General features: G+C 39.7%; 2 protein-coding genes and 2 long non-coding RNA genes across 4 annotated transcripts; 2 read left to right on the forward strand and 2 right to left on the reverse strand.

Moving 5' to 3' along the window:
- Nucleotides 1-4,297: 4,297 nt before the first annotated feature.
- On the reverse strand, nt 4,298-44,984 carry LOC102521572 (retinal dehydrogenase 1-like). Its single transcript, XM_014558964.2, has 13 exons — nt 44,831-44,984; nt 32,186-32,290; nt 31,194-31,334; nt 28,399-28,528; nt 26,244-26,305; nt 24,629-24,757; nt 23,228-23,341; nt 22,148-22,250; nt 20,387-20,571; nt 16,286-16,450; nt 9,900-10,057; nt 8,897-8,971; nt 4,298-5,032 (listed from the first exon to the last, which is right to left on the reverse strand). The coding sequence occupies exons 1-13, from the start codon at nt 44,891-44,893 to the stop codon at nt 4,960-4,962; spliced, it is 1,503 nt and encodes a 500-aa protein (XP_014414450.2). The 5' UTR covers nt 44,894-44,984; the 3' UTR covers nt 4,298-4,959.
- LOC116666320 lies at nt 35,714-53,545 on the forward strand. Its single transcript, XR_004323107.1, has 3 exons — nt 35,714-35,950; nt 48,386-48,540; nt 53,308-53,545. It is a non-coding gene; the product is annotated as an uncharacterized LOC116666320 (long non-coding RNA).
- A 12,975-nt stretch (nt 53,546-66,520) lies between these two features.
- On the reverse strand, nt 66,521-67,806 carry UBTFL1 (upstream binding transcription factor like 1). The gene has a single exon (XM_032490434.1). The coding sequence runs from the start codon at nt 67,724-67,726 to the stop codon at nt 66,521-66,523; it is 1,206 nt and encodes a 401-aa protein (XP_032346325.1). The 5' UTR covers nt 67,727-67,806.
- A 14,597-nt stretch (nt 67,807-82,403) lies between these two features.
- On the forward strand, nt 82,404-98,516 carry LOC116666321. The gene is made up of 3 exons (XR_004323108.1): nt 82,404-83,434; nt 90,522-90,605; nt 98,413-98,516. It is a non-coding gene; the product is annotated as an uncharacterized LOC116666321 (long non-coding RNA).
- Nucleotides 98,517-108,194: the final 9,678 nt, after the last annotated feature.

Genomic DNA, 108,194 nt, shown 5'->3' on the forward strand with positions numbered 1-108,194 from the left:
TGTGCAGAACCAGTATGACTCAGCACAGGAAACAGAGCACGGGGTTAAAGTCAAAGGAAGAGATTTACTATGGAGTCAGATTTGTTCTATTACACTCTGGTGCAAGTAAGTGATTGAAATTAATTTGCATCATTTGAGGGCTTTAAAAAAACTATCATTTAGAGTTTTTCCTTTAAAGACAAAAGAAATAAATTCCAATAAATAAAATACATACAAACAAAATGTCACAATGCATATTATATAACTTCATTTTTTTTAGACACAAGGAATAAAATATAATAAATGAAATAAAATAGTGTATGCTACTTTTTTAATCAAGTTTCAGTTAAACATCTACAATGCCACTTGGGACCCAGGCAGTAACACAGAACTGGGAGACAGAATACAGAGGACATTAGCCACACTCTGCCAATGGTAATTTAGCATCCATTCAAGTGTTTCCATTTCTTCATGCCTCTGGGAAATGAAGTTACTGGACTAGAAGATCACTAGGTCCTTTCCCAACTCTGACATTCTGTGGTTACATGAATTTGGGATGACTGAACATTCAACACAATGCTAAGCCATGTGCTCTTACGTCCACTAATTCTCACTGAATTCATACAGGCTGACTCTGAATCAATCACCAGGTAACCAATGTCACTGTGGGCTCCTGTCCTGCATTTGAAATCAGTCTTCTCTGTTTGTCCCTCTGTCCCTGACTATTAGCTTAAAGATTAATCATGATGTCTGGCAACTCAGGGGTGAAAGGCAATTTAGTTCATATAATTAGCACCAACTCCACTTCGGGATTAAATACATTCAAATTTCTAACCTCAGCTCTAAGCCAAGTTTTTTTTCACATTCTTCTCCATCCTGTTCTGTCATTGATGGCAAATTTTAACATTTATCTGATGGAAATGATTTTTTTTTAATAATGTAAGGGATGGGCAAATCATAACTATGGAGTTCTTAGATTAGCTATGTCACTGAAAGACTGAGAAAAAGAGCATATGGAAAATTCAAAGTCAAGGTCAAGAGAAAGATACTTTCTTTGCTGTCTAAAGATACTTTTGTTTTTTACAACAATGACAAAAAATAAAGACACTTTATTATTTTTGTTGATATTGTTATTATTAATCTAAGACATTAATTAGTAGATCAGAAATGTGATGGACACTCGTTACATCCTAGGAACCCTGTGAAGCATTTTACAAACATTATTTCATTTAAAGAGTAATGCAATTAGTTAAGTTTCACTATTAATTCCTTCTTAATGATAAAGAAACTGAAATTTAGAAAGATTGGCTACCTTGTACCAAATCACACGGTCAATGAATACAGAACAGGGATTTGAAACCAGATTGCTGGGTTTCAAGGGTTTATGTGATTATGTAGAACATTATGTTTGTTTTTGCTGTTTTTAATTTTATTGAGGTACAGTCAGTTACAGTGTGTCAATTTCTGGTGTATAGCACAATGTCCCAGTCATGTATATACATGCATATATTCATTTTCATATTCTTTTTCATTAAAGATTATTATAGGATATTCCCTGTGTTATGCAAAAGAAACTTTTTTAAAATCTATTTTAATATATAGTGGCTAATATTTGCAAATCTCAAACTCCTAAATTTATCCCTTCCCATCCCTTTTCCCCGGTAACCATAAGATTGTTTACTATGTCTGTGAGTCAGTTTCTGTTTTGTAGATGAGTTAATTAGTGTCCTTTTATTCTTTTTTTTTCAGATTCCACATATGAGTGATACCATGTGGTATTTTTCTTTCTCTTTCTGGCTTACTTCACTAAGAATGACGATCTCTAGGTCCATCCATGGTGCTGCAAATGAAAGTATTTTGTTCTTTTTTTATGACCAAGTAGTATTCCATTGTATAAATATACCACAACTTCTTTATCTAGTCATCTGTTGATGGACATTTAGGTTGCTTCCACGTCTTGGCTGTTGTATATAGTGCTGCTGTGAACATTGCGGTGCACATATCTTTTCGAATTAAAGTTCCCTCTGGATATATACTCAGAAGTGGGATTGCTGGATCATATTATGTAGAACATTATGTTGCTATCAATAGCCACCATCAGCTGTTTGAAAAATTGCTAAATGAGAAAAGTTTAAAAATTGATCTAAGATAATACCCTTAGTAAGCAGTGGAACCAGAATTTAGACTCTGACTCCAAAGGTCAAGAGCTTTATACCTTTGCACTTTGAAAGGGAAGTCATTTACAGTATTGCTATGTGGCAATGGATTTGTAACTAGTTAAAATTTAAGCACCTCCCCAGGTGTCATCAGAATGTAGGCAACCTGTTATTAAGGAAAAATATTCAAATAAGTAAGCTAGGAAGTAAAATGAAAAGGCACAATATTTCAAAAATACAGACAAGGGACAATCACTGATATCTTCAAGGGAACATAAGGCTTTTCTTCAAAATCGTCCAAGGGAGAAGGTATCGTTTTCAGCTTATAATATCCTTGTCAGTTTATCATGGAGGATGGTAATTAATAATCAAATCATGACGTACTCATTATTTAAAATTATTCAGCCTCCTTTTCTCTGGTTCTTGTTAATTCAGTAACTGAGTTTTGTGTGTCCTCTAGAATTCTCTCCAGGCCAACAACACAACTTGACTAAATATTAGGCACTTACAAAGTACAGTACCATTATTAAGAAACAGTAAGACAAAAGGAAACCATGGTAAATAAATACAATGCATGATCATGAATTAAGTTTTGGATCATGGGGGGGTGTCATAAGGGATATTAGAGGGACAATTGGAGAGAATTGCATATGGATTTTTCATATTAGATACTAGTATTTTATCAATTTAAGATTTTCTAAATGAAATAACTATACTGGGGCTTTGTGAAATAATTATATTGTTTTTAGGGAAAAGATACTGAAGTATTTTGGGGTAAAAGTGCATGATATTCAAGAGTTACTCTTATAAGTTTGTCTTAGAGAAGAAATGAATCTATACAGAGAATGAAAATGAAAATGACAATGTGGGAAAATGTTAAAAATCAGTGGGTAAAAGATATATGAGAGTTCCTTGTATTGCTATTAACAGTTCCCTAAAAAAGTTTGAAATTATTTTAAATAAGTTTAAAAAATTAGTTGGCAGCCTAATTAGACTTTTATTTTCATATTTAATATATTTTTCTAAACCTGATGAATCTTTAAATAAGTGACTTGAGCAAAAGTAAGAAAAAATTAAAATCCTGCAACTGTAGTGAAATCACTTCAGGCTAGTAGCATGTCAGCTTTCTACAAACATTTGTATAAAACTCAGAAATGTCCATTCAAAATAAAACTGATCAGAGAGGCCGGGGCTCACCTCCTCTCACAAACACACCAAAATCACAACTACAGAACAACTATCGATAAAAAAGACTGGAACCTACCAGAAAAGATCTTCCACAACTGAAAACATAAACAAACCACAACAAAATGGGTAGGAGGGGCTGACTGGTGATATAATCAAACCCCATACCCGCCCCCCTAGGGTGGGCAAGCCACAAGCTGGAGCATAATTAGATTGCAGAGCTCCTCCCACAGGAGTGAGAGTTCTGAGCCCCACACTAGGCTCCCCAGCCCAGGGTTCAGCGCTGGGAAGAGGAATCCCCAGAGTGTTTGGCTTTGAAGGCTAGCAGGGCTTAACTGCAGAACTGGGAGATGTAGACTTCACTCTTAAGGGAAACATGCAAAATCTCGCAGTCACCTGGACCAAGGGCAAAAGCAGTAATTTCAAAGGAACCTGGACCAAGTCTATCTTTTGTTCTTGGGGGGCCTCCTGGGGAGGTGAGAGGTGGCTGTTGCTCACCCCAGGGACGTAGACACAGTGGTGGACAGACTGGGGAGTATTCATCTGCATGAACTCTCCATCTTGGAAGCAGACATCTTGCTTGGGTCATTATCGCCAAGACTTGACCCCATCCAATAGCCTGCAGGATCCAGTGCTGAGACACTCCAGGCCAAACAACTAACGGTGAGAACACATCTCCACCCACAGCAGATAGGCTGCCTAAAGACTTCCTGAGCTCACAGCTGCCTCTAGACACGCCCTTAGACACAGCGGTGCCCACCAGAGGGTCAAGATTCAGCTCCACTCGACAGTGGTCAGACACCAGCCCCTCCCACCAGGAAACCTGCACAAGCCTCTAGACCAGCCTCACCCACTTAGTGCCCAGAACTTTTTAGGAATTTAATAAATGCTTGCTGTAGGACCGAAGTCGTCTCTCTGAAATGCTGGCTATTGTTTTCAAGAATTCCTCTAGAAAATAAAATTGGTTTCTTTACCCATTTGAGAATGAGTGGATTAGCCTTTTATTTTTAAACAGACATTTATGCTCAATTTAACACTTGTTTTGAGTAACAGGGAAAGTACATCACCATAACCAAATCTCCACTTTAAAAACTCACACTGAGTAAGAATCATGCAAGATTGTTATTAAGCTTTACGATCAGATTACAGCTAAGTGTCTCAGGCATTACTTCACTGACAAGCAGACAGGCCATTCTAGGAAGCATTTCAGCAAACTCCAAGGACCTCACAACTACGGGGAGTAGAGCACATCAACGCTGCAGTTAACAGGTACGGTGAGTACTCAAGGGGTCATCAAGGGAAAGACACTAAATGACAACTGGCCTTCTGTAAAATGATGCTCCTAGACAAGTAGCTGCAAAGAAAAGCACATGACTATGACAGAGCTAGAGAGATCTTTTATCCAAATCCATTCTTTTCATTACAGGTAGGACATGGGGGTCACATATCAGAAGGCAAATGATTCTTTCAGAATAGGCTACATGGCAAGTTTCTCTGTGTAGTATTAATGTTAATATGATTCTCTTAAGTTTAAAAAAATCAAGGAAGGATCAATTTGTCATTTAAAGCCCACTAATGACATATTAGCTACTGTAGAAGCTGCTTAGCCATTGAGGGGTCGTCTCTGCTCTCTTGTCGTTTATGAGTTCTTCTGAGAAATTTTCACGGTGACCGTCTTGATTTCTGTGTATTCGTGGAGACCATATTCTCCGCTAGAGAGAGGGGGGGAAATGCACAGAATTTAGCACAGCAGTGCAAATGTACTATGGTCAATGTTTTGGTACAAGTTTGTTCCTGCCTATCTGGCTAGGGTCAATGGAAAGTTATTTTCTGTGTCCAGAAGCATTTCAAATAGTAGCTGGCCAACGATAAGATATCTGGTCTTACATAAATACCCCTCTGGGAAAATTGTTGTTTTTGCATCTACTTTGGTTATTTCAACCTTCTAGTTATTTGATCTTCAGCATTCCAAGGGAAATGTGTTAGAAGCTGGGCCAGCAATAAACTAACTGTCCTTCAAAATAATCTAATCTTTGCTACAGTTTCTTGTACAAAATAATTAGTTCTGCCAAGGGACTCTCCAGTAATGGATATTATAAAGGAAAGGGACTAGGGAAGGGTGAAACCATTTGTTGAGTCGCCACTTTGTGACACTTGCAATGCTAGGGAATAAACATGCAGTATATACTTCAACTCTATAACCACTTTAAGAGAAATATTAACATCTTCATTTTAAATGTGAGAAAATAGAGGCTCAAAAGTTAGGCAACTTGAATGGGTCTGCATGGCTAGAAACTGGTAGAGTCAGAATTCAAATGCAGGTCAGTGAGTCTCCAATTATGCTTTCTTTACTATGCCTTGCACTTTTTTGGTTGTTGTTGAACTTAAATGTATTTTAATGTAGTCTAACTTCAGGTTTTTTTCTCTTTATTGAAACATTTTTAGATTTACAGTGTTGTCTTAGTTTCTGGTGTACAGCATAGTGGTTCAGTTATACATATATATAGCTTCCTTTTCATACTCTTTTTTCATTATAGGCTATTACAAGATATTGAATATAGTTCCCTGTGCTATACAGTAGGACCTTGTTGTTTATCTCTTTTATATATATTAGTTTGTATCTGCTAATCCCAAACTCCTAATTTATCCTTCCCCTCCTTTCCCCTTTGGTAACCAAACAAACCAAGTTTGTTTTCTATGTTTGTGAGTCTGTTTCTGCTTTGTAAATAAATTCATCTGTATCATTTTTTTTGGTTCCACATTTAAGTGATATCATATAATATTTGTCTTTCTCTGTCTGACTTACTTCACTTAGTATGATAATCTCTAGGTCCATCCATGTTGCTGCAAATGACATTATTTTATTCTTTTTTATGGCTGAGTAATAGTCCATTGTGTATATATACCACAACTTCTTTATCCAATCTTTTCTTTAATATCTTTTTGGGAGGGGGGGCAGTAATTAGATTTATTTATTTTTCTTGTTTTTTTTTTAATGGAGATACTGGAGATTGAACCCAGGACCACATGCATGCTAATCATGTGCCTTACCCATGAGCTATACCCACCCCCCACCATCCAATCATCTGTTGATGGGCACTTAGGTTCCTTCCATCTTTTGACTATTGTAAATAGTGCTGCTGTGAGCACACAGGTACATGTATCTTTCTGAATTAGACTTTTCTTTGGATATATGCCCAGGAGTGGGATTGTTGGATCATATGGGAAGTCTATTTTTAGTTTTTTAAGGAAGCTCCGTACTGTTTTCCATAGTGGCTGCACCAAACTACATTCTCACAACAGTGTAGGAGGGTTCCCTTTTCTCCAAACCCTCTCCAACATTTATCATTTGTGGACTTCTTAATGATGGCCATTCTGACTGGTGTGAAGTGGAACCTCACTGCAGTTTGATTTTACTATGCCATGCACTTTGATGAATTGATCTTTTGCCACACTACCTCCCCAACAATATTGTAAAGCTCTCCATGGCTTTTCACTTGTCCACTAATAAAATGTAAGCTGGTTCTCTTGAATTCAAGGCTTGTTAATTTGTATCCTATTTAACTCTGAAATCACACTTCCTCCCCGTAAGTCCCTGCCAGCCTACCAAATTCACGAAGCCCTCCACATGCCACGTGAAATGTTCCTTCAAGAATGCCTTCTTCTCTACTTCCTAACATCTCACATTTGTTTCATGTCCTAGATCAAGTCCTATCTTTTCTGTTTGGTCTTCTCTTATTCCATCCACTGCCATTTAAGTTTTCATCCACTGAATTCCCACTGGGGTTCAAACCATAGAATCTAAAGCATCAAAAGGAGCTCATAGATCTTCTACTTTCTTCTCCCACACCTACCCCCACCACAAATGCTGACCTGGTCTGCCAGATGGAAATGAGTTAGAGACATGCCATAAACGTTACACTCTAGTGGTGCCCAGATTCTCTGTCCTCCAATAGTGTGCTCTGCAGTTTAACTCCTTCCTTCCCTCTATGAGGTGTGGACTCCCAGTCTGTTATTGTTTATTTCATCATGCACGTAGGTTATTTTGCACTATGTACCTTTAAAATTTTTTTTATTGAATGAAAGATTCTTTAAATTTTATAGTGCTTTACAATTTTCAAGTTTTATACATATGATTTCACATAATCCTTAATAACTCTTTTCTTTTCAAACCCCTACCAGTATATTGCCCCTCCTCTTCCCTCTCCCCACTGGTAACCACTAGTTTGTTCTCTATATCTGTGAATCTGCTTCTTTTCTGTTTTATTCACTAGTTTGTTATCGTTTTTAGATTCCACATACAAATGATATACAGTATTTTGTCTTTCTCTGTCTGACTGATTTCACTTAGCATAATGCCCTCCGAGTCTATCCGTGTTGTTGCAAATGGCAAAATTTCATTCTTTTTTGTTGCTGAGTAGTATTCCATCATGTATACATATATACACACATACTGCATCTTCTTTATCCATTAAATACCCTTCCTGCCACCACAATTATATGGAGGATAAGACATGGTATCGGGTCTCTGGGGCTCCTAGGGGCCTCATATACATAGTAACTTCCTAATGAATGTATACTGGGAAGGAGGTTGGACCATTTTAATAAACCCTCTTTTCACTGGCTCCCCAAAGATAGCTGTTTTATTGTAATTTTCCTGATTTAGTGAAATGACAAATACATGGCTATTTAATGTTCTTGTGACCTTTAAAAACTAAGATTCATTTTTACTTGCTATTTACAAAATGAATAGCTTCACTATGTTTGAATATAATGTCTTTTTATGACTAAATTTTTTAAATAAATATAAGAATATTTTAAGAAATAAAATGGTTGAAATTCCTTGAACAAAATTAAGCAATCATATTGTCACTACTTTCTCTGTATAAATATATCTGTGCACATTTTTTTAGTAAGTCAGTATGTCCTGGTTTGAAAAGCAACTGAAGGCTCATAAATGCTTATATATAATATATATGTTCTCAATCTAGTCATGACTATAAAACATGTTTCCCTCAGTCGAGTTCCCCTTTCAGTTTAGATTTTAATACCAAAAATAACTCATTCAGGTTATTTAAAATTTTAGAATTTACATCAAAAATATTTCTATATATGAGAATCATTTCTCCTACACTGAAACACTTTTTGAGATAAAGGCACTTAATTGATGTATGTAAGAGGCATATTCAAGTAGCTAAAGTGTTCTTATATTTGCACACTTCTTACAATCACCAATTTGTAGTTTCTACCTTCTTGCTGGAAACATTTCCCAAGTATATTACATTCATGTATACAGCAAACAATTCTAAAAGTAGGCAATATTTCAGCAACAATGTAAAGGGCTTAGAATGATCCCTTATTAATCATAGGAGCTTAATAAGTTATATTTCCCTCTGCCATCACCTTTTTGCACTTATGGGGTAAATCCAGCATTTAAAAAGCTTTTTGACAGTGTGAATCTTCAGGAAAAACCAAAGGCAGGTTCTAATTCAGACAGTAACGAAGGATTAATTCCCTGGGAATGATAACCATCTTTATCAAGATAATTATTTATCTTAATAGAAAGTTGTTCTTACAGTTCTCGTCCGTTGCCAGACATCTTGAATCCACCAAAGGGGCACTGGGTGGGGAGCATACTATAGCAATTCACCCTGAAAGGAGAAGGAGGACGTTACAGATCGTATTTAACCTATGAAACACTCCTAAATTTGGAATGTTTGAAATTCAGAGAGTTCTTTAACAACTCCATTAACTTTAATATTAACATACTCATTATGGAAAAAAGTAGCATTATAAATTAGAGGAGTGTAAGTGTATGTACTTTTTAGCTGACAAAGGTGTGACATTCTTGGGAAGGGAAAATAATCTTGGGCTATTGCCAGGGCTGAGGAGACAAAGTGAAGTTTGATGGAACAAAAAAATGACAACAAAGCATTTCAGAGACAGGGGGCTGGAAGGCGATGCAAGTTTGAGAGGCCCAGCCTTAGCATGTACATCCTCTGCATTAAAATACAAAAATCAGAGATATGAACCAGGTCAAAAATGAGACAGACATGCAGCTCAAGACTCAATACGTGCTTCCAAATCAAGACCTTCAGACATCTCTAGTAATCCCAGAGTGAAAACCTGATAGAAGAACTAAGTGTTTGTATATATAAGGGCCGTGAATAAATATTTTCTTACTATCTAATTACTTTGATTAAAATAGAACTTTTATCTTCCCTGTGTATAGCATGGTTCCAAGTGCCTAGAATTACTTAATAACACTCATATTACATTAGTCAAATATGAGTAAAATATTTTGGGCAAGCAATTTCAGAAGGCTGGATAGGGTTAAAATATATATAATATTAAAATATATACATATATTTTAATAATAATATATATATATATATATATTTCCTTCTAAAAAGTCTTCCAATATAGCAGGGGTTTTAGTTTGTTTGATTTTTAAGATAACAACTGCTTTTCCAGCAGGTCATGTGATTACAAATGAAAGAATCAAAGTCCAGAAAGGTTCAAAGCAGCCTGTTAATGTGGTTAACACAGAAAAGATGACATTACATGGGTCTGACTTACCACACTACCCCGGCCTGCAGAGCATTGGAGACCGTGATGGCCTTATCAAGGTCTTTGGTAAAAACTCCTGCCGCCAAGCCATAGAAGGTATTGTTTGCTCTCTTGATCACATCATCTAAAGATTTAAACTTCATGATTTGCTGCACTGGTCCAAATATCTATACCACAAGAAATGAATGAAATAGATCAAAGTAGTAGGTTACAACTAAGTATTCTATATGATATTGCACTTTTCTTTTTAATCTACACACTGTTCTAAATTGGTTAAGATTTTACTTCTTATCTCAAACCTCTGTGGAAGAATCAAAATGGTAGCTGCTGGCATGGTAGGTTAGGACAGGCAATAGTCATATGTTAAATTCTCTTTGGAACAACATGGGATACAAACGAATTAGGCAATGATCATTTTCTAGAATTGAAATCTGGCTTCCAAGAACTTACAATTTTGCAGGAAATTATTAACTTCAGAATTTCTTTCCCATTTAGGAATATTGTAAATTATCTCCCTAGTTTTTCCTCATCTTCCAGGTCACTACATAAACAGTAAACCAGAGAAGGCGATGCTTTTTCTACTGGATAAATGAGGAGGCAATGACTGATAACAGTAACTATGCTTTAAATATCAGTGTACCATCAACTGAAATATCACTTATCCTACTGGACTTGGATCTTTTTATAATCAGCCAAGTTAGGTGAAACAGTATAATATTTTGTTCATATTCTACTCGTCAGCCAAATCTTATGCAATTCATAAATATCAAACAGAATGATCCATTACTGCAGGAGCTTAAGTCCTTAACCATCCTGTGCTAACTAAAGCATGAGTTCCTTGGCAGTGACTGTAATCACGGGACTGGAAACACAAATCCAAATTTGCTCATTCCAGCCTAAACCGCTCTTCCACTTTTGCTAGACCCTCTAGGTAGCACGGCTCAAACTCAATTTATCCTATATCTCATCCCCAGATGGGAGAAAAATAACAATTTTCTCTTAAAAATTATGCTCCTATATTATGTTTCCATAAAACATATATTAAAATTAAATAAGAGAGGGGCTTCTCTGAGTGTTACCAGAATTTCCTGGGAAGAAAAAATCAGAAAAGACAGTTTTCTGGTGTTCATCATTGATCTAAATCTAAATGCTGAGGGGAGGTGGGGGCTACCGTTCAATAGAGGTTGAGTACAAATCCTAGGGCTGCAAACCTAACCATGATACTGTAACCTGGGAACCAGGCATATAGCAGCTACTGTGTGAAATGTGTTACTGTCTTACATAATTTTAATTTGAGCACATCACATTACTCCAGGTTCCTTTAAAGTAGCAAACAATAAATGTTTCCTTGGTTAAAGATTTTTTTCCTCGTCCTTTCTATCTGGTGTTAATCAAAGCATGCAAGAACAACAGCTCTAATAAGACAAATATTTGTCAATAAGTGCAAAGCTGTAATTCAGTTGTAGGCTGAATCAATGTAGTAAAACTAAGTATGTTTGATTATCCATATCCATGTGCCTTCGCTTTTTGATCTTTCTCATTTTTTCTATGTATTTCCTGTTTGCAAATATGAATCTGTACTTTTCTCCTAGTTTGATGACTTTTTTGGGGGTGTAGGCAGTTAAAGAAAATAACCTTCTCAGATTCTCTGTTATATCACAGACTTGCAATACAAGTTTATTGAATGAAAAGATGACGGTTAAGTACATTTGAGTTAGTGCCTTTTTACTATGGTGCATTATGTAACATCTTCATAGCCCAAAGCCAATGAATCTATTCCTGTCTTTATTTAAATGCCTCCGTGCCTATGAGGTAGGTAATTTCTAGTTCCTAAAGGCAAACTAGCCTTTTCTAGTTATTTGTCAGATCTCTGGATAACATTCTTCCTGATGTTAATTAGTTTGTGTTCACCAAATATTTAGCTGCAATATATTTGTCTAAAAAAATTAGGAAGGGCAACAGCTGAAAAATACAGTGCCGAGAGCACATGGAGGGTGAAGAGTAGCATAGGAGACGAATGCTATTTTCAAACATATGGCTTTTATGTGGAAAAAGGCCATGAGGCAGATATGGGGCCAATAGGTAGAACCTAATGGGAGGGATTCCTAGGGAGCCAGAGGCAGAACTTTCTAATGCTTAGCACTGTCCAGACATGGAAATGACTAAGAAATAGTGAGTTATCTCTTGCTGATGTTGTTTAAAAAAATATTGGCTGACCACTGGTAGGAACAAACAGATGGATATGATGGGAGTTGGAGAGGTGAGCTTAAGTAATCATTCTAGTTTTACGATGCCTCTGTAATTCTGTAACAGTAGCAAGTCACTTAAGCTCTTTGGATCTTAATTACCTCATCTATAAATTTGACTTTTGGTCTGAATTATTCATAATGTTCCTTCTAGCACTAATATTCTATCAGTTTTTAATAGAATGGTTCTCAACCTAAATGGTTCCAATCCTAAAACATGGGATTCTCTCATGTTAGGTGGATTGAATGGAGAATAAAGTTAATATGAGCAACAGTAGGTCAAGTAGAAAAAGTTGGGGAATGTTAGTGCTGCAAAATAGGTGCTGATCCCAAGCTGCCTTTAACTAGACATGTGACCTAACCCCTTACTTCTCTGGGCCTTGGGTTTCTCTTCTATTATTTAGGATGATAACAAGAATATCTCTAAATTGTAGTTGACTTTGTGGCTCAAAAACGAATTAAAGACAAAAAGGTTGATAAAAGTTTGACATGTTATATTTACAAGAGTAATGAAATACATACAACATGAAGAGCTGAGAACTACCATGTCATTGTTTAGGAAAATTCTTGGATCAGAATATTATGCTTAATTTTATTTAGTTTCCAAATAACATAGGAAATTTAGACCTTATAAATGTTCTGAGATTTTCTCTGGAAAAATCATACCACCCTAGCTATGTGAAAATAATAAAAGAGAGTATTTGATTGTCTTTGGGAAGAGAAGACTCAATAAAGACTTTCTTCTAGTGTTGGAGAGATTTCATGAAAAGAAAAGAATATAATAATATTACTCTCAAGATGTTGTTGGGAGAATTAAATGAGAATGTTTAATATTTATAGAAAATATTTTATATTTTTATATAAATATATGTACATAATGTTATACATTATATAAACATGTATTTATTGATATATAAGATAAACTTTATACAAGTGAATATAAATTTTATAAATATAAATCTATATATAAAATATAAATGAAATATGTATATTTATTATATTTCATGTAAATGTTTGTATTATATTTCATGTAAATGTTTGCTTTATATTGCCTATAAGGCACTTGGCATATAGTGAGTTATCACTAAATGCCTTTTATTGTTATCAATAAAAAAAATAAAAACTACAGACCATATTCCTCAAATCAGAGACCAATATCAGCTACAGCAAATACTAAAAAAAATTAGCAAATAGTGTTTGGCAATATCTACAAAGAATTACGCACCATCACCAAGTAAAGTTCATTCTAGAGATGTAAGGCTGGTTCAGTATTCAAAAATCAATCAATATAATACACCACATTAATAGAATAAAGGAAAAATACCACATAATCATCTCAATTGATGCAGAAAAAGCATTTGACAAAATCCAACTTCCTTTCCCCCTCAAAAAATTAGAAATAGAAAGACACCTCCTAAACCTGATTAAAGGCATTTATGAAAATCTCACAGCTAACACCATACTCAGTGATAAAGACCGACGCTTGTCCCCTCACACAGGGAACAAAGCAAAGATGCCCACTTTTACTACTCTTATTCAACATAGCACTGGAGTTCCAGCAAGTGAAAAGGGCAAGAAAAGGAAATAAAAGGCTTACTTATTAGAAACAGAGGAACAAAACTGGCTCTATTTGCAGACTGTCTGCATACACATTCCCAAGGAACCTCTGAAAACCTCCTAGAATACCTGAGTTCAGTGATGTCACACGTTACAAGAAAATACACAAAAATCAAACGTACGTGTATATACTAGCAACGAACATTTGCCTTCAGAAATCGGAAATACCATTTACAATTACTCAAAAAATACTTAGGTACAAATCCAATAAAACATGTATGGGACTTATATACTGAAAATTAAAAAATGCTATTGAAAGAAATAAGAGAAGATATAAACAAATGAAGTGACGTACTCTGTTCACTAACTGGAAGATTTAACACAATAAAGATGCTAATTCTCCCCACACTGGTATATATATTTAACACAATTCCTTTCAAAATTCCAACAAGATTATTGAATATATATGGACAAGGTGATTCCAAAACTTATATGGAAAAGCAAAGAAATTAGCTTGGCTAAAACAATTTTGAAAAGAAGAATAAAATGAGAGGACTCAGGCGTCCCAATTTTAAGACTTCTTATACACCTACCATAATCAAGAGAGAATCTGTAGAGAAACAGACACATAGATCAACTGAACAGAGTGGAGAACCCAGAAACTGACACAAACATGCACAACTGAATTTTGACAAAGTTGCAGAATTAATGGAATGGAAGAAAAATTGCCTTTTCAACAAATGATACTGGAGCAATTGGACATCTATAGGCAAAAACAAACACACAGCCTTGACTTAAATCTCCCACCTTGTATAAAAATTAACCTAAATGGATCACAGACATAAAGGTAAAACATAGCTTTTAGAGAAAAATTTTAAATTACACAGAAAAAAAGTCTTTTGGATCTAGAAGTAAACAAGAGGTAGTTCGTAAAATTGATACCAAAAACACTACCCATAACAAGAAAAATGGACAAATTGAACTTCCTCAAAATTAAAACCTTTTGTCCTGAGAAAGACCTTGATAAGAAGATGAAAAGACAAGCTACAGCCTGGGAGAAAGTATTTGCAAAACACGTAGCCAACAAAAGATCAATATCTAGAATATATAAGGAACTTTTGAAACTCAATGGTAAAAAGCAAACAATCCCATTAGAACATGGGCAAAAGAAATGAAGAGATACATTATCAAGAAAGACATCAGATGGCAAATAAGCCCACGTAAAGATGTTCAACATCATCAGCCATTTGGGAAATGCAAATTTAAACCTCAAGGAGCTATTATACCTATCAGAATGGCTAGGGAAAAAAAAGAGTCACGTCAAATGTTAGCAAGGATGCAAAGAAACTGGGATCGTTCATACACTGCTAATGAGAATGTGAAACTGTTCAGCCACTCTGGAAATGTTTGGTAGTTTTAAAAAGTTGCAGTTACTATATGATCCAGCCAGCAATTGTAGGCACTTATCCCTCAGAAATGCAAACTGAAGTTCACACAAAAACCTGTATCCTGATGTTTATAGCAGCATTATTCAAAGTAGCCCCCAAATGGAAACAACCCAAAGTTCTTCAATGGGTGAACAGTTAAACAAACTGTTTACATGGTGCATCCATGCTATGGAATACTACTTACTCAATAATAAGTAGAAACAAGCTATCCTTACATGCAACAACCTAGATGAATCGATAGAGAATTATGCTGAGTGAACAAAAGCCAATTCCCAAAGGTTGCATGAAGTATGAGTTCACTTATTTAACTTTCTTGAAATGACAAAATAATAGAAATAATGAACCAATGAGTGGTTAAGTGAAAGCCAATGGTTGAAGATACAGTGGCACCGGAGGGGCATGAATTTGACTATCAAAGGGAAACATGAGAGATGCACGTGGTGATGAAATGTTCTGTGTCTTGTTCTGTGTCATCGATGATGACATACTTACTGTGATAGTATACTATAGTTTTGTAAGATGTTACCATTGAAGGAAACCGGGTAAAGAGTACACAGAATCTTTTTTATTATTTCTCACAATAGCAACTGAATCTACAATTTCCCAAAATAAGGACTTTAACTTAAAAAGAAAAACTGCATATCACTTTATTCTTTTCCAATTATTTTCAAATCTATTATTTCCAAAGGAGAAAAAGCAACAATGAATGTGGAATTTTATTTTCCATGAGTTTAAATACGTGAAGGAAGCACCTAGAAAATGTTAAGCATCCTGATCTGTGTTTGGTTGGAGATTTTCAGTCTGCCCAATGAATCCCTTACTATTTTTAGTCTTAATCAAAAATAACTAATCTTTTATCAGTATTAGAAATGAAGAGTAGTGGGGAGGGTATAGCTCAGTGGTAGAGCACATGTTCAGTATGCACGAGGTCCTGGGTTCAATCCCCCGTATCGCCATCAAACAAGCAAACAAACAAACAAACAAACTTAGTTACCACCCCCCACCATAAAAAAAAAGAAATGAAGAGTAACATTTACTGGAAAAGGGGTTCAAAGAGCTGAGAATGTTAAAGGGATATTTTGTACACATACATGCAGACAAAATATGGTAACAACAACAAAAATAACAGAATAAAACCATTTACCTCCTCTTTGGCAATGCGCATCTCATCGGTAACATTAGAGAAAACCGTGGGCTGGATAAAGTAGCCTTTATTCCCCCACGGGCCCCCGCCACACTCCAGTTTGGCCCCTTCTTTCTTCCCACTTTCAATGAGATCCAGAATTTTTTCATATTGTTCCTTGTTAATCTAATTGAAAAATACCACATTAAAAGGGGAAAAAATAGCAACTTGTAAAGATAATACATTTCCCTGCCTGTTACTAAGGGTTTCAATATGCTAGGATATTGTTACGAAGTCAAATATTCAGCCAAAACTGCTGACTGAGGCTCAGATTCATGCAGTTGAGTATATTTTATTCTCAGGACTTTTCAGGGAAGAAATCTTGGAGACAAATATTTGTATTTAGTGTTTGTTTAATGCAAAAAAAAAAAACTTATTGGCACAAGTACATGTAAACCTTTCACACAACTGTCATTTAGAAATAAATGGAAGAAATGCCAGTCAGTCATCAACCATACTTACCTTAACTGAAATAAAAAAGTGGATGAAGAAAAAGAGGACTTTGACCCTGGGTTTAATTAGACATGGCAGTTGGGAAGCAGATGCTTTGGAACTTTAGGAAGATCCCTGGACCTCTGATTCTCCTAATTTCTGACCACGCCCTGTGGCCAGGTCCATGCTGACCACAGCCTGGGTTCACACCCGGCTCAGGTCCCCTGGGGCAGTCAGTGCGTCTGGTTCCAACGTCTGACCTGTCCTGACTGTCGCCATCCTGCTTTGTTAAATGGGCCACATCTAAATATAAGAATTACAGAACTTCAATGGTTTGTTAAACAATATTTTAATAAGGAAAGAAATGACTTCAGAGTTCTCGCCTGGAACATCAGGAGCACGCACCTCTCCTCCATGCACTGGAACCAGGGTTACCTATTGCCTCAGTTCCTATTTGGGGAGGTTGAAGTATCGGGTGCCTTTTGGACTCTACATCACTGATGAAGGCTGCCTTGTCTCAGGTGTGGCTGGGGTTAACTTGTAAAGGAAAAACACTGAGATTCAAGATGAAGGTCGGGGCCTCTTGCCAATGTACCTTGTCTCTTCTCCCGACTTAAAGAGAGTTGTTCTTTATCTTCCTCTTTGACTTTGCAATCTCCTCTGTCTTCCAAGGCCCAGAAAAAAGTTTCATAAAGCTCCGACTGCACATAATCCAGCTCCCATATCCAATTAGATTAAGTGCTATTTGAAATCAGAAACTACTTTCTAAAATTTGGCACAATATTTGGTGCAATGCTGTTCAATGCTTCTAAGCACACCATATTTAATTGAACATTCAAAAAAAGTTTCCTTCATTTACAGCAGATTAAGGAAGTCGAACTGCTGGCTTAATAAAAAGTAATATTTAAATTACTGCATAATATTTAATACAACCAGACTAAGGGGTGGTGTTAGGTAGCTCTGCCTGGTCAAGATATTCTGGTTTGTCAGTAAATACACAGGGATCTGCATACTTCACACAAAGCTTCTCTGGCCTGTTCTGAGATATTAATCTGACTATGCCCTCAAAAATTAGGGTTTTTAATGTCTATTTCAAGGTGTGTTCCCCAAGTCATACCTTTTCCCTGCCTGTGACCAGAGTGGATACATGGTGACACTCCAATTCCTGCTTAAGCAGTGGGAGGTAGAGGCTCATAGGACCTGTTTTTTTGTTGGAAAACTTAGATGGTGACTAACTTCTAAAAACACAGGACTTCATATGTTAGTGTCTGGCTACTGACAATGTGGTCCTACAGTCAGCAGCTCCTGCATTACCTGGTAGGAAAACGTGCTTCTCAGGTCCCACCCCAAGCCTGCTGCATCAAAATGTGCATTTTTAACAAGATCCTCAGGTGATTCAAATGCACAGGAAAGACTGAGAACATCACACTAGAGTTGAGGACAAGTGATAGGAATTTTCAGTTATACTTAGGGACATACTCAGTTTGGTCTGCCTAATTTTGATTCACCATAAATACAGACCTTCTTCAGAAGGTCTCAGATTGACCATATCTGAACTTGGCCTTCTGTTGGCCCTCAGGAACCTCTTAGTAAAGCTAGAACGTAGCAGGGGTCTTTTCTGTGCGATGGGCCATTAGCTCATAGGCTAGTCTATGAAATGTAATAGGGTATGATATTGTTGTAACAGTCACAAAGTATACATTCTGAGGTGTCTGAATGTGCAAGATCTTTGATTCCTTAGAGTTAATGGATTGAAAAAGATAATTTTTTATGTGGCTATCATAACTTCTTTTTCAAATGAAAATACTGTTATTTCCAACTTCTCAAGGAAACGTACACTTTGGTCTATGAAATCAAACTAGAAAAGGACTTTACCGAAGAATGCATAAACATTTACATTATGTAAATTTACATTACACATTAGAATACTATTAAAGCTTAGTACATGAGCGTCTCTTCCCGTAAGCTCGCTCTCATGACAACAGATGGTATTTTGAAGGGTAAAGAAACCCCAGGGGCTTTTCAGTCTTCTGCTTCTCTAAGTCCCAGCATAGCTACTGATTCTACTTATTTGGTGCAACCTGTGATAAAAACCTGTTTACTTACAAAGATTAAAGTCTTATGTTAAGCAGTTAGGTCAATGGATTATTTACTTAAGAATTCTATGAACAGGAATTTCCTAAAGTCTATTTTAACCCCCTTCTCTTAGGAAAAATGAACTATTCTAGCTCAGTGTTTGAGCTCTGGTTAAATTTTGCAGATCTCCTGATGGGGGGAAATACTGCCCAATAATGTGTAATATTAAGTATTTTCCCTTCCTCTCTCTTCTTTCCTTTCCTCTTCACATATACATTTCTATCCACCCATGTCTCTCTCTCTATATATATATATGTGTGTGCATATATACACCTCAAATGAGACAACTGCTTTTCCTTTACCCTGATAACTAGCTAGCTAGCCACAGCTTTCAACTCATCTAGGTTGTAAATGCCATGAGATCAGTAGTATATCCTCCTTGTTTCTTCTGGCATTGCCAGGTACCTATCCCAGGACTTTGCTGGTAGTAGTGTTCAATTAATGTTGGTTAATTCAATTTATTTTTTGCTTAGTGAATAAGTCAAGAATAGTGTTTGTTTCAAGTCAATAGCACTGAACAGTGTATAATCTTTAGTGTTAGAGAATAAAGACTCTAAGCTAAATGTCTAGATTGTAGAGCAGAATTTCTCAGCATAAGCAGCCTTACTGGCACTTTGTTGTGGGACTCTCTTTGTGCAGTGCAAGATGTTTAGAAGCATCTCTGGCCTCTACCCACTAGGTGACAATAGTATCACCTCCTTCTGCACTTGTGACAACCAAAAATGTCTTAGACATTGCCAGGCGTCCCCTTTTGGATAGAGTGAAAAACAGTCCCCTGCTGAGAAAGTCTGCTCTAGGTCAAGACCTCAAAGGGCAAGAGTAAATTTAAAACCAAAGTTCCAGGAGCTTGAAAACAGACAATGCACAGAGAACTGTGTAAGGAAGAGGGCCTTGGGATGAGAGAGACACTCTTACTGACAATGTTTGTAAGTAGACAGAAGAAAATGGGAACTCTGGGGAATAACTGGGTTTGACAACCAAAATGAGAAGTTTGCCACGAAGTTAGAAGCTCAAGACTTTTCGGGACATTCGTACATTAGAAGGTCAGAGTGACTAAAAACTTTGAGAGAATTTAGAGGCATGCCAGCTGCCTGTATCTGTGGGACAGAAGCTGAGACAAAGGATTGATTCTGAGGGAGAAATAAGTGGTAGGCTTATGTAAGAACTTCCAAGTGAACAGGAACTGTATACAGGAAACCAGAGACATACAGACTGTGGAGAACAAATTTACCGTCTATTATTTTTCCTCACATCTTTATTTTCAATATATTTCTTAAACTGTTTCTAGATATGAAAACTGGGCAACACAGAAACGGGAAGCTTTCTTTCCCATTGAGAGTTAGCGTCACTGTTTTTTAATCACCAAAGTGTTACAATATTGTCACCTAAGAAGATAGATGGATGGAAAAGAATTGCATTCGTTAAAAACCAGGCCTCTAGAGGATACTTTATTCTTGTGCCCTGTGAATGCTATTTCATCCATTTTATACTCACTTGGGGGCCTTGACTGACTCCTGGGGTCAGAGGATTTCCAAGAACATACTTCTTAGCCCGCTCAACACTCCTTCGAACAAACTCATCATAAATGGATTCTTCCACAAAGAGCCGGGATGCAGCTATGCAACACTGGCCCTGGTGGTAGAATACGCCACGGTGCGCAAATTCAATGGCATTGTCCACTGCAAAGGACATATTCACGTTAAAGAAGAAAGATTTTCTAAAGATTATGTATTTTTATAGCTATTTCTCAGACACAATATGGTGGTATAAAAAAGCATGAGTCGTATAGTTAGACATAGATTCAAAATATTCTATCTCTTACCAGCCAAGTGACAAATTAACCATTCTGATCCTTTATTTGCTACACAAATGATAGCAAAAATAGTAGAATTTGAAAAAAATAGTGGTTACTGTTACAGCTTTCATATGGGCAATATCAAGAATGTGGAAAGCGTCCTAAGATCAAATCTCACCACAAATGATCTTATAAATATCTCCATTCATAATTACTTAGATGACTGTGAATATTTCTTTCAGGCCTCAGGTTTTAACTAAATGACAAAGAAAATATTAATTATCCATTATATTAAATCAAAATTTCAAAACATTCTTAGATACCTTGATCAATAGAAAAAAATGATATTTCTGAGGGGAAAAAATCCAAAAAACTAATAACTAAGATTCAGAATTGCTCACCCACCTTACAAAGCTAGGAAAAACATTTTCAAAATTTATCTAAAATGTGCCATATCATTTCATATATAGCCATAAACTCTTCTTATTGGTTTATTTGAGATGGTAGAATGGGGCCTTAAAAGGAAGACACAGTTTGCTTCATTAGTAGATCCTAAATGACCAGGAGAAAGTTTTATTTGCATTTTAATTTCCTAAATGCAGAAGATTTCATTTTACATTCTAGCAGTTGGTTATTGTTCTTTATTTTGTGAACTAGTCACATCTGCGTATGTTGTAGCAGAAGCAGTTTATAGAAAGGTTTGGTACCATCAGAAATCTTGTCACATCGTGCTCTAAACAACTTCAGTTAAGATCGCAATACCAACACTGGCCAATTCCATGCACCATTTGTGTTTATCGCCTCATACCAATAATGCAGCTGCTAAAGAAAAAGTTGGATGAACGTTTGCCCTTCTTTTTCTGCTAACCAGCTCCCATTTAGGAGGGAAAAAATTGTGGGATTCTACTCGATAATATAATCAGAAGGGACCTAGGATATTACAGAGTGGAGTCACATCATAATTACAGATTTAATGTATGTAAATTCAACTATACCTGCTTAAAAAAATGAAGAAATCACTCAAATCCACCAGCCATTTCTTTCAATGAACGTGTGATCCAGAGAGAAGGGAGACGACAAATGGGCAACTTGCTGTCTCTCCTGTTGGTCTCAGTGCAACATGTCCGGGGGTACTTCACCATACTTAAGGTGATGCTAATATTTAAAGGTATGGAATTTTTAAAACAATATTGTGGCCCCTAAATGCAAAACAGTTAGCGTCTCCAGAGTTCAGCTGAGAAAACAGCAGTCTATTCCAAACAAGGAAGAAATCGAGTCTGTGTTAGACTTAAACTTACCCAGTGTTGCAACATTAGAACAATTTAAGATGTTTAAGAGTAATTTTGGACTCCAATTAGTGCCTTACACTTGGACATTAGAAGCAAACTCTTCACTGTATGACGTTACCAGACACCAAAAAGGATGAAGGGAGAGAAGTTAGCAGAGTGGCTTTTACTCACGGTCGGCATCAGCAAACACAATGCAAGGACTCTTCCCACCGAGTTCCAGGGTCACCCTCTTCAGATTGCTTTTCCCGGCAGCTTCTTTGATCACTTTGCCCACCTAAAATGGAGCGTTACAAAGGATGAGGCTTAATCTGCTCTCATGAAGGCAGGTTTACTTAGCACGTTAAATTTTTATGATGTTTGTGCCACAGTTACGTTTCATTTGGGAGAAATATTAAATGGCATTTTCCAGATTTTAGACTTTCAGGTATCAAAGTCTCCTCTACCCAAGCGTAAACATACAATGAATCAGAAAAACACTCAAGAAAACAGATACACTGAACACGCTAGCTGATCTTGATGCACATGGCTTGACAGGAGGTTATTTACCATTTTAATCAGAACGTCATCTTTCTTCTGGTCAATCTGACATACCATGATCCAACCATAACTGACCTATTTGTCTTTTCATCCCTCTATTGAAATCCAGAAACCTCTATATAGACAAACTGACACATTCACCACCGTCCCCCCATCTCATCTCTCCCTGCTGCTCATTATCTGCCCACCAACTGGGGGGGGCCTCCAATCCTACCCTCCTTTGGGGTCCAGCTCATATCTTAGCTTAGTTTCACCTCAATGACACCTGCTTATGTTCTAGAAACATGTGTGAAAACCAGAGTGAGGAATAAATTATTAAGAGAACTTTTGTTTTAAGGAAATGCCGGCTTAAAAATAGTAACATAAAGGGGGTGGGAAGGGATAACTGGGAGTTTGAGATTTGCAGATATTAACTACTATCTATAAAATAGATAAACAACAAGTTTCTTCTGTAGAGCACAGGGAACTATACCCAGTATCTTGTAGTAACCTATATTGAAAAAGAATATGAAAAGGAGTATATGTATGTGTCTGTATGACTGAAACACTATGCTGTACACCAGAAATTAACACAACATTGTAAACTGACTATACTTTAATAAAGAAAAGAAAAAAATAAAATACTCGGCCCATAAAAACAATAGTAACAAAGCATGCTTCCAAGAGTTAGAGACACAGATATTCTTAACTACTGGCCGGAGGAGATGGTCTTACCTGTGTGGATCCTGTGAAGGCCACCTTGTCTACGTCCATGTGAGAGGAAATGGCTGCCCCTGCAGTAGGTCCATAGCCTGGGACGATATTCACGACTCCAGGAGGAAACCCTACCTAAAAGGTAACAAGTGAAATCGTTATGACAGAACTGATGATTCAACTGCAGGGAGAAAAAGAGGAGAGGATGGGATCAAAGCTGCCTCTTATGCTCATTTTATGAGCTGCTCTACAATGAAAGATTCACATCAGCGGTTTTATTATTTATTGTTATATCATTGTTTTGCCCACTTAAGTTAACCTCCAGGGTTGCACTGTTGAGGAACTATTTCTCCACAGGTTAAGTTCACGTTTAACTCTTAGGAATCATCGCCTCCATGATGGCTGTCTTAAATTCCATAATAGTAACTCAGAAAGATAGTATGTGTGGAAGTGCTTGGTAAATTACTCACATAGGAGGAACACAATGCATTTATTATTCATCTAAAAATAAGAAACTAAAGAGATCTTATTATTTTCAGTTTCTACCTGTTGATTGCTCCGGGCATACCAAACTGGGTTGCAAATTCCTATTGGCATTAATTAATTGAAAAAAGTTAGGTAAGGGTGGTCACTTCAATCATGATTAAGCTTCAAAGATTGATTTCAATCCCGCGTAAAGTATTATCAAGTCTAAAGCAGTGTGGCAACTGAAATAACACATCAACATTTCACATTATTTGCATCAAAATGTCTCATTTTGACATCTCTTGTGCTTCCTTTTAGTCTGAAGTAAAGAATATTTTGAAGATGCACGTTCAAATTTCCTAAATTTTATATTTCTAGAGACTAGCGCTCATTTTTAAATTTTTGGTAAGATATGAAAGACAAAGAACAATAAGTTGTTTGCAAGAAAAAATATATTTAAAACTATCTGGATAGTTGATGAAAATAAATTTTATGTGCTCTTTTGCCAGTTTTTGAGCAAGAAGGTAAATGCAGAGGGAACCCTAATAGAAAAGAGGATATAGGTACATTCCGTCACAGGTGAATGTGTTCAGAAGTAACGTAGCCCAAAGCCACAAGCAAGTGTATTAGCTCCGACGCCTGCAGCCTTTGGACAGACAAGTTTAAACGAAATCTCAGAATTTCCAGGTCATTAGCAGCAGTTATAAACTAACTTACATTTTAACATTTGAAAGAAAACTATCAGTTTCAACATGAATTTGCACTTTTGAGAGTTGGGCAAAGGGAATAAAAAAGTGACTGTTTGATACGAAGCTTTTGAGTATGGCTTCCAAAAGCGTCCCTCCCAGACAGGAGCTATTGGCAGACAATGTCGTTTACAGCAGCACCAGATGAGGCGTTCCTGTTGTAAATTAGGACTCCTGACCTCTTGTGCGTATTTTGATTTAGGAAACTTACCTCTTTTATTAAAGACGCCACATGAAGAGCAGTGAGAGGAGTTTGCTCTGCCGGTTTGACAACCACTGTGTTTCCGCAGCTAAGGGCAGATCCTATCTTAGAAATGAGCAAGACCAGCGGGAAATTCCACTAGAAGGCAACAGATAACAAGAGATTCTTTGTATTGCTGAAAGCCACATTTGTTCATCTAACTTCTACATCACACACTCCTGGTACATGTTAAATAGGAATTGCAGTAGCTTTTATTTAATCATCTGGTTTTATTCTAATTAAGTACATCACTAACAGCAATTCATAAATGCTTAAAAAAAAACTTCAAATAAACTGGATACAAGAAGGGAGCAGGAGAAAGTCATAAAATTTTATCAAGTGCTGTTATTTTGAGTTCTTTCCCTATCAGGAAAAAAAAATCATCGCATGGTTTAGAAATCAAGCCTTTCTACTAAACATACTACAAATTATCTATAAGTGTTTCAAAAAAGGTAATTATTCCTCCCTCCCTGTTCATCTTTAATTATAACTATTACCCCAGGAATAATATTTAGTGGTATTTGTTTCCAAGGCAAGCATCTCGCTAAAGACAAAGATGTCTAGGGCCTGGAGGATGGCAGATTGGTTCAAAACTCAGCTCAGTCACGAGCAGCCCTGTGAGCTCAGACAAGCTGTGGGCGTTTGGGGCATGATTTCATCATCTGTAAGTGCTGATAAGAAGGCTCTCCTGAGGATTCACAGAGAAAGTGGGTCAAATGCTTAACACAGTGACTGGTTCATCACAGGACTGCAGTAAATATTAACAATTACTAGTATTCAGGATTGTGTCGTTTTTATGGATCTTATTGGAATTTCTGAATTAATGAGCAATTTCATTCAAAATGTGGATTTCAATCTCATTGGAGCAGAAGATACGTCATTTGCCACTTCCCCATCTGAGAACTTCAGGACACTTTACCATCTTTTGCCTGGCTTTGAATATGTCAGATAAGTGAAATCATTGATAGTCTCCTAGTTGTTATACTTTAACAGGAAATCTTCATGATTCTGCTTTAAAAAATGCTGCTTTGTGTAAGAAGAATTTGGAGCATCAAAGCTTCTTATCTAAGGCTAGGATAGATTCCATACTGTGCTCCAAATGTCTGTGGCACGGTTTCTTCCATTTAATTAAGAGCTTTCACTCCGGATTTGAGCACTCTGGTTGCTACTATTGTCCATGATGAGAAGTCCCAGTGAGGAGCAGAGGGTGTTACATTGGTGGCCGTATTACACTGACATGGCTGGTGTCCGCTTGCAGCAGATGGGCCAGCAAGGACCACTTTGCTATGTACATGGGTCTTAAAACAGAGTATATAATACAGCTGTTTAAAAACAAATCGTACAGTAAAAGATTAAGATTTGGTGATGCTGCGATACTGAAACACACACAAGAGAATATAGATTGGTTTCTGGACTACCTGGTTCATATGCAAGGGGTTCAGTCACACGGAGTTGAACAATTACTGTATTTGCTTCACATTTAGCAAAAGTCTAAGCATTCGTTTTTGCCTGAGAAAGCTCCATTATGAAATGAAATACAACTCATTATTTTTTTTAAGATTGAAAATTATATAGAACAACTTACAGGAATGATTTGGCCACACACACCAATAGGTTCACTTCTTGTGTAAGTAAAAACGTTTCCATCTGGAAAATAAAACACACGATCATTTACAGACAATTGTGCTTGACATTCACAGGATGGTGGTTTGGGGTTGATGTGAAAGAAACACATAGACAATAAGTTAACAGAAAAACATATCTCCAACCATTTACAAAATGAAAAACTGAGCCCTCAGATAGTAATTTGAAATGAGAAGAACCATAAAACTGAGTCAGGTCAAAGCAAAGGTGCAAAACTGGAAAAGATCTGTAAGATATTTACTCTATCTCTGGTCCTATAGGAGGGCTGTTTTCTCAATCATACTTATTTCCAAAGTTTTCTTTCTTTCATAAGAAAGAAAATAAAGGTGTGTGGCTAAGAAAGAAACTATTAAGAGTTCTGTTTCTGACAGTTTTAACTTCTACCAATAATGGTAACATGTTTTTAAAGTACATAAGATAATTTTAAAAATAGTAAAATTAAAAGTAGTAGAATTAAAAAAATACCTCCCCATGACTGATAAGCCTTTCCTACCGACTGGTTCTAACAAAGTTCTCTCTGTTTGCCAACCAACTGATAAAAGCAAACTCTCAATACACACACACACACACACACACAACAAATGCCAGAAGTAAAAGACATTACTTTCCCACCTGGATTTGGTTGATTCACATTCCTCACAGGCTGATGCGATCATCCTGAGGTTGCACTGTGCTCTGTTTTGTTCTTTTCTAATTTCCGCAAAAGCTTCCCGACTATCATAGCAAGAAAGCTCCTTAGCAAGATCTATTTGGCTTTAAGTGGCTTTTCCTATTTTGTCAAAGGATAAAGTAAAACTTTCTAAAATAGCCACAGTTCTTGGTCCCACTATGGTTTCACTCTCCCCCTTTCATTTCCTATCACTTCTAACCGGCTGGGTGCTCCAGCTAGACTGGAATTACTCATCAGGGCCAGTCCTGGAGGCTACGGTCAGTAAGTTTACATGAATTAAATTCCACTCTTAGTGTTTTCTAAATTGACCCTTTTTCGTATTCCTATTCCATTACACGCATACTCAATTAAAATACTAAAACACATACACATTCACTCACACAAATTCTTATACTGGACTATAAACACAGGCCCCTCTTTCTTCGAAGCTGTTTGAGATCAATGTGAATTCGTTTGTTTAATTAACTTGTTGCAATTACACTGAGGTGGACGAGGCACAGGTGACCATAACTGACTCATACTGGAACATACAAAGGGGCTTAAATAATTAAGTTATAGAAAGGATACAAATGTCCCCATTGGAATCAAACACAAATAAATAATTTCAGAGGCCAGACTTGGAAAGGTTGAGCCCTTGGAAAGAAAACTGCCTTAAATCAGTCGTTGTGGGCATACTAATGTTCACACTTTAAATATTTTCTAAAATATCTGTAGTGTTATCTCCTGCATGATTATGCTGAAACAATTCTAAAAGCCATCTGATGAATCTTCCAGGTTGAGAACTGCACTGTCTCAAAATCAAGAAGAAGATCATTTTGCCCTGTTTGGCTGACATCTTTAAAAGGGAGAGTTTGGGAGCATTCATTTCTACAGGAATCTCCTCAGCCCTGCAGCTCAACCTGGGGCCTGCCCTGCGACCCCTGTTCCTGGGCTCTCAGATGTCCCCCTGCAACCCCGCAACAGAACAAAGTGCACCTTTCCTGACGGGCATTTTCCTTAGCACGGGTAGCCGCCCTTGGAAATGACTGGCCTCACTGTAGCTCGGACTGACCTGTCTCGGCCCACTGTCCTCCTTATGGGAACATAAATTCCACCTTGCTCGTGTCAGCCCGTGTCTCCATTTACTGGAGTCCTAAATCCACTCTCCTCCCATATACCAAAGCCCCTTACCTCACTTACAGCCAATCAGTGTTCACAGCCCCTTTGTGTTCACAGCCCCTCCCCGGTAATAGACCTTGCACGCTCACACTCGGTGGACACGCAGGCACCTCTCGTCTGTGTAGCAGTGTACCTCTTAAACTTTCCTTTGTTCTTGAACTTTCCTTGCCTTCGGTAAATTCTTTTTACGAACCTGCGTCACCAACCCCACCAAGTGTCCCTCAACAACTTCGACCCTCACCCCTTGTGGTTCCCCAAAGCTACTTACCACTGGGTATGGTGCGGCCCTGGATCTTGTCGGCCCAGCCTGCACAGTAGCGTAATATATTGATGGAATTTCCTAAATCCATTCGATACGCATTGGGAAACAGTTTTCCACTGTTTATTGACTCCATTGTCTGAAAAAGGGATCACATCCCAAATCTAAACTTCCATAGAAATCTTACATGAAAAAAATAGTCAATACTTTGGGTAATTGTGTGCTAGAGAATTTTAGCAAATAGAAGAAATTCAGCAAGCAATCTTGTCTAACCTCCTTTTCTAAAAAAGATGACCGAAAAAGTTAAAATGACTTGTTTTAGAGCTTACTTGCTTGCAGACATAGCGAGATCTAGGTAGAAAGGGTAACGAGAGTTTGGTATCTAAACCCTACTGCTCCGTCTGTCTCATTCTGAATATCCCCAGCAAAGCAACTTCCTAGGAATTGGTCACAGTTTGATACACACACAGCTTGTAAGAGTGGCACTTAGTGACTTCTTAGTCAGATCAGAGTTCCAGCAAGATTTCACTTACTGTGTGATACAACTGTGGGTGACAATTTACTGTTACAGACCATTAATAATGCCTCAATAATTATTTTTACTTTTTAACCTTCCATCTGGATATAACCAATCAATTCACACAAAGTTAAGTGACCCCTGGGTTTTTTATCCATGAGCTTTTCTTTAGCAAAATTTTAAGTTGTGAAACTCCTAGTTTTGCCACTAATTTTGAAGGAGAAATAATAAAATGGCCGCACTTAGGCTAATAAATTCTTGGCTTTATGCTTACTGCTTGCTTTTGGAACGATCAGCAAACCTGACTGACCAGATGCTGCTCCAGCCCCAGGCCCACTGTGAAAGCTGTTGCTGCTACTGTTTGATTTTTACTTTGCTCTGATAATTAAAATTTACAATCTTGTTTGGCATCTGAGTTACTCCCCCGGAAGGGAGTCACGGGACGATAACCTCAGGAGAATGACCAGACCCCCCAGAGTTCCTCCGTAGCGCCAGATGACTCTGACCAGATAAGGAAGGTCATGGACTGATGACCTTCCAGATCACGTGAGGTCCCATGATGCCAGATGGACTCATCAAGATTCAGGAGGAAGTTTCATCTGAGACCCTTGTTGATCGTTACCACCTCTTACACTCCCACCGGTTGTTAGCATCACCTTTCATGCTCCACCTTGGTCATCTATGAAATCACTAAGCCCTAACCCCAAGGGAGTTCACAGTTTTGAAGGCATTAGCCTGCTGTGAGTCCCCTTTGCTGGCCAAAGTAATAAAGCTGCCTCTTTTCTTCTAAGACCCAGTCTCTGAGTTATTTGGGGGCCGAACTTTCAGCAACAATATCATAATTATTATTTGAATGGTCAGGCTGTAAAGTTCAATATTTTCTAGTCTAGTGCCCAATGGTTTTAGGATGACCTATCTCTTCTTTTCTTAAGCATAACTGTGAAGAGCTCTTTAGGTCATAATGTTCTGAAATTGGTTCCTTATCTACTGTAGTCTTCTGTCTCTGCATTACACTGTATGCCACTTCAAAACTTAATCAAACATGATTTGGGATGTTATTTTAAGAATTTTATTTTATTTTATTAAATGTCTATTTTATTAGATAACTTTATTTTACTGTGAGATAATTAGGTTTATTTATTTATTCATTAATGGAGATAATAGGGATTGAACCCAGGACCTCCTGCATGCTAGGCATGCACCTTACCACTGAGCTACACCCTTTCCCCCGGTATGCTTGCTCTTTTTTCCCCCTTAGGATCTTATGCTGACAGAGGCAGTCAGCATTCCGTAATCCACAGATCAGATAAACTGGCAAAGGAGAGTTTTAACAAATTCTGCTTTTTTCTGACAGGGCATTTTGGTTCAGGTTGTTGTGTTGTGCACAACTTCTAATTTCCTATTTTTGCATACTTTGAATTATGCTGTCCTTGGATAATAAATGACACTTTGATTAACTATAATTGCTAATGCTGATTTAAAAAAAAATAAGCCTCTGTTACTGCCAGTTAAGAGTCTAAAGGTGATACAAATTGGCTGAAGTCTGACGTCAGTGTGGCTTTAAGTTTAAGTGGCTTCCCTGCGATGCCCACTTGAGGGGAAAACGAGGCAGCACCTCCCCCACCGTTTCATGTGCTGATTCGTGTAATTGTTCTGCTGGAATTTTTTTTTAAAAACCAGTATGTGTAAAAATATAATTTTTATAAAGACATGAATGATTTTTCTTTATTCCTCACTCCTTCACCTATAAGAAGAACATGATTTAATCAAGACTATTGTGAACATGCACATTTTAGGAAGAGAAAAAGTGGTCATTTATGAAGTGTCTTGGTGGGCGAAATTACAGAGAAATAAGCTTCATTTTAAAGAAGTATTCTGGGTACCTCTAACAAACTCTATGAGAGTTTTCACTCAAAGGGTCAAGTAAGTTCAAGAAACCCAGTATGTTATTCTAGGATCTTCATACTGCATGTGGCTTTGTTAAAGGCTCAGAAATTCTAGAGTAAAGGAACAAAATTTGTTTAATCTGATTCAACTCAGGGTCTGCCCAAGTTCAGACTGCAGAATCTGTTCTGGGAGTAGATGTTGATGTCATCTGGAACCAGAATGCAGACTACTTACTGAGAATAAGCTCAATGATAACATTTATATACAAGAGCTGGTACAAGTCTTTTCATTCAGTTTGCAGAGAGTATGTAATGATCTCTAAAACCAAAACAACTCGCCAATCCAAGCCAAGAATGCTTTCTAGAGATTACGAGACCTGCCCGGTTTGGTTAATACTCACTGCCAGGAGCAGACAATCTCTTTCAATTAGATCAGCCAACTTGTATAACAGCCGTCCTCTCTCTGAAGCATCCATAGTTCGCCATGGAGACCCAATCTGAAAAGCTTCTCTTGCAGCCTTCACTGCTTTGTCAACATCCTCCTGCAAGTCACAGGGAGTTCAATTCATGAGCTAAATGTATTAGCAGGTCCAAAGGCAATAACCCTATACAGTCAGTAGACTGAAGCCCTTCATAAGGAAGTACTGTGTCTTCATCAGCTCGAAGTCTACCACATTGCACAAACTCAAATACCACATATTGGAATTACACCTGCTGCCTAATCTTTGGAATGATGTGTTCCATACACATAGTACATGCTGGATTTCCTAGAATAGTAATATATTTTAATAGTTGCTACCATTGGAGGGCTTACCATATATCAGGTAACATTCCAATTGCTTTACACACATTAACTCATTTAATTCCCAACGATTTTATGAGACAGACACATTCTGCCTTTTACAGATGAAGAAACCAAAGCAAACAAAGAGGAGATTTGCCCAAGCTCAATAGCGGAATTTTTAAAGGTATTGATTAATATTAATTCAATGATTTTTAATGAATAACTTGGCAATATATTGTTACAAAAGTTCTATATTAGGTTTTCTTTAGTTTCTCTTTGCATTTTAAGAAAAAAATTTATGAAGAAAGGATCTTTCTGCTTTTTTAAACCTATGACCAATCACTTCATATGCAGTCTGTTTGTACAATAAATATAGACAAGATTTTAACTGCAAAACAAGCTAGGAAAATAACATGATAAGAATCACCACACCCAGAAGCACCAGCTCATCATCATTACATGACTCCCGAGCGCCCTTTATGTACCAAGACGCCCTGGAAACCATATTTTCATGACACGTCTATTTGAACATGGAATGAGGGTTGGGAGCTCAGAATGGTAAGAAACAAAGAAACCTGGCATAAAATGGAACTGTGTTAGAAAACTCACCTTATCTCCTTCTTCCACCTCACAGAGTTTCTCCTCAGTTGCAGGATTAAAGACCGGAAATTTCTTGCCACTCACCGAATTATGCCACTCATTGTTTATGAAGATCTGTAGATACAGAGAGATGGTAAGTAAAAAGGCATTTAAACGTGCAGCAAGGTGGGGTGGGTATAGCTCAGTGGCACAGCGCGTGCTCAGCATGCACGAGGTCCTGGGTTCAACCCCTAGTCCTCCATTAAAAAGAGAAAAAGAACAATAAAAAACAATTAAAATTATGCAGCAAATTTTGGACACTCTTTTACAAACTAAAACACTACAGAACACCTAAGTGAAGCCAGTGTTACAACCTCACCTCCTTCACCTACATGCCCCCTCCAAGAGTTTTTTGGCTGTTGAAGATACTTTACACACACATACCCACACATCACACACTAAAATAAAAAAAATTCACTGAGATGTGAGGTTATTTAAAGAGCAGAAAATACAGACTGGAGAAAACAATCTAGAAGAGGATGCTATTATCTGAAATAATTATGAATTTGAGGCAAAAGCAAAGGCTTAAGTGGGGTTGGTTTTTATGAATCACTGTTTTCTACTTCAGGTTCTGAACATGCTCATTTTCTGCTCCTGGTGATTTGGTAGCATAAGTGACTATTTTCTGATCCTTTATTTTACTGTCTTAAAAGTAGCCTGAGGGAGGATTTTAAAAGAAAATTTAAAAAAAAAAATAAAAGAAGATTGCTTGGGAAAAAAATTGGCTAGTGATATTTTTTTCATGGACCTTTTGAAGACACATGGGTTTCATTCTCCTTTTTAAAAGATTATCTAATAATTTATTTGTCTTCAGGTGAAATCAAGTACTAGATTTCTTAGTGATATCTGTGAGAAAGAGACATGCATCTAAAGAAACGGAGGTGTCCAGAAAATACTGGAGTTTTGTTCTGTGTACGCAATAAAACAACAGGAATATTAAGAAGTGTTAGTATAATTCAGCCATAAAAAAAAATGAAATTTTGCCATTTGCAGCAACATGGATGGACCTGGAGGGCATTAGGCTAAGTGAAATAAGTCAAAGAAACACAGATACTGTATGATATCACTTCTTTGTGGAATCTAAAAAATACAACACTCTAGTGAATAAAACAAAAATGAAGCAGACTCACAGATACAGAGGATAAACTAGTGGTTACCAGTTGGGGGGGAGGGGCAACATAGGAGTAGGGGATCAAGAAAAAGTTATCATGGGATTATATGAAATTATGTGTGTGAAACTGCTGAAAATTGTAAAGTACTATAGAATTTAAAGAACCTTTCATTCAATAAAATTTTTCTTTGAAAAAGAAGGGTTAGTATGTTATCTACAAAGTCTGCTTCAACTTTTGCAGCCCTGAATTTGCAAAATTTCATTATGGAGCCTGACAGAACTTTGATATCTCATTCATCTCTCCCTAGAGTAAAAATATTTAATGATGCCAAATTAAGAATTACCCCTTTTGTTATAAACAAGGTTATACTTTGTTTCTGACAAAAGCTAGAACTTCTTCTCTGTCCTCTCATTCCATTATTTTTTGTTTATTTTCCTTTTTCTTGTTAAGTATTGAGTACAGTATTGAATAATATGTATTGTAACTTTCTGTTATATTTTTACAACATGAACTAGTTTTTTTAATTTTAAGCCACAAGTACTTGATCCACGTGGTTTTAAATGAAAGGTGACATATGCACTGGGTTTATAATATGTATCTTAATTCAGACACCTCCTCTTATTTAATTTTTAAAGATGTTACTAATAGTGCAATTTTGAGGGAGAATGTGTTGAAATACTGCCCTCTAAAGCTTAAATTTGTTGTTATACTAAATACAAATTATTTAGCTATTAAAAATTCCCCAGTGACAGCTATCAAGATCACACATTGTTAAATTACTTACATTGTGTATATTTGAAATAAAAGTAGTCTTTTAAAGTAAACTGTGAGTTTGCACTGACTTAGCTATTCCATTTTACAGTGTCCAAATTTAGCTTAAAATTCTGCCAAACTAATCAAATGTATATTACCATGCATCCCCAAATGCTTAAGTATAGTTAATTCTATATTCTGTGATTTACAAGATTATTACAAAAAATTTCCCTGGTCTCCTACATTTTTATTGTAAAATTTGTCAATTTTTAAAAAGTCATTTTTAAATGTCTGCCTTCCCTTCTAGGCTATAAGTTCTATAAAATAAGGTCAAGGACTGTTTTTCTGGTTTATCCTCAGTGTCCACCACAATCCCAGCCCTGAAATGATTTTAACCCCAGTAAAGAATGATTGAATAAATAACTTAAAATTGAATTAAAGAACTCAGAATTCAGCAGCTACACATGGGTAAGACCTATAATATACTACACATGAATATAATATACTGCACATGAGTACACGCTGATTTTTGTTTTGCTGAAACACAGAAGAAGGATATTTGCCTGTTCAAGCCAATACAACCCACTTATTTGGAGACATTCAGAAGAATTGTAGTGCTGACAGGAAAAAGATGTCAGCATGACTAAATAAAGGGGTAGGGGGTTCCAAGGCAGTTCAGATGAAGAGACTAGATGTTCAAAGACACATATATGGAGGCTTGAGAAAGTTAGAAGTATCAAGAAAATCCTTGTTTCTCTGATAGGGTAATGGGATACAAAGACTGTAAAACTCCTATTAGCCTTTAAGAAAGAAAAAAAAAAAAAATCCTGGCATCTTAGTTCAACTTGAAGAAAGATAAATTCAGATTAAAATACTGACCTGCCCAATGCCTCTTGGAGTGAATCAGCATTATAGCTATCAAAAACACATTTATGTATAAAATAGATAAACAACAAGGTCTTACTGTATAGCTCAGGGACCAGTAGCTACGTCCTACTGTACAGCACACACGTGTGTGTATATACATACACACACACACATATATACATATATATGAATCACACACACAAATGAATCACTATGCTGTACACCAGAAATTAATACAGCATTTTAAATCGACTATACCTCAAGTAAAAAAACAAAAACAAACACGTATTTGTTGCCTCAAATCCTGAGGCAACAAAACAAAATGTTGATACTCAAAGTAAAGTAAAAAAAAAAATCTAAAAGGAAATTAAGGAGGAAATAACGGAGGAGAGGAAAATATTTAACTGCAGTCAAAAGAATTAAAACAAAATGAGAAGGTGACCAAATCAAAAGCAAGAGAAATAAAATTTTCCTTCCATTTCTGTTTTATATTATAGTCTGACTTCAGTAACATGAGTCACTTCTCTTTTTTGCTGTTTGAAAAAGCCTTTCAACCTTTTTTAACTCAATAGGGGAAAAAGAAATGATGCTAAAGCATTTCTGTTTTGAGCCACACCTACGTTTTGTCCCACAGATGACAAACATGCTGGTCCACCATTCCCACGTATCATGTACACCCTATACAGCGCCGCGTGCTGCGCCCTGTGAGGGGCGCGGTCAGTCGCGTCGGACACTGGACTGGGACAGAGGTAGGGCGAGTGTTAAATAAACGGGAAAATGAATGTGTTCTCATTTCTAGCCGGAAGAGGACTCCCTGCTCCCGCTGGTCTCCGGTCCCTTTAAGGGTCGCACTCAGCGCGGCAGGCTCGGCGCGACCCTCCCAGCGCGGCGGGGGCGGGGCTGCGGAGGGCCCCGCGGGGAATAATTTAAAGGCGCCGCGCCTGAGGCGCTGAGCGGACGGCCGCGGAGTTGGTGCGGAGTGGGCCCCGGCGGCGAGCTCCGGGTGAGTCCCGGTTTCCTTCGCCCTCTCAGAGGCGTCCCTTAGAAGGTCGTTAGCGAGCCCTCCGCCAAAGGGAAAAAAAAAAAAAAGGCAGAAACATTAGAAAGTTAGATGAGGTAAGATGCAGAAGCACTAGAACGTTCTGTACATATTTACTGTTTAACAATATCAAGACCCAATAATATAATTGCTTGCATTTAAGGCTTCTTTCTAAAGAAAAGTGCCAAATGTTGAGTATAATTTAGTTGTTTGATATTTGTATTCCTCTGACTTCTGAGGAAGTATTGGGTGAGCAATAGAAATAGTGAATGTACCTAGGGGGAGGTAGCTGCTCAGGCGAAGTTTTAAGAAGTGTGCTATTGTGCAGATACGCAGACGAGAAATTTTCATTAACAACTCCAATATTACAAGAAAGGCATCTGATAGAGATATTATAATATGAGAGAACGAAATATTAGAACACTGCACACACCTTGCAATACCAGTATTTGTGGGAACTTCTGACTCACACACACAGCACGAGTGCACGTACATTCGCAAAATACCAGTATGATGAAATCCAGATTTACACAAATATTTACTTTTCTGATTTGTTTATTAGCAGAGGCTCTTAGTTAGATGTTTAATTATGAAGCAATTATTGCTCATGTTCCTTTGAACATGGCTCTGTGTTGCCACTGGAATCGGCTAAATGTGTAATGCGTTTGGCCACAATTATAATAGCGTCATGAAAACCCAAACCACTACCATCAGCACCACCACCCCAAGCCAGATAGTTGCTGTTCTGAGACAAGAGTATGGCTGTTTTATGAATGCCTGTATTTCCATGAGGTGCTTTTATGCTGATCTATCTGTATTACAACATCCCCATAGATTATCCGTGGCATTTCAGAGGCACTACTTTTTACTTGGGTTTGCTCTTCAAATGAGCTGTTTCTCATAATCTTCAAGAGGTTTTCTCACCCCGCTTCCTCATTCTGGTAAGTGGTTAATGGCAAATCCATTAGGTGTAGTCCAGTTTAAAGAAATCATCTGCACATTCGTAATACTGAGACGCCTTATGAAATGGGGATAGCACCCTCTTTTAAGATATGTGCTCTTTACCTTAGGATTCTTGTTGATTAGGTGTTCTTGAAGCCAGGAAAGTGCCAGAGAACAAAACAATTTGCCACGACACAGTCTTCAGAGATGAGCTAAAATATTGCATTCTTAGAGAATGTTTGTCTCCCAGGAGCAAAATCAGTGGTTGGCTCCATCACTGGTTTGTGGCCATGATCTAGTTCTTGCTGGACTCTGGCACTTTCTAAAGGAGAAAGTAAATGCTTCTGACCTGGCTGGGTGCGCGAGTGAGTTTCTGGGAGAAACAGGAAGTCAGATCCCTAAGTAATTAGATGGTGATCACTGTAGGTAAAGTTAGAAGGCTGACCTGAAACTGTTAGACAGTTGCTGCTGGCCAACAGACCATGCTTTGAGTAGCATCAGCAAAACTCGGAAGTCCATTAGAAATGCAGAATCTCAGACCTGCAGCATCAGAATCTGCATTTCAGCATGGTCCCTAAGTGATTCACTTGCACATTCAAATTTGAGATGTACTGCTTTAGAGTATCTTCTTTCTGCTGGTCCACCTGTTCAGGGATCTAGTGTCCAAATCACTTCTCTTCTCTTATCATCCAAATTTCTATTCTCTCAATCAGAGTAAAGGATGAATGGTATTAAGTAACACATGCGAAAGCCTTTGTTAGAGACAAGCCAATGAGATTCAAGTACTACTATTTTTAGTGTTTAAGGAAAAAATGAAATCATGTGGAAAAGGATCAGATCTGAAATGAGGAGATTCAGGAATCCAGTTGACTCTGTCTTTGCCTCCGAAAAGCTGTGTGACCTTAAGCGAGTCACTGAAGCTATCTGAGCTCAGGTTCATCAGTTTTAAAATGGGACATGAGTAATATCTTCCCTTGCTCTTCCCCAGTGGTTAATTATGAACTTCAAATGAGAGCAATAGATGAAAGTAGTTTTGAACTGTGACAAAGCAGTGCAAGTATTCGTTCCACTTACATCGGCAACTGAAAACAATTTAGAATTCTAGGAGTCATCTTGGGAAGGAGAGGGTTAAAGAGAGCCTGGACCAAGGAGCCAGTGCCTGGCACTTTCTACAAATTACCTCACTTAATTCTCACAGCCACTTATATCGTTAAATACATAAAAGAGCTGGAAATCGAAGCTGGATTTATCCTGTTAAGCCACTGCACCCTGTAGCCATCCAGCTATTTGTTCAACTGCTTCCAAGCCAAGAGCAAACAAAATACTGCTTTAGTCAGAAAGGAGCTAAAAAGATTTCCCTAATGAAAGCAGCATCACTGCACAATCAGCTTTGTCTTGGACCTAAGTCCTGTCCTGTTTTAAGCACCCCTCTGTGGTTTCTTTCTAATGAAATCCATCAGGTAGTCAGACTTCAGCCTCTATCTGCAGTCTCATCTCATCCACACTTTCTCTTTCTTACTTGATTCCAGCCATGTTAGCCTTTTGATGGGTCTTTGAACACACCAAGCTCTTGTCTGCAGACGTCCATGCATGTGCTGTTTATTACCTATAGATCTTGGTTTCCCCACATTCCATGGCCACCTTATGCTCTGATTCCCTCAGGCTTACCTCAGTTGTCCCCTCCTTAAAGAGATTGCCCTGATACCACATCAAAAGTAAGCTCTTCCCCTCACATTCTCTCAACTTTCAGTTTCCTTCTTTTTAGCATTTAGCATTTAGTCATTTGTGATTAAAGTATTCACTCACTTGCTGGTTTTCTTCCCACCCCACCCTCCACCCCCTCCAGGAATATAAGCTCCTTGTGGCAAGAATCGTACTAGCCTTTTTATATCAAAAGACCTAGCACAGGACAGCCATTCAGTGAACAATAAATAAAAGTAAGGGGAAATGGAAGGAAGGAAGGAAGGAAGGGAAAAGGGGAGAAAGGAATGCAGAGGCTGGGGTCTTTGTCAATGCACGTGGCCTGAATTTGTTGGTTGTAAGAATTTAAAAGGAGATAATGATGAGGAAAAACAAAAACAACACTTTAAATTGTGCCTAGCACATAGTATTCAATGATTTGTAACTCTCCTTTATCAAAAATAAATCTTTAACCCAGATGGGTTAAACAGTAATACCAGAAACCTGGGAAAGTATCTCCTCCTCCAACCAAAATTATTCCCTAGGAGTTCAAGAAATACTGTTCACGTAGAGATTGCACACCAATGTCAAAGTCCTCTGTACCACAGCCTCTCCCAGCCCAAACCCCACATTTTGATCAAAATATAAGGTCTGTTTGCTTCCAATCTTTATTACTGTTCTCTTTTTCGAAGTTGGTGGCAAACTTCCTTCCTGTTGGCCTGGAAACAGCTGAGCGACAGCTGGAAAGGCTCGTGGGCATGTCCCCTCTGGGAACCGATGAAAGTCAGAGTAAGGAAGACAGGATAGGATGCCAGCGACTCCACATCCCCAAGTCATGACATTGGTCTTAGACACGTCACTGTTGGTGTGGGGGCTGAGACTGCCGGCATTCCAAGTCTGTCTTTGTCATTTACTAGCTGTGGAACTCAAGTCCTGTCAGACAAAGTTCTTGACCCCTGAAATTTCCCTTTGCTCCAATGTGGTCCTTGTCAGGTGGGGCATGACTGTGCAAGAAAGAGTGACAGAAGAGCTAGGAGAAGAGCATGAGATGAGATGAGTCAGGAAACAGGACTAGGAAAGATTGAGTAAAAGAAGGTTCTGGAAAGGGGGAAAGAATTCAGAGAAATAAACAGGACTAGGAGGGTAGCTAACGTTAATCAATCACTTCCCATGTGGCAGGCACTATTTTAAGTGCTTTCTGTGGAGCCGGCTGGCGCTCTCTTGAGTCATAAAACCCCCCTCAGGGGCTCTTTGTGCTTTCAGGATTAAGGTTAGTGTGTTTTGGCATGGCCTCCACCAACCTGGAGTAGAAGAGGGCTGGATTTTCATCGGGTATCTGAGCAATCTCTCTTAGTCTGGTGTAATTCACAGGTTTTGTTATGGCCTTTTTCATTCCATTCAATTAAACAAGTAATCATATGATTACAGTATGTTCTCGCAGCGTCCCTTTCTTGATATGTCCATTGGGGATTTGAGTCGGGGACTGATTCTTTTCCAGACCTAGATATGTTTCTGGTGTCAGAATCTTGGCTGGCTCGAGTGTGGACCTCGTCAGCCCAGCACTGAGCCAAGGACCAAACACGAACTTTTTCAAGTACAACAGGTGGTGAAAATGACAAATATATCCTGCTAGGTCAAGTCAAAGGCTGCGGTGGGGGCCTGAAGTTCTTGTATAAAGCGGGAAGGGTCCTGGCTAAAAGAGCCCACCCTGGCATGTACTTGTGAGAGATAAGACACAGGGAAAGGGACATGGACCCGAAGGGTGCCCACCTGGCCGTCAGCAACCTCAGGAAGGGGTAATGTGTTTTCTTGTTTGGGGGCTTCAGAAATGGCAGTCTTAAGTGGGGATGCTGGTTCTGTTGTGTCGTAAATAGCACCTGGCCTAGTATGTGATGGGGAGAAAGGGCTCTGATAGGGACAGGGAACAGGGGATGGTACTCGGAGGTCCAGGAGCTGAAAGGGAGGGAGGTGGGGGAAGGAGAGGGGGAGGTTGGGGGTGTCCCAGTGCTGCAGGCACCCGAGGCAGCAGAGGCAATGAAGGCTATAGAGAAGGGGTCTGGTTGCTGTTGTTGTTAGGAACCCGGGAAAGGAGGGGGTCATCTAGAATATCAGGTTGGTCATCAGATATTAAAGATGGGTTTCCTAAAAATCCAGTGAGACACATGCGGCATCCTTTGGGGGTTCAGAATCTTGGTGTAGAGCCATAAAGACCTGTACGTAGGGAACCTCAGACCGCTTTCCCTGCTTGTGACAGAAGAGATCAAGCTGATGTATGGTGTTATAATTTAAGGTCCCTTTAAGGAGCCATGTCTCCTGATCTGGAACCTGACATTGCGGCCAAGCAGTGTTCCAGAATAAGACAAGCTGCCTTTTCGTTAATGACTGGGGGTGAACTTAGGCCGGTTTTTAAATACAACTCAGGGATGAGTCCCAGGGAATAGAGAGAGTGTTTCCCACAGTAGTTAAGGGGAAGAAAGAGGAAGAAACCGCCCACCTAGGGCACTTAAATACCACCCGCGACGGAGTGAACACCCACCAGGGGAAACGGGGCTGGATGGCTCACAAGGGAGGAATCAGGATCTATCCACTCGCTAAGGAAGCAGCCAGAAAAAGGCCACCAGGGCAGTCAGACTCTACTCCACGGGCGTCCCCACCCCACCCCCCAACCCCCACCTCATCCCTGAAGGAGAATGACAAGTTTCCAGCATTCCCTAACTCAGGGCATCCCCTGAGAAAGGGAAGCTGTCCCGGCAAAGAGGCCACTACTGGCCTGATGGCTGTGCCAGCACGAGGGCTGAAAAGGTGGCACAAGGGGCCTAGAAGCAAAGAAAGGAGGGAACTTTAAAGCTTTGTACCTGGCGCAGCGATCAGAGGCTGGTCCGGGTCACAGAGGCAGCGTGGGAGGGAGGCGCGGGAGGGGAGAGCCTGGCCGTTAGGCTCAGGAACAGAGGCCACAGGGAGCAAGAAGAGGGGAGTGTGGGGGGGGCCCGAGCGTACTGCTTGTGCGTAAGGCTTTTCAGCACTTTTACCTGCTGAGCCGGCCTGACCCTATTAAGTGTCTGGGGCAGACCAGGAGACAGGGTCCTGGGTGTCTCAAGGCACCGGATGACCAGTCCTTAGGTGTGGCCCTTCCCCAACGAGACACAGAGTCCCCTCTGACCCAGGGATGAGGTGTGTAGTAGAGGCATTAGAAGAGAAGAGGCGCTTTTCTGAAGTGCATCCACCAAACAGCTAAGAGTCACTTCTGTCTGTCAGACTTGAGTTTCAGAGCCCACCGGAAGCAGCCCAGCCAGGGTTCCTCAATCCTCAGCAAGACTCCTGGGAATTCCTGAATGCTAGGGAGTGGCAGGAAGGTATGAGAGAGGAAAGGAAAGCAGAGAGGGAAGAGGGAAACCTGCCCTGGCCACCTGGCTTCCAGAACGGAGCATCTGATCAAGCAGGGAGGGGAGGGGGAAGACAGAGAGATACCTAAAGGGCTCCCTTAGAGTTTGGCCACATACGGGCCAGTAAGTGCTGTGGGCAGACATTAAACTCAATTAATGCTTTTTCCCACCTTAGGAAATCCCCATGTTACACATCAGGAAACTGAAGCAGACAGAGGTAATGTAGTTTGCCCAAAGACCCCGAAACCAAAGAAGCTCTTCATTTAAAAGCTCAGTAAAATGGATGAGTTGGCAGATGTAGGGTTTGCTTAGAATCAGAAAGGCGGGAAAGTGCAGATAGACATGGAATCTGAGTTTATGTGGGTTTAGAATGATACTAGAGAGGTGTTATACTCTAAAGACTTTTGTATCATTTTAGAAAGTATTTCTTAAACTCCGATCTCTGTTTTATGCACCTTGAAAAATAACCAGATTGAACTAGAAAGTATGTCATAAAAGTATGCATCGATGACTTCTTTTGTTTGGATGAGAAGCAGTCTCAAGCTTGAGAGGATATAGTTGTAATAATCTTCTGATACTCAGCCTTGCTTGTGTCTCCCCTCCACCTTGCCCAACGACCAATATACTCTAGGGACAGTAAATGTGAACACTAAAATAGTGGAAGAAAAATAATTAAAGAGTTTAGGGGCTGGCCATAGGAGGCAATTTCTCAGACACTAATAAAATCCTTATTTGATTTGCAACAGGGAGGCTTAGCTATGAACCCTCATTTTCCAATTCCTCTGGCAAGAGTAAGTCCAATACAATTCTTCAGTGAGGCACAGGAAAAACAAAATGCAAAGGCATTTGGAAAAGCTCACCCGTTTAGATTTAATAACATATATAACTGGTGTCCTCCCGAGTGTGAAGCTACTGCAACCGATAAATCGGACTGAAAAATGCTGTCTGAGCAGAACAGATTTATAGAGAAGATGGGTGAGCAGTCAAAATTTACTGACCTGCATTGGGTGTTTTTATCCAGAAAAGTTCCTATACACGAGAGCAAATGCCTGCCCTTTTGACCACTTAGGTCATTTAGTTTCTCTAGAGGGTGTTCTTGGGTAATGACTTTTAAGTAAACAAGAGATTTTAATCTTAAAAACATCTCTCTGTGTTAAAGAATCACAGATTTGTGTTTCGATGTTGGATTTTTTAAGGACCAACTCATTTGTCTATTACTGTTTCTCACATTTTTAATTAATTACTAGTACATGAAGCTGAATTCAGTGGTAAGAGTGTTTCACACTAGGGCTTCCTGGAGATTCACACACAAGGAAGACTGCAAACCAAATTTTTTAAAAACATGACATTCAGCTTACCAAAATATCTTCCCAGGTATTATCATGGGGGGGGGGAAGACTCTGCAACAATAGTAATGGGATAATTCAATTACTGCAAATGGTTTTGATCTTTATGAAATGAATGTATTTTTTAATGTGCCTACTTTGGATTGAAATTTCTTGTGAATGACAGACTTCGAGTAAGAAAGTTGGGAAAATTGGAGTCTTGCTATCTTTTGGGCGTACCTTTGCCAAGGGTAAAATTTTTGGAGGATATGGGCTCATCACATTTTTCATGTTCCCATTGGGAATAAAAATCAAATGGAAAAAAATTTTTCCCTTTTAATAAAACCTTCTGAAAATAATACTTTGATACGGTTTATAGCTGCTGGTCAACTATGCTAAAGGCACAGTCTGATCTCTGCAGACACTTTCCTGTGAAAAAGAGCCAGTCAGCTAAACAACATCCTCATTTGTTGTGCTTATGAAAGTAAAACTGTAACAGACTTGAGGATTTCAAAACCATCCATGATTACAAGCAAGGAAACAAATTAATAATAGTGGAGCTTTTACTTTATCATTATCTTATAACGCTCTTGGTTTTTTCACTGGTTAATTCAGAAAGCAAAGTGCCTCTCCCTGAGTTGGAATCGCTCCTTTCTTATCCTCCTTTCTGCTTCACACCATAAAGCTCGCTTTTTAAGTGATCTGGGTCAGATTGGTTTTGGTTGTTTCATTCGTTTTGGGGGGAGTTCTAGGCTTTGACTAGAAAGCAGGAATGTAACAGAGTGAAACTGTCAAAGTTTGGAGATACTCTTGATCGACTCAAAATGGATCCATTTCCTCCTCTGAGGGAGCTGTGGGTTTTTAAGTCTGGGTCTGGCTCCTGCTCTTGTTTCTCTAAGTATTTATTGGTTAACAATGACGCATAGGCTCCAATGGGAACAAATTTGGCTGCAGAAATGAATAAGAATGCTTTCTTTCCCTAAATATGCTAAATAATGCAAATCCAATGCAGTTTTTCGTAACTGGAGTTTTCTTCCTTTATCCAGTTACCAGACTCAGGTCCTTCAATTCGGACACTTGTTTAACATATGGAAAAATCATGGTCCTTCAGTATGCTCTGTTTCACTTCAGTATGCTCTGTTTCTCTCTCTCTTTTTTTTCTTTTTAAAAATCATTTCCCATTTGTCTCTTTATTGCCAGCAAGTTTCTATAGTAATTATTTGCCTCTCTTATCATACATGCTGGGCCCTGCTGAAGGTTAACAGAACTGCTTAGCAAAGTCCACTCAATCCTGGCACAGGACCTTTTACACCATAGAGAATTCCTTTCACTTAGAAATGTTTTAAGAAATAAATTTATGAAAAGTTGCCTGATACGATTTAGAATTCATTATTTATTGAATACACTAAACCTAGACCTGCATTTTGCAAGCCTTTTATTTTTGTATTTGCAAAGGGCTCGATACACAAGTTTACATAACCTGAGGCAAAGCAGCAAATCTAAATTGTACTAACCTTAGTATATTGAAACTTCAAATTGGTGAGTGGGGCAGGCACCTCCTGCATGTTTGAGGACATTTCTGGTCAGGCTTCTGGAACACCGGTGGCAGGCTCAGCGATTTGGTTCTGATAGAGCACTTGGCTTTATTTGTTCCTTTTTATCTGCACGGGCTAAGGTTTATTTGCATACTGGGATATGATTGGATGGACAAACTAGGGGCAGAAAGAAAACAGCACTACTTACTGTAGCACTGAGGGCAGAAAGCCCTTGATTTTAAACTTAAACCCTTAAGAATCCAGTATTGAAGATACATCTGGAGACAGCTTCAATTTGCAGATGAATTAATTTACAATACGAAACCTGTGATACAGATACAAAACACAGCTGCTCTGGCCACTGAGGCCAGTTACTCTTTTTTTTTGTCTTTTCATGCTTTTTATGCTACTGAAATTTTCCATTCTCTGACAAGTCTTGGAATCAGAGAATTTGAGGATTGAAAAAGAATCTCAAAGGGGACTTTTTCTCAGCAGAAGCTGGTGAGGAGAGGACCCAGGCCAGGTGACTTCAGGACAGTGCTGTCAGCAAATCAGTCCATGTCCCAGAAAAGCAGGGTGCTGTTTGTGGAAGAAAGGTTCAAAGTCAGCTTTGAAAAATCATACCCATCAAATGAATTTTCAGTGCTTGGAACGTAGACCTACTAGGATTTTTCAGGAGCTCTGAATTATCTCCCTTTTATAAATGGAAACAGAAAAGTCAGCAGAGTTTTTAGGGAACTCAGACCACACTGTCACGCACTGTCACCACAATAGTAACAGGGCAGTATCATCTGTTAAAACTCATTTAAAGTGATAGTAACCTCTGGTTTTGAAAGTTGACTGTACTTATCAATCCTTGATACAGGCAATTGCACAAAGAGTGAATTTAAACAGGACTCCCAAGTAATTCAAGTTCTTAAAATGCAATTAATGTTTCAAGTTGGGAACACTCAAAACGGACAATTCTTAACTGTACGACTCCCGTTTTAGGCACAATAGTTTATTTTACTGGAGCTCCAGCCAAAGTTATGGTCAGAACAAGATGGAAACCTTTGGATGCTCTTAACTGATTACTAAGATTAAAAATATGTATGTATTTTCCATTGAAAATTGCAAGCTCCCCCAAATACCAGATTTAACTCCAAATAAAGCTAAGGCTGAGGGAAGAGTTAACTCCAAATCAGGTGTGGGAACCTTACTTTCTCTTTCCAGCCTCACCTGGTTCCCCATTTTACAGAGACAGAGAAAGTAGCTTGCTTATGGTCACAGGTCTAACACAAGGGCAAGACAAAATTCCCTCTCAGACCAGTCGACTCCCAAACCCTGGCTCTGACTCTAGTGCACTCTCACTGCCCTGTTCTTCGATCGAGAATTCCCTGGTGGGTCTGAGAACTGGCTCTTTTAAGTCTCTCAGGGAGGCACCACCCTCCTAGACGAGTAAGTGTAGCCTTTTGATGGGAGTTGGCAAACCTTTTCTGTAAAGAGATACATAACATTTTCTGCTTTCTAGGCTAGATGGTTTCTGTTGTAATTTACTCAGCTCTGCTTGAAAGAAACTACAGTCGATAGGTGAATGGGTGTAGGTGGTCTGCAATACAATTTTATTTTCAAAAACAGGAGGCAGGCCAGGCCCCTAGATTTTAAGACAGTTACTTCCAGAGTCCTTGCCTCCCCTGTGCCTCCTGCCCGAATGCCAGATAGAAACTTCTGTGTTATTTCACCATCTGTCTCTCTCTCTTTCCCTCTTTCTTGCTCTCAATTTCATTCTTTTTGGAAAAAGCTAATTGTTTTCTCTTTTAAAAATGTCTTTTGAGTTAAATGCACAATTACGCAACCACTGTTACATAACTTGCAGAACTAGGCTCCGGCCAGGCCCAGCCAGCTGTGTTGTGCTGCTTTCTAAGGCGCCCAGCTTTGCAGTTGTTTGTGGATTCAAACCCTGGCTTATGTATATGAAATTACCAAGCCCATAAAAACAAACAACACTGCACCTCCTTGTCACTCTCTCTCTTGCCTTCTGAGACAGCCCGCACTCTATGGAGTGTGTATCTAAAGTTTTACTAAAAACCCTGCGCCTCTTGGTCTCTCTCCCTCTCACCTCTTGAGATGGCCCGCATTCTGCTCGTGGAATGTGTATCTCCTAAGCAGCTCTCCCTTCTGAGTGAGACGGACCGCACTCTGTCTGTGGAGTGTGTATCTCCCTGAATAAACTTGCTTTCACTTTAAAAAAAAAAAAAAGCCTGGTTTATTTGATGTCCAGGGAGGGAAATCTCAAAGCTTCATAGCATGCTTGGTGTGTTACCTCACTATTTCTGTGCTCACTCTTTGTCATACTTTATTGAGTAATTATATAAGAAGAGGTGCCTTTATGCCAGGCATTACTGAATGTAGGTAAAAGAAGCAACTTTGGAAACAGGTTACCACACCTGCGCATTTAATTTTAACAAATATTTACCAAGTATCCTCTATGAGTAAAGCATTGTGATTGGTGTATTGGGAACTCCGCAACCCTAGTCTTACTTGAAAGGCAGACCTTTTCTGTCCGGAAAGCACAGGGCCTGGAATCTGTGTTCCTGAAGGAAGCATCATCCTACCTCTGGAATAATATATTCTTGGGAGTGGTTGTGTTAGAGCAGGCAGGTAGCTAGATATGAGCAGAGAAAGGGGGACATGGACAAATGACAGAAAACTATTCATGTTGTGAATAATGACAGTCCTTGGACAGACCAAGAAAAACAGGATCCTCTGGGCTGATTAAAAAACCGTATCTTCTGGGTTGATAAGTGTCCTGGAGGCAGAAGGGTGGGACAGGACAGGAATCCCCACCATCCAAATGTAACCTTTTGCTTATGGTACCCCCATCCGATGTTACCTTTTATTCATTATGACCTGATCCAACTACCTGATCAAGACTAAATAAGGATGAAAAATCCCTCCCCCCGCCCCAACCTGAGAAGGTGGAGCTGGGATGGAGATCAGGGAAGACGACCCCCAACCCCTCCCACCAATGAATATTCTGTCCATTCATTTGTACACTCATGTAACAAGCTTGCCAAGGAAACTTGGAGCAGCCACCCGCCTGGGTCTGCCTGCTCTTTACTTGAGAGCGTACTACCCATCCCATAATAAATCCTTGCTTTGCTTTCTTAACCTCCGCTGTCTTGTCTCTGAATTCTTTCTGTGACAAGACAAGAACCTCTCGCCCCTAACAGCTCCATGGGTTAAAGGCCTAGGAAATCACTTCCCTCCCTTCCAAAGGGTAAATGGCTTTGGTGAGAGCACAGAGGCCAAGAAGGCTCACTTCAAGCCTGGACCCAAACGTGTGTGTGTGTGTGTGTGTGTGTGTGTGTGTGTGTGTAACATGCCAGGATTTTGCAGCCGAGTAGGGGCTAGAACTTGAACTTGGGAGTGATAGATGAAGGATATGTAATACAAGCTAGATTACACACACACTCACGTGCGCACACACACACACAGCAGTGGGGGGCAGAAAGGATCATAATTTCTTTTTCTCTTGAATCTGACTTCTTCCAGCCCTTTGTGAATGCTGTAACTGTACCAGGAATCGTATAGACCAAGTCTTCAACCATTGCTGAAGCTGCTGTCTCATTTTACTGGGACTCTCTCCAGAACTCTAAGCCTCCGTCACTGAAGAGCTGGCAGGGCCTAACCTTCTCCCACCCACGTGAGTAAGTGAAATAAAAACCATTCACTTTTACCAAACTTAATTTCATGGTGATGTTGCCAGAACTCGGCCACCGTACCCTGATTACCAAATTAAGACTCAAAGACAGAGTTTTGGATGAAGTAGGAAAGGCAGCTTTATTTCTTTGCCAAGCAAAGGAGGTCCCAGCGGGCTAATGCCTCCGAGACTGTGAGCCCCCTGGAGAGAAGGTAAAGGGTTTTATAGTAAGAGTTCAGTGGGCAGCACTGGTTTCCATAGACATCAACAAATGGCTGCAATGTTCTTGTTTTTGCAGATGCAGGGGCCCCCTTCCTTCTGCTGGGTTTGTTGTTTATCTTCAGCTTTGGGAGTCTCCTAATATTCTTGTGCCTAGAACAAAGGGTGTTTAGGAAGGCGGTCTGTGGAAAAGTGCTCCAAAGAAAAACTTGTTGGGGGAGAGTATAGCTCAGTGGTAGAGTACATGCTTAGCATGCACAAAGTCCTGGATTCAATCCCAGGACCGCTGCTAAAAAAAAAAAAAAAAAAAAAAAACTAACGAAAACAAACAAAAGTGTCCTATTTAAAGCCAGTTGATACACGTTTCTAGCACTGAGCAGGCTGAGATCTAGAACCTCTTGCTGCAGCACCTGCCCAGGCCAGGACCTGCACGACAAGCAACAAAATACAAAGAAACCACAAGGCACTAAAAACAAATGCATGAACAACAAGATACAGAAAACAGAAGCCCAGCTGCCACTTCTGAGGTGTCGGAGGCAAAGGCATGGCACTGCACCTGATCTCTCATGTGCAGCACCATGAGCGGGTTGGGCAGACCACCCAACCAGCCCCTCATCCAGCCCAACCCTGATGGGCAAAAGCAAGAGAAAAGCCATTTAAACCTTTGAACAGTTAAGCAGTTACAATTATCAGATGGTCACTGATGACAGTGAAACACAAAATAGCTTCTTTTCACATTTTCTGACTTCAAAATTCTGGATAGATTTGTTGAGCCAAACTTCTTTTGCTCAACACCATCCACCATCCCCAACTCTTCAGTGTTGCCTTCAGCACGACTGGGTGAGCCTGCTGGTTGGTTAACCCAGCTACGGGATATATCCCTTTGCATTTGACCACTGCAATTTCAGCAGACACCACATGGCTCTTATGGAAAAAGTGGATCTTGTGTGTATGTGATAAGAGACCTATGCTTTGTTGGCAAATTGGTGTTAAAAAATGAAGAGAAGGAGCATTTGAGTACTTGAACATAGGTGTTTATTAGCCAATTTCTGTTCCTCTGCCAGTCTTCTCCAATTAGCAAAATTTCTTTACTTCTGATTTCTCCTGCTCCTCACATGTCTTATCAATCACTCTTCTCTTTGTCTTGTGTTACCAAGAAAGGGCAGATGCCCCTCCTATCTGATAACAATCAGGACACTAACTAAGTAGTAGTGTCACTAAAAGAAACAGTAGATTAAAGCCTCAATAAGACAATTATTTTAGTTTAAATAGGTTTTTGCCAAACTTTATGGGCCAAAACCATTTCTTGGAACTGGGCCTGCTGTTAGAGTTTGAAATAACCTTGCACAAATTGTGTTCACATTGTTTTTGTTTCCTTAAAGTGCAAAAAAAAGTTAAAGACATTAAGACATCTTTGAGGCAATCTGAATGTAAACTTCTTTGAGATTTTTATGAATGTTCTCATTTAAAAAAAATTGTCTTAAGCACAGATTGTATAGCCAGTGTGTCAAATAACTTGATGAGACGGAGCATTTGTATAACACTCAGTTTAGTTTTCATAGAAATCACTTTCCCTTTCCTCCAAATAAAGCAACAACTTAACATTTAATTCAGTCATGCCATTGAAATCCTAGGTTCACATGAATGATCAGATTTTGGAGCAAAGCAGGGAAGACTGTGCCCAAAACTGAACGTTATGTAGACATGAGGGTCATAAGATTTTTTTTCTTTTTTATTTCTTATTAAATTTTTTTAAGTCAAATATATCATATAGAGAAAACTGCAAAAATCATAAGTGTACATCTCAGTAAATAGTCACAAAAGGAACAAAACAAAATAACCACCACTGGGGTCCAAGAACAGAACAATATCAGAGCCTCGCAGCCCTGGCTTTGTGCATCCTCTCTGTCACTGTCCTCTTCGTCCTTACCTCAAAAGACTAGTGTCTTAACTCCTAATGCCACACAGTCTTTTTTCCCTGATTTGGAATTTGTAAGCGAATTACACAGTCAGAATATTTTTACAAAGGAAATTCAGAGGTGCACGTTAATCTGGCAAGTGAGTTAAATGGTGGTTATAGGTAAAGAAAATTTCTCAGGGAATACTCCCTACCCCAGTTTTCTCCAATAAATGTAAATTATAAATGCAAAACACACAGCAAGAAGTTAGCATTTTTAATAGTTGAGGGACACTTTCAAATCCCAATCCCAGCACATGTAAGGCTGCAGAGAAAGGACTCTTCTCAGAGTTGAAGAGCACTTGGCAGATTGTATCAGAATATCAAAAATACCTTGATCTGATTATTCTACTTCCAGAAATTTACTTTAAGGAAACAATCAAATATGTGTAAATTAGAGACAGGTATCTTTAACATAATATTATGTATAAAATAAAGAAAAAGATAAATCATGGGTATGCAAAAAAAAATAAATACTTGAGGAAGGACCTGATGAACTTTTGTGATATATTGTAAATTAACAAAAAAGAAAGAAAAAGAAAAAAGAAACAGGGTTTAAACCTGTGTGCTGTGTGTAGGGATGCTAAGAAATTGTGTTTCACTCAATATTTGGCCAAAATCTGCAATTTGCCTTGACCTCGGCCTCAGCATGTGGAAAGCTAAATAGCTGAATTTTGACTACAGTGGCATTTCTGGCATTTTGAATTTATGCATGATAAATAAAAAAAGTCTCATAATTTACTTGATTATATTTTACATAACTTTCCCAGGCTGAATAATGACCCCCAAAATATCTCTGGAACCTATGAATGTTACCTTATATGGCAAAGGAAAGTTTGCATATGTGACTTAGTTAAGGATCCTGAGATTATTTTGGATGATCACGGTGGGCCCTAATGCAGTCACAGGTATCCTTATAAGAGGAAGACAAAAAAGATTTGAACACAGAAGCAGAAGGCAGGATGACCACTGACGCTGCTAGCTTTGACAACTCAGGGGCTAGGAGCCAAGGAATGCAAGGAACGCTGCTCCAGAAGCTGGAAAACACAAGGAAATGGGTCCTCCCCCAGGGCCTCTGAAGGGAGCTGGCTTTGCCCAGCCCTCAGATACTGATCAGTGAAACTGATATCAGCCCTCCTGTCTTTAGAATTGTAAGAGAATAAATGTTTACTGGGTTAAACCACCAAGTTTGTGGTAATTTTTTACAGTGGTCATGGGCACTAAACACACTAATCAGTGTAAGCAGGAGTTCAAGTTTGCCAAATAGTACGTGCTGTCACTGGTCACGCACTTTGCAAGTTTTTCTGGTTTATTGTTAGTATCTAAGTATTCACGTTCAAATAACAGAAAGCTTCCCCTCCTCCCCCATCTGCATCTCGGAATAAAAACTTCTCAGGTGCTTGTCATCTTGGAAACCTTCCAGTTTCAGTTGTAATGTAAGTGGATATTCATTCAATTGCAAAAATAAGATGCAATAGTAATGATATTTATGAAAGCTATAAGTTTTTTTTAAATGATCATTTTAGCTGGATGATATCAAACTTGGTTTGCATTTACTTGCTTGGATTTTTCCCCACGTTTTGAAGTTACACAGATGTACCCAGATCTCATAAGAGCAATCCAAATTTATCTTCCAGGCTCTGGCTTTACATTCTAGCTGCTTGTTGGGTACCTGAGCTACATGTCACGTCTGATCAGGTAGCTCTGGGTCTGAAAATTGAGAACCCACATATTTGTTTTAGGTGGACCATGTAATATGAGAAAAAATAGAAACATTTACATAAAAGTCCAGATTTTAACTTAAACAGCAGAAAACCCAAAGGGTGTTTTGTCCAGCCTGTTCACTGAAATCACCCAGGGAATTCAAAACAAAACAAAAGAGAATAAAACAAACATTCTGATTCACTAACAGTGGTCTGAGCCCAGATACTGGCATGCATGGAAAGTTCCTCCAGTAACTCTAATGTGTGGTCAGCTGTCAGAACCACTGAAGCGGCTCTGGCTCTGTTTCTTCCTGGTGCTTAAAGTTGGAGTGACATCCACATTACTGGAAAAGTTCTAGAAATGCGAACTCAGACCAGTAAATCAGAATCTTTGGAGACAGGGCCCAGCAATCTGTGTTTCGAGTCTTTTGGGTGATTCTGAGCCAAACTCAAGTTTGAGAAGCACTGCATAGACACAACTTACCTCTCTTCTTTAGTTCAGTCTATTCACTCAATTACATTAACTACCTAGTTGTTAGTTTACATTTTAAGACCCCCTAATTGAACTCATTATTATTTCACACAGTCAAGCCCGTTTTCTTGAATTTTCTGTTTCTAATTATGACAAAACAACACCAACCAAACGTCAGGCATTTGGGCTCTTTGCCTTTTCCTGTAAAATTATTAATTTTATTCATTGAAATAATTATTGCTTTCATCTTTCCAGCGTCCTGACATTTTAGGTCTGGGTTTTAAGGACCACATAGCTGTAATATTTTTCATTCCAGTCTAAGAGTCCGCCTATAACATGGATGTTTAGTGCATTCCTATCTATTTCTATCTGTTGTAATGACAGATGTACTTTCTGTTTCCTGTCTGTCCTTTTGTCAACTAGGATTAAGTCTGGCTGCCTGTCATGAAAAATGCAGAACAATACTCAAGATGGAAATGGATTTCTCTATCACATAAATACACATTGTAAACTGGTCATCTGGGGCATGCATGGGGACAGAGCTGAAAGACACAGACACTCCTTCAGCTCACTGGTCCAGCATCCATGAACTGACTTCATAATTATAATGATCCTAAATTAAATTAAAAAGTTAAAACAATACCATGTGATCACCAGGATTATGATACACACAATCTCTCTCTCACACACACACACACATCTGGTATCTACACCAATAAAGCATCCAACACACAGATGCATTTTTGAGAAGACAATTAAAAATCCACTGGGCTGAAGCTCAGTGAGGGTAATCTGATGAGTTATTGACATCCACCTTCACATATAGATTTTAGTCCCTAACTTTTACTGCAAAACTTCTTTCCAATAAGAACATTGTCCTATCTATTAACTTACTTATGCGAAGACTGGTTCAGGGGCCCTCATGTCCCAGCCCACAAGTAACGCGCTGAGAAGGCAGCAGTGACTACAAGAGGCACTCCCTGTTTACCTCTTGTCCCTTATACGATTGTAAAATAAAAGGCCCTGCAGATTCTGGTTTCTTCAAAAGAAAGGCTTATCCCAGTCGCAGGGTCAGTGGAGATTTCCCTGTCAAATCAGTTTCCCCCGAGGGTGAGTGGCTGTGAGGACAGACCGGCTCAAGAGGAAGGAGGAGCAGGTTGCAGGCTGACCAGGTCTGGTAGGTGGCCAATCTGCCCAGGCTGTGCAAGCCCTGTGTTCCCGGATTGGGGACCAGGAAGGGGGAGGCACACCCTCATATTGTGGGGGTCCGGCAAGCTCACAAAACAGGTGAACACCCACATCAGATATTCCAGACACATGGCTACAGGGAAGATTTTATTGCCAATAAATGGAAAGAAAAACCAAAATGTGCATTTGACATGCTCTTCATACAAAACAACACGAGGAGTCTACGTGAGCGAGGAAGGAGCTGCAACGCTACGGAGGACCCTAGGTCTGCGGCCACGGGGAAGGGCCCCTCGGGGCAGGCGTCCCGGGCGCCCGGCCGGGCCCTCCTCACGCGCGGCCGGTGCGGACGAAGGGCCTGACAGGGAGAGGGGCCCGGCCGTCCCCGTACCTCCAAGCGAGGGAGCGCTTGGCAGCGTCCACGAAGCTCGCCCCCCCGCTGTCGCAGTCCGGGAACTCGCCCGCGCGGCCCCGAGGCCGCTCCCCGTGCAGGGCGGTGGCCGGGGGCCCCCCTCACGCGCACGAGCAGGAAGCCGCCCCTGCCGGCGTCCCGCAGCCCGCGCGCGTCCGTCCTGAGCCCGGAGGCCTCGCAGGCGCCGCCACGTCCGGCTCCCAGCGGTGCTTGCCCGAGGGGGAGCCCGGGAGCCCCGGGCAGCGACGCACCGCGACGCCCCGGCGGCCGAAGGCCCGGCCAGGCCGGCGAGCCGGTACCTCAGCCTCCGCGCTTCGTCCAGCGGCCTCATGTGCCGACTGCTGACCTCGCTGCTGAATGAAATGCTCACTGTGGAGAGGTGAGAGAACATTCCAGCAAAATCAGTCTTAAACATAGTTGTCTACTGCACACGAGGGTCCACCTAGAGTCTCACTGGAAAATAACCTTATGATTCAAAGGTCCTTTCTGACTGGAAAGCATTGAGTTCGAAAGTTGTCAGCATGTCTGAGGAAGCAGATAACTAGTTACCATGAAAAAACCTTCCTAAAAATTCAGAGATCATAAAGGAGGGGGAGGTCATAGTTACTTCTGATCGAAAAGCCTGGACACCTGGGCGTCGATCACCTTTAAGACCAGGGCAATATGATTACCTCCGCCTCCCCCACCCCTGCTCAGGGGACAAAAGTGCATCTTAGACTAAAGGACTGGTGATCGCCCTACCAGGGGTGCTGTGGTATTCCAGCTAAATTAGCAAATGGACACTGAAGAAACAAAACCTAGAAAAAAGAAAACCTCTTAAGAGAGGTTGCCTTGTAAGAATTTTCTGCCTTTGCTGTGTGTTTCCGACCTGAGGGCACTCCTTCCACTTCCTGCTACTTCACCCCCAGGGGTAGGTTTATCTCAGAGCTCTGTGTAGGGTCATCAACCACCAGTTTGCTTTCTTGTGGTTGTTTCCAAATTCCTGGTTTCTGCATTTAATTTTGGGGCCAAGTAGGGGTTTTTCTGATTTAATCATTAGGAAAGCACATCATACATTCAATTGCTCAGAAACATTCAAGCAAATACTAACTCTAAGTAACTCCACTTAAACTTTGACTTGGAATATCCTGGATTAGGAGTCAGTTTTGTAGGACTCAGGGAAGAGTTGACATTGTATGTGATGATATTTCTAAGGCTCAAGGAGCCATTTTTGGAGCATGTACTTTTTTCATTAAAACCTAGACCTAGCAATTCAATGTGTTTATGATTTTGAAATCTAAATGCAGACATAACTGGCCTTATAAAAACTTTTGCATTGAGCTTGATGATACACACCTCTCTCAGCCACAGGAGCAAAAAAATGCTAATTTCAGATTCAAGGAAAATCATACTCAGACACACAGGCACAGACACATACACCCAAGCAATGTAGGATTATCTAGTAAGTGATGTCGTCACTTTGTTAAATGTGCTTGATCTTTCACAGCCCTCACAGTGCCCCAGTTAGCATCCAAGAACAGACTTACCATTTCAGTTTGTCTCCTAATTCCTGTCAAGAAAAAAAGTTTAAAAAGATATGATTAGACTTTTTCATAAATAATCCACCAGTCTGTGGGCTGGGGAAGACTTGAGAAGAGTTCTAATCACCACCGCCAGAAAGCAGTCTGGGAAATCCATTTTCCTTCTCCTCCCTGAAGAAATTTCCAGCACAATATATTGACAGAATCTAAATTCTTAAAAAATTAACAAGCTTGAGTGTGAAATAGAGAAAGAGAGAGACAGAGAGGGAAAAGACAAGGGCAGTGACTCTGCTTTGCTGCTCCCCTCAGCTCTGTGTACGTTGGTCTTTACTGGGTCTGGTCCCTAAAGGGTAACATGCCTCAAACTAAAGACAACTAAGACCTAAAATATCCCAACAGGAAGTGGAAATATACATGAGCTTTCCCACAGTGTCTCCCACTGCACAATTGGAGACCAAAAAAACTGAATGACAGTCCATAAGTTGTACCTTTCTGGTGTTCACAGACAAGCTACAAAAGGAGAATTTGAGACAGGAGTGTTCCCTGGGGAATCTGCATAATCACAGTTCCTTAAAGCCTGCTCACCCGTGATTTGGATGGTTTGAAATTTATTTCTCATATTTCCAACTAGGGGAGACTCCCACCTTAAATGCAAGACATGAAGAAATGTAGGGCTGGTACCATCTGATGGAAGTCAAAGGTGTGAGCTTCAGATAATATATTTTCAGGCAATTGCTCCGTTCTTACCTGGAGCAGCTCCACATCTGGTTTGTAGCACATTTCCATGAGTTCTTTATGGATTGCTCTGAGGTCTGTCCTCTTCCCAGTCATTTCCTCTTCCCTTTTTCTGATCTGCAGACACATCTCTTGGCCTTCTCTTAGAAGGCTCTCTAGGTAGTAATCTTCTTCATCCTGGAGATCTAGAGGGAGCATCTGATACGTTTTCCTGATCGTGTCTCTATATCGATACACGTAATACTGCTGGGAGATGGTTTAGAAAACACTTAGTTTTCTTTGATTCATGTCCTCTTCCAAGGAGCTATATTCATCCTAAATTCATTTCCTCCCTCTTCTCAGAAACAAAATTCAATCCTCTTTCATTTTCATTCAATTGTGTTCCATTCTTTCCTACTGAATCCAGAGCCAAACCCACCCCTTCCACACACCACTTTCTTCTACTTCGAGAGTTCGTGAGACGCCCAGAGAAAAGCTTTGATGGGTCATTTCTTTTGTATACATCCTGTCAAATCTGAATGACCCCATGCAAGCGACTGAAATTTATGGGCAATTCACAGACTGTATGCAACCTCCTCATTTCAGTCTCACTATGTAAATTTGTCTCTCATCTCAAACCTCCCAGCTCCACAGGCTGACTTTCTCTCTTAGCAGCCACGGTCCAGTTTACTCTCAGAGGTAGAAGCCGTCAGCAAAGATCTTCCTAAGATTCTCACCCACCTGCCCTCAGGCAGATGTCCATCCTCGTAGCCCTTTCCCCCTGCCCTCCTTTCCTCTATGAACGGATTTCCACCTCCCCTCTAGGGCCACAGGCTCCTTCCCACCATGTCTGGAAGGTCCGTGGTCCTCACTCCCTGCATGTTCCCTCCCAGCGTGGATGGAGTCGCTCTCTCTCTCACTCTGCACCTCTGTCTTTCTCTTTCCCCTTTGGTTTTCGTTTTTGTTTTTTTAACACGTCTCTTTTCCTCCTACTTGAACCGATATCATTCTCTAGTTAGTGAGCTGCCACTTTTCACCATGACCGTCTCACTCCTCAAACTGCTGTTCACTTTCCGTTGCATCACCTGGGCTCGGGTACTAATCAGACTGAAATACTCATGGTTCTCAGGGATCTGCCCTTTTCTTTCTAGAATGTATGATCTACAGAAATCTCGACATTAAACAATCCATAGATTTTTAAACAACTATTTGAATTCCAGAATTGGGATGGATCTTAAGCCTGAGAAACTTCCCCGAGACCCTGAATCCTGCTTGTGGAATTGTCGCCATCCCTCGAGGCGCCTCCACCTTAGCACTTGTTGCACGTCCCCTAGTGGCCCTTTTGTTGCAGTTACTGCCCCATTAGAGTCTAAAAGCCCGCGAGGCTGCGAGCGTAGGCTGCAGTGGTGGATGGAATATGTATTTCCTGGTGATCAACCCATTCTCAGAATTTCACGGCACATCATGATTTCACATCAAATTATTAACAGATACGTTTCTGGCATGTCTGTCTCAACCTCCTGCAAAGAGAAATTCGTTCTCGTACTTACCATCCAGGGGTCAGCTCCTCTGCCAACTGTCGTGAGATTTTGTTCTATCTCTTGTATCTTTTCCCATAAAGATCTCATTTGGTTGGCCAGCTCCTCCTGTAACGATGAGAACTATGAATGTTAGCACCAGAAAAGCAAACAGATGGGGGTTTCAGAGCCCAAACGATGGGGTGAACCAAGGCCGTAGCTGCAGGTCCTTGCGGGAGACCGGAAGGGCCGCAGCGGGTCGCCACGCTTCCCTGCTCTCCCCCAGGGACGAGCGGTGTCAGGAAGGCCGCGCTGCAGAGCCACGGGCGTCGGGCGGCCCCCCCCCGGGAGGGGCCGGGCCGGCCGCGCCGCCCTCCCGCCTGCCGCGGGCTCCCGCGGGCCCGCTCACCCCGTGCTCCTCAGCAGCCTCGTGGCCGGGACGGCGTCCGTGAGCCCTGTGCGCCCGGGAGCCGGAGCGGAGCAGACAGAGCAGGCTCTTGTCGGCTTCACAGGAGACCGTCCTTGCCTCCCTGTGGCTCGCACACTCGTGCTCCTCAGAGCCCAGGCGCTGCCGGAGGCCGGCTCTTGTGGCGACGGACGCCAGGTTCCTCGGAAGGAGGCTGGTTCTGAGGTGTCTCTTCTCTGCCCGCTGCCTGCGCGCGGGGCAACTGGCGGGCTCTCCGGTTCGCTCCCGGCAAAGACAGAGGCAGGAGCAGCAGAAGCTGTGCCCGCAGCCTGTGGTCACCGGGTCTAGAAGGTAGTTGAGGCACACGGCGGAGCTGAGTTCCTTCTGGAAGGTTCCTGGGATGCCCGAGTCCATTCTCCTGAGGGAAGAAAATCCGGAGTTTATTCCTCTGCCCAAAGACAGAAGAGGCCTAAGCAAATGTGGACTCAGGCTCCGACTCAGTAACGCGCTGCGTCTGGGACAGAAGAGGCTTTGACACACTTTTGCTTTGACACAAATGGAAAACCGAGACGCAAGGAGGGCTCCCAAGCGCTTCGGAACGTTTTCCCCGCTGCCCCCTTAGCTCCTACCTGAGGTGGGGCCTTAGGTTTGCTGAGGTCATTTTCCTGCAGCAGCTTGAGCTTCAGGAGCTTGACCTACTCCATAGCTCCAGGTGGTGGGTCCTAAGTGTTCTAAAGGCACCAGTCACAATGCCCAGGGCCGGTCCCGGAGCACAGGACACCTGACTAAGGGTGTGTTTGTTATTTCTTGTAACTGACAGGCCTCTTCCTTGGATGTCCTTTTTCATCTCAGTCTGAATCCACATACGCAAACACTTTTTCTTTCCCAAAACCTTCCTGAATACATTCAGAGTTCATGAACAGGAAACTAAACGCCGTCACGTTGGCTCCTGTTCTAACCAGAATCTACCGACATGAATACACTCATCACCTGCATTTTCCCTCCTGTTCTTATTTTCAATACCACACTCATGAATGAAACCAAAAACTGAAGAGAACGTATACCGGCGCCTCCACTCTTAGGGTAGCCTGAAGTAGGTACTGCATATGGAGGCAAAGAGTCCTAAGAAGCGTTTTAGGTTCTACATCAAACAGAAAACTGTGAGACACCAGGCAACTGCTTTCTGAGTCTTTGCCGTGCACGGGAATAACTAAGAGATGAGTGAAGTCAGAGAACTAACACTAATCACCATACTAATTCCAACTCGCATGCCAAGACAAGATGACAAAATGGAAATGGAATCACTTCCAGTAAGTGGGCAAGCAAGGCTATTTCAATGAAACCACCTCAATTTTTTTGTAAAATTAGGAAATTTTGTTTTTGTTTCCCTCAGGAGAGTCTCAGGAACTGTTCTAAGATGAATGTTGTACCCACCTAAGAAGAGGCAGAAACACTCTATTGTGGGGAAGGCAGAGGACAAATCCAGCCCGGGGATCAAGGCTTCCAGATGTGGGAGCGGCAGCTTTCAGAAGCCGCCACAGCTAGGTGAGCTCCACTCACTCACTCTCAGTTCTGGAGAAAAATGAGTTTGGCTCCTTGAGTCTCTTTATTTGGACCCTCTGAAGACCATGCCCACGTGTTCAAAGCCTTTTGTTGGGTGTTAATATGAGTGATTAAATTTCCCCAGACCTAGGATGAGATTGATTTAACACCTTGGTTTATCTGCATAAACACATCTCTGCGACCGTTGTCTCATCAAGAGCCACTGATTCGACCACAAACCCGCCCTCAAATGGACCTTGTTATCTGAATTTCTGAATATCAAGGATTTTTATTTTTAACTTTCCAAAGAAGTTGGGAAGATTATTTCATCACTTAGAGAGTACAGCAAATTGGTCTTAGAAAACTTAGAAATATGTTTCCTGAGATTTGCTTAAATTTGTTCTGTCATGGAGAAAGTGCTTTACTTTAATGACTGGTTGATTTTTGAATTTTAAAGTAAGACTTTAATGTAGGACAGCCTGTGGCCACTACACTACTGGAGCATGGAGACTTCTTCATCCTCATCCTCACAGCCTCCTAGTAACAGCAGGATGGGTGATCCTCTGCCTGGTGTCCAGCTCAGGGTGGGGGGACAGTAGTGAAAGGCTCAGAGACCCCTTTGGGTTAACTTTATTTATTTATTTATTTATTTATTCATTTATTTACTTATTTATTATTGAAGTATAGTTGGTTTACAATGTTGTGTTAGTTTCTGGTGTACAGCATTGTGATTTAGTTAGTTAGTTAGTTAGACAGATAGATAGATAGATACATAGATACATAGATAGATAGATAGATAGATATTCCTTATACATACTAATTAGGATCTGCAAATCCCGAACTCCCAATTTATCCTTCCACCCTGTCTTTCCCCTGTAACCATTAAGTTTGTTTTCTACATCTATTAGTGTGTTTCTGTTTTGTAAATAAGTTCATTTGTGTCTTTTTTTTTAGATTCTGCCAACATCGTTTATAGTTTGCATTGTAGCAAAACAGAAACAACAATGAGCACAAAGGGAAAATTAGGATAAATAAATCTTTTTGAAGGAATGACACACATCCCCACCTCCCTTTCCTGATGTATTTCCCACCAAACAATCAACTTGAGAATGCAGAGTTTTTAGAAGGACTGGGAATCATGACCCCATCTTTAAGTCTTTTAAGACGCATATACTGTATGTGTGTGTGTGTGTGTCTGTATGTGTATATATATACACACATATATGTATACATATATATACATATATATGTATAGATATGAAATATATATATATATATATATTTCAAGAGGTTAATCCTCCTAAGTGTTTATGGACATGGTTTTAAAAATGACCTTGAATTGCAAAAGCACCAGCTCTCTCTCATGGGGGCCCGTTCTTGTTAAAAGCAACCCCAGAGCCTTTACTTCCCGATTCTTGCCCAGTTTCCCTAGCCCTTCCTTTCCTAAGTGAAGTATCACAGCATAGGTTGTTACTACAATATTTCTTTGTGTTCCAAATTAGTCATAAAGTGTTTTTAGGAATACTGATGTGAAAGTGATTTTATTTTATTTTTGTGTTTTTCTGTATTTTACAAAAATGATGTTTTTCCATTGATACAGTCAGAAAAATATACAAGCCTCAGAAATTTAGTGCAGAAACGAGGAATTCGTGAACAACCATGAGAAAGCAAGTTGGCTGATGAACCACATAGAGCCCCATGATAAACCTTCCCCTGGAGGGTGACGCGGCAGGAAGGGAAAGACATTGGCTGCAGCATGAGGGACATTGAACAAATCTTTGCCTGAATAAATTGATAAAAGGGTCGGATTGTTATGTTGTTGGAAAGGAGCTTTGAGGTAAAAGTTAGGGACTAGAATCCAAAGCTTAACTTCTCAGGATTTGAAGGCAGATGTCAAAACCTGATTTGATGACACACAGTGAGCTTGAGCCCAATCAATTTTTACTTCTCTTTGAAAAGTGTGTGCTTCAAAGGCTTATTAGATTTGATTCTAGATGTGTGTGTGATTGTGTATATTACAGTCATCGTGGTCATACATTATTGTTTTAAATTTTTCATATATATTTTATTTAGCATTTAACTATTTTATGTTTTACAGGGAGGTAGTTAGGTTTATTTATTTTTAGAGGCTGTACTGGGGATTGAACCCAGGACCTCATATATGCTAAGCATGTGCTCTGCCACTTGAGCTACACCATCCCCTTATTGTTTTGATTTAATTTAGGATCATCGCCTGGCCGATGAGAGATGGGATGGGAGGGCAGGGAACATTGTTCCCATTTTACCATCGTACAATAAAGCGTTTGTTTTTCACTTAAATGATTTTGTCCCACTATATATTACCACTGTATTTCCACCACTAAATATAGTTCCTGAATGTATTATTAGAAGTTAATCAATACTGGTTAGTTAAATTTACTCTCTAGTTAGGGTTATAGGCTTTACTACATCCCAGTACCAAGAGTCTCTGTTATTTAAACTAAAAAGAATCATGTCTTTGATGCTATTTTACAAATTTAATGTTGAGCAGGGAAGCAAGTGGTAAAATTTGCAACATGGTTTTCCAAATACCTTCAACATTTCAGCCATTTTGAATTCATTTAAATACAGATACGTCCTCACGGTCTAAGAGAATGAAAACGTATTTTTATATTTATCACAATACCAAAAGTGCCTACAAGAATCTAGAAGCCGGAAAAAGTATTTTAAGCACATTTAATATCATATGTACCTTTGCATCATTTGCCTTCTTGTTCAATATAAACTCAAAATAAGCTTTAATTAATATTTATTTCAAAAAGCAAAGATGTAAAGTCTACAGTATATATAGCTTCAAAAAAATTTCTCTCTAAAAAGTTAAATTTTAAAAAATTTTATTTTCTCTTGTCAAACATTTATGAATCAACAAAAAAGAACTCTATTATCCTTTACTAATCTATCTTCTCTGCCTATTCTGTGTTTAATGACAGACAAAGTGCAGAGAAAAAGTAATTATTTAAAGTTACTTGTTGAAAACCTATTAGAGTGTGGAAGACCGAAGACTCTCGTCCAGGAGTTCAGATTTAAACTGTGTGTTGGGAAGAAAGATCACCTGCACTGCACTGGGGGAGACGGCGGGGTGGGCATTATTGAATGTAGGCTATTAAGGATTTGGGCAGCTAGGTGATGGGTGTGGTCACTGCTAAGGGAAGGTATACTCAAGGAAAGAGTTATGAATTATGATTTTTTAAAAGCAGTTTTAGATTGGTAATCAGTAAATTGTGATGGAGATGATAAGGTAGTTTACTTTGTGATCAGAACTTCTATCTAAATATATGGACTTAGATGTTCATTTACGAGTCATTAGGGTCAGACTGGTAGATTATGAAGTATGGTAAGTTTGTACTGGAAAAGTGTATGGACTCAGAGGAGAATATGCAGATCCCTACAAAAGAGAAAATAGCAAACAGGACCGCAAGCCCAAGCTGGGAATTCAGGAGTTTAAAGACACCTGAAGAAAAGGAGTGTCTAATGATTAGCATGATGCCTAAGACATGAGGGGTATTCAAGAAGTGTGGTAAGTACAAGAATCTGATCCTTTGAGGGGAGGGTGTAACTCAGTGGTAGAGCACGTGCTTAGCGCGCACAAGGTCCAGGGCTCAATCACAGTGCCTCCAATGGAAAAGAGAAAGATTAATTAAAAATACATAAATAAACCTAATTACTTCCCCACTGAAAAAAAAAAGAAGAAGAATCTGACACTTTGGCCATCCTCTCTGGCTTGCTAGCTCCTTGAGGACTCAGCTCAAGCATCACTGAGAAAAAGGCTATCTACCCTTCCTCTGGTTTTTCATGCCGTCTTGCACAGGAAAACACCAAGGTTGCTCTTGCCATCTACCTTTTCACCAATTTTCTGCTACCTGAAGAAGAGTGAGTGTGACTTGCATCCAGTCTGTGTGTGGAACTGTCTGGGAGAGGTTTTTTTCCACGATTCTTCCCCCTTAAGGAATCCCCCCTTATGTTCAGACCTTCCATGGAAGCCTGAAACCATGAGCTGCACTGAACCCCATATATACTGAATTCCTTCTATACGTACATACCTATGATGATGTTTCATTTTTAATCAGTCACAGGAAGAGATTAATAACAATCTATCTCACGCTGTGGCTGTAACTTATGTAGTTTGAGGTGCAACAACAAAACTAGCATACATTCTTTTTCCATCTTCATAATTTCATGGGTAGAAGGTTTGTTCTTATTGTAGATCTTAGCAGCTTTAGCATATAATTTATTTTCTCTTCTTATTAAGTCAAGAACTTTCACCTTCAACTTCACTTAATGGAAGCACTTTATGGCTTCCCGTTGGCACATCCGTATTGCCAGCATCACTGCTGTTGAGCTTAGGAGCCATTATTAAATAAAATAAGGGTTACTTGAACACAAGCAGTGTGGTTTCTGGACAGTAGGTCTGACAACCCAGGAAGCTACTAAATGGCAGATGTGGGATAAGCCAAAGGGATGACTCATGTTCTTAGTGGATGGAGGGGGACAGTGCGGGATTTCGTCACACTATGCAGAATGGTGCACAACTGAAAAGGAATGAATTATTTATTTCTGGGGTTTTCCATTTAATATTTTTCAACCAAGGTTTTAATCACTGGAATCAAGAAAAGCAAAACTGCAGATAACGGAAGAATTACTGTACAGTTTCAAAAACATCAAGGGAAGGGAGTAACAGATGTGCTTGGACTTTAAGTCATTTCCATGTTTTCCCAGGGGTCATGTTACTCTGGGACACACAATTCACATCTAGGTCATCAAAAATAAATAGGAAGCTATGGTTTGTGTGTACCCAGAGGCCTTGCGTAAATGTGATTTCCCTGTTACAGAAAAGGCTGCATTTGCCCAAATTCGTCATATTGTCAATAAAGCACAAACGTGTGGGTTCATTTCTGGAATGCAACAGAGTTTATTAAGTAACCCATCAACACAGTTGCCTCAAATTAATACATTTGAGGAAAAACCAGATGGACAGATGATAAAAAGGATTTGAGAAACAAATTAATATCATCATGACTAAATACCTAAAATAAAATAAGTAAATAGGTATTGACTTAATATATTAAGAGTAAGTTAAACTCTATATAAATCAGCATCATTTTAATAGTGGGAAACCCTGCTTTAAAGCTTTGCAGCATCAGCTTTAAAGTCACAACCAGGACAATAACGTATCTTCACTCCTAACATTGTTCTAGACGTATGACACAACACACTGTGAAATAAATGTGAGGTATAAAAAGGGTAAATATTATCACTCCTGATATAATTGTTAACCCAAAAACATATTTATAAATGGTAAACATATCACTAAGATTCTTAGAAACAAAATTAACACTCAAAACCCATTTCTTTTTGGTACATAAAAGATGTATCTACTTAGTACATGCAAATGTTCATGAAAACAAAAAATGGAAAAAGCTAGGAACATGAAGGGGGAAAAAAAGAAAGAATAATGAAGGGCATTACCTTAAACAGATTTTCAATGTACATATATAAATTTAGCAGTAGGATGAGTTGGGGCCTCTGCTAAGAATTAATGCAGACACTGCCTGGAAAACAGGTGGAACACCTCATTTAAATGAAACTAATAAGTTTTTTTTTAATTTTAGTTTTTCTAAATCAGAAGGAAACACCAATAGGCAGGTCAGAGTTTAAATATACATACAGAAATACTGCTGCCCACGTGAATATTCAGCCTGTTTGAGAATCCCTACTCCTTACTTCAGGGAGTAAGGAAGAGTAATACTGAGATTTTGGCAATTTTCTTAAAGTCATCTAGCCTGCCTCCCATCAAATATTCCCCACTGCAGTTCCAGTACAGGGGTCCATGAAGAGGGTCCCACAGGACAAAAATGGGTCCTAGGCAGATGATGAAAACAACGCTTTTCACTCAAGGATAATCAGTCTAATGCATTGTGTCTGTACCCAATAGCTCAACCATCTCATTGTTTTGTTTGGTTTGATTTTCCAAGAACTTCAATTGCATGGATTTCCACTAGGAGGGGTGGGTGGTGTTGGAGGTGTAGAGTAGGGAGCAATACTAGTTCACTCAGTAATTCTCCCAGTGGTGTCCCCCCATCCCATCTCTGTGGACCCGATGCAGTGAATACTCCTCCAGTTCTCTTCTTCCTAGCCTGTCCTGCTTTATATGGAGGAGAAGAGGGAAGGAAGGAAGGAAGGAAGGAAGGAAGGAAGGAAGGAAGGAAGGAAGGAAGGGAGGGAGGAAAGGAAAGGAAGGAAGGGAGGAAAGGAAAGGAAGGAAGGGAGGAAAGGAAAGGAAGGAAGGGAGGAAGAATCCCCCTTAGGAAGATGAGTTGGAGCCACAGATGTCAACCTCACTGTCTTCATCTTCATCCCCACTGCTGTGGTCTGAGGAGTTACTGCCTTCCTCCTCTTCCCCATCTTCCTTGTTTTCTTCTGATCTCCATGAGTCATGAGAATTTTCTCCTCTGGAGTCTGATGATTCTGTCTCTTGAGCCTGAAGCTCCTGGTCCTCTCCAAGGCCTTCTTGCCCATTCTCTGCTGATGGGGACTGCAGATCCTTCCTTCTACTCTTGGAGCTGGGGCCTCCCGGCGGGATCATGTTCCTACGCTTGGTATAGGTGGCCTCTCTGTAAGCAACATATTCTTCAGGAGACAAACTCTTGAGCCAGAGATCAAGGTCCACCTTGTACTGTTTCTGCAGCTGCTCAGCCTGTTCCTTATAATGCTCCTTCTGTCTCTGTGGGACACGCTGCCAGCGCCTACTGATCTCCACCATGCGCTCCCTCAGGGGCACCTCCTGAAGCTCCCTGCTCGACCACAAATCCTGATGGAACTTGTGATATCCATTCATGGGGGGCTTCGGGGGCTCGCCGGGGAATTTCCTCTTCATGGATAAATAGTTTCCTGGGGGAGACTTCACCTTTCGTACATTTCCCTGAAACTTCCTTTCAACTTTGACTTGGCTTCTTTTGGGGACATCAGACTTCTTGGCATTCTGGACTAGATCAGGGTGGCGTTCCCTGAATTGAGCCAGTTTATCGTCAAACTCCTGTTTCTCCTTCTGGAAATCTTGAATGTATTTCAGTTTCGTCTGTTCTGGCAGCTTCTTGTATTCCTCTGACAGAACCTTGGTCAGCTCCTGGTTGCTCAGCTTGGGGTATTTTTGGGAGTACTGGGGCCGCATCTCCTTGAAAAAGCGGAGGTAAGCTGTCAGGGGCCTCTTGGGTAAATCAGGATGCTTCTTGTGTTTTCTGCCTTTATAGGTATTGTTAACATTTTCCTTTGCTTCCACAATTAGCTCTGACAAAGTGCGAAACTTTCTCAAGTTGTAAGAAATCTCTAGCCATTTGAGTTTGCACATTTCCCCAGAATAACCTTTAAACGCTACTTTTTCCCAGTCCATCAGTGCCTGGGTTGTCTTGAACGTGTGCCTGTCATCGGATGGAACGTTATTCTCCATATATTCCAGTAACCTCACAATGTCTTCTTTGGACCAGTCATCTTTGCCATTGGGCAACACCATTTCTAGGTCTTTGAGACACCCGTATGGTCCCAGCAGTTCAGACGCCTCAGAAATATTCAATCAAAGTCCTTCACTCTCAAGACTCAGCAGATGTTATTTCTGGAGGTCCTGTAGTGTGTGTGATTCTGAGGAGAAAGAAAGGGAAAGTTACTCTCGCATGTGATACATGCAAGAAACACACCCCCTGGGGATACGTCTTGTCTGTCATTCAGCTTGCCCTTAAAAATGTAGATGAAAACTGGCCAGATTTCTGAGTTGAGCATTAAGAAGTTTCTCTTGCATAATTAAAAATCCTCAGGCTCCATCCCAACATGCCTTTCAGTCAATCTCATCACAGCGTGTTTTAGCTACAAATGAGCAAAACAAATGACTGGCTACTCACTCCAGAGGCAAAGGAGAAGAGAAAATGATGGTAAATTAAAAGGTTAAAATGAAAGATAAATGCCTGAAAAGGAAAGGACTTTAAAACAGCAGCGAGATACCATAACACGTCTATTAGAATGGCCAAAATCCCAAAAGGTGACATCACCAAATATTGGTGAGTGCGTGGAGGAAACAGAAACTCTTTAATTCATTGTTAATGAGAACGCAAATGGTGCAGACATTTTGGAAAAAAATACGACCGTTCCTTACAAAACTAGTTATCCTCTGCCCACACAATCCGGTTATCATGCTCTTCCGTATTTACCCACAGGAGTCCAAAACCTGCATCCATACAAATAGCTACACAGGGATGTTTATAGCAGTCTTATTCATAATTATCAAAACGTGAAAGCAACCAAGATGTTTTTCAGTAGGTGAATGGAATTATAAATGTGTACATCCGGATAATAGAATAAAATTCAGTGCTTAAAAAAAAAGTGATCCATCCAGCAAGAGACATGGGGTAAACTTAAATGCATATCACTAAGTGAAATAAGCTAATTTGAAAAGTCTACGTATTTCAGGAGTCCAACCATATGACATTTTGGGAAAAGGGAAATACAGAGACAGTAATATGATCTTTGGTTGCCAGGGGTTGGGTTGGGGGTATGGATGAATAGGCGATCAGAAAGATGTTTATCGCAGTGTAACTCCTCTGTATGTTATAACATCATTATACTTCAGTCACAGCTTATAGAATATACAACACCAAGCATGAACACTAATGCAAAACTACGGACTTTGAGTGATAATGAAGAGTCAGTGTGAGTTCACTAACTGTTACACATATACCACTCCGGCACAGTATGTGATAATGGGGGAAACGGTGTAGTTTACTGGGAGGCGGGAGGGGTTATATGGGAACTCTCAGTATTTTCTGCTCAATTTTACTGTGAATCTGAACTTCTCTGAAACAGTAACACTTCATAGGGTTCCCGAGCATGCCTACTTTCTAAGATGAGTCCAGATGTCCATGGACTGAATGTGCAATTGAGGAGCTAGAAATAGAAATGAGACAAGCCAAGGAGACCCTGCAGACTTGCATCCAGCTGTGAGCGCTTTACGGGGTAGTCATGAAAACTGGAACCTTAAGTATATGGCCGATTTATAGATTTTTCTGGACCATGTTGAGTAGAATAAATACATTCTACTCAACCATAATTTTTCTGCCTTTAAATAGCAAGAATTTAATAAGAACTACAGAACATTTGCAGTATTTATTTGGTTAACTTTACCAGTCTTTAAGACACACTGAAAGTAACACCCCCTCAGAACACTCCCCAAAAAACACCTGGTACTTACTAGAACTTAAACAAGTAGAAGAACTAATTACAACATCCAGTTTCCTCATGTACATTTATCCAATTAGTTGGGTAGAAAAAAAGCGATCTTTTCTAATCTGATATCGTGGGTACATGAATAAGATCTTGCTCCAAATACTCCTTGAACAGTCTCTTAGGCTATTCTTCTATTTTAAGACCAAGCCAGCTCAGACATATGCTAACCAGGAAGAAAGTGGGAAATTAGATAAAAATTGCCTTTACAAATAAGTGGAATATCTGAAATCTGAATCTAGAGAGGAGGATTTGCTCTCTTTCCTATTTCTCTGAAAGATAAGATGATGTGTTTGAAGCAATGAAGATAGAAATACAGTTGGGTTGTTGTTGACGGGGCACTTTTATGAGCCTGGTACTTTTCCCAAATGTTTTACACTTATTATTACCCCAGGACGTAGGTGAGGAAGCTAAAAACATTAAGAGGATTTCTGGTACTTACCTAAATTACGGAGGTGGTAAAAATGATATTAAAAGAAAAGACCTTAAAAAGAACTATTTAGGAAACAAAGGCGATCTTAAATAGTATATGATCTATTAACATGTTGTATTAGATGAAACAGAGCAGAAACTAAAACTCAGTAAAAGATGAGGAAAATACAGTTGAATTTTAAGTGTTTTCAAACAGATGCCATTAGTGGGGAAAGCGAGAAACAATTTGTCACAGATAGCTCAAGAGATTTTAACAAGAGGGTACAAGCAGTGTTATCAGCCTAATGAAGGAAACCTATGAGGAGCTGAGGTCCCTGAAGTCTTGTAACAACGAGAAGCTGAACTGAATGGGACAAACAACTTGTAGATGAAATTCAGGGATTACTGATGTATGTATAGATCCTGAGAAGAGCTTTTCAGTTCAGAGAGTCTGAAGTTGAGTGTGTGATAGGTTTAGAGAAAGCCAGAGAACTACGTAAACTGCAGAAATGTTATACGAAAAAGGAAATGTACTCACAGTACACCTTCTGGCTGAGCTACATCTTTTTTTTAAATCAAAAGTTAGTAACTGATACAATTCATCTAACACACATAACAGAAGTACAACGGGAAAATGAAGGGAAGAGAAGTATAAATATGTATATGGTAAGAGCCAAGGAGTTAAAGACCTGATACCTCATTTCTGGTCAAGCCAATATACATTATTTATATTAACGTATACTAAGTACAGTCGTATAGAGTAAGACAGGAGCTCTCTGTTTTGATAAAGATATAAAAATAAAGAAAATATATCTCTCATCAGAAGCTCACAGATATGAACAAATAAGGTATCAATAGAAAACAGCCATTATGGCGAAATGGGCAGTTGCTTTAGGAGCTGGCAGGGGGAAGCTCTTCTCTGCATTTTGTCTTCTGCCCTCATTCACAAAGTAGTCTTCTTACCAGTCATTGATAGGACAACTGAGAACCAATGATATGACACACACATACACACACAACACAGTATATCTATCCTAAACAGAAGTAGTTTAATATTCTACTTTATTCTACAAAAAATCTTAACTCCCACCTAACCCCAATAAAAATAATTTATTAGCATTATATTAATCTTTCCTTAACTACAACCTTCAGTTCTGAGAATTTTAACAATTGAATTTTTTCTTCTCTTTGATATTAACACCTTTGCATTTAAGTGACTTAAATATAGAGTATCTACTACTTAGACCAGGAGATCAATATACTCCCAATCATATCAGATTGACTATACTATCAAAAGTGTTTTCACTTTTGCAAATATGTAAATGCCAAGCTAGAATAAAAACCTGTGTCATCTAATGTAAATGACTGAAAGGAATCAAAATTCCTGCATCTAGATCAGAGTGAGGGCAGAATTTCCTCTGCTTTTGGATACTCACTGTGTCACCAGTGTTTATTTTCACAGCCACCATCAGTTTCTGGATTGTTACCGGGCACTTTAAAGACCCAACCTTTCCTGAGGAAATACTACTCTTCACATTCTACAACAATTTCCCAATCAAGTTTTAGGTATCATGCCAATTGTATTATATCTAGGATTTCCCATCCAAAAATTCACGGTCTACTTCTACACCAAATAAATCATAAGCTAACAGAAACATGCATTTTCATTTATAAATGTCAAACAATTGTAGATATTAAAATTCTACAGCTCCACAGTGAACTGAAAGTAATTACATAATTTTTATTAACTAGGAATATTTCATCTGCTTCAGAAATGCTGAAGTCTGCTGACAGTGCAATTAAAATTTTTTTTATTTTTAAGAGAAAGAAATATGAATTCATCTACTCAGAACCCATACTCACCAGAAAAGTCTAAAATTGGTCTAATGGATCCAGGTAGGAAAATCCATCCAGTGGGTTCAGGGGTTCTGTTTTCTCTGGATGGGTCAGCAGCTGTAACTTCCAGTGCTTTCCACAGACCAGTCAATGCCACATGCCTCTAGATGGAAGAAGCACTGCTTCCCAGTTGCTGTACTTAAAGCCCCACCCTGATTAGGTTTCTGCAGTTCCCTTGGATACACCTATTCAGCATTGATTGGATTAATACCTTTCCTAATCTGTATAAACAGCCCACTACCAAAGTCCCCTACGGCTGGTTTGTCTTCATCATTGATTTTTATAATACCCACATGGCACATTCATATCTGTTTTTGAGGGTCCCACATTCTACTCCAATTTCCCCCATATTTGAGTATACTTCAGTATGGTATATGAATATGCATCCTCCCATTTCTTGACAGTTTCTGCCCTTTTTTCACTAGGATCTAGGATCTAATAACGTGTTTAGAATGGCCATTTAAATCCCTTCAGTTCTGATGAGTTCCTGCCATTCTATGGAAGAGATCAAAATATGAATGATTATTGTAGGTAGTTTGAAAACATGAGAAATAGAGGCCCAGAAGTCTGGCATCCTTGGCTGATTTAATTCTGAATTTAGGGTGATTAAATATGAGCATTACATTTAAAAAATTTCAGGTAATTTTGTTGAAAGCAATTTGATTAAACCCAAACTGGTCAAAAGTATGATTCCTTATTTGACCAAAGCATGTGTGACAATATTAGCCTTCATTTTTTTCTTAATTGGCTTCCTCACATTCAAAATTTATATATAAATATAGTTTCCAAATGGTAATTAAGTGACAGTATCTAACAATAGGATATTACTTGGAAAAACTAAATCAGTGAAATATTTAAGTATTTAGCTTTATAAAACAATAAATAAACATGACTTAAATTTGAATACACATTTTTAGTTATGGATTTACACAGGCAAAGCCAAAATCATGTACTGAAATATATGGCTGTTGGAAGAGGGGTGGGGGTTGTTAAAACACTTGTTGATTTCCATAGTAACTTGTTGGGATTTAAAAAAAAAAGTATCTTCTCTCTCAGTATATTTGATAATCTTTTGGTAATGAGAATGAACTGCTCCTGGAAAAGAAAAGCTATTTTTATTAGAATATACTGTCACATGCATACCCTCATATAACTCACATAAATAATATGAAGATGCTTATAGTTACAATCAGTTTTAGTGTGCTTTATCTGTAACAGTTAATTAAGGGAATCAATAAATGTTGCATTTTTATGTTTATAATACCAATTCAGATTAAACTTTTGCAGGTTCACTATTTTTGAAAATGAAGAACATTCATTACATTAATGAAGTTATTCAGTTCCTTTAGAAAGCAAATAAGTGAATTAAACTATTACTATGAATATTAAACATTATTAAACTATTGAATTGGCGAAAATAAAAAATGATAATACTCAATATTAATGTTAGCAAGAAATGTATACCCTCACATACTATTGTTATGTTGTATGAGGTTAATAGAGGCTATTTTGCAAATTTGCATTAAAATTATTTTTAAAAATATGTTTGCCTCTGACCCAGTAATTCTAGATCTAGAAAAGAATGCTAAGGACTTCATTGGGCAAAACCTGGCACATCTGAAGCCTTGCTTCAACAACTTCTGTCCCTGCTGCATAGAATCTACATATACAGCAAAGAAAAAAAAATTGAGGTTTTTAATACCCTCAGTAAAAACTGAAACCTCAAGATTTTCAGACAACAATCTTTCATCCATTGGATGGAGTATTGGGTTAAAAGTGGACCCCCCACCGCCAAACACATTATGTCCAAATTCCAACACTCAGTACCTCTAAATGTGACCTATTTTAGAAATAGAGTCTTTGCAGATGTAATCAAATTGAGGATGTCACAATGAGATCATGCTGGGTGGAGGGTGGGTCCTCAATTTACTGACTGATGTTCTGATGAGAGAAGGAAGTGGTTATTTTAGATGCAGGAAAAAAGGCCATGTGAAGAGGCAGAAATTAAAGTTAAGTTGCCACAAATTAAGGAATGCAGGAGCCACCAGACACTGGAACAGACAAAGAAGGATCTTTCAGAGTCTTTGAGGGGACTGTGGCTCTGCCAACACCTTTATTTCCAGCCTCCAGAACTGTCAGAGAATACATTGGTTTTAAGATGTCCAATTTGTTGTAATTTGTTGTGGGAACCCTAGGAAATTGATAAAACAGGGTGACCTACACTGATAGTGGCTAGCTCTTCATTTTCTCCACCCTGTTTTCTGTGCCTCCAAGTACTATACTTAACACCCAAAGGAGACAGCGGGACCGTGAGACTCTTGCCTCTATCAGTAAGAAGAAAAAGATGTATAAAAATTATCTAGTGCTGCACTGACTTTTTTCATGCATGGCTACCTGTATTGTGAAATTTATAGCTTTATAGAGAAAGTGTAAATAACAATATTTAAAACAATAAGATCTTAACTCTAGCACAAGGATCTGTATGTTACTCCTTGAATAGAAAGAGAATATATCACTGAATTATACCTCTTCTCCCTTCTCCCCTCTCTGTGGAGATTGCCACTTGTGAAAACACTGCTTAAAATAATTGAGAATTATGGGTCCTATTTACAGAACTATTTTTTCCCTGTGATCTTTTGTTTGATGCTAAGGAGAAAGAAACCTCTGCCTAGCCTCTTTTGAAACACAGATTAGGTCTTGGCTTAAAGTCATATTTCCGTAATTTCATCAGCAGGATTCAATCACATGTACTGTAAGTGGATTATAAAAACCATAGAATAGGATCCTCCATCTCTCACTTTTCTATTGTAGAATGTAATATGTAAGGGGCATCCCTTTTTTTTTTTTTAAGACTTGTATCACCCAATATTATTGGTCAAATCAGATCCTATTGGCAGTAGTTATATTCCTTCGTGTTTTCTTCCTTCATAATTATTATTCAATAATGGGGTAATCTTTCTGGTGTGTCTCTTATCCTTCCTAGTAAATGATTCTTGGAGGAAAGTGTTGACTCTTCCTTTGTATATTGGTCTTTTGCAAATTAGAGACCCACTGATAGTATGGCTAGTGTTTAAATTTTAAGGACCAGCGTTAATTCCCTGGGCACAGAGGACAGCTGATGTCAGAGCTGCTGCTTCTCATGGGAACTCACGAGGTTCTGCTCTTTCTTGCTTGTTTCACTTTACGCCACAGCAGCTCCCGCAGGACAGTACACAGTGCAGACATACAACTGTTCCTTCAGTTACCCTGGTATTAATGGGAGTCACTCTGCTCCTTAAGAAACAGAATTGTTTGGCTCCAAATGCTCCGTGCAGATAATGTTCTAAGTCCAGTGACCTCCATAACATTTGTGCTAAGTCTGTGGGATTCATCTTTTCTTGGACACAGAAGGCCTCCCACCTTAACAGAATTAGTTCAGGTTCTCGAACTTATCAGAGACTGAGTTAGCTGCAACCACTCAGAGTTCTCCCAGCTGCAGATACAATACGGTGCTATTTCGTTTATTTCAGCAATTAAAAATCACAAAAGGCTTGTATGCACATAAAATTAAAAGTACTGGCCGTGACAATTTTTATATTGTCCCCTTAAATTTTCCAGGGTCTTGGTACCCCCCATATGGTGCTTGGCTCTCTTTTCAAGTGCTCCCTCTGCTCCTTCTACAAACACTAATTCCCTCTCGTTTTATTTCTAGGCAGTTATGTTTGTTCTTACTTCACAGTCACCTATTCACAGTCACAACTAAACTATGACAGAACTAAAACATAGTACGGAATAGCCCACCGAAGACAATTCCGTACAAGATGTTAGGTCGGTTTCTTTTTCTGCAGAGGGAGTTGACTGATTCTCAAACGGGATAGGTCTAAGCTGGGCGCAGGGCATCCCTGAGAGCTTCGAGCCGAGGAGTGAGCTCTGAATCTGTCATCCGCTGAGGGTCTGCCCTCAGACCATCGCTGCAGACAACACTAAAGGCCACGTAGGTCCAGCATGAAAGGCTGCTCCTGCACCGACATCCTCAGTGTTGTTTCTTGCCCTTTCTTCGATCCAATGGCTCTTTTCAGTCACGTGCTGATAAGTATCAAGCTCCTTCCCACTTCAGGATCTCCACCCACCCCACGCTATTTACCCTTCAAGTTTGTCTTCAAATGCCACTCCCTTACACTGGCCTAAGTTTATACTTCATATAATTGTCTTTTTTTTTTTTTTTTTTAGTGGAGGTACTGGGGATTGAACCCAGGACCTCGTGTATGCTAAGCATGCCCCCTACCACTGAACTATACCCTCTTTTTGTTTTTAAATGCCAATAAATGTCACTAATAAAGAGAGCGGGGCAAATTTTTAAACTTAGTATATTTATGTAAGAAGATCCTAGTTGAGGACAATATGGAATAAAGACATGACCTTGGCCAGTGGTTCTCAGAGTTTGGTTCCAGCTCCAATAGCAGCAGGACCACCTGAACCTTGTTAGAAATCAAATCCTGGACTCACACCCAAGACCTACTGATTCAAAGTTATGTAAGTGGGGCCTGAAAATTGTGGTTTGTCGGTCATTCCAGGTAATTCTGATGACTGCTAGCATTTGAGAAACACCGAACTAGGCTGACTTACAGAAACAGAGACTGGGTATTCTTTCTCCTTTTATTATTTGCGTATTAATTAGTTTCAGAAATAATCACTTCTTATTTATTGCCTATTTTTAGTTACTTTTAGGAGTAAGTTCATTATTTGCCTATGCCAGTCTTTCGTAACTGAATATACCCTTGTAATCCTATTTACAAGATGAAGAGTGAATTATAGTGGAAAACTATATGGCCCAGGCTCACTCAGAGTGAATTACATACTAGGCAAAAAGAATGACATAGGAAATGGGAAATTGAACTAGTGCCATCTCTTAAAAATTTTTTTTTTTAGTTCTTTCTGAGGGGGAGGGGAAGAAAATTAGATTTACTTGTTTAATGGAGGTACTGGGCTTGAACCCAGACCCTCACGCATACTAAGCATTCACTCTATCACTTGAGCTGTACCCTCCCCTGACTAGTACCATCTTGCTGTTCCCACGTGGTTCGGCTTCCTGATTAGGCCTGGCCTTGGGTCAGGCATTGGAGAGAAAACAAGAAAAAACATGAGGCACCCCCCTTCCCCCCCACTCCCCGACCCAACACACTTTTCTGTTTGCAGGGGCCTCTTTCCTGGTCCTCTGACTAGAAGGAGAGGGTCTCCTGGGGTTTTCTGTGAGCGTATGCTGTGCAGTTTAGAGACTGGGGCCTTCTTTTGGTCTTGGGGTGAATCCAGGAAAAAAAAGAGCTCTAGGAAAACCTTTTTTGTTTCTGTTTTTGCTTTTGTTTTTGTTTTTTTGGTTACTCAGTTCTTTGAGATTATAATTCTTTAGACTAAATGTTTTATCTCTTATTAGTGGATATTAGTCCGGAACCTGATAAAACATTCCTTGAGAATTTCAGAATCATGAGGTTTATCACAGTCATAAAACCAGTGTCATAGAATTCCTAGGTATCCAAGGATGATGTTTGGGGAGATCAGCCTTTCTGCTGCAGCAGGAATCACTGGAAAGAATTATTGGAAAGAATTGGGAAACAGTTGGATGTGATGTGTAACAAGCATTTTTGTGTGACATTGTTGAAATCAAAGAAAGGAATTATTTTGTATCTGAATCTACATGACCTGAGTAGTTGCAGCTGATCTGAATCTGTGAAAAGAGCCAGAACTTGAACCAATATTATTAAGGTAGGTCAGGGAATTACATGACCAGTAGGACATGAATCCCTCAGAATTAGAGAAATGTAAGGGGAAAATGTCACTAGGTTTCAGACAAAATCCAGGTGAATGGTTCTTAGCCAAATGTTTCTATTTATTAAGGAGCAGAGTGACCTCAGTTAATATCTAGATAAGTGAAGACAAGCTTGTGAATCGGGTCCATGCCCCGTCCCGTGTGGGCTTCCGTGGGGCAGAGGGAAGAGGCAGAGGAAGCGTGAGCCCGGGGAGTTGTCATGACAACCAGCTGCCCGGACATCCTGTGTAGTGCACCAGGGTGATTTTTAAAAATTAAGTGCTAGCTAAAAGTGGGCCTCTAATGAGCAAACATCAGGCCAATGCAAAAAGGAAGAGTCAACATCCCCCGCCCCACTGCCCCCAGAGAATTAGAGATAATGACAGAAAGAAACTATATTTCTTGGAAGGATGAGACAGAAGCTCTCCACAAATACTCCCTGTTGCTCTTCATTCCCTTCCTTTCTCATCACAGCCTCCATTTCACACAAAATTCCTAGTGAACAGGGTTTCAGGAGAAAACACTTGGATTTGTAGACGAGTGGATAAGAAATGAGGTAAAATGAACAGTAAGAAAATTGAATGCTAACATTGTAAAATGATTATAAGTCAATAAAAAATGTTAAAAAATAAAAAAGAAAGAAAGAAAATCGAATGCTACTGGAAAAAGACAGTTTGGGCTATTCAGAAACCAGGAAAAATAATAGAATTTATTATACAATAAACTAATTTTGATGAGTACAGAAAGGAACTCGTACAGTGTCACTTCCATGAGCAAATAAAACAACTAAGCAGCTAAAATTTCAAGGAAGTTATAAATATTGCCTTTAGAGAGGTATTCATCACAGAACCATTTTTGTCATGTTTTTAATTTCTCAAGAATTAAAGCCAGTTTCTCTAAATATCCAGGAAGAAGAGGCAGTTCACTAAGCCAGAAATACCTAACTTTTATTCCATCTTTCAATGAAAGCAACCTTTCCCAAATAATAAGTATTGTATAAGGGCCCGATTTGCAAAGAGAGCAAGAGAACACAGACTAGAGAGGAACCAGATGATCAGATACAGGATTACAGCTGGATGAAAAGCTTTTAGAGGTGGCTGAGAGGCACTACAATGGAAAGAGGAACCTCAAATCCAGAAAATCATATATATGCCTTTTCATATTCTTTTTCATTATAGGCTATTACGAGATACTGAATATAGTTCCCTGTGCTATACAGTAGGAACTTGTTGTTTATATATTTTATATATAGTAGTTCTGCTAATCCCAAACTCCTAATTTATCCCTCCCCTCCCTTTCCCTCTTTGGTAACCATATATTTGTTTTCTAGGTCTGTGAGTCTGCTTCTGTTTTGTAAATAAGCTCATTTATATCATTTTTTTTTTAGATTTCACATATAAGTGATATCATGTGATATTTGTCCTCTGTCAGACTTACTTCACTTAGTGTGATAATCTCTAGCCCATTTATGTTGCCACAAATGGCATTATTTCATTATTTTTTATGGCTGAGTAGTATTCCATCGTATATATAATAGCTCATCTCCTTTATACAGTCATCTGTCAATGGAAAATTAAGGTTGTTTCCATGTCTTGGCTATTGTAAATAGTACTTTAGAGAAGTGTTCTTTTATGGGTAAAACTATCAAGGATAATTCTCAGATTTTTATGACCTCAGGACACTGTGACAACTAAGCCATGGTCCATTGGCACAAAGAAGGAGAAAATGACCATAGAAATCAAAGGGAAATGATTGATGTCTTGGCAATGATTTTTTAGATATGATACCAAAAACACAGACAAAAAAAAGTAAAAAACAAACAAGATACATTAAACTCAAAGCTTCTGAACGGCAAAGAAAACAATGGGTAAAATGAAAAAGCAGTCTACCAAAGGGGAGGAAATATTTGTAAAACATAAATCTCAAAAGGGGTTAATATCCAAATATATAAGAAACTCATAGAACTGAACAGCAAAAAACACAAATTACCCAATTGAAAAATGGAGCAAAGAATCTGAATGGATAGTTTTCCAAATAAGATATACAAATGGTCAGGTACACAAAACGGTGCTCAGCATGACTAATTAGTAGGGAAATGCAAATCAAAACCAAAGTGACATATCAGCTTGTCAGGCTGGCTATTAACAAAACAGTAAGAGATAACAAATACTAGTGAGGGTGTGGAGAAAAGGGAAAACTTATACACTGTTGGTAGAAATAAAAATCGGTACAGCCATTATGGAAAATAGTTTGGTGGTTTCTTAAAAAATTAAAAATTAAGCTACAGTGTGACCCAGCAAGCCCACTTCCTGGGAATTAAAATTGATATTGAGAAAAGATGCCGTCACCCTCAGTAGTCACTGCGGCGACATTCACAATAGCCAAGACATGGGAGCAACCTCAGTGTGTGTGTTTTCTAAACAACAAGGAAGTCCTGCCATTTGCAACAACATGAATGTACCTTGAGGGCATCACATTAAGTGAAATAAGACAGACAGAAAGATACAAACACCACGTAGTATAATTATACGTTGAATTAAAAAAAAAAAAAAAAGTCAAACTCATGGGAACAGAGAATTGAATGTGATTTCCAGGGGCTAGGGTGTATGGGAAATGGGGAGATGCTGGCCAAAGGGTACAAACTTTCAGATACAAGATGAACAAGTTCTGAGGATCTGATGGACAGCAGGGTGACTCTAACACTTGAAATGTGCTAAGAGAGTAAATGTTGAGTTTTACCACACGCAAGTACATAAAAGGTAAATATGTGAGGTGATGGATATGTTAATTAACTTGATCATGGTAATCATTTCACAGTGTGTGTATATATACATATATATATAAATCATCACATTATACACTTTAAATATACATATTTATTTGTCAATTATATCTCAGTAAAGCTGGGAAATTTTTTTTAATCACAAAAACATAGTGTAATGAAAATTAATAAACTTTACTACATACCAGAAATCTGATCAATCTCAGAAAGGTAATGTTGAGGAAAAAATGGAAATCACAGAAGAATACACAGAATATGATAGTTCTATAAATTCCAAGCCTGCAAAACTGTAGAATATATTATTGAGGGTTAGAAACACAGATGTAAAGTGATAAAGGAAAGCAAGTGCATGAAACAGAACAAACTGCCAGGGAGCTGACGCTCATAGCGGCGAGATGGGAACAGGAAGGGGCACACATGGGGTTTGAGAGTCAAGGGCAATGCTTTATTCCTAATTTATACATATTCCATACATAGTCTTATATCTATTAAGTATTTAATAAAAATCTGTTAACATTGTAAATCAGTATAATCACAATAAACCAAATAAATCAACCCTGCAGCCCAGGAGCCCTGGTGTTCCCTCTTTGCTCCTGGGCTCTGCAAATGCTGGGAAATACATGCCGATCACCTGCTGGGCAGAGCAGGTCTGGAGGGCTGTGAAGTTTGGGGATGGGGCTTGGGTGCACTGGACAGAAGCTGCCCCAACTTGCCCTGAGAAAGAAGGGTGGGCAGAGGATGGAGAGCCCCTGGAGTACCAGATCCTGGAGAAAGGGCGACGCCCTGGTGTCAGTGAGACTTCTACTGGGAGCCCGGTGGCCATGGGGTCCTTCAAAGGCACTGCATCCAACAGGGTGTAAAGTAGGAGCTGAAGCTTCCTGGCTTTGCTTTCCCCTGCCCCTAATTCAGGCAAATGCAGCAGGGAAACTGGAGGAGTTAGTGTCCACCTTCCCACTTTTCAATTACCTGTTAAAATATTTTTTCCCTTGTTCTGGCCTCATTGGCTTTTAGTACAGCATCTTATGCTGGACACACGCGGGACCATGGATTGCACCTCATGAAGCCCCAGCCACCACAGTAGCCCAGCACTGTGCTGAATGCTGGGTCAAGCCTGCAGGCTCCTCGGCCCATCACAGTGGGGGAAGTAATGAGGTAAGTAAGGTGGCTGGCACTGAGCACGTTTTGAAGCCTGTAGGTTGTATTCGTCTTCAAAGCGATGGTGCCTGGGGGCATCTGGTTTCTGGTACTTGGGGCACAGTGGGGAGAAAGGCCAGTGATACCCAAGAGAGCCTTTCAGGTTCCTTCCTGCGTAGGGCAGTGCTTAGGTGTTACCAGGGGTAACAGTGCTCAGAGGAATCAGGAAAGCTTTTATCCAGAGGCATGAGTAGTGCTTGGCAGTCCTGATTGCAGGCTTCTAAAACAGTGGACCCACACGAGTGAGGGGGACTCAACGCCGGCGTCCTTAGCCCTCGGAGGAGGAGGACACCTGGGGAGGCAGGATCCTGATGGACCACAGTCACCATGATCCTGGAGCTCTCTGACCCCTCTTCCTTCTGACCCACCACTGACACGTTTGTCTCAAAGGTCATGGGATTCCTCCTCTTCGGAGTTAGATTTGTGCTTAGTAATCACCCAGAAGAGCTTCTCTTTCCACTTTCCACTGGGGACTTCCTGCCATGGGGATGGGATGGAGGGGACACACTCACCCCACATCACCCTTTGGTGGGGCCCATGCCTTACGGTGCAACAAGGGCTTAGAGTTTAGTTTCTGGGAACTCAGATGGAAGCCCCCACCCCAACACCATCAAAATGTGGCTGACATAATTTATTCAGCAAAACGAATATCTACCAAAGGCCAATGCTGACAAACTGGAGAGTTTAGATGACATGGGTAAATTCATTGAGAGATACACACTGCTAAATCTCACTGAAGATAGAAGTAAGTGAAATGAATAGCTGTATATATATTAACAGAATCAAATCTGCAACTTAATAAAATCCTCTCAGGCTTCTGTTTTGAACAAAAATGAAGCAGCAGGGATGGGATTTGCTCTTCTACCTTAAACAAGGAAAACTCAGAAATGTGATGCATGAAACAACAGTGGTCAGACATTTGACAGGAGAGTCAGCTTAGAGAGAGAGGGGCCAGCGGAGCAGAGCCCAGTGACGGTCCCAGTTCACTGCCTGCAGACCTCCAGACTCCACACAGGGATGGGGAGCCCAGACAGAGCCCAGTGGCCTCCCTGCGTTGACTCCTCAACTCCTCGGGGTTAGAAGTTCTGGAAAGTCGGGGTGGCTGGAGGTCCCAGGGCTGCGTACCAGTTGACGGGAGAGTGTCACAGAGAGAGCCGCTGTGCAGGGGGCCCCCCAGCTGGGACCCACGTCTGAGTACAGATCAGCGAATGCTTGTGAGGAAAACATCCAAGAATAAGGAAGGAACCACCCCAAAGAAGTAGTAGGAATAGTCCCCACCATCCAGAGTGAAGAATCCTCACAGGACAGGACCTGTGAGAGCACCAGGGTGGGGGCGGGTATCATCCCACCCATGGGGAAAATGCAGCCCATTACAGGCTTCTCTGGTTTCTCCTAATGATGTGTAAGCAAGCCGTGAAAACCAGAGATTCTCCCAGAGGTAAAGCCACTTTCTGGCCTGGGACTGTGAATGTCCCCAAGTCCAAGCAGAGACAGAACACACTTTGGACAACAGGGGACCTGTTTCTCCAGTTCCTCTGGCCTGAAAAAGGGGCTCTCTCTGGGGACAGGTGCCCGTGCCAAAGCTACCACGCCTGCCGTTTCCCTGTTGCCACTCACTGCACCTTTGTGACTGTGGCTGATCTTTTGGGGCAAGGCTGGAAGAGAAAAAAGGAAAAAAACATAAAAAGAAAAAAAATGACTTCCTCCCCCACTTTTTTGTTGGCAGGACCCTCTGGTTAGTCCTCTGGTGAGACACTGGGGGTTTATGTTTGAGTTTTTGCTGTAAAGCTCATGCTGAACGGATGAGAGCGTGGAGTCTCCCTTTGATTCAGCCAATGCCGGGAAAGAGAAGAAAAATAATTCCACGAAACTCACCTCCATTGTGGGTAATTACTCAAGTCTTAACTTCTCTCTTCGTTTTACCTTCTATTTTTAATTTTTCACAGTCTTCTCATGGTTATTTTTTATGGTCAGTTCAGAGTTTTCAGCTGTAATCTGCAGGTGAGATAGACTATGGAGAATTTATTCCATTTTGGCCAGTGCCAAAATCAATACAAAACTTTGAAGCACGTAGCAATTCTTGGACCCTCCCAAAGACGAGGGTGTTGTTAGATTGCTTACTAATCCCTAAGCAAATATCTGAAAGTCTAGTTGTTTCTTTTCTACTACAACTGCATAGAAATAAATTTAATCCCCAGATTATTCCCCAACCAACTTTCTCTTAGAGCAAAAGATGGAGAGATGGTCATATTCTAATTGACCTAATCTATTCAGTAAACTGAGGACTAAGGGAGGAATAGGATTTAGCCAGATCACTGGAGGGAGAAGAGAATTCTACACTGCCCTTGAGTTTGACAGGGACTCTCTGGAAGGCGAGTCCTCTGTGCTTTGTGTTCATGCATTTGGCTGGATCTCCACACTGATGTATGTTTTCATCTCTAGCAAGTTCAGATAGCAAATGAAAAGTGCATATATCCTACCCAACATAATAAAAGAGATTACTTTTTTTTTAAATAAAATAGAAAAGACAACTGTACATAGTTAACACTCTCACCACTTAAAAAAAAATAATGCAACCAATATATCCCCTGAAGGTAAAATGAAGTTAAACACAGTGAGGTTCAATTGATCCTCCCCATTCTAGAAGTCAGCAGGATAGGAGCCCCCTCAGCTATTAGAATTCCCAAGACCTTGGTCAGGTTTGTGGCCTGTTCCTGGTCATCTGGGTCCACACCAAATGAAAGGTCTGAGAGGGGAAGTGAAAGGGCACGAGAGGAAAGTACAAATGAGGGCACTTTGGGTGACGTCAGTAACGCTTATTAAACCACAGTCGTAATCTAGAAACCCCCCTCTCCGGCCCCGGGGTCAGTTTCTGTTGTCATATATAATAGTCAGGGGTTCAACAAAAAAGTATGAGACATATCATATGGCAAAAAAAATTTCAGTTTGGACAGACAAAGCAGTCTTCAGGGCCAGATTTGGATACAACACAAATGTTAGAACTACCAAAGAATTTAAAATAACTATGATTAGTATGTTAAAGGCTTTTATGAAACATGTAGACAGCATGCAAGATAGGTAATTTCAGGAGAGAGCTTATAACAGTAAGAATGGGTTAGATTAGAAACAGCGGGGAGGGTACAGCTCAAATGGCACAATGAAGGGCTTGAGGGACAGGGATGGGGTTGGAACGTTTACTGAGCAGCGGCTGCCTCCCTCATTCATCCACAGCTCCAGGATTAAAGGGAACGCTGCATTTTTCTGCACACTCCTTTTTGTGTTTGTGAAAGGGGAGTGCGTGGATGAAAAAGGGATCTCAGTTTCAGGCAGGATGCGTCATTTTTGATAAAATCAATTGAACCACCACAAAACCTACAGAAGCAGCCAGGATTTGGTGAGGATTACCCGGCGCCTGCCCGGGCCTGGAGGGTCCCATTCCCCCCAAGGCTAAGACATCCTTGTTGACTGCGGAGGCGCAAAGCATCAGTGGAGGGTGCGGGTCTGCATCTTGCCAGAGCAAGAGAAAAGGTCAAAAGGCCTCGATCTGTAAATCAGCACCTCCTTTTCCAACTGGTATGGATTCAAATCTGACCTGGAATCCACCGGCTCAGGGGCGCACCGCCACCTCCTCCCTCCTGGGGTGGAGGCGGCCTAGCCCACAAGCCTGCAAATAGGGCTCCATCTCGTCCCACGTCCAAGGCCCTTTGCACAACAACTCTCTGGCGCTGACTAGTGATTTGGATCTCCTGTCGACAACCTGGAGAGGACGAGGAGTGTATTCGAGGGGCAGTTTGGGCAGACTCTTAATCTGGGCTTCATAGAAATAATCTGACATGGAATTTTTTTTAAAGACATGGAATTTTTAAATTAGATGACTATGTCAGGAATTCTACTGATGAAAAAATAGTTGTTTGGATTGAAGTTATGGCCTCATGGCTCCCCTATATGAAACCCCTAATTCCAGAACTCGTTGCTATAAATTACTTAATAAGAAAATGCATGAAAGAGTAAAGACAAAGTAGCAAGTTTTGTCCAAAATGACTTAAAAATGTCAGAGCCTGGAAATGAGTTAAATGAATTTGGGTTATGTAAAATTTGAGCACATTTCTACATGAGACATCTTTTTTCATAAAGAAGTAAATATCATTATCTTAAGAATATATAAAGATAAATTTATTTCAGACGGTCTTACTATGAACAATTTGTCTCCTCTTTCATGAATTTGATATTGTATGCTTTTCTTAAATCGATTCGATTATTTGTATTTATTCTTTACCTGTTTAGAAAGTTTTCACTGTATTGATTGCTACCTTTTAAAATATCAAGGAATTCTATCTTTTCACAATAACTATGATTTTTTTCTGTTAAAAAATCAATGTGTCTAGTAAAAAATGTAAGTGGTGCTACAGAAAAATATTGAATCAAAGATAGTAAATAAAGACTTCATGTCCACGGATCAGGCAAAAGCCGTTCAGGTGAACCCCTCCAGCCCAGAAGTCCTGGCCCCTGAGCAGAGGTGAGAAAAGAGGGCTGCCCTCAGACCCTTCTGCAGGTCTGGAGACTCCCAGCCCCAGCCTCTCCTCGGGTTCAAGGGCGCTGCATGGAGTCCCCGTGGGAGCTTAGGCTCTGCCCAGGTTCTGGCATCATCGCTGCCTGGAGCCGCCTCCTTCCCAAGAAACCCTCCCTCTCAGAAGAAGGCGTACATTTTCAGGAGAAGGTGTTCCAGCGGCGGCTGGGAGCGTCCAGGGCCATCGCAGGGGTCAGTGGGTGCCCGCCCGAGGGAGGAGCGCTGGGCGCGGCAGCGCTCGGGACACCCGGATCCCGGGAGCTACGCGAGGGATGCGTGCCGCCCCTTCAGCGTGCCAGATCCCACGCCGGCCTGGGAAAGATCTTAACTTCTGTCGGGCCAGGGGTCCCCGACGCAGGGAAGCGAGTTAGGAGGACGTGGATGGCCACGGAGGACAGTCATTTTCCAGGATGTGAAACGGGATGCTCTTAAGGAGCCCAGAAATCTTTTTGTCCCCAAGTGCCTGGAGGTGCCAAGGAGTCCCGGATGTCCCTTAGGACACTGGACGCGGGACTGAGATGATTCGAGTGTCAGAACAGAGGTCGGGTCTGTGGGTGGTGTCTGCGTGTCCTGGTGATATTTGATACTGGAAGCAGAGGCGCGGGACCATTAAATTGGCGGGGATTCGCCAGACCTTTGTGGCTGCGACCTCAGCTCGGGCTCTCTTATCTAGCTCTGCCGGCGCCTAAACCCTGAGGGTTCCGCGTGCCTTTCTGCTCTTCCTGGGCGAGGCTCCAGGCGGGATCCTTTCCCAGCGCGTCCCGCAGGCACAGGGAACCCCAGGGAGACGCCCGCGCAGGACAATGTCCCAGGCGAGGTGCGGCCGGCAGGGGGCAGGCGAGCGGCGGGAGGGTGCTCCCAGCGCAAGTCTTCCTCTCCGGTAAATACAGCGGGGATTTCCTGATTTAAAAAACAAACACAACAATCTCTGACTGTAATACTGTTTATCTTAATCTATTTCTTTAAATAATAATCTATTAACAAGTGCTGACTGCCATATAAAATATGAAGGAGAAGAAAACTTATGCCAAATGTTGGCAAGGATGTGGAGGAACAAACTCTTGTTCATTGCTGGTGGGAATGCGACATGGTACAGCCGCTTGGGAAGACAGTTTGGCGGTTCTTACAAAACCAAACATGCTTTTGTCCAGCAGTCTCTCTGTTATTTGCACAAAGGAGTAGAAAATAACCCTGCCAAAAACCTGTACACGGATGTTTGCAGCAGCTTTATTCATAATTGGTAAAACATGGAGGCCACCAAGATGTCCTTCAGTAGGTGCAGGGAAAAATAAACCATGATACATCCAGACAACGGAATGTTACCAGTACTGAAAAGAAAGGTGCTAACAAGCCACAAAAAGATGCGGAGGAATCCTACTGCATACTACTAAGTGAAAAAAGCCAATCTGAAATGGCTACATGCTGTATGATTCCCACTTTATGACATTCTGGAAATGGCAAAACTATGGAGACAGTAAAAATATCAGTGGTTACCAGTGGTTGGGGGAGGGAGGGTGGAGCACAGACAACTTTCAGGGCAGTGAAAACACTCTGTATATACTATGAAGGTGGATACATGTCAGTAAACATTTATTCAAACTCATAGGATGCATAGCAACAAGTAAGCCCTAATGCACACCATGGATTTGGTGATAATGTGTCAATGTAGTTTCATTGACTGTAACAAATGTACCTCTTCAGTGCAGAATGTTGCTTGTGGGGGAGGCTGTGCATGTGGGGGGGGGGGGCGGCAGGCAGGTTATGGGAATCTCCTTATTTCCACTCAATTTTGCTATGAACTTAAAACTGCTCTAAAAAAATTTAAAAATCTATTTTAAAAAAATTTAGAGGTTGCCTTTAGAAATCAAGTGTGTCAATGGCCTCAAAATTCTGGCCTATTTACAATAAAACATCCAAAATAATGATTTCCTTGAAGAGACAATGAGATTGAATATGATCAGTTAAAACAAAATCAACTTATTTTTCATATGTTTTTAAAAATGCATAACTACATATTTGCTTGAAAAATATCACCCAGATAGAAGTCATTGTTAATCTACAATATTTTCCAGTCTCCCATTGTTGCATCTTAATTTAATATTTTCTTAAGAATGTATGCCCCAAATGAGAAATCTAATTATTTTTATTCTCACCAGTCTTCCAGAAACAAGTAGTTAATATTTAAATACTGCAACAATAGAAAAAATAACAAAGTTAATTAAAAAACCAGTTTCTTTTAACTAAAAAAAACTTAATACTAGTTAAAGATAGAGAAAAAAAGACTTCTACTTCTTAAGATGGAGTAACGGAGACTGGGTTCACCCTCCTGAATGATGCAGAACTGCACGAATTTGTGTCTTATAGATACATACCCATGTTATAATGAATACATGAACATACACACACACACAAATGTGGAACACCAGAAGTTACAATTACATGGGTAAGTATGACTTTTTCTTGTGGTAAAACCCTTTTAAAATAACTGATTATTTAATCAAAAATCGTAACAGTGTTATGAAGGTTTCATAATTATGTAAATGTGAAATATATAACAAACGTTAAAAAGTTTGGGAGAGGGGAGGGTGTAGCTCAGTGGTAGAGTACTGCTTAGCTTTCTGACCTGACCAGCGACCCGGATACATTGTACAGTAACTCAGCGTGTACGGGGCAGTGTGAATGGTGTGAGCCCGTCTGAAAAGTACAGTCATAAAATGATACATGCCACATTGTTAAACCCTGGTTGCCACTGGGTGTCAAAATTATTGCTTTGTTTTATTTACTATTTTTATTTGGCTTTTTAATTTTCTTCTTTCTGTTTTTCTTCTTTCTTATTCATGTTTTCTTATTTTTATAAAAATGTAATCTATTTGTCTCTTTTTAAGGTTCTTTTTAAGAAGTGAAAGAAAAAAAATAGACAACAGGGTTTGGGGAAGCGATCCCCACTGACCAAGTATACTAAGGTCGAAGCAACCCTGACATGAGTAAACAGAGAGGGAAGTAGAACTTTGCTGCAGCAAACCCTCCCTTTGTGGGAACGCAGGCACAAGCCCTTTCTCCAGGTCGGGCTAGATGCTCACCGAGAATTGCTCTCCTGATTGCCCTCCAAGCATTAAACACCAATGAATTTAAAATATCCATGGAGGGGGGAGGGTATAGCTCAGTGGTAGACTGCATGCCTAGCATGCATGAGGTCGTGCGTTTAAATCCCAGTACCTCCATTAAATCAATCAATAAACCTAATTACCTCCCCCCATTTAAAAAAATTAAATTAAAAAAATTAAACATCAATGGAACCCAAAATCTCCAAGTATCTATATTGTTAAATTTAATTCCACAAATTTGATGATTTGATTGGCTGAACACTCAATATGTTCCAGGTAAGATTTTGTTTACAAACATTGTCTTGAGCCTCCCAAGCCCTCTCTGGGCCAGAGTTATGTTCCCTTGTTACTAATAAGGAAATAGAGCCAGTGAATTTTAAAACACTTTCTAGAGGCCCTCCACCAATAAGTGGCCTCCTTTAACTTTCAGACTCGAAAGCACACATTTTAACTTAAGCACATAACAATTTAAAGTATTTGAAGTCAGGGCAAACACTTCCATAAGCTTCACTTTTAGTAGAGGCCTGATCTTCCAACAAAAGGTGGGTCAAATTCAATTATCCAATTCCCACTGTAAATATCCAGACCCACTGCCTCTCCCCTCTTCTTCCATGCTCTCTAGTCTGAAATGCAGTCGTTATGACATAATGCATTCTAAAGCATATTTACCTGCTATTTTCAGATTTTTCTGTTCTCTTCTGGACCCAAGCTACCTGGGTCCAGACCTGGTAGGCTCCCAGGTCAATTACTTAATAGCTGTGTGACTTGACAAGTTGCTGACCCTCTCTGTACCTTCTCTCCTCCTTGGTAAAGCTTATTATTTGTAATAATAACAGGACCTCTTTCTTCAATGGATTGAGATAATTAAATTAGTCAATGCTCAACTCGTGCTACCTTCTTCATCATTTTGTTTCTCACCTATACTGATGTGGGTTTTTTGTTTGCTTGTTTTTGCTGATGGGGGAAGGTAATTAGATTTGTTTGTTCGTTTGTCTGGAGGAGCTGGGGATTGAACCCAGCACCTTGTGCATGCGGAGCACGCACTCTACCACTGAGCTGTACCCTCCCCCACTGAGCTGTACCCTCCCCCATAGTGTTTATTTTTAATGCACTCAAAATCTGGTAAAGTAACTTCCCCCTTATGACTTCTTTTCAAAAATTTCCTGGTCATTCATGTACCTTCTCCCATAATGATTAGCTGAACACATTTTTTTAGAATCCCTGACCCATAGAAGGCTGAGAGCCCATCTAGATAGCCTCCTGAGAACCTCTTCTTCACCCGCACCCCTCTCTTCCCTCCAGGGAATTACCTTCATCGGACAAGTTCCCCCGAGGGAGTCCTGCCCCACCCGCACTGCCCCATGAAGGCTTCTTGAAGGCCCCAGGGTAAGCACCTCCGGGGAGATTTGTCAGATTTTTCGAATGTCTATCTGCATAGTCGGGGTGCTGGTAGCTGTTGGAGTCTCGTCCTTTGGCTCCTTCTTTGGGTTCACAGAACTGTTGGGAGACAGATGCCTGACAGAAAAAAAATATATCTGACTTCCTGGGTAGACTTACCTGCAAAATGAGCAAACTTATTGTATTAAAATATTAGACAATAAAAGACAAAGATAGTAAAATGATAGTGACACACACAGAACTCCAGTGGTCACTGTTAAGAGTGTGAAAGAAGGGGATGTAAGCAGCGAAGCTGACACACAAAAGTACTGCATGTGGAGATTCATTGTCGTACAACGGAATCAAGTTACAGATCCTTCTGTCTCAAGGATCCCTTGTTCTACACTTTTGAGCCACAGCCAACGCCGTCATCCTTCCTGTGCCTAACCCCTCGCCACTACTCATCTGCTCTCCCTCTCTACAAATTTGTCATTTCAAGAAGTTTTGATAAATGGGAATATATAGTATGAAACATTTTGAGACTGACTTTTTAACTCAGCATAATTCCCTTGTGATCCACCTGAGTTTTGCATGTATTTATACTCTGTTCCTTTTTATTGCTGAGTAGTCTTTCATGGTATGGAGGTACCATGGTTGGTTTGACCGCTCACCCGTTGAAGGACAGTTGAGTTGCTTCCAGTTTACGGCTATTGTGAAGATAAACTATATACTATACACATTCATATATGTGTGTGTGTCTGTGTTTGTGCAAACATAAACCTATTTCATAGCTCCAGAATAAATGTCCAGGAGTTCCAAAAGTGGGTTGTAGTTTTGTCAGAAACTGCCATCCTCTTTTCCAGACACACTGTACCATTTTGCATTCCCACCAACAACGTGTGAGTGATCTGGTTCCTTTACATCCTTGCCAGCATTTGGTGGGGGTACTATTTTAGCCATTCTGAAAGATGTGCTGTGACATCTCACTGTGGTTTCACCGTGCACTTCCGTAATGGCTAATGATTTTTACTATATTTTTCTGTGCTTATTTAAGCATCTGTATCATTTTCAGTAAAATGTCCATTCATGCCTTTCGCCTAGTTTCTAATTGAATAGCTTGTTTTCTTACTGTTGAGTTTTTAGAACTCTTCATGTGTTCTAAATTCAAGTCCCTTGTCAGATATGTGGTGTGCAAAATGATTTATCCTAGTCTGTAATTTGTCTTTTCAAAATATCTACAGGGTCTTTCCCAGGGCAGAGTTTTTAATTTTGATGAAGTCCAATTTAATTTTTTTTTCCTTTCTGTGGATTGTGATTTTTGTTGTCAAGCCTAAAATTTTGCTGAGCATTGGCTCCCCAGGATAGTTTTTCTTTTTTTTTTTTCTTAAAAGTTTTATAGTCTTACATTTTGCATTTAAGACTGTGATCCATTTAAGTTATTTTTTGTACAAGGTGTGAATTTAGGTCAAGGTTCATTTTTGTGCCTATGAAAACCCAGTTGCTCCAGCACCATTTTTTGAAAAGGCTATTCATCCCCCTTTGATTGGTTTATGCACCCTTTTAAGAAATCAGTTGGGTATTTGTATGGACCCTTTTTTTTTTTAATAAAATTAAAACTTAATATTTATCAATTATGGAAGTTTAGTATTTTTAAATAAAACATACTTCTGAAAATAGAATAAAACACTTTCCCAGGTCTAATGGGCCAATATGCATAGTGCTGCTTCCTTTAAAATATTAAAATGGAAAATAATTTAAGCCACTAAAATGATCAGCCAAGACTATACGTACTAAAAACCTATTGAGTTATATTGCTTTTTTCTATACATTAGAATTTGTTTTAAAATGCCCATTATAATCCTTGAATAAACAGTGTCTTAGTTCAGCGGCTGAAATTGATGCACTACCGCCACCTGGTGGAAATAACCTCCTTTTACAGGCTATTATTAAAAACACTGAAGGTGTGTAATCCTTGCAGGAGCCATTTTCTGCTTTCTCAGTTTCTTAAATCTGTTGTAACTTCAGATCTTTTTTCCTTTCTTAAAAATAGTCGTAGATGTTTGCCTCAAGAAATTTTATTTGTGGTGATATATTTTAATAGATAGTTTAATTTATTAAATAATGTGTCAGATATTAATCATTCTGATTAAAATTAAAACTACAAGCAGAATTTTTTCCTATGAAAATAAAAGTTGATTCTAAAAGTTATATAAACATTAGAAGTGTTAAAAAAATATACCAATTAATCTTGAAGAACATATTTTGAAGGAATACACAACCAAGTAATATTTGACAAGGGACTGAAGAATACTCAATGGAAAAGAGCGTTTCTTTAATAAATGGTGCTGGGGAACCGTGTTCAATATCTTGTAACTTATGGTGAAGGAGAATGTGAACACAAATATATGTATGTTCATGTATGACTGAGCATTGTGCTGTACACCAGAAATTGGCACAATATTGTAAACTGACTATACTTCAATAAATACACACACACACACACACACACACACACACATATATATACAAGAAAAATCCTTTTAAATGGTGCTGGGGAAATTGGACACTCACATGTAAAAGAATGAAACTGGACCCTTGCCTCACACCACTCATAAAAACTAACTAGGAATGGATTAAAGACATAAATATAAGACCTGAAACTCCTAGAAAGAAACACTAATAAAAAGTTCCTTGACGTGAGTCTTGGCAGTGATTTTTTTTTTTTTTTTTTTTTTTTTTTGGCTATGACACCTAAAACACAAGCAACAAAATAGAAAACAAGTGGGACTACATCAAACTAAAAAGCTTCTACACAGCAAAAGAAACAATCAACAAAGTGAAAAGACAACTACAGAATGGGAAAGTATATTTGCCAACCATGTATCTAATAAGGGGGTTAACATCCAGAATACATCATAAACTTAACAGCAAAAAATAATAACAACAATAATCAAATTAAAAATGGACAAAAGACTTGAATAGACATTTTTCCAAATAAAATATATGAATGACCAACAGGTACAATATGAAAAGAAGCTTAACTTCACTAGTCATTAGGAAAATGCAAATCAGAAGCCATAATGAGATACCACCTCATGCCTGTTAGACTGGCCATCAGCAAAAGATAAGAGAACAAGTCCTGGCCAGGATGTGAAGAAAAGGGGACCCTTGTGTCCTGTTGGTGGGATTGTGAACTGGGTACAGCTACTGTGGAAAACAGTACAGAGAAAGAGATCAGATTTGTAGTTACCAGAGGCGGCGGGTGGGGAGCAGGGGGAACTGGAAGAAGATGGCCAAAAGCTGCAAACTTCCAATTATAAAGAAGTACTAGGGATGTAATGAACCATACGATGTAGTTAACACGGCTGTGTGATATACAGGAAATTTAAGGGAGTAAATCCTAAGAGTTCTCATCACACGGAAAAACATTTTTCTTTCTTTCTTTTTTTTTTTTTTTGGTGTAGTCTATTCTACAATTTTGAAATCCCAGTCTATCCCTTCCCACCCTCCACCCCCCTGGTAACCACAAGTCTGTATTCTCTGACTGTGAGTCTATTTCTGTCCTTTATTTACGCTTTGTTTTTTGTTTGTTTGTTTGTTTTTGTTTTTGTTTTTTAGATTCCACATATGAGCGATCTCATATGGTATTTTTCTTTCTCTTTCTGGCTTACTTCACTTAGAATGACATTCTCCAGGAGCATCCATGTTGCTGCAAATGGCATTATGTTGTCGGTTTTTATGGCTGAGTAGTATTCCATTGTATAAATATATCACCTCTTCTTTATCCAGTCACCTGTTGATGGACATTTAGGCTGTTTCCATGTTTTGGCTATGGTAAATAGTGCTGCTATGAACATTGGGGTGCAGGTGTCATCCTGAAGTAGATTTCCTTCTGGATACAAGCCCAGGAGTGGGATTCCTGGGTCATATGGTAAGTCTATTCCTAGTCTTTTGAGGAATCTCCACACTGTTTTCCATAGTGGCTGCACCAAACTGCATTCCCACCAGCAGTGTAGGAGGGTTCCCCTTTCCCCACAGCCTCTCCAGCATTTGTCATTTTTGAATGACGGCCATTCTGACTGGTGTGAGGTGATACCTCATTGTAGTTTTGATTTGCATTTCTCTGATAATTAGTGATATTGAGCATTTTTTCATGTGCTTTTTGATCATTTGTATGTCTTCCTTGGAGAATTGCTTGTTTAGGTCTTCTGCCCATTTTTGGATTGGGTTGTTTTTTTTTTTCTTATTGAGTCGTATGAGCTGCTTATATATTCTGGAGATCAAGCCTTTGTCGGTTTCACTTGCAAAAATTTTCTCCCATTCCGTAGGTTTTCTTCTTGTTTTATTTCTGGTTTCCTTTGCTGTGCAGAAGCTTGTAAGTTTCATTAGGTCCCATTTGTTTATTCTTGCTTTTATTTCTTCTAGGAGAAAATTTTTGAGATGTATGTCAGATAATGTTTTGCCTATGTTTTCCTCTAGGAGGTTTATTGTATCTTGTCTTATGTTTAAGTCTTTAATCCATTTTGAGTTGATTTTTGTATATGGTGTAAGGGAGTGTTCTAGCTTCATTGTTTTACATGCTGCTGTCCAGTTTTCCCAACACCATTTGCTGAAGAGACTGTCTTTATTCCAATGTATATTCTTGCCTCCTTTGTCAAAGATGAGTTGACCAAAAGTTTGTGGGTTCATTTCTGGGCTCTCTATTCTGTTCCATTGGTCTATATGTCTGTTTTGGTACCAATACCATGCTGTCTTGATGACTGTAGCTCTATAGTATTGTCTGAAGTCTGGGAGAGTTATTCCTCCAGCCTCTTTCTTTCTCTTCAGTAATGCTTTGGCAATTCTAGGTCTTTGATGGTTCCATATGAATTTTATTATGATTTTTTCTAGTTCTGTGAAATATGTCCTGGGTAATTGGATAGGGATTGCATTAAATCTGTAGATTGCCTTGGGCAGTGTGACCATTTTAACAATATTCTTCCAATCCAAGAGCATGGAATATCTTTCCATTTTTTAAAGTCTTCTTTAATTTCCTTCATCAATGGTTTATAGTTTTCTGTGTATAATTCTTTCACCTCCTTGGTTAGATTTATTCCCAGATATTTTATTACTTTGGGTGCTATTTTAAAGGGGATTGTTTCTTTACTTTCTTCTTCTGTTGATTTGTCGTTAGTGTAAAGAAATGCAACTGATTTTTGAACGTTAATTTTGTAACCTGCTACCTTGCTGAATTCTTCAATCAGCTCTAGTAGCTTTTGTGTGGACCTTTTTAGGGTTTTCTATATATAGTAACATGTCATCAGCATATAATGACACTTTTACCTCTTCTTTTCAAATTTGGATCCCTTTTATTTCTTTCTCTTGCCTGACTGCTGTGGCTAGGACTTCCAGGACTATGTTGAATAGGAGTGGTGATAGTGGGCATCCTTGTCTTGTCCCAGATTTTAGTGGGAAGCTTTTGAGTTTTTCACCGTTGAGTACTATGCTGGCTGTAGGTTTGTCATATATAGCTTTTATTATGTTGAGATATGTTCCCTCTATACCCACTTTGGCGAGAGTTTTTATCATAAATTGGTGTTGAATTTTATCAAATGCTTTTTCTGCATCGATTGAGATGATCATGTGGTTTTTGTCCTTTCTCTTGTTGATGTGATGTATTACACTGATTGATTTGCGTATGTTGAACCAGCCTTGTGTCCCTGGGATGAACCCCACTTGGTCATGATGTATAATCTTTTTTATGTGTTGTTGGATTCTATGAATACTTTGAATATCTTATTTCAATCTACCCAAATTTAGAGTAAATACAACACTATCTTTATCCCCTTGGTATTTTCTATCATTAAAAAAAAAACACTTCACCTTCTTTTCTTTCTTTTTTTTGCTTTTTTTTTTATTGCATCTGTATGAGATAATTGATGCTAACTAAACTTATTGTAGTAGTCATCTTACAAATATGGATTTTTCACCTTGAACTTATGCAGTGATATATGTCAATTATATTTCAATAAAACTGGGGTGGGGAAGCAAAGGATGGGAAGTTATGTAAACCTATTTTGAAATCATTTAAAAACTCAAGGCTTTGTGCTAACAAATTCTTAAACATGATATACATGTATTTTCTGATTAAGTTATATTAAAATTTTTTAATTAAAAAATAATAATAAAGTCTACCTTTTCGATAAAGCAAGGCAAAGGCTTCTTGGCCAGTCTGGATGGGGCCTGTGAACACCATGCTCAGGGACCATGTGGTGGATGAAGTAGTTCCTGTGTGGCAAGAATTGTCTGCATGGCTTGTTCTGAGTAGGGTTTAAGATTTCTGGGGCAAGAAGCAAGAAAAAAGTCAGTGTTCATCCAAGAAGAAAAATGTCCTCTGAATTTTCCTACTTGGATTCTGTGAACTCAAGCCTGAAATGTATTATAACATAACTACTTATTATAATTATTATAATAAATGTTAACATTTGAGTAATAATATTGCCAAATATGAAAGGGAGAAAGTACTGTTTTAACATGACACGTTTTGGGAAATAGAGGCTCATGTGTATAAGCCTCTCTTCCAATTAACCTTTCAGGTTACTTACCCTCAAATCCGTTCCATTAAAAAATACGTGTGTGCTAATTGAGATATAACTTCTAACCCGATAGAGAAAGACAGTGGATCTTGGCTGAGTCCACGGTTTCTGGCTCAAGTGACTGTGCCTGAAACGTAGGAAGGAAAGCAACTATCTTTTTTCCTTTTTCTTCTTTTTAAACAGCATTGTTGAAGCATGATTGACATACACTCAACTGCCCATTTTTAAACTGCACAATTCGGTAAGCTTTGACATGTGTATACGTGGTAAACACATCACCGCAATCAGTATAGCACACACCCATCACCTAAAAGCTCCCCCGGCCCTCCACGTTGCTCTTTGCAGGCAGCCACTGATCTGCTTTCTGTCACTAGAGACTAGTTTGTATTTTCTAGAACTGTATATAAATGGGTCAATCAGCGAATGTTGCTTGCAGAATAGAACCTAACAGATACCAAAAGCTGGGCCAATAATGATGTAGGTTACAGGTGATACGGTGCACAATGGAAGTTTTTTTTTTTTTAAATACAGCAGTATTTTGTTATACTCTGTATTGCAGATTAAATTACATGGTACCTCATTTTTTTTTCTTTTGGTATAAAAAACACTAAATTATACTGTGGATATGAATGTCAGTGCCTTCATACACTTTTAGTTATCATATTTCTGAAAATTCTTACTGATATTTATCCCTTTAAAAAGAAACACCAAAAGAACCCTACTTTGATAGAGAAGGAATTTGAAAATGAAAAAAAAAAAAGCCAAATCAACTTTTAAAGGACTTTTAACTGTTTAGAAATATGGAATAGAGAATAATCAACTTCTAAGACATCCAAACTTTTCCACACTGGAAATAAAATTGTATGAAATTATTATTACTCTAAGTTTGTAAATATTTGCAAATTGGACACAGAAGTTTGCAAAATTGTCGGTTTACATTTTTTATCTAAATTGGACAGATCTGGGTAACTCACTCTAATTTTCTCCTCTAGTGAGGAGTCTCTCTAATTTTCTTCTAAATGTATACAATGTGTATATATGATTGTGTGTATTGTGCTTTTTCCACCAATTAAAAGTAGACTGAATGGGAAGTGAATTGCTTTGTCTCTTCAAAATGAATGGAGTTGCACTTCAGTTAAATTCCTGTCTAGAGTCTGCCACCCAGGCTTTGTGAATGAGGCAGACCGGGATTCCATCCAGTTCAATGGCTTGAGCCCCTGACAATGACTTTCCCGACCCAGAGATCATTCTGTGAAGGCATGCTACCTGCTGCTCCCCGGAAGAGCCGAAACCACTGAATCCCTGTCATTTGACGTCTTCTAAATACAGGACTTCAAAAAGTCAACAACATGAGTAAGTTGAGAAGAATAAACCCTCACTTTTAATTAAATTTTGCACAGTTTGCGTAACTGTATTCTTATAGGACAAATGCCAGTAACTATAAATCCCTACCCACTAGGGTATTAGTAGAAAAACCCTCAGTTCAGGTGTCCTGAGGACTGTCTTGTTGGCTGGGTTTCTGGTTCAGGCCCTCTTCCTTTGTTTGATCTGTTTGTCCTGGTACTCTGGTCTCCTTCTGTGTCCATATGATATGCCCTAAGCTGGCGATAAAACTGTATCAGAGCTGATATACTAATTGCAGAGGTGATTGTAATAGAAGATTCACGTAGAACAATTTAATTGAATGTTGAAAGGCTCACAAACTTGCAAAAAGTTGCAATCTAGTGCAAAGATTATTTCTTTTTCCAAAACCATTGAAGAGTAAGTTGTTGACCCCAAAACCATGACCACTGAATACTGTAGCAGGTATTTCCTACAAATAAGGGATTATTCCCACATAACCACAATACAACCATCAAGGTCAGAAATTTAACACTGATGCCTTCCTGTCACTTTATCCTTAGACCCTAATCCGTAGTTGCCAGTTATCCCAATAATGTCCTTTACAACAAAAGCATTCAATTCAGAAGCTCGAGTGCCATTTATTTGTCATGTCTCTTTAGTTCATTTATTTCAGAACAGTTCAAATCTTAACTTTCACACCCTTAATAATTTTGAAAATGAAGGGCCAGATATTTTGTAGAATCTCTTAAAATGATTTTGTCTGTTTCCTCATAATTATAAATAGATTATGCATCTTTGGCCAGAAAGTCACAAAAGTGGTGCTGTCTAATGGTGCATGATTTTGATGGACCCATTATTGGTGATGTTTATTTAGGTCACTTGTTTAAGGTGGTGTCTGCCAGGTTTCCCCACTTTAAAGTTACTTTTTCCCTTTTGATTTAAATATATAAGTGGCTAGGTATTTGGAAGCTATGGAAATAGCATATTTCTCATTAAATTTATTCAGTTATTTATTATTATTTCAATTTATTCATTGATAACCATTTGGACTCATGATTTCCAGTTTTATTCAGTGAGTTATAATTAGCTACATGCACTGTTTATTTTGATGTCAAATTATCCCAGATTTGATCAATGGCAGTGCCTTCAGGATGCTCTCCCTGTCCTTTTGTCATGTCTCCATCATTTCTTGAGCATTTCCTTAATTAATGGCACAACACGATGTTCCAGACTTATCTTGCATTTCCTGTGCCACAGCTCTGGAATAAACCATTTCTCCAAAGATCCTTGATCCATTGAGTGGAAAATGATATTTAGAAGCCAAGATATAGAAGATTAATGTGTTCACTGCTACTGGAATATGGTTCTGCCAGGTCCTCTCAGCAGACAAAGCTGAAGAACATATGTGTATATGTTTTTTGTTCGTTTGTTTTTTTAGATTCCACATAAGTGAGATTATATGGTATTTAACTTTTCCTGTGTGACTTACTGACTTACTTCACTTAGCATGATGTCCTCAAGGTCCATCTATGTTGTCACAAATGACAAGATTTCGTTCTTTTTATGGCTTAATTATATATATGTGTGTATAGATATATATATGTGCGTGTATATATATATATATATGTTTTCTTTATCCATTTATTCATCGATGTACATTTTAGTTGCTTCCATATTTTGGCTACTGAAAATAATGCTGCAGTGGACATGGGGGTGCAGATGTCTTTTCAAATTAATGTTTTTGTTTCTTTGGCTAGATACAGAAGTGGAATTGCTGGATCATATGGTAATTCTATTTTTAATTTTTTGAAGAGTTGTCATTACAGGTGAACACCCTTTCCCAATGACTGCAAAGCAAGTATCCAAAGCAATTTTTAAAGTCAAAGGTGAATAGTAATCACCTCACTCTAAATTCTGAATTTATAGATGAGTTTTAAATTTGATTTCACCAAAACTTATCAAATAAGAAAAGATATAAAATTTAGGAAAGCTGATTGCCCAAGAGGGTAGAGTCTTTCTCTTTGGCTGTATTTTGATGGGGAGGGGGTGGGGGGTTTCCTACAAGCCAATAAATTGCAAGGACAGACTCTTTCTTCTCTAAGTAATATAGAAAATGCAACATTTTGATGGTAAGATGCTGGCTTTAGAGGATACCTGCTCACCACACGAAGATGACGAGGAGAATGACCTGGATAACGGTCCTGGGATCTATCTTTCCATGTTGATTGGAACTGATGCTTTTTAAATCTTTTTGAGGAGAAACTTGTGACAATTTCTACAGTTGGCTACAATCACCCTTTGATTTTTTTGGACAGTTAGTCCACCTTTACTTACTTACTTAGTTCCAAGGTCTTTTATCGTATTTTCAATATCCAAGCTACACTAAGATATTTTGTTCCAGCTTAAAGGAATTTTTATAAAATATGCTAATAACATTCTTATTTATGAAGAAAAGAATTTAAGGAGAAGTGAATTAACTGCCTCTGTTGATGTATGGCCAGCCCACCCAAGATGGCCGTCCTCTTGCTCTCTGTGCATCCCCTGTTCGACCAGGGCCTGCTTCACCTGCACCCTACTGATGGGACTGCCTTCCTGCATTCCTGCCCCAGGCCCCAGCTGGTGATTGTCCTTATCAAAGGGGCAGTGAGGGGTGTGTCCTTCTGCTGGTTTCCCTGGTAACTAATGAGCCAACCTGATGCCTTCTGGCCACACACAGTGGGGAGTCACTCCAGGACCTTGTGTCAGACCTGTAAGCTCCCCCACCTCCTAAACCACCGATGTCTCTGTCACTACTCCGGGCTCTTTCTCTGGTCCTGAAGCTGGGCCGGTACAGGCCTCGTGCACCTGTGAGGTGCAGCCCAACGGTTTGTTAGAGATTTCCTTTTGCTCTGGAAGAGTGACCTGTGTTTTCGGAAATGGGGTAAATTGGTTGTTAAAATTTTGGTCTCCGTGAAAGCCAGAGAGCATCCACGGAGCATTATCTCACACCCCCTTGGACCGCACCGTGGGACTCCTACCCTTTGTCTCTTCTTCCCTTGATCTTTCTCACCCTCTTTCTCTGTGTGAATCAGAGTCAGCAATAACTTCACCACTTGGTCATCTGAAAACCTCTTTCACTTACTCAGGAATAGCCTTACTTGATTGGAGCCAAGAAAAAAGAAAAAGGCATTCTGCGTGAGAGCAGGTCGCAGTGAGAAGCCTGGCAAATGTCTGGCATCCTTTCTTAGGGTCTGAGATTCAGAGAGCAGAGAATAAGCACCGCATCGTAAATACGGGCAGTGCAGTTTAGGGAATGATAGGGTTGAAACTTATTATGGGTGGGGCTTGCAAAATGGGACTTATATTTTATATAATTCTAATATACAATTCTATCATTATGAATTATATTGCCTTTGTAAAATAGGAATTATATTTTATACAATTCTAATATAGAATTCTATTATAAATTATACTGCCCTTGGTCACTCTAGCTGGTCAAGGAGAAGTACCAGTTAATAAAAGAGTCTCAGCTCACTGGAGTAAAAACATGAAATAATATCAGCTTTTCCAATAACTGCGTCCAATTATAAAATTGTTGAATTCCCTTTTCTTGCCATTGTGTCTTGTTAGCAAGCCATGGATAGTACTGTGGGAGAAGGCCAGGAATTTTCTCGGCCACTGGCCATTTACCGATGCCTTCTCCATCTGTAGGCATACGGGTGTACCGCACTGGCACTGGGAGAGCATGGTACCACAGCCGCCCTCTGGTGTTGTCTGCTTCTTTGTGATGCTAGTGGCCTCTGCTGATGAGGTTGTTTCCTGGTCTCTGTGCATTTGGTTTGCATGTGTGTCCTTAGTCTCTTCCCTTGAAGGGAGGTGAGGTTCAAAGGCTAGATCAAGCAAGTTTAGTTGCCACTCTAAGGAATCTGAATTTCATTTTTTAGTTTAATGAGAAAGCTTTGAAGGATTTTTAATAATAGCGTGATCTGACTGCCACTTTAGGAAGCAAGCTCCACTGAGTCAAAGATTGTCACTACAGGAGCAACACTGGGGGAAGAGGCCAGTTAGGGGTCTGTTGCAGAAGTCTAGATGAGAGATGACTGTGGTTAGGGTTACATGAATACTGACTGGTGAAGCGGCTGGATTCATGATATATTTTGATTGCAGAAGCAACAGAACTTTTTGGTGGATTGGATGCCAGGTGTGAAAGAAAAAGAAGAGTGAAGGGCCAGAGGTGCACCAAAAATCTACATGACAGCCATTAAAACCACTGCAGAAGGTGGGAGAATATGCTCAGCTGGGGACAATGATGGGAATAGAAAGCAAATGATGCAATCAGAGGGTAGCAATGTCAAAAGGGAACACGCAGTGAATAATGATGGCAAAGCAAAGGTCCATCCTTCCTCTCTGACCCCATGGGTCTTTATGAGACTCATTTCTACCTCCCCATGAGGTGGGAATTTTTTTGGTTTTAGGGAAAAAGGTATCCTCATGTAAAAATAGGAGGCAGGTAAGATGGAATAGAGAAAGGGCTATAGGAAGAAAGCTCAAGAATCTAGAGAGATTGACTCATAATCTAATGATACTGAAGGTACACAGGGACTGAGGATGTAAATGAGGACAGGCAATGGGAGTGTTGGAAGAAAAAGCACGAGGGGTCCCCTGATCCTAGCACTGTTAGGTAAAGGCTGTCATGGAAAATAGGCTGAAGGTACCTGTTAATGGTAAGGGATGAGGAATACTGAAAAGGAAAACTTGGTTTAAAAGCCAAATAGTATAGCTTACCAGTGCCAAGGTTCCACCTGGAATGTTAGCATCATGGTACACACACCTGGATGGATAGGAGGACAAGAGTTGGGGTCCTCTCTGTTTTACCCTTTACCTTGGTGGGTCTTTTCTAATTTCTACATTTGCTGTTGAGTAGAGTAATTGTGACATCAGAAGGAAGTCATCCAATCATGGTTTTCTGCTTTTCTTTTAAAATTTCTTCTCACTTACTTTTAATAGTTTTTTATACTTTTCCCCCCTGTACTTCTGTCTCACTTCTCACCTGTTTGGTAGGTTATGGTATACCATACAATATCCTAACATTCTAACATCTTTTTTTTTTCTTCTTTTTTTCTAATGTCTTATTTTAAGTTTGAAGCTAATTTGGGCGGGTTTTGGTGCCAGGATTTTAGAAATACTCAGCTGGAATGTGTCAGTTGTCATGAATCTCAGCCATCATGACATCAACCTTTCACGTTTTTGGAAGGTGAACACCGCTGTGTGGATGACCTTGCAATATCAGTAATGGCATCATGTCTATATCTGTACAGTTAGCATCTAGATGATCCCTTTTTTGTGAAAGATAAGGCAACATCTTCAGATAAAACATGAAATTTGACACTAGACATTATTTCTTCTACATTAAATCTTAATTATTGGCGTGTTTATTAAGAAATTGACATACCCTGCTTTATTAGTACATACGTTTTCAGACGTTGCTGTGACCCATTTGTTGGTGATTTGAACTTTAAAGTTACAAGAATGCCTCTTCTAGGATGTGAGAAGTGGTGGGGGGAAGATTATATAAGAACAGTTTAACTTTATGAATGGAGAAGACAGTGAGTTCTGTCTTGCCCTTGTTGACTAAAATAAATGCACAGCCTAAAAGTTGAGAGTTATGTTTTATTTGGTGGGAGGACTCGAGCCGGGATGACAGCCTCTCAGATCGCTTGGAGGGACTGCTCCAAAGAGATAGGGGAGGAGCCAGGATATATAGGAGCTTTACAACAGACCAGGTAGTTGGAACAATAAAAGGTTACTTGTTATCTAAAGAAAACCAGGCATCTCAAGTGAAAGAATTTAGTGCTTTTCTATGTATGGGAGGAAATAAACATATGGGCTCATCAATTTCATTCCTTTGACAAGCACCTAGCTATCTAGGGCCAGTCTCCTGTCCTTTCTTATCCTGAGTACCCTCAGAGTGCACCATTGTGAGTGGCTGCAGAGGCTGGGCTGCAGGCTTGTCTTCACTGGGGGGTGGCAGCTGCAGCTGATGACTTGATGGCTTCAGCATTCTTTGCCGATGTGGTTTACAGTATTTTTTGTTCACACTCTGAATAATGAGCAAGTCAAATGTGTTAAACAGCTTCACTGAAAGATTGATTTTCCAATACTAAAAGTTTCCTATGCATTTTTTAGCTTTGAAGACTGAAAGTGGTTGGCATAAATCAACAATGTTGCTTTGTAAAGTATGCTTTCTAAGATGCAAATATCTTCTAAGGTGCTAATAATTAGAAACTCTGATAGCAGCCTTCTGTTATAAGCTTAGCTAAGAAGATGGAATAATTCATCTGTATCTATATTTTAAATAAGGCCAAAGACTTGCTGAACCAACTAACTGGACTTTTTATAATGGATTTTCAAGCTAAAGATGGCAGATGCCACCTGTTAAGGCAGCGACAACCTTCACATTTAAGGTAATACTGCTCCTTCTTAGGACTTCTTACATTTAACTCTTACATTTTTTATTACATTTTAATAATTCAATACTTGCCTTCTCATTGTGTTTCTCATTGTATTAGGAAGGCCACACAACACATTGTGTTATACTTCCCTTTGGACTAGGAAGCCTACAGGCTTCCTAAAGGCAAGAACCATATCTTCAGAATTTTTCACAATGTCTGGAATTCTATAGCCTCTCAATAAATACTGAATAAATCAATAATCTAATTTTAATTCGGGAAGATAAATCAAATTGGGAAACTGTGCTAATTAATACACTGATTTCTTCTATTAGTCAACATTTAATTAGCTATAAAAATTGGGACAGTAGTAAAAAACAAATTTCACAAATAATTTAGGCTTCTTTTTTTTAAACATGAGAAAATCAAGCAAAATTTAATCACACGTATACGTGAGAGAGACCCAAAAGAACTGAATAACCACCCAAAATGGCCAAAACCCTTTCTGTAAATACCATCTTTAGCTAAAGACAAAACAGAATGTTGGGACTGGTGGTTTGGGACTTCAAAGGGAAGAAAGGCAATTCACACTGAGATAGAAAGTAAATGTTTGATTGAAAAAATGTTTGCTGGGCCGTGCAGAGACGATGGGACAGAGAGGAATTTTAAGACTTTGTTAGCCCCCTCCCTTCCTACCACACCTAGTTCGTACTATACTATCTACAGTGACAGCTCCAATCCAGGAACAGGTCCTCTGTCTACGTTCTTTTAGGCAGTTACAGGGAAGATCCATTTATTCCTGAGTCTTTGAGGTTAATTGTTCTCACCTAGAAATAGTACACAAGCCAAAGAGTCAGTTTGGGGTGGCAAATCTTACTCTTCTACAGTCCTGCCTTTGAAACATCTTTTGAGAAGTTTCACAGTCCACATGTTGAGTTGATAGATTGCTTTATCTCTTCAAGCCACTTTCTTAGTTCTGACAATAGGTCAGATCACGTACTTATTTCAGGAGAGCAATCAAGTATTTAATCAGATGCATTTTTATTTCCAGAGAGCAATCAAGAAATAGATGCATTTCTAGAGACAAAAGAAAAACAAAGGTTAATAGTTGAAGCACATTGCAAACCCGGTGTCTGAGTCCAGAGAGTTGCCAGTTGAGAAGATTTCTACATGTTACTTAGGGTTGAAGCGTCTTTTGTAGGTTGAGATGTCTCTCATGATGTCATCAGGTGTTCAGGTAATGTTCTGAATGTTTACACAGCGACAGGCACAGCGAGGGTCAAGCACGGGCTATTGTGGTGAGCTCCCTTGCGTTTATATCAGGCTGTTCAGCTTCAGTTTGTAGGGCTTCAGGGAAAGGGCAGCTTTAGTTCTCAATGATTCTGAGTGAAAAGTGGGAGAAAAATTGTTAATGTTCGTTTGAAGAAACAAGAAGAATTCAGGACTCAGTCTAGTTTTCAGATGAAAGAACAAAACCTCAAAGCTGATGAACAGAACTTTGAATCTCATATTCATAACTGTGTGTTACAGTTTCTACTGAAACACAATTTTTTTCCCTTCTAAAATCAGCCTCATTTCTACCAAAGAAAGCCAAATTAAAACGAATTTGTTTGCAAAGTAAGTTTAGTTTCATTAATATTGCCAGATTATGTACGTAAGTCCAGGAAGAATAGCCATTGACCACATAGGCTCTTTTAAACCCTCTGCTGGAACTTCTCATAAGGAATCTCCAGACTGAATTTTTAATAGCCTATCAAGGCCAGTAAGCCAGGCCACGGATTCACCATCAGACCTGTGTGTAGTAGTATCCATAGATTTGGATAAATTTCTCTCTTCTTGAGATTCCAAACCCCAAATATCCTGAGGTTCTTGCATCTGCCAGGAAGTGACCTTCCTTACTCACCTAAAGCTGCTGGGAACCTGTAAAGCAAGGTACCTGATTTTCTAAGAGAATTTGTGTCTCCATAAAGTCAATGTCAGTTCCTTAAAGCTGTCTGGTCATATCTCATTTGATGCATATTCTCAAATATGACATTCTAGTCGAAGCCTTGGTAATATAACGAACATCTCCAATTGTGTCCTTTCACAAGGAGAACAGATTATTAATGAATTTATGTACATAGCTATATTGACATAAAAATAAGAATACTCAGTATGACTTTCCAAATTCTGGAGGGATCAGGTAGGGAGAACAAAGATAAATGCTTCAATTCTGCTTACAAAAGTGTAACTTACCAGATTGCTGTATGTCACTACGTAAGAGGAAAAGTTTCCTTATATCTGGAAAATAAAGACTAAAAAGCCAGTAATATTTCAGACGAAAGTCATAAAAATTATAATCATCTTTATCAGTTCATTCAGTCATTGATGTAACTAATTCTTCTTGCTCTTGGCCTTTTGTTACCCGTTTTAGGAAGCCATCAGTTTTTACATTTCAGTTCTCTAATTTGTTACCTAGTTCGGTGGCATGGCCTGAAGGTTATCAGAAACCTACCTTTCTCCTACAACACTTCTACAAAAGTCCTGAAGGAAAAAAATGTCAGCTATGCCCATCAACAATTACACTGCAAAAAAAGAAATCAGACTTTTCTAGCAACTTGTTAGGAGCAAAGAAAAGTGCCTTTGTTGCTGGTGGATCCAACCGGTGTTCCAGGTTCTTGTCCCGTCCCAGAAAGAATTCAGGGACAAGACTTAGAGGTTGAAAAAAGTAAAGTAAGGATTTATTAAAGAATAGACAGTTGAGTCTCAAGGGGAGAGCGGGCAGGCTCAGGTGAGTGGCTGCCCACAGTTTCTTTGGCAAGTTGATTACACAGGATGTAAAAATGAATGGGCGGAATATTTACTGGGGAGGGAAGAGCCTGATTATCATCCCAACTCCACCTTCCCAAAGGGAGGAGGGATTTTCGTCCTTATTTAGTCTGGATTGGAAGTGTCATGGCATCGGTGCATGATGGGTACTTCTGATCTGCAAGGCTAATTTTATTGAAATGAGGGCATAATGAACAAAAGGTTACATTCGGACGCTGGAAATTCCTGCCTTTTCTGACCTTTCTTTGTTGGTCTCCAGGCCAAAAGGTGTGGCCCCTCATCAGCCCAAAGATTCCTGCTTTTCTTTCTCTGCCCAGGGACCCCCTGGTGCTTACATGATGTATGTTTTCCTGCATTTGGCCTGTGCCCCTCCTTTCTGCCCAATTCCTGCCCTTTGCTCTGTGTCCCCCTTTCTCTGCTCATATCTAGCTATCTGCCTGCTC

Source organism: Camelus ferus, chromosome 10 (genome assembly GCF_009834535.1).
Source record: "Camelus ferus isolate YT-003-E chromosome 10, BCGSAC_Cfer_1.0, whole genome shotgun sequence".
Classification (NCBI taxonomy): Eukaryota; Metazoa; Chordata; class Mammalia; order Artiodactyla; family Camelidae; genus Camelus; species Camelus ferus.

What these genes read in the sequence shown, in the direction of transcription:
- UBTFL1 (XM_032490434.1), bottom strand. Translation starts at nt 67,726, where the DNA reads ATGGTGTTGCCCAATGGCAAAGATGACTGGTCCAAAGAAGACATTGTG.
- LOC102521572 (XM_014558964.2), bottom strand. Translation starts at nt 44,893, where the DNA reads ATGTCCTCAAACATGCAGGAGGTGCCTGCCCCACTCACCAATTTGAAG. An exon ending in TGTGTGGCCAAATCATTCCT is followed by an intron (nt 24,758 to 26,243) that starts GTAAGTTGTTCT and finishes GTTGCCTTCTAG; the next exon opens with TGGAATTTCCCGCTGGTCTT. An exon ending in GAGTCAGTCAAGGCCCCCAA is followed by an intron (nt 16,451 to 20,386) that starts GTGAGTATAAAA and finishes TTTTTCAATTAG; the next exon opens with ATTAACAAGGAACAATATGA.